The sequence below is a fragment of the Rutidosis leptorrhynchoides genome, chromosome 4 (assembly GCF_046630445.1).
Source record: "Rutidosis leptorrhynchoides isolate AG116_Rl617_1_P2 chromosome 4, CSIRO_AGI_Rlap_v1, whole genome shotgun sequence".
NCBI lineage: Eukaryota > Viridiplantae > Streptophyta > Magnoliopsida > Asterales > Asteraceae > Rutidosis > Rutidosis leptorrhynchoides.
The window spans coordinates 267,031,605-267,175,783 of record NC_092336.1 but is presented as its reverse complement, the minus strand read 5'-3'; the positions used below and the strand labels follow the sequence as shown (position 1 = coordinate 267,175,783).

At 34.6% G+C, this 144,179-nt stretch overlaps 2 protein-coding genes across 2 annotated transcripts; one reads left to right on the top strand and one right to left on the bottom strand.

Moving 5' to 3' along the window:
• Positions 1-40,400: 40,400 nt before the first annotated feature.
• Positions 40,401-102,855, bottom strand: LOC139844521 (uncharacterized). Its single transcript, XM_071834743.1, has 4 exons — positions 102,538-102,855; positions 42,414-42,863; positions 41,821-42,130; positions 40,401-40,904 (listed from the first exon to the last, which is right to left on the bottom strand). Exons 1-4 carry the CDS (start codon positions 102,775-102,777, stop codon positions 40,768-40,770), a joined length of 1,137 nt encoding a protein of 378 aa, XP_071690844.1. The 5' UTR covers positions 102,778-102,855; the 3' UTR covers positions 40,401-40,767.
• Positions 72,448-78,215, top strand: LOC139904648 (uncharacterized). Its single transcript, XM_071886581.1, has 2 exons — positions 72,448-75,357; positions 78,089-78,215. The coding sequence occupies exon 1, from the start codon at positions 72,448-72,450 to the stop codon at positions 75,331-75,333; it is 2,886 nt and encodes a 961-aa protein (XP_071742682.1). The 3' UTR covers positions 75,334-75,357; positions 78,089-78,215.
• Positions 102,856-144,179: the final 41,324 nt, after the last annotated feature.

Genomic DNA, 144,179 nt, shown 5'->3' with positions numbered 1-144,179 from the left:
AATCGAACAACGCCTTTCCAAGGTGCAAATTTAAGCATGACCATCTCTCCAATTTCAAATTCTATATCTTTTCTTTTAATGTCAGCGTAGCTCTTTTGTCGACTTTGGGCGGTTTTCAACCGTTGTTGAATTTGGATGATCTTCTCGGTAGTTTCTTGTATAATCTCCGGACCCGTAATCTGTCTATCCCCCACTTCACTCCAACAAATCGGAGACCTGCACTTTCTACCATAAAGTGCTTCAAACGGCGCCATCTCAATGCTTGAATGGTAGCTGTTGTTGTAGGAAAATTCTGCTAACGGTAGATGTCGATCCCAACTGTTTCCGAAATAAATAACACATGCTCGTAGCATGTCTTCAAGCATTTGTATCGTCCTTTCGCTCTGCCCATCAGTTTGTGGATGATAGGCAGTACTCATATCTAGACGAGTTCCTAATGCTTGCTGTAATGTCTGCCAGAATCTTGAAATAAATCTGCCATCCCTATCAGAGATAATAGAGATTGGTATTCCATGTCTGGAGATGACTTTCTTCAAATACAGTCGTGCTAACTTCTCCATCTTGTCATCTTTTCTTATTGGCAGGAAGTGTGCTGATTTGGTAAGACGATCAACTATTACCCAAATAGTATCAAAACCACTTGCAGTCCTTGGCAATTTAGTGATGAAATCCATGGTAATGTTTTCCCATTTCCATTCCGGGATTTCGGGTTGTTGAAGTAGACCTGATGGTTTCTGATGCTCAGCTTTGACCTTAGAACACGTCAAACATTCTCCTACGTATTTAGCAACATCGGCTTTCATACCCGGCCACCAAAAATGTTTCTTGAGATCCTTGTACATCTTCCCCGTTCCAGGATGTATTGAGTATCTGGTTTTATGAGCTTCTCTAAGTACCATTTCTCTCATATCTCCAAATTTTGGTACCCAAATCCTTTCAGCCCTATACCGGGTTCCGTCTTCCCGAATATTAAGATGCTTCTCCGATCCTTTGGGTATTTCATCCTTTAAATTTCCCTCTTTTAAAACTCCTTGTTGCGCCTCCTTTATTTGAGTAGTAAGGTTATTATGAATCATTATATTCATAGATTTTACTCGAATGGGTTCTCTGTCCTTCCTGCTCAAGGCATCGGCTACCACATTTGCCTTCCCCGGGTGGTAACGAATCTTAAAGTCGTAATCATTCAATAATTCAATCCACCTACGCTGCCTCATATTCAGTTGTTTCTGATTAAATATGTGTTGAAGACTTTTGTGGTCGGTATATATAATACTTTTAACCCCATATAAGTAGTGCCTCCAAGTCTTTAATGCAAAAACAACCACGCCTAATTCCAAATCATGCGTCGTATAATTTTGTTCGTGAATCTTCAATTATCTAGACGCATAAGAAATCACCTTCGTTCGTTGCATTAATACACAACCGAGATCTTGCTTTGATGCGTCACAATAAATCACAAAATCATCATTCCCTTCAGGCAATGACAATATAGGTGCCGTAGTTAGCTTTTTCTTCAATAACTGAAACGCTTTCTCTTGTTCATCATTCCATTCAAATTTCTTCCCTTTATGCGTTAATGCAGTCAAGGGTTTTGCTATTCTGGAAAAGTCTTGGATGAACCTTCTGTAGTAACCAGCTAGTCCTAAAAACTGGCGTATGTGTTTCGGAGTTTTAGGGGTTTCCCACTTTTCAACAGTTTCTATCTTTGCTGGATCCACCTTAATACCTTCTTTGTTCACTATGTGACCGAGGAATTGAACTTCTTCCAACCAAAATGCACACTTTGAAAACTTAGCGTACAATTCTTCCTTCCTTAATACTTCTAACACCTTTCTCAAATGTTCACCGTGTTCTTGGTCCTTCTTTGAGTAAATAAGTATGTCATCAATGAAAACAATGACAAACTTGTCAAGGTATGGTCCACACACTCGGTTCATAAGGTCCATGAACACAGCTGGTGCATTAGTTAAACCAAACGGCATAACCATAAACCCGTAATGACCGTAACGTGTTCTGAAAGCAGTCTTTGGAATATCATCTTCTTTCACCCGCATTTGATGATACCCGGAACGTAAGTCAATCTTTGAATAAATAGACGAGCCTTGTAGTTGATCAAATAAGTCGTCGATTCTCGGCAGTGGGTAGCGATTCTTGATGGTACGTTTGTTCAACTCTCGGTAGTCGATACACAACCTGAATGTACCATCTTTCTTCTTGACAAACAAAACAGGAGCTCCCCACGGTGATGTGCTTGGTCGAATGAAACCACGCTCTAAAAGTTCTTGTAATTAGCTTTGCAGTTCTTTCATCTCGCTGGGTGCGAGTCTGTAAGGAGCACGAGCTATTGGTGCAGCTCCTGGTACAAGATCTATTTGAAATTCAACGGATCGATGTGGGGGTAATTCCGGTAATTCTTTCGGAAATACATCGGGAAATTCTTTTGCGATGGGAACATCATTGATGCTCTTTTCTTCAGTTTGTACTTTCTCGACGTGTGCTAGAACAGCATAGCAACCTTTTCTTATTAGTTTTTGTGCCTTCAAATTACTAATAAGATGTGGCTTCGTGTTGCCCTTTTCTCCGTACACCATTAAGGGTTTTCCTTTTTCTCGTATAATGCGAATTGCATTTTTGTAACAAACGATCTCTGCTTTCACTTCTTTCAACCAGTCCATACCGATTATCACATCAAAACTCCCTAAGTCTACTGGTATCAAATCAACTTAAATGTTTCGCTAACCAGTTTAATTTCTCGATTCCGACATATATTATCTGCTGAAATTAATTTACCATTTGCTAATTCGAGTAAAAATTTACTATCCAAAGGCGTCAATGGACAACTTAATTTAGCACAAAAATCTCTACTCATATAGCTTCTATCTGCACCCGAATCAAATAAAACGTAAGCAGATTTATTGTCAATAAGAAACGTACCCGTAACAAGCTCCGGGTCTTCCTGTGCCTCTGCCGCATTAATATTGAAAACTCTTCCGCGGCCGTGTCCATTCGTGTTCTCCTGGTTCGGGCAATTTCTAATAATGTGGCCTGGTTTTCCACATTTATAACAAACTACATTGGCATAACTTGCTCCGACACTACTTGCTCCGCCATTACTCGTTCCGACACTATTTGTTCCTTTCGTTCTATTAACCCCTGGTCCGTAGACCTCACACTTCGCCGCGCTATGACCATTTCTTTTACACTTGTTGCAAAATTTGGTGCAGAACCCCGAGTGATACTTTTCACACCTTTGGCATAGCTGCTTCTGATTGTTGTTGTTGTTGCGGTTATTATTGTTGTTGGGATGATTGTTGTAGTTGCTGTTGTTGTTGTTGTTGTTGTTGTTGTTGTTGTTGTTGTTGTTGTTGTTGTTGTTGTTGTTGTTGTTGTTGTTGTTGGGCCGTTTATTGTAGTTGCGATTGATGTTGCGATTGTTGGGATAATTGTTGCGATTATTGTTGTAATTGCTGTTGTTGTTGTATTGGTGATTCTTATCACCGTTTTCCTCCCACTTTCTTTTGACTTGCTTCACATTGGCCTCTTCAGCAGTCTGTTCTTTAATTCTTTCTTCAATCTGGTTCACTAGTTTGTGAGCCATTCTACATGCCTGTTGTATGGAGGCGGGCTCGTGTGAACTTATATCTTCTTGGATTCTTTCCGGTAATCCTTTCACAAACGCGTCGATCTTCTCTTCCTCATCTTCGAATGCTCCCGGACACAATAGGCACAATTCTGTGAATCGTCTTTTGTACGTGGTAATATCAAATCCTTGGGTTCGTAACCCTCTAAGTTCTGTCTTGAGCTTATTGACCTCGGTTCTGGGACGGTATTTCTCGTTCATCAAGTGCTTGAATGCTGACCACGATAGTGCGTACGCATCGTCTTGTCCCACTTGCTCTAGATAGGTATTCCACCATGTTAACGCAGAACCTGTGAAGGTATGCGTAGCGTACTTCACTTTGTCCTCTTCAGTACACTTACTTATGGCAAACACCGATTCGACCTTCTCGGTCCACCATTTCAATCCGATCGGTCCTTCGGTTCCATCAAATTCCAAAGGTTTGCAGGCGGTGAATTCTTTGTAGGTGCATCCTACACAATTTCCTGTACTGCTAGATCCAAGGTTATTGTTAGTATGTAGCGCAGCCTGTACTGCGGCTATGTTTGAAGCTAGAAAAGTACGGAATTCCTCTTCATTCATATTCACGGTGTGTCGAGTAGTCGGTGCCATTTCCTTCAAAATAGTCAAATGGAACAAGTTAATCATACAGAATATTAAGAGTAGTTAATAGTATTTCGTAGCATAATATGAACTTATTTATAAAAGCTTTTTCTTCATATTAGCGTTTTATAAGTTTAAATTTGGGTAGTACCTACCCGTTAAGTTCATACTTAGTAGCTAATATACAATTCAACTACTACAATTCTATATGAAAAACTGATTATAATAATATTTCGCATTCAAACTTTTACACAATATTTTACAAACTTACAATACCGCTTATTTTACATATAGCATGAAATATAGCACACAATAAATTTGATACAAGATGGTTGTGAAGATAATTCTAGCTAGTACACAAGTCGTTCAGTAAAGGCAATAAAGACACGTAATTCATACGTCCAGAAACAAGTCATGCATTCTGGTTTTACTAGGATTACTTCCCATCCTTGGTCTTGTGGAACATAACCGTTATGGCCGTTGATAAGACAGCGTGTTGTAACGTCGTCAAAGGGACGAGGGTTACGTCATGTCCAACAGTCCCGTAACAATCTAAAAACCTCATTTCTTACCCCAATTACTGACTCCGTCACTTGTGGGAACGTTTTGTTTAATAGTTGTAGCCCGATGTTCTTGTTCTCACTTTGGTGAGAAGCGAACATTACTAATCCGTAAGCATAACATGCTTCTTTATGTTGCATGTTAGCCCTTTTTCTAAATCACGAAGTCCAATATTCGGATATATTGAGTCAAAATAATTTCTTAACCCATTGCGTAAAATAGCATTTGGGTTCCCCGCAATATATGCGTCAAAGTAAACACATCGTAACTTATGGATTTCCCAATGTGATATCCCCCATCTTTCGAACGAAAGCCTTTTATAAACCAAGGCATTCTTGGAACGTTCTTCGAATGTCTTACAAACTGATCTCGCCTTAAATAGTTGTGCTGAAGAATTCTGACTGACTCTAGACAAGATTTCATCAATCATGTCTCCGGATAGGTCTCTTAAAATATTGGGTTGTCTATCCATTTTGTGTTTTTATACTGTAAAATAGACAAGAGTTAGATTCATAAAAAAAATACTTATTAATACAAGAAATTTTTACATATATCATAAAGCATAAGCACACTATATTACATATATTACACCATACGAATACAACTATCTTATTCCGACTCGCTTGTTTCTTCTTCTTCTTCAATTTTGGTTCGTTTTGCCAAGTTTCTAGGGATATATGATGTTCCCCTAATACGAGCCGTCGTTTTCCACATTGGTTTAGAAAAACCTGGTGGTTTAGAGGTTCCCGGGTCATTGTTACAACTTAAGGATTCGGGGGTTGACGATACATATAAAGTTCATCGGGGTTGGAATTAGATTTCTCTATTTTTATGCCCTTTCCCTTATTATTTTCTTTTGCCTTTTTAAATTCAGTTGGGGTAATTTCTATAACATCATCGGAATTCTCGTCGGAATCCGATTCATTGGAGAATTGGTAATCCTCCCAATATTTTGCTTCCTTGGCGGAAACACCATTGACCATAATTAACCTTGGTCGGTTGGTTGAGGATTTTCTTTTACTTAACCGTTTTATTATTTCCCCCACCGGTTCTATTTCTTCTTCCGGTTCCGATTCTTCTTCCGGTTCCGACTCTTCTTCCGGTTCCTCTTCGGGAACTTGTGAATCAGTCCACGAATCATTCCAATTTACATTTGACTCTTCATTATTATTAGGTGAGTCAATGGGACTTGTTCTAGAGGTAGACATCTATCACATAATATCAAACGCGTTAAGAGATTAATATATCACATAATATTCACATGTTAAAAATATATAGTTTCCAACAAAATTTGTTAAGCAATCATTTTTCAAGTAAACACGGTCGAAGTCCAGACTCACTAATGCATCCTAACAAACTAGATAAGACACACTAATGCAAAATTCTGGTTCTCTAAGACCAACGCTCGGATACCAACTGAAATGTCCCGTTCTTATTGATTAAAAACGTTCCATATTAATTGATTTCGTTGCGAGGTTTTGACCTCTATATGAGACGTTTTTCAAAGACTGCATTCATTTTAAAACAAACCATAACCTTTATTTCATCAATAAAGGTTTAAAAAGCTTTACGTAGATTATCAAATAATGATAATCTAAAATATCCTGTTTACACACGACCATTACATAATGGTTTACAATACAAATATGTTACAACAAAATAAGTTTCTTGAATGCAGTTTTTACACAATATCATACAAGCATGGACTCCAAATCTCGTCCTTATTTAAGTATGCGACAGCAGAAGCTCTTAATAATCACCTGAGAATAAACATGCTTAAAATGTCAACAAAAATGTTGGTGAGTTATAGGTTTAACCTATATATATCAAATCATAATAATAGACCACAAGATTTCATATTTCAATACACATCCCATACATAGAGATAAAAATCATTCATATGGTGAACACCTGGTAACCGACATTAACAAGATGCATATATAAGAATATCCCCATCATTCCGGGACACCCTTCGGATATGATATAAATTTTGAAGTACTAAAGCATCCGGTACTTTGGATGGGGTTTGTTAGGCCCAATAGATCTATCTTTAGGATTCACGTCAATTAGGGTGTCTGTTCCCTAATTCTTAGATTACCAGACTTAATAAAAAGGGGCATATTCGATTTCGATAATTCAACCATAGAATGTAGTTTCACGTACTTGTGTCTATTTTGTAAATCATTTATAAAACCTGCATGTATTCTCATCCCAAAAATATTAGATTTTAAAAGTGGGACTATAACTCACTTTCACAGATTTTTACTTCGTCAGGAAGTAAGACTTGGCCACTAGTTGATTCACGAACCTATAACAATATATACATATATATCAAAGTATGTTCAAAATATATTTACAACACTTTTAATATATTTTGATGTTTTAAGTTTATTAAGTCAGCTGTCCTCGTTAGTAACCTACAACTAGTTGTCCACAGTTAGATGTACAGAAATAAATCGATAAATATTATCTTGAATCAATCCACGACCCAGTGTATACGTATCTCAGTATTGATCACAACTCAAACTATATATATTTTGGAATCAACCTCAACCCTGTATAGCTAACTCCAACATTCACATATAGAGTGTCTATGGTTGTTCCGAAATATATATAGATGTGTCGACATGATAGGTCGAAACATTGTATACGTGTCTATGGTATCTCAAGATTACATAATATACAATACAAGTTGATTAAGTTATGGTTGGAATAGATTTGTTACCAATTTTCACGTAGCTAAAATGAGAAAAATTATCCAATCTTGTTTTACCCATAACTTCTTCATTTTAAATCCGTTTTGAGTGAATCAAATTGCTATGGTTTCATATTGAACTCTATTTTATGAATCTAAACAGAAAAAGTATAGGTTTATAGTCGGAAAAAATAAGTTACAAGTCGTTTTTATAAAGGTAGTCATTTCAGTCGAAAGAACGACGTCTAGATGACCATTTTAGAAAACATACTTCCACTTTGAGTTTAACCATAATTTTTGGATATAGTTTCATGTTCATAATAAAAATCATTTTCTCAGAATAACAACTTTTAAATCAAAGTTTATCATAGTTTTTTTAATTAACTAACCCAAAACAGCCCGCGGTGTTACTACGACGGCGTAAATCCAGTTTTACGGTGTTTTTCGTGTTTCCAGGTTTTAAATCATTAAGTTAGCATATCATACAGATATAGAACATGTGTTTAGTTTATTTTAAAAGTCAAGTTAGAAGGATTAACTTTTCTTTGCGAACAAGTTTAGAATTAACTACTATGTTCTAGTGATTACAAGTTTAAACCTTCGAATAAGATAGCTTTATATGTATGAATCGAATGATGTTATGAACATCATTACTACCTTAAGTTCCTTGGATAAACCTATTAGAAAAGAGAAAAATGGATCTAGCTTCAATGGATCCTTGGATGGCTCGAAGTTCTTGAAGTAGAATCATGACACGAAAACAAGTTCAAGTAAGATCATCACTTGAAATAAGATTGTTATAGTTATAGAAATTGAACCAAAGTTTGAATATGATTATTACCTTGTATTAGAATGATAACCTACTGTAAGAAACAAAGATTTCTTGAGGTTGGATGATCACCTTACAAGATTGGAAGTGAGCTAGCAAACTTGAAAGTATTCTTGATTTTATGAAACTAGAACTTTTGGAATTTATGAAGTACACTTAGAACTTGAAGATAGAACTTGAGAGAGATCAATTAGATGAATAAAATTGAAGAATGAAAGTATTTGTAGGTGTTTTTGGTCGTTGGTGTATGGATTAGATATAAAGGATATGTAATTTTGTTTTCATGTAAATAAGTCATGAATGATTACTCATATTTTTGTAATTTTATGAGATATTTCATGCTAGTTGCCAAATGATGGTTCCCACATGTGTTAGGTGACTCACATGGGCTGCTAAGAGCTGATCATTGGAGTGTATATACCAATAGTACATACATCTAAAAGCTGTGTATTGTACGAGTACGAATACGGGTGCATACGAGTAGAATTGTTGATGAAACTGAACGAGGATGTAATTGTAAGCATTTTTGTTAAGTAGAAGTATTTTGATAAGTGTCTTGAAGTCTTTCAAAAGTGTATGAATACATATTAAAACACTACATGTATATACATTTTAACTGAGTCGTTAAGTCATCGTTAGTCGTTACATGTAAATGTTGTTTTGAAACCTTTAGGTTAACGATCTTGTTAAATGTTGTTAACCCAATGTTTATAATATCAAAAGAGATTTTAAATTATTATATTATCATGATATTATGATGTACGAATATCTCTTAATATGATATATATATACATTAAATGTCGTTACAACGATAATCGTTACATATATGTCTCGTTTCAAAATCATTAAGTTAGTAGTCTTGTTTTTACATATGTAGTTCATTGTTAATATACTTAATGATATGTTTACTTATCATAATATCATGTTAACTATATATATAACCATATATATGTCATCATATAGTTTTTACAAGTTTTAACGTTCGTGAATCACCGGTCAACTTGGGTGGTCAATTGTCTATATGAAACCTATTTCAATTAATCAAGTCTTAACAAGTTTGATTGCTTAACATGTTGGAAACATTTAATCATGTAAATATCAATCTTAATTAATATATATAAACATGGAAAAGTTCGGGTCACTACATTCGTAGCCTCCTCAATCAGTGGAGACAAGAAGAAGGCGATCCTTTCCATCCACCACATTGCCCTCTTGACGAAGATCCTGAAGCGTTTACCGACGAACCTGTTCGAGACACCATTTTCAGTCTCATTTCCAGAGTAACTCGACAAGATTATATTCTATCCACAATTCTGAACCTTATTCATCCGCTCATTCCGACCGACAATCATCCTGGAGTAATAAGTCAACGAACTTCGCTTTCGAATAATCAATTCGGAGAATATGGTGCAAAATGTACCAGCTTCAACAACATCACCGGCACCAGCAGTACCATCAATAACAGCACCAGTACCATCAACAATCCATGCTTCAATATCATCACCTGTACTTTGAGTATGATCTTCGTTCTACGTATCGTTCTACCTCATTTATCTTCATTCGACATGGCGAATATGTAATCTCTAAAGTTTTAGAGATTATTTATTCTAGTTCCAACCGAAAAGCAAATGAGTTTAATATCATATTAACTCATTAAATCCATGAATACATCTGAAGAAAATATATATGTATATATGTTTTCATAAAGATTGTAATTAAAAATTCTCTTGTACAAACTGTTAATGGTGAAAATATTTTAACGGGTAGGTAATACCCGAGGAATATTTAAATTTCACATTAATAAGTTACATTGTACGTTCTTCGAATCTGTTTCAACAGTCATATACTATCCTACTTACATCCACCGATATACAAATCCGTTCACCACAGAATAACCATTTTTCATTCAATTTCATATTTGGATTTTGATCTATCAGAATCCAACAAGTGGCATAATGAAGAAAACATTTGACAAAATAAAATTTGTTAGAAACAAACAAATTAACTATGAGTAATTTTGTTAAGAATCCACGCTAACTGTTCCTAACTAATTATTCCTAGCTAACTGATTATATTTTATTTATCGCAATTTACATTCTCTCAATTTTATTTATCGTCATTTAATTTCTGTTATTTACTTTACGCACATTATTTATCATCATTTAATTTCTGTTGTTTATTTTTACGCACTTTAAATGTCGGGACACGTATACAAGGTTTTGACATATCATATTGACGCATCTATATATATTATTTGAAATCACCATAGATACTCTATATGCAGTAATGATCGAGTTCTCTATACAGGGTTGAGGTTGATTCTCAAATAATATATATACTTTGAGTTGTGATCGAGTCTGAGACATGTACACGGGTCACGATACATATTAATTAATTCGAATATTATATATTAAACTGTATATGAATTATTGGACTGTCAATGTGGACTATCGACTGTGGACTAATAATATTGGACAATTAAAATGAATTAAAATATTGATTATAACATATGAAACTAAACATTTCTTCAAGTTTGCCACTTGATTTCATCTTAAACTCATTTGTATCTTGACGATTCCAATCTGCGTTCAAACCTTTCATGATTCTTAAAAACACTTCAATCGAGAGGATGAACCAACCGCACTAAATCTACGGAAGAAAAGATTGATGCATATAGTTATGCACCTGAAAACACTCGGAACCTGTGTAAACGTTTAACACGTGTCCGTTCTAGCTCCTTTGGCATTGTTATTACCGAAAATAACATTTCACCTCTTTTTCCAATTAGCCAATTTTGTCATAGCTTCAGCAAATCAACCTCGACTTCCATTCAAACTAGCCTTATTATAACCTCGATATATAAGTTTGCCTGCCGTCATCGTTACCGGGGAACCGTTTATATTCCCCACATTAGCAGTAAACTTACCAGCAACTTCAATGAATTTGGACTTTCCAAAAAATCATTATATTCATTGAAACCCCATCATGTATACATCTATACCCTGTAACAATAATTGCCATACCAATTACCGAGAATCAGCAATCAGTATTTCGAATTTCGTAGTATTTCTACATCAATAATTATATGTATACATATAACAATTATCTCCTAGAATTACGACCTTCAATTCTGAAATTTTAAAAAGCACCCAGCCTACGAATCAATACATTGAACTTTGAAAAAGCTGAATGAAGCAGCAGAAACTGCGGGCAACTGTAAATGACCTTAGTCGTCGGAAGTTTGATAATAAAGAATAATATGTTGGAAAAGCTCAGAAATGTTGGAACTGGAAAATGGATAGAGTTAACCATGAAGGAGACCAAGGATAAATACAAGGACCATACCCTATATTCATAGAATCCAGATAATTCTGGATCCGTTGAAATCTTTAGAGAATATCTTGCTCCGAAGTCATGTTAAAATCTTACGGAAAATTTTTCTCCATCAACTATCGAACTTAGAAATTCCAAAATATCATCATCAATATCTTCAATATTTCTGAGGATATTTTCATAAATATTCTCGTCCGAAATTATATACCTCTTCGTGCTTCCTGTGTATCATTATATTGGAAACATTCAATAGAAAATTTAGTACCGAAAAGTGGATTGTGCAAAACTATGAAGGAAGCCGTGGACAAATCACAAGGAATAAGTTTGACTTCAAGGAATCCAAATGATTCTGTTTCTGATGAAATCTTTAGCGAATACCTTGCTTCCAAATCTAAACCCTTACGGATAAATCTTCTTCATCATCTATCGATATTAGAAATTCCAAGATATCATCGTATATCCATTTATAAATAACCTCCATATTTTTGAAGATATTTTCATAACTGTTCTTATCTGAAATCATTAATCTCTTCGTGCTATTAGTGTTACATCATATAGAAACTGTTAGTTTCTAGATTCTATAAACTTTCGAGCTTAAAATATGAATGTTATTGAAGTAATGTTGAGAACTGATGCATGAGTTAGTATAATATAATGACACTTGATCAACGTGATTATATTACAGTAAGTCATGTTGAGTTTCTATTGGGACATGATGATTCACAGATTATAACGTCATCATGTGCCATGTTACACGACTCGTTCAATCTGTTCAACCTCCGAATATATCAAGAAAGTATATTCTTGATAGTTCCATCCTTAGTGATTCTGGTAATTTGACAAATCAAACCGTGCTATTACGTTCTTTCTTGTTTAGAACATTAAGTTCATTCGAAATTCCATACTTATGAATTCTGGACCGTTACTCGCTTTACTAGAGGTCGGGAGGATAATAAAAAGGCAAAGAGCTCCAAAATATAAGAGAAAATATAAAGCCCAATAAAAACACAGAAGTTACAAACCGTGGATATTAATACAAATAGCAATATAAAGACACGGTATAATTAAGAATAGTATCACCCCAAGGCAATAGTAGAAGTAAAAATATTTTTTGGTGGAAGATTGAAAAGGAGGATGACAGAAATGATAATTAGAAAAAATATCAGGGTTTATAATTGGATTAAGCATTTTCACAATCTTTTGAATTTGGGGATCGTATAGAAATGATGAGAATAATGGAACGGAAGAGCTTAATTTATAATAGAAATATCCGACAGAATAATCGAAATAGATCACCGTATTTAACTAGAGAGATCTTAATTTCCTTATTCACCGAAGAATCAAATCTTTTAGGTTTCGAAGATTTCCTTTAGATCTCTTGAATTTCGGAATTCAAATGTGACCACGTCAAAGGTTAAGACGCACCTTATGTTCTAAATTCAATCATGACTAGTCAAAAGTTATGATGAAACTTGTGTTTCTCAATTCACTATTTAGAATAGCTTCATTCGTGCTCTTTGAATAATCGAATTGTTTTATCCATATTACTCAATAATGATAAGACTCTATTTATCAACTTATATTCGTCATGAAAACATTTTTATTGTTAGCCATGACCACCCCACTCAAATTTCGGGACGAAATTTCTTTAACGGGTAGGTACTGTGATGACCCAGAGATTTCCGACCAAATTTAAACTTGATCTTTATATGAATTCGACACGATAAGCAAAATATATTATATTGAGTCTCAAAACTAATGGAACTATATTTATGTAATCAGGTACTCTTTGACTCTGCTCGACGATTCAAGAACAATTGCTTGTAATTAAATATGTATATATATATACATAAATAAATAAAAATATAATAATTTAAAATAATAGTATACAATCTAATTGCTGGAACTAATTAAGTAAAATAAAATACAAGATAATAATGTTGTTATTAAAATTAAAATAAATCTAAATATATATGTATATATGATTTTCATCCATAAATATGGATTGGATGTACATTGAAATATATTAAATTGTATAAAATATCTGTATGTGTTATTATATAATATATAAAAATATATTAGTAAATGTTACATAAGTAATAATATGTAAGATTAGAATATTAGATGAAATTACAAGTTAAAAATTGTAATTGTTATGTTAATATTATTATTACTCATTTATTCTTATTAATATTATTATCATTACCATTAGTTATAATTAATAAGATTAATTATGACTTATAAATATATATATATATATATATATATATATATATATAATGGAAATAAAAGGAGATACAAATAATGATATAAGTATAGATATATAAATACTAATATGCAATCAGATATACAAAATATATACAAATACGTACAGATTACATATTTGTGTACAGGTATATAAAAATATAAATACATTATACGTACATAATTACAGTATGTAAAAGGGATTAAGTTGCATTAGTTATTAGAATTATCATCATTACTAATACAAGTATTAGTAACATTTATAAATTTTATTATTATTATTAATAAAAGTATGATTGATTAAGATTACCACTAGTAATAAGATTGTTATAATAATTATTATTATTATCAGGTATTAGGAATTATTCTAAAAATTGTTATTTTCATTACCATTACTATTAAATTATTCATTTCATGAAAAAATGCTAATATTATCATTATTGTGAGATTCATTATAAAAACTATTGTTAATATTATCATTCTTAATATTATTATTATTATTATTAAATATTAGTAATATCATTATTATTATTATTGTTATCACTTAAAATATTATCTTAAAATACTACTTTAATGGATGAATTATATTTATATAAATATATCTAATACATATCACATAACAAAGATTTAAATATCTTTTTATGTACAAAATGAATATATGAAACTTATATAAATATATATTTAATATAAAAAGGATATAACTAATAAAATTATAAATATATTTGTTCGATTATGAATATACGTTTTAATATATATACAAATAATATAGGTTCGTGAATCCGAGGCCAACCTTGCATTGTTTAGTTGTTCAATGTCGTTATATATATTTTTACTACAAAATACAATACGGTGAGTTTCATTTGATTCCCTTTTACTCTTTACATTTTTGTGCTGAGAATAATGCAAATGCTTTATTAACTATTTTACAATATTTATATGCGTGAGTTTCATTACTCCCTTTTTAAATGCTTTTGCAATATATATTTTTGGGCTGAGAATACATGCAAGTTTTATAAATGATTTACAAAATAGACACAAGTACGTGAAACTACTTTCTATGGTTGAATTATCGAAATCGAATATGCCCCTTTTTATTAAGTCTGGTAATCTAAGAATTAGGGAACAGACACCCTAATTGACGTGAATTCTAAAGATAGATCTATCGAGCCCAACAAGCCCCATCCAAAGTACCGGATGCTTTAGTACTTCGAAATTTATATCATGTCCGAAGGAGGATCCTGGAATGATGGAGATATTCTTATATGCATATTGTGAATGTCGGTTACCAGGTGTTTAATCCATATGAATGATATTTTTGTCTCTATGCATGGGACGTATATTTATGAGAAATGGAAATATGAAATCTTGTGGTCTATTAAAATTATGAAATAATTATTTATTTTAAACTAATGAACTCACCAACCTTTTGGTTGACACTTGAAAGCATGTTTATTCTCAGGTATGAAAGAAGCCTTCCGCTGTGCAATTGCTCATTTTAAAGATATTACTTGGAGTCATTCATGACATATTTCAAAAGACGTTGCATTCGAGTCGTTGAGTTCATCAAGATTATTATTAAGTCAATTATAGTTAGATATATTATAAAATGGTATGCACGCCATCAACTTTCGATGTAATGAAAGATTGTCTTTTCAAAAACGAATGCAATGTTTGTAAAATGTATCATATAGAGGTTAAGTACCCCGCGATGTAATCAACTGTTGTGAATCATTTATAATCGATATAGACTTTGTCCGGATGGATTAGGACGGGTCTTCACATTTAGGACGCGTAACAGTCATTACTGTGACGACCCGGAAATTTCCGACCAAATTTAAACTTAATTTCATATGATCTCGACACGATAAGCAAAGACTGTAATGTTAAGTCTCGAAAACTTTGGAACAGTTTATATGAATTCATTTAACCATTGACCATCCCGACGATTCACGAACAGTTATGCGTAAATAAAAATGTAAATATATATATAAATAAAAGTGTATATATAATATTTGAAATTAATAAAATATAATTTAATTATTGGAGTTAAACATGTAAAATAATAAACAGAATCATTTAAGTAATTATTAAAAATGAATTAATATTTATATATAAATATGTATGATTGATGTACATAATTATTAATATACGTATATTGTAATATATATTTAAATGTATAGGAATTTAATATTCAATTCAAATTATTATATGGTATGAATTATAATATTACATAACCAACACTATGTAATATTAAACTTACAAATTAATGTATAGTTATTATATTAATCTTATTATTATTACTTTGATTATTATATTTAAAATAAATATTAAAATTTATATCAGTATTATTAATATTATAATAATTGAAACATGTAACTCATTATATTTATTATTGTTAGTACTACTATTAGATATAATGTTATCATTCAAAATCATTATATACATTATTATTAACGATTATCATTATCATGGTTATTAATTTTATTATTATTATTAAGTTTCTTTATATATTTAATATATAAATATATGTATGGTTATACAAATAAAGATATATGTAAATCCATGTACGTATACAAATTTCAGTTATATATGTATATATAGACAAATACGCGTATACAGTTATATAAATAAATAAATATGATATAAATACATAAATAAACATGGTATATACATATATAGATACAGAGAAATTACAGATTCAGTTTACTATCGATTTCAATGCTTATGTAATATGATTTCTGTCTAAATTTCGTACAGTTCAGAATCTAAACAACAAGATAAATCTAAAGTTTGTTAACTATCAATATCTCCTTTTCTTTTTCTAATATATTTTGTGTACTGAGCAAATAATGCTTGTTGGCCCTTAACTTCCATATAATTGAGTAGTACAGCTGTAAGCGAGACCCATCTGAATCACATTATCCTTTACCAATTCCAACCATCTTTTACAGAAATCGTTCTCTATTGTGCTAGGTTTGATCAAAGCCAAATGAGAAACCACTAGCTTCTGTCATACCTCCTGCTGCTGCTGTGTACGTTTTCTGTTTCATCCCGAATCACCTCCACCACCTCTAAATCCGTCACAAACTACCTCATCACCATCAATGTACCCCTATGAAACACTTGCTACTGTTCGGTTGAGTTTGATGGACGCAGACCAACTAAGTCACATTATTACACCACCTGTGTAAACCATCACTGGACATCATCCACATAAACATCTCATTAACCATGTAATCGATCACCATTAAACCATCAAAACAAATACCACAAACCAAACAATCAACCTGCAAACACAAATACTACTACTACTGTATCAATGATATTCAAAAATGAAAAAGAAAGAAACAAGGAAGAACACCACCTGTCTGTCTTCTATTCTGTTCGAGTTAAAACATATACACAACACCACCATTAAAACTCCAGCATCAACTGCTACAGCTGCTGTTTCTTTTTCTTCTATTTAAACCCTCCATTTAACCACTATCAAGCCATTATCTTAACTAATACTACCACAGCTACTTATTGCTTTCTGTTTCCATTAGATAAATAAATCATAAGAAAAAGGGTACTGCTATTACCTTCTTTCTTTTCTGTGTTTGAATGATTAAACTACCAAGGAAACCCACCAAACCCTCATGCTAACCTGCTGCTACTACTTTGTTCTTCTGTTTGATCGAAAACCACAAACCATCGCCATATGCAACACCTTCAATCATAACTGCTGATGCTCAGTTTGGTATCGTATCGAGTCTATGCAAAAACAATAACCACCATCGAACACCTATGACTACTACTCAAGATCAATAACACCACGACATACGAATATAACATTTAACACCATCACAGTTGCATCTGCTACGCGTATACTTGCTGATGGGTTCTGTTGTCTGTCACACCGAAGTCAAACCACTTTCAGCTACTGCTGTGAACCTATCTCTTTGTCCACATACAGAAAATAAATATAGAGAATTAAAGAAATTAAAGGAATCAAAGAACCGATTACCTGCTACTAGATCGATTGATTGTGTTGCTACTCTAATCGATCTGCTCCTGCTCCTGTTCTCCGTTGATCAATCGATGGTGATCGATGGTGATCGATGATGATTCGATGATGAAGACTGATGATGATGATGAATTCATGACGAGTGTATCTCGAGTTGCTGTGGATCGAGTGATCAATTAATGAATCGAGGGTTTTACGAATTGTGATATGACTCTGGATTGTACTCTGACTTCTCGATCTGTTTGTGGATACCAACAACAACCATCGACCCCTTTTAATTGGTATAAAATCAGTATCATTATTTTTATTGTTATTATTATTATTAATATTATTATTATTATTATTATTATTATTATTATTAGAATGATAGAGTTATCATAAATATTAAAATTAACTGTACTATTGATATGGTTATTAGAATTAGTATCATTAATATTATTATTATCATTGTTAGAAAAATTATCATTTTTATCATTTTTATTAAAAGTATTTTTAAGATTATTGTTATCATTATCATTATTAAACCTAATCATTTTCATTATTAAAGATTATTATTAGAATAACTAATATCATTATTATTATTGTTTTTAAACACTATTATTATTATTATTATTATTATTATTATTATTATTATTATTATTATTATTATCATTATTATTATTATTATTATTATTACTATTAAATATTATTATTGTTATTACTATTAAATATTATTATGCAAAATATATTCATTACCTATATCATAAATATACTAATAATACATAATAGCATATTTTAACTAATATTATTATTTATAGTAATTAAATTATATATCATGTACATACTATAACTGATTATAAGTGTTAATATGAAAATATATAAGGACATTAGTCTTAATACGATATAAACTTAATTGATTAATATTATATGTGTTAATATATACACTTGATATAGGTTCGTGAATCCGAGGTCAACCCTACACTTGTTAAATGACGTCATAAGTATTTTTACTACAAAATACATTAGGTGAGTTACATTACTCCCTTTTTATATATATTTTTGGGACTGAGAATACATTCGCTGCTTTTATAAATGTATTACAAAATAGACACAAGTGATCAAAAACTACATTATATGATTGGATTATTAAACCGAATATCGCCCTTCAAGTCTGGTAACCTAAGAATTTAGGAAAATGGCCCCTGATTGACGCGAATCCTAAAGATAGATCTATGGACCTTGACAACTCCCATTCAGGGTACGAATGCTTTAGTACTTCGAGATTATTATTATACAGATGAGAGGTTCTATTTGGGGATATTCTATGCATTAAAGTTAACGTCGGTTACCAGGTGTTCAATCCATATGAATGATATTTTTGTCTCTATGCATGGGACGTATATTTATGAGAAATGAAAATGAAAATCTTGTGGTCTATTAAAATGATGGAAATGATTATTTATGTTAAACTAATGAACTCACCAACCTTTTGGTTGACACTTTAAAGCATGTTTATTCTCAGGTATGAAAGAAATCTTCCGCTGTGCATTTGCTCATATTACATGGAGTCGTTCATGGCATATAGAGGTCAGAACCTCGCAATGGGACCAACTGTTGAAGACTTCATCCAGATGGATTAGGACGGGGCATTTCAGTTGGTATCAGAGCGGTGGTCTTAGCGAACCAGGTCTTGTATTAGTGTGTCTAACTGATAGTTGTTAGGATGCATTAGTGAGTCTGGACTTCGACCGCGTCTGCACGTCAAAAGTTTTGCTTATCTTTTTGTCGAAAATCATCTGCTTATCATCCTTAGGAAATTACCTGCTCATTATTCTTAGTCTAGACATGTCTTACTGCCTCTATTGCATAGACAGTGTATAGTTAAATTCATATCTTAGCGTATCTGTTATTGTTACCTTTGCCTGACAGCTTCCGTAGATTCTTTCGTAACTTATGAGATTTTAGTATTATATATGCATATGTAAATTATGTATTGCAGGGTACTAATCTATATCCTATAATCTATTTCTTATCGAAAATCTTTAATCTGATCGTACGAGATAAATCCCTCAACCAGTTCGAGTCCCTCAGATTCCGATAGCTATTTCGATAGTTATTTCGACAACTATTTCGACATGGATGTTCACCTAAGCTCCGGAAGAAGCGTCACCAAAATGAATCAGCCAATCATCCATCCCCAATTCATCTGATGAGTTCGTAGGCGACTTAACCAATGGAGACGAGAAGAAGGCGATCCTTTCCAACCACCAACCTGCATTCTTGGCGAAGAACCTGAAATACTTACCGACGAACATGCTAACACCAATTTCCCTCTCAAAGTATCTCACCATGACTATATCATAACTCAGATTCTAAACCTTATTCATCCGCTTGTTCCGACTGACAATCATCCCGGAATAATAGAAGAAGTTAAAGAACTTCGCGCTCGAGAAATAAATTTGGAGAATATGGTGCAAAAGTTACCAGCTTCAGCAATATCATCGGTACCAATGGTACCATCAGCGACAGCACCAGTATCATCAACAATCCATGTCTCAACATCTCATTATGTACCTCGGGTATAATCATCTTTCTACGAATCGTTCTAGATCAATTATCTTCGTTCGACATAGCGATTATGTAATCTCTAATGTTTTAGAGATTATGTATTCTAGTTTTGACTGTAAACCAAATGAGTTTAATACTAAATTAACTCATTAAATCCATGATTGCATCTGAAGAAAATAAAATATATGTATATATGTTTTCATAAAGATTGTAATTAAAAATTCTTTTGTACAAACTGTTAATAATGAAAATATTTTAACGGGTAGGTAATACCCGAGGAATATTTAAGATTTCACATTAATAAGTTACACTGTACATTCTTCAAATCTGATTCAACATTCATTTACTATCCTACTTACATCTACAAAGATACGAATGCGTTCACCGCAAAATAACCATTTTCATTCAATTTCATATTTGGATTTTGACCTATCAGAATCCAACAAGTGGCATAATGAAGAAAACATTGGAAAAATAAAATTTGTTAGAAATAAACAATTTAACTATAAAAAGAATTTTGTTAAGAATCCACGCTAACTGTTCCTAGCTAACTGTTCCTAGCTAACTGGTTACATTTTAGTTATCGAAATATAATTCTCGCAATTTACATTCTCGCAATTTACATTCTCACAATTTTATTTATTGTCATTTAATTTCTGTATTTATTTTACGCACTTTAAATATAGGGACACGTATACAAGGTTTTGACATATCATATCGACGCATATATATATATATATATATATATATATATATATATATATATATATATATATATATATATATATATATATATATATATATATATATATATATATATATTATTTGGAATAACCATAGACACTCTATATGCAATAATGATCGAGTTCTCTATACAGGGTTGAGGTTGATTCTATAATAATATATATACTTTGAGTTGTGATCGAGTCTGAGACATGTACACGGGTCACGATACGTATTAATTAATTCGAATATTATATATTAAGCTATATATGAAATATTGGACTGTCAACTGTGGACTATCAACTGTGGACTGCCGACATTGGACAATTAAAATGAATTAAAATATTGATTATAACTTATGAAACTAAACAATTCTTCAAGTTTTCCACTTGATCTCATCTTAAGCCTCATTTGTATCTTTACGATTACAATCTACGATTCAAACCTTTCATAATTCTTGAAAACACTTAAATCGATAGGATGAACCAACCACACTCCATCTACGGAAGAAGAGATTGATGCATATAATTATGCACCTGAAAACACTCGTAACCTGTGTAAATGTTTAACATGTATCTGTTCTAGTTCCTTTGACATTGTTATTACCGAAAATAACTTTACAATCCCTCTCCAAATTAGTCAAATTTGTCACAACTTCATCAAATCAACTTCGACTGTCATTCGGGTTAGCCTTATTATAACCGTGATATATTATTTTCCTTTCATCATCGTTACCGGATAACCGTTTATATTTCACCACATTGACAGTAAACTTACCAACAACTTTATTGATCTTTGACTTTCCGAAAAATCATTATATTCAATGAAACCCTATCATATACACGTCCGCACCTTGTAACGAGAATTGCCATACCAATTACCAGAAATCAGCAATCAGTATTTTGAAATCTTGCAGCATGTCTACATCAACAGTTATAAGTATACATATAATCCTTATCTCTAAGAGTTATGATCTTTCATTCTGAATTTTTGAAAAGCACTCAGTCTACAAATCAATACTCTGAATGTTGAAAAAGCTGAATGAAGTAGCAGAAACAGTAGACAGCCGTAAATGACCTTAATCATCGGAAGTTGATGATAAAGAATAGTATGTTGGAAAAGCTCAGAAAAGCTGGAACTGGAAAATGAATTAAGCTAACAACGAAGGAGACCAAGGACAAATACAAGGGCCATACCCTATATTCAAAGAATCCAGGTAATTCCGGATCCGTTGAAATCTTTAGAGTATATCTTGCTCCAAAGTCATGTTAAAATCTTGCGAAAAATTTTTCTTCATTAACCTTTGAACTTGAAAATTCCAAAATATCATCATAAATATCTTCGATATTTCTGAGAATATTTTCATAAATATTTCTCGTCCGAAATTATACACCTCTCCGTGCTTCATGTGTTTCATTATATTGGAAACTCCTGAAAAATCTAAATTTAATTTATGAATGAATTCTGGAGAAATGTAAAGAAATTGATGCATGAATTAGTATAATATAATGACACTTGATCAACGTGATTATATTACAGTAAGTCATGCTGAGTTTTTAATGGGACGAGATGATTCACAGATCATAACGTCATCGTGTGCCATGTTACATAACTCTTTCATTCTACTTAACTTCTGAACATATCAAGAAAATATATTCTTGATAGTTCTATTCTCAGTGATTCTGGAAATTTGACAAATCAAATCGTGCTAATACATTCTTTCTTGTTTAGAACATGATGTTCATTCGAAACTCCATACTTATGAATTCTGGACCATTACTCGCTTTACTAGAGGTCGAGAAGATAATAAAAAGGCAAATAGCTCCAAAATATAAGAGAAAATATAAAGCCCAATAACAACACGGAGATTTCAAACCATGGATATTAATACGGATAGCAATATAAAGACACAGGAGGATTATAAATACAATAATCCCTAGAGCATAATAGAAATAAACAGATTCTTCAGGTGGGAGTTGGAAAAGAAGAACGATCATTGCGATAGTTAGAATAAGAACAAGTATCAGAACTGGGTTAAGCATTTTCACAAATCTTTTGAATTTGGGAATTGAGTATAGAAGTGGTGAAAACTAATGGAACGAAAAGGGTAAATTTATAATGGAAATATCAGACAGAGTAATCGAGGCAGATCACCGTATTTAATTATAGAGATCTTAATTTCCTTATTCACCGAAGAATCAAATCTTTTAGATTTCGAAGATTTTCTTTAAATCCCTTGAATTCCGAAATTCAACCAAGACAACGTCAAAAGTTAAGACGCACATTATTTTCTAAATTCAATCTTGATTATGTCAAAAGTAAGATAAATCTTAAATTTCTCATTTCACTCTTTTGTGATAACTTCACTCGTACACTTCACATAATCGAATTATTTTATCTATATTACTCAATGGTGATAAAACTCTATTTATCAACTTATATTTGTCATGAAAACATTTCTATTGTTAATCATGACGACCACACCCAAATTTCGGGACGAAATTTCTTTAACGGGTAGGTACTGTGACGACCCGGAAATTTTCGACCAAATTTAAACTTAATTTCATATGATCTCAACACGATAAGCAAAGACTGTAATGTTAAGTCTCGAAAACTTTGGAACAGTTTATATGAATTCATTTAACCATTGACCATCCCGATGATTCACGAACAGTTATGAGTAAATAAAAATGTAAATATATATATATATATAAAAGTGTATATATAATATTTGAAATTAATAAAATATAATTTAATTATTAGAGTTAAACATGTAAAATAATAAATAGAATCATTTAAGTAATTATTAAAAATGAATTAATATTTATATATAAATATGTATGATTGATGTATATAATTATTAATATAGGTATATTGTAATATATATTTAAATGTATAGGAATTTAATATTCAATTCAAGTTATTATATGGTATGAATTATAATATTACATAACCAACACTATGTAATATTAAACTTACAAATTAATGTATAGTTATTATATTAATCTTATTATTATTACTTTGATTATTATATTTAAAATAAATATTAAAATTTATATCAGTATTATTAATATTATCATAATTGAAACATGTAACTCATTATCTTTATTATTGTTAGTACTACTATTAGATATAATGTTATCATTCAAAATCATTATATACATTATTATTAACGATTATCATTATCATGGTTATTAATTTTATTATTATTATTAAGTTTCTTTATATATTTAATATATAAATATATGTATGGTTATACAAATAAAGATATATGTAAATCCATGTACATATACAAATTTCAGTTATATATGTATATATAGACAAATACGCGTATACAATTATATAAATAAATAAATATGATATAAATACATAAATAAACATGGTATATACATATATAGATACAGAGAAATTACAGATTCAGTTTACTATCGATTTCAATGCTTATGTAATATGATTTCTGTCTAAATTTCGTACAGTTCAAAATCTAAACAACAAGATAAATCCAAAGTTTGTTAACTATCAATATCTCCTTTTCTTTTTCTAATATATTTTGTGTACTGAGAAAATAATGCTTGTTGGTCCTTAACTTCCATACAATTGAGTAGTACATCTGTAAACGAGACCCATCTGAATCACATTATCCTTTGCCAATTCCAACCATCTTTTACAGAAATCGTTCTCTATTGTGCTAGGTTTGATCAAAGCCAAATGAGAAACAACTAGCTTCTGTCATACCTCCTGCTGCTGCTGTGTACGTTTTCTGTTTCATCCCCAATCACCTCCACCACCTCTAAATCCGTCACAAACCACCTCATCACCATCAATGTACCCCTATGAAACACTTGCTACTGTTCGGTTGAGTTTGATGGACGCAGACCAACTAAATCACATCATTACACCACCTATGTAAACCATCACTAGACATCATCCACATAAACATCTCATTAACCATGTAATCGATCACCATTAAACCATCAAAACAAATACCACAAACCAAACAATCAACCTGCAAACACAAATACTACTACTAATGTATCAATGATATTCAAAAATGAAAAAGAAAGAAACAAGGAAGAACACCACCTGTCTGTCTTCAATTCTGTTCGTGTTAAAACACAAACACAACACCACCATTAAAATCCAGCATCTACTGCTACAGCTGCTGTTTCTTTTTCTTCTATTTAAACCCTCCATTTAACCACTATCAAGCCATTATCTTAACTACTACTACCACAGCTACTTATTGCTTTATGTTTCCATTAGATAAATAAATCATAAGAAAAAGGGTACTGCTATTACCTTCTTTCTTTTCTCTGTTTGAATGATTAAACTAACAAGGAAACCCACCAAACCCTCATGCTAACCTGCTGCTACTACTTTGTTCTTCTATTTGATCGAAAACCACAAACCATCGCCATCTGCAACACCTTCAATCATAACTGCTGATGCTCAGTTTGGTTCTGTATCGAGTCTATGCAAAAACAATAACCACCATCGAACACCTATGACTACTGCTCAAGATTAATAACACCACCACATACGAATATAACTTTCAACACCATCACAGTTGCATCTGCTACGCGTATACTTGCAGATGGGTTATGTTGTCTGTCACACCGAAGTCAAACCACTTTCAGCTGCTGCTGTGAACCTGTCTCTTTGTCCATATACAGAAAATAAATATAGAGAATTAAAGAAATTAAAGGAATCAAAGAACCGATTACCTGCTACTAGATCGATTGATTTTGTTGCTACTCTAATCGATCTGCTCCTGCTCCTGTTCTCCATTGATCAATCGATGATGATCGATGATGATTCGATGATGAAGACTGATGATGATGATGATGATGATGATGAATTCATGACGAGTTTATCTCGAGTTGCTGTGGATCGAGTGATCGATTAATGAATCGAGGGTTTTACGAATTGTGATATGTCTCTAGATTGTACTCTGACTTCTCGATCTGTTTGTGGATACCAACAACACCCATCGACCCCTTTTAATTGGTATAAAATTAGTATCATTATTTTTATTGTTATTATTATTATTATTATTATTATTATTATTATTATTATTATTATTATTATTATTATTATTATTATTATTATTATTATTATTATTATTATTACTATTATTATTAGAATGATAGAGTTATCATAAATATTAAAATTAACTGTACTATTGATATGGTTATTAGAATTAGTATCATTAATATTATTATTATCATTGTTAGAAAAATTATCATTTTTATCATTTTTATTAAAAGTATTTTTAAGATTATTGTTATCATTATCATTATTAAACCTAATCATTTTCATTATTAAAGATTATTATTAGAATAACTAATATCATTATTATTATTGTTTTTAAACACTATTATTATTATTATTATTATTAGTAGTATTATTATCATTATTATTGTTATTATTACTATTAAATATTATTATTGTTATTACAAAAAATATTATTATGCAAAATATATTCATTACCTATATCATAAATATACTAATAATACATAATATCATATTTTAACTAATATTATTATTTATAGTAATTAAATTATATATCATGTACATACTATAACTGATTATAAGTGTTAATATGAAAAATATATAAGGACATTAGTCTTAATACGATATAAACTTAATTGATTAATATTATATGTGTTAATATATACACTTGGTATAGGTTCGTGAATCCGAGGTCAACCCTACACTTGTTAAATGACGTCATAAGTATTTTTACTACAAAATACATTAGGTGAGTTTCATTACTCCCTTTTTATATATATTTTTGGGACTGAGAATACATGCGCTGCTTTTATAAATGTTTTACAAAATAGACACAAGTGATCAAAAACTACATTATATGGTTGGAATATTAAACCGAATATCGCCCTTCAAGTCTGGTAACCTAAGAATTTAGGAAAATGGCCCCTGATTGACGCGAATCCTAAAGATAGATCTATGGACCTTGACAAGTCCCATTCGGGGTACGAATGCTTTAGTACTTCGAGATTATTATTATACAGATGAGAGGTTCTGTTTGGGGATATTCTATGCATTAAAGTTAACGTCGGTTACTAGGTGTTCAATCCAAATGAATGATATTTTTGTCTCTATGCATGGGACGTATATTTATGAGAAATGAAAATGAAAATCTTGTGGTCTATTAAAATGATGGAAATGATTATCTATGTTAAACTAATGAACTCACCAACCTTTTGGTTGACACTTTAAAGCATGTTTATTCTCAGGTATGAAAGAAATCTTCCGCTGTGCATTTGCTCATATTACATGGAATCGTTCCTGGCATATAGAGGTCAGAACCTCGCAATGGGACCAACTGTTGAAGACTTCGTCCAGATGGATTAGGACGGGGTATTTCAATTTCGAGTTTAAGGTTATGCCGTTTGGGTTGACTAACGCACCAGCTGTGTTCATGGACCTTATGAACTGAGTGTGTGGACCATACCTTGACAAGTTTGTCATTGTTTTCATCGATGACATACTTATTTACTCAAAGAATAACCAAGAGCATGAAGAACATTTGAGAAAAGTGCTAGAGTTGTTAAGGAAAGAAAAACTGTACGCTAAGTTTTTAAAGTGTACATTTTGGTTGGAAGAAGTTCAATTCCTCGGTCACATAGTGAACAAAGAAGGTATTCAGGTGGATCCAGCAAAGATTGAAACCGTTGAAAAGTGGGAAACCCTAAAAACTCCGAAGTATATACGCAAATTTTTAGGACTAGTTGGTTACTACAGAAGGTTCATCCAAGACTTTTCCAGAATAGCAAAACCCTTGACTGCCTTAACGCATAAAGGGAGGAAATTTGAATAGAAGGATGAACAAGAGAAAGCGTTTCAATTGTTAAAGAAAAAGTTAACTACGGAACCTATATTGTCATTACCTGAAGGGAATGATGATTTTGTAATATATTGTGACGCCTCAAAGCAAGGTCTCGATTGTGTATTAATGTAACGAACGAAGGTAATTGCCTATGTGTCTAGACAATTGAAGATTCACGAGCAGAATTATACGACGCATGATTTGAAATTAGGCGCGGTTGTTATTGCATTAAAGACTTGGAGGAACTACTTATATGGGGTCAAAATTATTATATATACCGACCACAAAAGTCTTCAATACGTATTTAATCAGAAACAACTGAACATGAGGCTGCGCAGGTGGATTGAATTGTTGAATGATTACAACTTTGAGATTCGTTACCACCCGTGGAAGGCAAATGTGGTAGCCGACGCCTTGAGCAGAAAGGACAGAGAACCCATTCGAGTAAAAGCTATGAATATAATGATTCACAATAACCTTACTACTCAAATAAAGGAGGAGCAACAACGAGTTTTAAAAGAAGAAAATTTAAAGGATGAAATACCCAAAGGATCGGAGAAGCATCTTAATATTCGGGAAGACAGAACCCGGTATACGGCTGAAAGAATTTGGGTACCAAAATTTGGAGATATGAGAGAAATGGTACTTAGAGAAGCTCATAAAACCAGATACTCAATACATCCTGGAACGGGGAAGATGTACAAGGATCTCAAGAAATATTTTTGGACCCCGGATATGAAAGTCGATGTTGCTAAATACGTAGGAGAATGTTTGATGTGTTCTAAGGTCAAAGCTGAGCATCAGAAACCATCAGGTCTACTTCAACAACTCGAAATCCAGGAATGGAAATGGGAAAACATTACCATGGATTTCATCACTAAATTTCCAAAGACTGCAAGTGGTTTTGATACTATTTGGGTAATAGTTGATCGTCTCACCAAATCAGCACACTTCCTGCCAATAAGAGAAGATGACAAGATGGAGAAGTTAGCACGACTGTATTTGAAGGAAGTCATCTCCAGACATGCAATACCAATCTCTATTATCTCTGATAGGGATGGCAGATTTATTTCAAGATTCTGGCAGACATTACAGCAAGCATTAGGAACTCATCTAGACATGAGTACTTCCTATCATCCACAAACTGATGGGGAGAGCGAAAGGACAATACAAACGCTTGAAGACATGCTACGAGCATGTGTTATTTATTTAGGAAACAGTTGGGAACGACATCTACCGTTAGCAGAATTTTCCTACAACAACAGCTACCATTCAAGCATTGAGATGGCACCATTTGAAGCACTTTATGGTAGAAAGTGCAGGTCTCTGATTTGTTGGAGTGAAATGGGGGATAGACAGATTACGGGTCCGGAGATAATACAAGAAACTACCGAGAAGATCATTCAAATTCAACAACGGTTGAAAACCGTCCAAAGTCGACAAAAGAGCTACGCTGACATTTAAAGAAAAGATATAAAATTTGAAATTGGAGAGATGGTCATGCTTAAAGTTGCACCTTGGAAAGGCGTTGTTCGATTTGGTAAACGAGGGAAATTAAATCCAAGGTATATTGGACCATTCAAGATTATTGATCGTGTCGGACCAGTAGCTTACCGACTTGAGTTACCTCAACAACTCGCGGCTGTACATAACACTTTCCACGTCTCGAATTTGAAGAAGTGTTTTGCTAAAGAAGATCTCACTATTCCATTAGACGAAATCCAAATCAACGAAAAACTTCAATTCATCGAAGAACCCGTTGAAATAATGGATCGTGAGGTTAAAAGACTTAAGCAAAACAAGATACCAATTGTTAAGGTTCGATGGAATGCTCGTAGAGGACCTGAGTTCACCTGGGAACGAGAAGATCAGATGAAGAAGAAATACCCACACTTATTTCCAGAAGATACGTCAACACCTCCAACTGCTTATAAATTTCGGGACGAAATTTATTTAACGGGTAGGTACTGTAGTGACCCGAACTTTTCCATGTTTATATATATTAAATGAAATTGTTATTTGCATGATTAAGTGTTTACAACATGTTAAGCAATCAAACTTGTTAAGACTTGTTTAAATGAAATAGGTTTCATATAGACATTTGACCACCCAAGTTGACCGGTGATTCACGAACGTTAAAACTTGTAAAAACTTTATGATGACATATATGGATATATATATATATATATATATATATATATATATATATATATATATATATATATATATATATATATATATATATATATATATATATAGTTAACTTGATATTATGATAAGTAAGTATCTCATTAGGTATTTTAACAATGAGTTATATACATAAAAAAATGTGACTATTGAATTAATAAACTCGAAAACGATATATATAACGATTATCGTTATAACAGCGTCTTACTAATTACATATGAATCATATTAAGATATTGATATACTATGTTTAATCATGATAAATGATAAGTAAACATGTCATTAAGTATATTAACAATGAACTACATATGTAAAAACAAGACTACTAACTTAAGGATTTCGAAACGAGACATATATGTAACGATTATCGTTGTAACGACATTTAATTGTATATATATTATATTAAGATATATTAATACATCATAATATCATGATAATGTAATAATTTAACATCTCATTAGATATAATAAACAATGGGTTAACAATATTTAACAAGGTCGTTAACTTAAAGGTTTCAAAACAACACTTACATGTAACGACTAACGATAACTTAACGACTCAGTTAAAATGTATATACATGTAGTGTTTTAATATGTATTTATGCACTTTTTAAAGACTTCAAGACACTTATAAAAGTACTTCTACTTAACAAAAATGCTTACAATTACATCCTCATTCATTTTCATCAACAATTCTACTCGTATGCACTCGTATTTGTACTCGTACAATACACAGCTTCTACAATACACATTTGTTACAAATACGAGTGCATCTAAGTTTAATATGAGTTGTTGTGTATACAATACACATTTGTTACAACAAGCAACTCATTTGTTACCAACTTAAGTTTAATATGAAACCATAAAAACTCGTACAATACACATCCTCATTCATTTTTGCTTGTTGTAGCTACGTGAAAATTGGTAACAAATCTGTATTAATCATATCCTAGCTAACTCATATTGTATTATACATGTATTCTAATATATTATATAATCTTGGGATACCATAGACACGTATGCAAATGTTTTGACATATCATATCGACCCATGTATATATATTATTTGGAACAACCATAGACACTCTATATGCAGTAATGTTTGAGTTAGCTATACAGGGTTGAGGTTGATTCCAAAAATATATATACTTTGAGTTGTGATTTAGCATGAGACGTGTATACACTGGGTCATGGATTAATTCAAGATAATATATATGGATTTATTTCTGTACATCTAACTGTGGACAACTAGTTGTAGGTTACTAACGAGGACAACTGACTTAATAAACTCAAATCATCAACGTAATAAAAAAATGTTGTAATTATATTTTGAACATAATTTGATATATATGTACATATTTGTTATAGGTTCGTGAATCGACCAGTGGCCAAGTCTTACTTCTCGACGAAGTAAAAATCTGTGAAAGTGAGTTATAGTTCCACTTTTTAAATCTAACATTTTTGGGATGAGAATACATGCAGTTTTATAAATGTTTTACAAAATAGACACAAGTACGTGAAACTAAATTCTATGGTTGAATTATTAAACCGAATATGCCCTTTTTAGTCTGGTAATCTAAGAATTAGGGAACAGACACCCTAATTGACGCGAATCCTAAAGATAGATGTATTGGGTTCAACAAACCCCATCCAAAGTACCGGATGCTTTAGTACTTCGAATTTATCATGTCCGAAGGGAGTCCCGGATGCTTTAGTACTTTAAAATGTCGTTACAACGATAATCGTTACATATATGTCTCGTTTTCGAAATTCTTAAGTTAGTAGTCACATCTTACTTGTATAGTTCATTGTTAATACACTCAATGATATACTTAATTATCATTTTATCATGTTAAATATAGTATATCAATATCTTAATACAATACATATGTGTTTAGTAAGACGTTGTTATAACGATAATCGTTATGTATATCGTTTCGAGCTTCATAATTCAATATTCTCATTTTTTATGTATATCACACATTGTTAATATACTTATTGAGATACTTATTTATCATTTATATGTCTATATATATATATATAATCATGTCGTTTTTACAAGTTTTAACGTTCGTGAATCGCTAGTCAACTTGGGTGGTCAATTGTCTACATGAAACTCATTTCAAATAATCAAGTCTTAACAAGTTTGATTGCTTAACATGTTGGAAACATTTAATCATGCAAATATAGTTTTCATTTAATATATAATCATGGAATAATCATGGAAAAGTTCGGGTCACTACACAAAGACGGTATTCAAGTAGATCCGGGGAAGATAGAGACGATGAAGTGTTGGGAACGACCGACTACGCCTACGGAAATCCGAAGTTTTCTCGGATTGGCCGGTTATTATCGTCGGTTTATCCAAGACTTTTCTAATATCGCTTCTCCATTGACGAAATTGATGAGAAATAATGCTAGATTTAATTGTGAAAGTGAGCAAGAGATCGCTTTCCAATTGTTAAAAGAGAAGTTGTGTCAGGCTCCGGTGTTAGTATTGCGGAAGGTGTGGAATATATGACAGTTTATTGTGATGCCTCATTAAATGGGCTCGGGTGTGTTCTAATGAAAAGAGGTAAAGTCATCGATTACGCCTCTCGACAATTAAAGGAACACGAAACAAGATATCCGACTCATGATCTTGAGTTGGCGGCGGTTGTGCATGCGTTGAAAATTTGGCATCATTACTTGTATGGTGTTAAGTGTACGATTTATTCGGATCATAAGAGTTTGAAACATCTTTTTGATCAACGAGATTTGAATTATCGTCAACGTAGATGGATGGATGTGGTGAAGGACTATGATTGTGAGATACTTTATCATCCGGGTAAGGCGAATGTAGTCGCGGATGTGTTAAGTCGAAAGAGTCAACATCCGGCAATACGAGTAAGATCATTATGCATGATTATTACTAACGATTTTCTTGAAAAGCTTGGTGAGATTCAGATTGAAGCTTTTGTTAACAACAAACATGAGGAACGAATCGTGGGGCAAACGGAGTCTATTACCTTAGGCCCGCATGGTTTGTTGTCCTTTCAAGGAAGAGTGTGGGTGCCTAAGATGGGGGATAATCGACGAGTGCTACTTGATGAAGCACATAAGTCCAAGTATTCCATCCATCTGGGTGCGACGAAAATGTATCTTGATTTAAAGAAGGAGTATTGGTGGCCGGGCATGAAACGTAATGTTGTTAAGTATGTTGAACAATGCGTCACGTGTTTGCAAGTTAAGGCCGAACACCAAAAGCCGTATGGTATGTTACAACCGTTAGAAATCCCGAAATGGAAATGGGAGCACATTACCATGGATTTCATTACAAAGTTACCAAAGAGGCGAGAACCAAATTTGATTCGATTTGGGTGATAGTTGATCGATTGACGAAAAGTGCTTTGTTTCTCCCCATTCGGGAAGCGATATCGTCGGAGACCTTGGCTAAGTTGTTTATCAAGGAGATGATATCAAGACACGGGGTTCCCTAAATATCTATTATCTCGGATCGAGATACTCGTTTCACGTCTCGATTTTGGGAAAAGTTTCATGAAGATATGGGTACATAATTGAAATTGAGCACGGCGTGCCATCCTCAAACAGACGGTCAAATCGAACGTACGAATTAAAGATTGGAGGATATGTTACGGACGTATATTATTGATTTCGGCGGTAGTTGGGATGAGCACTTACCATTGGTGGAATTCTCGTACAATAATAGTTATCATACTAGTATCGAGATGCCACCTTACGAGATGCTTTATTGGCGTAGGTGTCGAACCCCGATTTATTGGGGTGAAGTGGGTCAAAGAGAAATCGGGAGTACCAATTTGGTTTTAAAGACGAATAGCAAGATTGATGTGATTCGGACTCATTTGAAAAAGGCCCAAGATAGACAAAAATCTTATGCCGATAAGCGTAGACGACAAATTGAGTTCAAAGAAGGTGACATGGTGATGCTTAAAGTCTCGCCATGGAAAGGTGTCATTCGATTTCGAAAACGAGGAAAGTTAGCTCCTCGGTGAATTGGGCCATTTAAAATTTTAGCTCGTGTTGGTGCAGTTGCGTATCGTTTAGAATTACCCGAAGAACTTGCGGGGATTCATAATACATTCCATGTCTCCCATCTCCGTAAGTGTCTTGCGGATGATTCTTCATGGGTGCCTTTAGACGAGATTGAGCTAAACAATAAGTTAGAGTATATTGAGGAGCCGATTGCTATACTCGATGATAAGGTCAAAAGGATGAGAAATAAAGAGGTGAGAACTTTTAAAGTTCAATGGCATCAGAGTAAAGGTTCCGAGTTTACTTGGGTGCCCGAAGAGTTTGTGTTGATATATCTTCCCTCTTGTCATACGGCTTGGATTGCGAGGACGCAATCCGAATCAAGTGGGGGAGACTTGTAAGACCCGAAACCGATTCGTACATTTGTATATATATTTAAAATGCTGACGGCCTTGTTTTTCTGTTTTGGGCCGCGGCGCGGCCTAAAGGCCCGCGGCGCAGCAGGGGTCTGATGGGTCAGCCTTCTTCTTTTGAGATATTAAAAGGGGCTTTTTGGTAATTTCACTTGGGGGACGAATTTAAAGCCCCAAGATCAGATCTAGATCATCATTTACTCCATTTTCAACCACCTCTTCTCTTCCACTTTAATTCTAGAGAGAGAGACCCATTTTAAGAGAGACAAAGCCCAAATCTATGAGGAAGAAGTTGATTTCGGGCCAATGCGCGTGTGTTAAAGTTGTTCATCGAATCACTAGCTACGTTTTGGTTGTGGTGGTAAGTCTTAACCTTGATTTCCTTATTTCGATTGTTCAAAGGGTTAGGGTTTGGGTTAGTGATGAACATAAAACCCATATTTGGTGTTTTTGGTATTCTTGGGTAAGATTGAGTCATGAAGACTTAATAGCAACTAACCTAGGGTTTCGAAATATTAATTGGTAATTATGAGCCTTAAATGGATAGTTAATCTCTAGCACACTTTGTTGTCTTTGTAAATAAGCGTATTTGGGTGGTGGATGACCCAAGTGGGGGTGTTGACCTCGAATTGGGTCAAAAGAGTTTTGAATGACCTAGTGGTGTATAGTTGGGTGATTTAATGCCATGGTCACTAGTTTTAGTGATTGTTGGTAAGTTTGGGCCTATGATTGGTATTATGAGAACAAAGGGTGAACAATAACACTAAGTGGTCTATTTGGGCGTGTTAAGAGTCTCATTTAGATAAGTGTTGATTGTATGTTAATATCATGGGTGATTTCGTTGACGGTTGAAGAGCTTGTGGGCTTACTTTCGTTTTGAATACAAGGTGAGTGGAGTAATTATATGCGTATGTATATAATGTATTTATTTGTATGCTATGGTATGAACCAAATAGCCGGTAGTACCATAGTATGTGCGTGCATGCTATGATGTGAACCAAAGAGCCAGTAGCGTCATAGTACGTGTATTGTTAGAGTGTGAACTAAAGATCCGGTAGCACTTAGCGCGAGTATGACTCGGGTTGTGACGTGAACCAAAGAGCCGGTAGCGTCATAACCGATGCGTATGGTGTGAACCAAAGAGCCGGTAGCACCATGACGCGAGTACCGATTAATCATGGTTGTGTATTGTATTGTAGCATTTAGTATTATGTCGATTATATGCTATTGATTATGCTAGTTGCAGTTTTGGGGACTATTAGCTTCGTACTTGAGATGGTAAGCTAATTATATTGCTAGCATGTATGCGGTATGTGAGTAAGTGTTTGCAAGTAGGTAAGTTATATAGGTATGTGTATAATTATTGCATTCACTAAGCGTTTGCTTACCCTCTCATTGTTTACTCTTTTTAGGCTCCGGCGTGGACAAGGGTAAGGGCGTTCGTTCGGATTAGTGATCCCGCTTTTGTTATGCTAGGAGAAGCTTTTGGGAGTATAGCTTTTTGAAGTTCGACCTAGCTTTGGGTAGTTTAACCCCAAACACCATGCTCGGGTTTATGTTTGGTATTTAAACTTGTCGGTCGAAACTTATATTTTGAATTGTAATGAGCGAACGATGCTCGGTGGTCAAATATTTGAACGGGAGTCTTAAAACTTGTAAACTTTGCTTATTGATGTGGCGTAATGTGGCGTAATGCCTTTTGAAAGTTTGTACCTCGTATCTGCAGAAATTTGGCACTTGTGAAATTTTGATAAGTAAGAATCAGCAACAGGGGTGAGCCGCGCCGCGGCCCTTATGAGAGATCCGGGGGCTATCAGGTGTTTCGGTTGTCGAGGGTTTAATGGTTCTGACCCATTTGGAATTGAGTTAAGCCGCGCCGCGGCTGGGCTGACCGCGTCGCGGGTTAAGCCTGTCAGGTTAGCCTGGCTTGTTTAAAATAAAAAAAAATTATTTCGCGTAATCGATTGTATAACGGGTTGGGTCGTTACAACTTCATTTTTCTAGCATCAAGATGTATTTCTCTACATGAGTGTAGGAATGTAAACCAATCTACGTGAAGGCACATAATCAACATTTTGCATATTCTGTTCATGTTTGACTAGTTCATGTAAGAAAATAGGATGTGATTTACCCAATTTAGCATTAAATTTTTCATACATCAAATTGATTTGATAATATTTCTTAGATGAATGATTATTTATCACATTATCAAAATCAGCATCAAATGAATGCATAAAATGATATGGTAAACCAGCTTGAAAATAACCAGAATGATATAATCCAGGAATATTTTTGGAAATATCATCCAACGCCTTGGGATCTTCAAACCCAACCCCCCACTTATCACCATGAATCGTTTTCGGTCTATTCATAAGATTGTTTGCTTTGAAAGTTCCATGTTAATGATAGCTTTTGATTGCTTTGTTCGATAAAGTTTTTCCTCGTATCAAGCAAGTTGAGCTTTCATTTGAAGAGAATCTTTAGTGAATAGTAAAATTTCAAATTCCTTTTTAATTATGGTTTCTTCCAATTGAATAATTTTCTTGTTTAACTTGGAATTTGTGTGTTCATGTTGTTCTTTAAGGTCTGAAAGATCTTTTTCGAAGAATTGAACTTCCTTCGCAATACGTTCGGATTTCAAACGATAATCCGTTCTTTCAATCTTGATTGGAAGTATTGACTTTTTAAGTTCCTCCAACTCAGTACCCATGGAGCTGAGTTGGGTTCTCAATCGATTCACTTCCATTGGCGAATTGGATGATGAAGAAGATTTAGTCTCATTAAGTTTGATTTTCTCTTTCAAAACTTTGTTTTCAGATTTTAAACCTTTTACCTCTTTTGACATTGAGACTAAATTCTTCATCATGTCATTTTGCATTTTCACAAAATCAGTTGGGATCTCAGTAAATTGTACCTCATAATCATCAGATATTGAGTCAGAATTCTCCATTGCTTCCTTTGCTTTGATAAGCTTGGTCACCTTGCAAACATTAGAATGTTTCACCTCGGATTCCGAATCATCCGTCTAGTTAAACCAAGAATCATCAACCGGTTTCAGCTCTTCCCCAGTTTCCACAACTTTTGCCATCAACATTTTATTCTTGTAGTAAGCGGCATCCTTCTACTTAGGCATTTTGCACTCACGGGAGAAATGGCCAGCTTTGCCACAATTATAACAGATTGAATCATCCTTCTTGGAATCATCAGCATGTTGATGTTTTGATGAATAATTTTACTTGTAGTAGGAGGAAGAAGATGAATTCTTGCGTTGATTGCTTGATTTGCCTTTAAACTTGTACTTGTTCAAGGCTTTGGTGAACATAGCAGCCATCTTGACTAGTTCAAGGTGTGAATCATCAACATCCGAAAGGTTGAGCTCTTCAGAACCAGTTGATTCTTCAATGAGCACTTTCTTGGATAAGCTTTTGGAAGTGGTGTAAGATTTGCCCTTTTTCTTAGCAACAAGAGCAAGTGGATCACCCGGAGAAGACTCTTTCCTTTCCTCTTAAAGTTTAGACATGACTAGCTCATCATGCATAAGGACTCCAACAAGCTCATGAATATTCAGTTTATCAATCTCTTTGGTAGATCGAATGAAGGTTCCATAAGGAAGCCAATCAGTGTTGAGCTTTTTGAGAAACTTCATGTTGATCTCAGCATTCACTTTAGTAATCTTGCACCTTTTCAACTCATTAAGGACACCATTGAAATGTTGGTAGGTTTCCTTGAGAAGTTCTTCAGGTTCCTGCTTGAAATCTTCATAAAGTCCTAGAGCCTTATTCAGTTTGGTGACATCAGACATGTCGTAACCTTCTTGTTGTCTTTTGATCTCATTCCATATGTCTTTAGCGGTGGTGTTGCTATCAGCATTTTTAAACAACTCATACGAGATTGCTTGCATGATGATATGTTTAGCTTCAACATCACCCTAAGCTCTCTCTCGTTTCTCTCAAGAAAGTTCATACACTGGAATTGGCATACCAGTTTCTGGATGGAATTCAGTAACTGGACCTTCTTTCAAAGAAGCCCATACGTACTTTGCCTTTTCACCCTTGTAGTCTATGTACTGAGTGATATGATGAAGCCACTGGTTGTACTTGCCTTCAAATAATAGCGGAGGTCTGGAATTTGATCCAATAATCAATGTATCCTGAGTAGACATATTGACAAAATCTGAGGTAGATTCAATAAAGATTAGGTATATCACACAATCCAAGATTCTGGTTCCGAAAAACAATCTAACAAAATATCAGATTCGGTATCTGATTCGGTACTGTAGCAAACTCGGTATCTGGTTCGGTAATGTAGCAGATTCGGTATATCAGATTCTGTATCAGAAACTGATAAGAATGACTAGTATCTCACATAGATTCGGTAAATACAGAATTTGAAGCCTTAGAACACTTAAACCCCAAAATATATCAAGTATATCTGAGATTCGGTTTCGGCATCTGGTTCGGTAACCAGATTCTGTAAAAATCACTAACAGATGATTCCAATCCAATGATTAACACTTAAATTAGATTCGGTAACCTTGCTGCACAAGGAAACAAGTTAGTAACGAGTAAAATATCAATGAAACTTAGTGTGTTGATACCGAATGTCAACTGTAGCAGTTGACAAACCGTGTCTAATTGTGAAACTTAGTAAATCCAACGAATAACTGCTATAACCACTTGAATTAGCTTCGTTTGATCAAATCGAATGTGACTGAATCTCAAACACTCCACAATCTGCAACACTTTAAACGAATTTAAGAGATGAAGCAGACTCGGTATGGCAGTTGAGATACCGAATGAGGATCAAATCACCAAAAATTGATGAAATTAAACCGTCAATTAGTTGCCAAATCACCTCACGAACTAAACTGAATCCACTGATCTTAACTTGAACACAGAAACAAGCTTGAATTGATCAAAATAAAGGGTTTTATCCACGAACTCTAAAAATTAGCTTGAATCTCCATAATTGTTGTTGTAATGCTGTAATGATGATCGAAACACTTTCTTATATACCTAATTAACCTTCACTAAACTTATCACATGAATCTGAACATCAGATTATCACTTTCGATGATATCGAATGTGATTCAATCTAACCGAGTGTGTTCAGATTCTGTAATCTTCAATCTCTGAATCGATATAATGATGTAATATCACTCCCTGTACGCTCTGATACCAAATGATATGCCAGATCATAGTGAGAATTGAAGATGTGATAGATTGAATGAGACTCGGTAAGGTAAAGAACAGATTCAGTATTAGAGAGAATCGGTAAAATTACATTCCACAGCTTCTTAAACTCAGTTACAATGCAATGACAATCTAATTAGGACTACTAAGGTTCCTTATATAGCCCTCTTCTAAGAAACTATCTATTAAGTTTGTTTCACATTAACATTATACACTTTCCGGAGTCCTAACAACATGCACATACGTGCACATACACTCACATATATTTAATTAACTTCGTTCACCACCAATACCTTGCCAAATCATTCATAATATCTCCACTAATAGTCAACGTTTATATATATAGAATATATCTCTGTTTCATTTAGCATATATCTTATATTTATCATGTATATCATTCCCTTATATACATATTGAAGTTTGTTATAGTTGACATATAGAGAGGATACACTGATGTACATATATACGTGGAAAATGAATGGAATAGGCAAACAAAATTACATCCTTTCACCCACAAAGACTAATATAACATTTTCTCATAACTTTCTCACACAATTCATCAATCACAAGACACTCGTACCCACAAAGCACCAACAAACGAGTGGTCTAATTAAAGTAACAAATATATAAAAGCATAAATTGTTGAGCATGTTATCTGTATGATACCTATTCATCGAGTACTACTATAAAAGTCTAAAAATATATATAATCTTATCAATTTACTTATACAAATCCACATGGCAAAGAAAAGGTACAAGGAGATTCAAGTTTAGATATATGCATATGATACAATGATGTGAATGAACAAACTACTAATGCATCAGACTCACAATAGTATGAAAGAAATCTTGGTTCTTAGATGACAACTCAGATCATTCCACGGATTATATGATGTCAAGTGGTTCTACGCCCGCATGCCAATAAAGTGAAATTTTGATCAGGATGACCCACTTGGTTATTTGACCAATAGAATATTCATGAAAAACCGATCGTCTTGTTTAACAACCAAAGTGTAAGTGACATTTCAATCACAAAGATCGTATGTAGATATGATCTATCCAACATGAATCCAAAAACAGTGATCCCAGCCCTGTTGTTCTCAAAATACGTAACTGCAAGAAACAAAATAAAATGCAATCTTGAATTCTAAATTTCACACCAAAGCAAGATTCTTGAAAAGTTTGGGTTGAAACAGGTCATTTATGGTATGGGTCAAATGAGCTTGTCAAGTTATCTCGACCCATTAATGTTTTCCTTTCCATTCGTGTAGGCTACTTGTTTATAAAAAGTTATAAATCAATATCAATCAATATTCAATAATAATAAAAAGAGAATTCTAAATATTTGAGTATAAAAACTTTAACTCTTGAACCTCTCAACCCGTTTAACTTGGACAAACAAGAAAATGTTGCATCAAACTACTAATTTGGATTTTTTTAAAAAGTTTCTACTTATTTTTATCTTTTAATTGTCGAAACTGTTCTGATTATTAAGTTTACACCTAAAAACTATACCTGGCAAACGGGGGGTCGGTTTGGGTGACGGGTCAAACCGATTTTGGGTTGAAATGGGTCATGGATCAAAATTTCAAATGGGGTCCGATTGAGTAACGGGTCATGGTCCAAACGGGTCATATACGTTTGCATTTGATTTTTTAAATTTATTATATTATTTTAGTTATTATTTATTGTTTATCATATTTTAAAAAAAAATATCAATATACATAATAAATAATATAATCATGAATGCTTTCATAAATGTTTGGCGAATGAAACTTGTTATTATTGACTCATTTGAACATTAGACCCATCTCTATTGAACTTTAGGAATTGATACCCACTAGAGCTATTCCTTTATAAGTTGTATAGCAATAGGTTCGAGAGAAACCCATTGAACCTATTTTTTTTTTAAGTTTTGGTTTACATTGCCAGGCTTAATTTTTCTCAAGACCCGATTGACCAGAAAACTTGACACAATTATTCCAAATTTGAGAGTACGAGGTATACAAAAAAACCCAATAATACTCACCTAATGATTGTCGCTCCTGGTATGTGATTGTGTTCCTATTATATATTGGAAGCATCTTTGTATTATCCAACTCGTCTTCATCTCCTTCATCTATATCTGAATCCATACGAGCATTAAAATGATAGTTAGCGCGGTCATTAGCATTAGCCATCGAAGTCTCTTCACTAGGGCCCACATCGTCAAACGAGTCAACAGTGGCACAAGTATGCCATTTGGCTGCCAAACTCGTCACAGAATGAGCTTTGTGTGTAATTTTTGCAGCACTTTGTAGACAAATGCATAGGCCGGTCACAAGTGTCAAAGAGCACAGCTGCCACACAATCAAAAACTAAATGTTATATTCTAATTCTAATTCTAATTATTATTATTTCACAAGTTGTAACAACACAAAATATATGAAAACAACAGTGGCCTTCATTTGACTTTTTATAGTACATACACGAGGAAGAATTTTAACTTTGATCAATTTAGCTATTTAAGGTTTTCCTTTTGATCACTGATAGATAATAGATATACAAAACCCAAATCGACCCATTCATACTTCAATTGATTAAAGTTTGCTAATTATAATTAACGGAGAGAAGTAAGATTACCGCAAGTTCTCCAGCAGTGGAAATATTAACAAGTGAACCAGTCTCAGTTGTAACAAGCAGAGAAGCAAACAAACTTGCAGTAACCAGAATCAAAGTTGACAAAATGAATGCACGAAACCTGTGACTTATAACACTAAGAGTTTTTTTAATAGCAAAATGTTCCATCAATATTGAACCCACGTCCGCTTGTTTTTCAAACACTTTGGCAAAATCTTCTAACCGAAGGATTTGTAAAGAACATGTGAGTTTAAATAACACACAAACAAGAAAAAAGAGTGATGTTCGGTATAACCATGAAGATAAAAGTAGAATGCAAGCGAACGTGTGGCTTAAGTAAATGTTTGAAACGAAAGGTATTTGGTCCATGCCAGAACTGAACCACCATATTTTGTAAGCACTATCGACTAGAAAACATGGAACGATGAATGCGCCTAGTAGCTTCATTGATCTCTGCATACATACCGATTATAGAGTCACGGACACCAAACTACCAACGTATATAGATGTATATGATTGTTACCAACACAAAAATAAAAATCTAAAATATACGAGTATATATGTATAAGGAATTGTATGGATGTGCGTTTTGAAAATGAGTAATCAGTTTCTAGTTTCTAGTGTTTATTTGACATGCTTCTTCTTAAGTTTTATAATTTGTCTCATAATCGGTTAAATAGTATTAAAGGGCTTTTGACTTAGCGGTATTAAGGGAACTCATGAACTTTGAGGTTGTGAATTCGAGTCCCATCGGACAAAAAGAGTGTGTGTGTGTTTACTATTCTATAAAAAAAAAAGGGTTAAATACTAGCTGAAAACAAAGGTGATAACTGAAACTTTAGCTAAATTCGTTTGAGAAAAAGGAGGAACGATATAGAAGTAAAAAACATAAATTGAAATGGGTAAAAAATATAAAATTTTAAAATATAAGTCAACATAGTATAATAACCAAATCCCCTATTCTTAGCATATATCCGATTTGTAGAGCTGTACATTAGCGTGTGATATCTATACCATTTATAGAGGCAAATTAGTTAGCTCATTGCCTAGAATAGATCATGTATTCTCTGTATATATACTCGGTTGTTTTTCATTGTACATCATATAAAGGAATTATACGAATCATTCTCTCCTATAAAAAACATAAAAATAAATGGCAACGTAATTACTAATGCAGTGTGAACATGTAGTAGCTGCAATTTATAGTCTTATAGATATAGATATAGATATACATATTACTAATTATGCACTGTTTATAACATATAGTACCTGCAATTCATAGATATACAATGCACTGTTTTATTTAAAAACATAAAATGGCAACGTAGATTTATTAAATGGCAACGTAATGTATAACATATTACTAATTACTAATTAGGATGACTTATCAGCGTACAGGGCTGTAACCGTCTTTTTACTTCATATTTTTTATTATTAGTATTGATAAATGCTAATAATAAAAAATATGAAATAAAAGAACGATTACAGTTCTGTAAACAGTGATAAGTCATCATAATTAGTATAATGTTATAATAATATAATATAATATAATATAATATAATAATAATATAATATAATATAATATAATAAATAGGTGTGTAAAAGATGTCAAATATGGATGGTTGATAGTGTCAAACATGGATGGTAAGTGGCAATATAAAGTCAAACAACAATATGGAAATTGATACGTGCATGTTAGGTGCCTATAATTTGTAAACAAATATGAGTTTTCATACTTTACCAACCCCATATCCATTCAGTATAAATAAGAGGGGAAGCTAATTCATTTCATTGTCCAATAATCACTTCTTTCTTCTATGTACTAAAAGAATAAAAGAGAGTTTGTAGTTTAATCTCCTAATTACAAGAGATATAAAGATTAGTACTTATCCTTGTAATTAGAGAGAAGTGTAATTCATATTATTCTTATTAGTGAAGAGTTTCTTTCCTTGCCCGTGGTTTTTTACCCTATTGGGGTTTTCCACATTAAATCTCGGTGTCCTATTATTGTCGTTATTTCAAGTATTACTAGCAGTTTGCTATAATTCGGTGTCGCTTTTCTCAACAAGTGGTATCAGAGCTAAGGTTCTAATATCTAGTGTGTATTAATCTACTTATCGTATGCTCTGTGGTTGCCACTGGAGTGGATCGTCCACATCAGAAAATAAGTAAGATTAATTTCACTCGATAAAAGTTCCCGGGTACTATTTCTCAGAAAAATAGTGTTGTCGAAAAGAAGATTGTGATTATAGCAATGTCTACAAAATTCGAAATTGAAAAGTTCAACGGGAGTAACTTCTCGTTATGGAAACTAAAGATGAAAGTGTAACATCCCAATTATTTAAGGTATTATTTTATGTGAATTTTATTGCTAAGAAATTAAATGGTAAAGGTTATTTTATTTTAGAATAGGCAAGAGTTAAGTTTGTTGGTTAAGTTAGGAAGGACTAATGGTGCAATATTAGATTTAAGGACTTCCCTAATTAGAAATATGGTGGGGAGGGTAGAAAGTGTAAATAAGCCAAAGTCATTTTAATAAAAGAAAAATTAATACCGATAATTCATTTCATCAGTTGTAAAAATATACAGAGAGTTTATATGTGTGTGTGTGTATATCGACATTGGCAAGGGGAAGAGGAGGATCCATCAATTGTTAAAATTATAACCATGCAAGCTTGAATTAGTGAAATATAAGACATCTCAATCACCCTAGCAAGCTTTAATCTTCCAATTTCATCTTCTTTGTGCACAATTAGGGTTTTTGAACTCTAAAAGACAAGGTATGAGTTTTATGTCTAAGTATTGCTAATATTGAGTGTTTATGATGAGCTTTATGCTTAGAAGTTGTTGATTTGTTGAATTGTGCACATTTGTATGAGTTAGAATGAATTTGTTAATGATTTTGGAAGTAGATTCATGTATGAACTTGCATTATGGATTTATGGTATGAATATGGTGATTTTGGTGATGTTCTAGCTTAATTTCTAGTCATGCACACCAAGTGTTTGTTAAAATGCCTCAATGAAAAGTTTATGTGTTCTAACTAGTAATTTTGAAGAAGAATGTTTGTGTATAAATTGTTGTTGTTGTTATAAGTTATGAAATTTGGATAGTTGATGATTTAGGGTTACTTGTAATGGAAATGGAATTATGCACATTTTGATGTTTAAAGGAGGATTTGAAGAAATTGCATGTTATGTCCATAAGAAATGAACTAGAGGTTTAAATGTTTAAAGAAATGATGTTGAATTGATAATGTTGTTGTTTTAGAAAAGATGAGATCAAAGGCTATATGTGTGTTTGTTGTAATTAGGGGGTTAAGTAAATGTGTAAGTATATGAAGATGTGAAAATTTATGAAAGTTGTGATTTTTAATTGAGTTGTATGATTAATGGGATTAGCTCATGTATAGGTGCTAATCAAGGTAAAGAGGCTACAAGTGATCAAGGAAATTCGTTTAAGCAAGGTGAGTTTATAGGGGGTAAAATGGGCGGGTCAAGAGTGGCTTAGTGTTCTCGGATTGCATCCGTGCAAGAGAGTAACGACTAAGCGCACTAGTTGTGTAGCTTAGATAGAATTATTAGGTTCCCCTAATAATTGTATCTATGGTTGGTGTTTAGCTTAGGCAAGGTTATTACATTGCTAGTAATCTTGTCTATGGTATGTTTTAGCTTAGACACATTAAGTGTCTATGTATGATATGACTATGAAATGTGATTATGATAGCTTAGGCATATGAGTATGCCTATGGTTAGCTTAGGCATGATTACTAGGGTCGGCCTAGTAAGTCATGTCTATGGTAAGAAAGAATCGGATCCGAAAGTAAGCAAGCAACCGTTAGGTTGAAGGATAAGTATTGTGATCTTATGCCCAATGTTTTATGTTTTAAATTACTTGCCTATAACTCACTAAGTGTAAAAGCTTACCCCCGTGTTGTTTCATGTTTTAGGAACTAAAGGTCATCGGGAAGGGAAAGAACCCGTTTGAAGTGTTAGCGGAGCATTGGCACAAGAGTAAGTGGTATTGCAAGTCTCTTTTGTAATCAAGCTCTATGGTTACCGCTTATCAACGCCAAGTATTTTGAATGTGTCATTTATGTTTTTGTCTAACCTTTGGGACCAAATGATGATTTGAAATGTGAAAACATGTCTTCGATGTATAATTGATGTTTGTGATGTTTAATGATGTTTAGAAACTGGTTTACTAAATCTGGTTCATGTATATTGATGATACAAAGGATTTCGGTTGTTGAAATTGTAAAACTTGTGGCTTTGATAAATTGTTACAGGTCAGATTCAGGACACGTGTTGTGTCGCGCCGCGGAAAAGGGCTCCGCGCCGCGACAATGGTCACATTTTGGTAACAGAACTTGGGTTAAGAAGGGTTATTTATCCAGTTTAAGGTCGCGCCGCGACAAAGCAGGCCGCGCCGCGGCATATGCCTTGTCTGGGCAATGACTTGATTTAAAAAAAAAAAAAAAAAAAAAAAATTTACTCGTTCTAAGGCGTTAAAAGTTGGTATCAGAGATGTGGTTTAAGGGACTTGGATAACCCACGATAGGGATTATCTAGGCTTAAACCATTGTTGTGAAAGGATAAGCGGTTTAGGACTTGCATGAATGTTAAGGTCGTATAGTTGTGCCATGCTCCATAGGGTAGAGTCATTGACGAGACTTGTAGTATAATGATTGAGATCATGGTTGGTTTATGTATGGAGTTTAATACTCGTTAGTCATGAGTCATAGTAGATTAAATGCGTAATGAGATAGTGTAATAACAACAGGCCATTGTTATTACTTCATTTTGGTACACATGAACGTCTACTATGGTCATGGTGAATCGAGTTAGGAATTCTTTCGATTTGTTTGGTTATGATGATGATGATGTAGGTATTTGAACTAACGGGTTGAATGTAATTTTCAGAATGGCTATTGTATCACCGAATAGAGGTAATGAGGAGGACGACGAGTACGTCCACACCCCATCCATGGAGTCTATTGAAGACTCTCAAAATGAATCCGAAGAAGTTAACATGCCAAATGACATTTCGGGGCAAATAGGGCAAGCCTTGATACGTTATACCCCAACCTTGTTAGAGAAGATAAAGACGTTGATAAATGATCAATTAGACGAGAAGTTAAAGACTCTCATGACCAATAATCCTACCCTAAGAGGAGAAGGGGGGAGTGGGGCAAGACAAGAAGAAGTAGAAGTCCCGAGAAGAAAGGATGATCGTTTCGAGTATAAGAATTTTGCTAATTGCCATCCCCCGGAGTTCCATGGTAAGGTTGACCCAATTGTTAGTCAAAGTTGGATCGATGAGATTGAGGAAATTTTTATGTTGTGTGAATGCCCCGAGCATTTAAAGGTAATTTATGCGGCTCATCAAATGAAGGGTAGTGGTTATGAATGGTGGAATTTCATAGTTAAGTCTCATGGGCGAGACGTAGCTACAAGTTTTTCATGGGATAAGTTTCGTGAAATGTTTATGACTCAATTTGCTCCACCCGCTGAAGTTAGTAGGTTGAAATCCGAGTTTATGAATATAGAGCATGGAATTAAATCGGTGACCGAGTTTAATGCCGAGTTCAATGATAAGTCTCGTTTTTGTCCGGACTTTGTGTCAAGTCCTAAGTTGATGATGGATCACTATCATAGAAGTTGAAATAGCGGATAACAAGACTGTCATGGTGTATAGTATTATTAAAGGGTGTGAAATTATTTTGGATGATGAAAAGTTTGTCATTGATTTAATACCCATGCATATGGGGGAATTTCAAGTAATTGTGGGCATGGATTGGTTAGATGACAATGAAGGGATAATTTTGTGCCGTAAGAAGATTGTGTTAGTTCAATCACCAAGTGGGAAAGTTATATGGATTTATGGGGAACGGGCTAGGCGTGCTATTCCTATATGCACGTATGCTAGGGCTAAAAGATTTTTGTCTCATGGGTGTTGTGCGTTTTTGGCACATGTGGTTGATAATTCGAAAAAGGTTGTTGAATTAAGTGATGTACCTATTGTTAATGAGTTTCCGGATGTGTTTCCAAATGAGTTGCCCGGTATACCTCCCGAGCGAGAGGTAGAGTTTAGAATAGATTTGATACCCGGGGCCACGCCAATTGCCAAAGCTCCCTATCGATTAGCCCCGTCGGAAATGAGAGAAATGATGACTCAACTACAAGATTTGATAGATAAAGGTTTTATACGTCCTAGTAGTTCGCCTTGGGGAGCTCCGGTTTTGTTTGTGAAAAGGAAGGATGGGACAATGAGAATGTGTATAGATTATCGGGAATTGAATAAGGTCACTATTAAGAATAAGTATCCATTGCCAAGGATAGATGATTTGTTTGATCAATTACAAGGTGCAAGCTTCTTTTCAAAGATAGATTTAAGGTCGGGTTACCATCAATTGAAAGTGAGGAAAGAAGATGTCCCTAAAACGGCTTTTCGTACGAGGTATGGTCATTATGAATTTGTGGTTATGCCGTTTGGGTTAACAAATGCACCGGCCGCGTTTATGGATTTGATGAATAGGGTTTGTCGACCGATGCTTGATAGGTTTGTGATTGTATTTATTGATGATATTTTGGTGTATTCTAAGAGTGAAGAGGAACATGCGGTGCATTTAAGGCAAGTATTAGCGACTTTAAGAAAAGAAAGGTTGTTTGCTAAGTTCTCTAAATGTGAGTTTTGGCTTCGCGAAGTTCAATTTTTGGGATATGTCATTAATGAGAAGGGTATTTGTGTCGATCCGGTAAAGATTGAGGCGATAATGAGATGGGAACCACCTACGAATCCCACCAAAGTTAGGAGTTTTCTAGGCTTAGCGGGGTATTATCGACAGTTTATACAAGATTTTTCTAGAATAGCCACCCCTCTCACCAAGTTGACTCGTAAAAGTGTGCCATGGAGATGGGAAGAAAAGCAAGAACAAGCGTTTCAACTCCTTAAGGATAAACTTGTTCAAGCTCCTATATTAGTTTTACCGGAAGGGAATGAGAACATGACGGTTTTTTGTGATGCTTCTAAGAAAGGTTTAGGATGTGTATTGATGCAAAATGGGAAGGTCATAGCTTATGCTTCCCGACAATTGAAGGAACACGAAAAACGTTATCCCACGCATGATTTAGAATTGACGGCCGTAGTTTTTGCTTTAAAGATTTGGCGTCATTATCTTTATGGTGTTAAGTTCTCCATTTATACCGATCATAAGAACTTAAAGTATTTATTTGATCAAAGGGATTTGAATGATAGGCAAAGGAGAGGTCTCGATTTGGTGAAAGATTATGATTGTGAGATTTTGTATCACCCCGGAAAAGCTAATGTGGTGGCGGATGCTCTTAGTAGGAAGTCGAGTCACCAACCGATTAAGATAACGAGTTTAGTTATGGTAATATCACCTCAAATATTTGATAGTATTCGAGTTGCACAAAGTGAAGCATTATGCCCCAAAAACGTGAGAAAAGAAAGGATCAAGGGGCAAGTTGATGATTTTTTGTTAGATTCTCGTGGTTTAAGGCTTAGATATGGGAGAATTTGGGTACCTTTGCAAAGTAGTGTTAGAAGTGAGCTCCTTGACTTAGCTCACAAATCTAAGTATTCGATTCACCCCGGTGCTACGAAAATGTATAGAGATCTAAGGAAAGACTATTGGTGGCCGGGAATGAAGAGGGATATAGTTAAGTATGTGCACAAATGTCTTACTTGTCTTCAAGTGAAAGCCGACCATCAAATGCCTTACGGTAAGATGCAACCATTAGAAGTACCGGTTTGGAAATGGGAACACATTACAATGGATTTAGTGACTAAGTTGCCTAAGACCCCTTGACAACACGATGCAATTTGAGTTATTGTTGATAGATTGACTAAAAGTGCATTATTTTTGGCAATAAGAGAAGCTTCATCATCGGAAGCAATGTCTAAGTTGTATATGAAAGAAGTTGTTGCAAGGCATGGAGTGCCGGTTTCCATTGTTTCGGATCGAGACATCCGATTTACATCACGATATTGGAGGAAGTTTCAAGAGGAAATGGGTACTAAGTTACATGTGAGTACCGCGTTTCACCCGCAAACGGATGGCCAAAGTGAGCGAACTATACAAACTCTTGAAGATATGTTAAGAGCATGTGTCATCGATTTTGGCGGTAGTTGGGATACTCATTTACCTTTAGTTGAATTTTCGTACAACAATAGTTATCATTCCACTATTGGAATGGCGCCTTATGAGATGTTGTATGGAAGGAGGTGTAGAACCCCGATTTGTTGGGGCGAAGTAGGTCAACGAGAATTAGGAAGCACGGAAATAGTGCAACAAACCACCGAGATGATTGATCAAATTCGTGAAAGAATGAAGGCGGCACAAGATCGACAAAAGTCCTATGTGGATAAAAGGAGAAAACCGATAGAATTCCAAGTAGGTGATAAAGTGATGCTAAAAGTTTCTCCATGGAAAGGCATCATCCGTTTTAGAAAGAGGGGAAAATTGGGTCCAAGGTTCGTGGGACCATTCGAGATAGTGGCAAAGGTTGGGAAGGTGGCCTACCGTTTGGCTTTACCCAATGAATTGAGTAATATACATGACACGTTTCATGTGTCACAATTAAGAAAGTGTTTGGCGGATGAATCAACTTATGTTCCTTTGAATGAAATCGAGGTCGATAATAAGTTAAGATGTGCGGAAAAGCCAATAAAGATTTTGGATCAAAAGGTTAAACACTTGAGAAATAAGTCGGTAATATTATTGAAGGTATTATGGCAATTTAGAAAAGGTTCTGAATGTACATGGGAACCCGAAGAATGGCTTATGAAGTATTATCCGTCGTTGCATCAAGAATGGTTCGCGAGGACGCGAACGATCCAAGAGGGGGAGAGTTGTAACATCCCAATTATTTAAGGTATTATTTTATGTGAATTTTATTGCTAAGAAATTAAATGGTAAAGGTTATTTTATTTTAGAATAGGCAAGAGTTAAGTTTGTTGGTTAAGTTAGGAAGGACTAATGGTGCAATATTAGATTTAAGGACTTCCCTAATTAGAAATATGGTGGGGAGGGTAGAAAGTGTAAATAAGCCAAAGTCATTTTAATAAAAGAAAAATTAATACCGATAATTCATTTCATCGGTTGTAAAAATATACAGAGAGTTTATATGTGTGTGTGTGTGTATATCGACATTGGCAAGGGGAAGAGGAGGATCCATCAATTGTTAAAATTATAACCATGCAAGCTTGAATTAGTGAAATATAAGACATCTCAATCACCCTAGCAAGCTTTAATCTTCCAATTTCATCTTCTTTGTGCACAATTAGGGTTCTTGAACTCTAAAAGACAAGGTATGAGTTTTATGTCTAAGTATTGCTAATATTGAGTGTTTATGATGAGCTTTATGCTTAGAAGTTGTTGATTTGTTGAATTGTGCACATTTGTATGAGTTAGAATGAATTTGTTAATGATTTTGGAAGTAGATTCATGTATGAACTTGCATTATGGATTTATGGTATGAATATGGTGATTTTGGTGATGTTCTAGCTTAATTTCTAGTCATGCACACCAAGTGTTTGTTAAAATGCCTCAATGAAAAGTTTATGTGTTCTAACTAGTAATTTTGAAGAAGAATGTTTGTGTATAAATTGTTGTTGTTGTTATAAGTTATGAAATTTGGATAGTTGATGATTTAGGGTTACTTGTAATGGAAATGGAATTATGCACATTTTGATGTTTAAAGGAGGATTTGAAGAAATTGCATGTTATGTCCATAAGAAATGAACTAGAGGTTTAAATGTTTAAAGAAATGATGTTGAATTGATAATGTTGTTGTTTTAGAAAAGATGAGATCAAAGGCTATATGTGTGTTTGTTGTAATTAGGGGGTTAAGTAAATGTGTAAGTATATGAAGATGTGAAAATTTATGAAAGTTGTGATTTTTAATTGAGTTGTATGATTAATGGGATTAGCTCATGTATAGGTGCTAATCAAGGTAAAGAGGCTACAAGTGATCAAGGAAATTCGTTTAAGCAAGGTGAGTTTATAGGGGGTAAAATGGGCGGGTCAAGAGTGGCTTAGTGTTCTCGGATTGCATCCGTGCAAGAGAGTAACGACTAAGCGCACTAGTTGTGTAGCTTAGATAGAATTATTAGGTTCGCCTAATAATTGTATCTATGGTTGGTGTTTAGCTTAGGCAAGGTTATTACATTGCTAGTAATCTTGTCTATGGTATGTTTTAGCTTAGACACATTAAGTGTCTATGTATGATATGACTATGAAATGTGATTATGATAGCTTAGGCATATGAGTATGCCTATGGTTAGCTTAGGCATGATTACTAGGGTCGGCCTAGTAAGTCATGTCTATGGTAAGAAAGAATCGGATCCGAAAGTAAGCAAGCAACCGTTAGGTTGAAGGATAAGTATTGTGATCTTATGCCCAATGTTTTATGTTTTAAATTACTTGCCTATAACTCACTAAGTGTAAAAGCTTACCCCCGTGTTGTTTCATGTTTTAGGAACTAAAGGTCATCGGGAAGGGAAAGAACCCGTTTGAAGTGTTAGCGGAGCATTGGCACTAGAGTAAGTGGTATTGCAAGTCTCTTTTGTAATCAAGCTCTATGGTTACCGCTTATCAACGCCAAGTATTTTGAATGTGTCATTTATGTTTTTGTCTAACCTTTGGGACCAAATGATGATTTGAAATGTGAAAACATGTCTTCGATGTATAATTGATGTTTGTGATGTTTAATGATGTTTAGAAACTGGTTTACTAAATCTGGTTCATGTATATTGATGATACAAAGGATTTCGGTTGTTGAAATTGTAAAACTTGTGGCTTTGATAAATTGTTACAGGTCAGATTCAGGACACGTGTTGTGTCACGCCGCGGAAAAGGGCTCCGCGCCGCGACAATGGTCACATTTTGGTAACAGAACTTGGGTTAAGAAGGGTTATTTATCCAGTTTAAGGTCGCGCCGCGACAAAGCAGGCCGCGCCGCGGCATATGCCTTGTCTGGGCAATGACTTGATTTTAAAAAAAAAAAAAAAAAAAATTTTACTCGTTCTAAGGCGTTAAAGAAAGCTATCCTGAAAAAGGATAAGTGTTTGGCGGCCATCAGTGGACGTTCAGCCGAAGTCACTGATGAAAAATGGGAAGAGATGGACGGCCAGGCTATCGCAAATCTTCATCTGGCACTAGCAGATGGCGTTTTGTCTAGCATTGAAGAAAAGAAGACGGCGAAAGAGATTTGGGATCACCTCGTAAAATTGTACGAGGCCAAATCACTCCACAACAAGATATTCCTTAAGAGGAAACTTTATGCGCTACGCATGAATGAATCTACTTCAGTTAATGAGCACATTAATTCTTTGAATACTATATTTTCTCAACTCGCTTCATTAAACTGCAATATAGAGCCAAAAGAACGTGCTGAACTTTTACTTCAGAGTCTACCTGACTCGTATGATCAACTCATTATTAACTTAACCAATAATGTTCTCTCGGAGTATATAGTCTATGATGAAGTTGCGGCTGCTATTCTAGAAGAAGAAAATCGGCGCAATAACAAGGAGGACAAACAGGCCGGTTCACGACAAGTGGAGGCCTTATTGGTGTCAGGAGGGAGATCAACGGAACATGGCCCAAGTGGGAGTCACAATCATGGTAAACCGAAGTCTAAAAAGAAGAAGACATATACATGCTACAATTGTGGCAAGAAAGGTCACCTGAAGAAGGATTGTCGGAGTTTAAATAACTCAAATCCTCAAGGAAATATTGCAAGCACTTCAGATGATGGGACTGTTTTGGTTAGTGAGGCAGTGGTAGCAAATGAAGGCAGAAAGACATTTGTTGATGTCTGGTTATTTGACTCGGGAGCTACTTTTCACATGACCCCTAGAAGAGAATGGTTCAAATAATATGAGCGTATCTCAGGAGGATCTGTATACAGTTGCAATGATCATGAACTAAAGATCATTGGAATTGGAGATATCATTCTGAAGATGCACGATGGTACAGTTCGTACTATTCAAGGTGTGCGACACTTGGAGGGTTTGAAGAAGAACTTATTGTCTTTAGGACAATTGGATGATCTTGGTTGTAAGATGGTGATACACGAGAAGTGTGACAACCCGAAAATTTCCAACCAAATTTAAACTTTAATCTTTATATGTTTCCGACACGATAAGCAATATTTGTTAAGTTAAATTTCAAGAATTTTAAACTATGTTCATACATTCATTCAACCTCGACTAAGTTCCAACGATTCACGAACCATTAAACGAATATGATTATATATGTATATGTGTATATATATTATAACTTGAAACGTAAACAAAATATTAGATTAAATACTTTATATGATTGTATCTGTTTCAAAATGTTTATCAATGGAATTAGAAGATAAGATCAAATGATTGAATTATCAGATATATTGAATTATGATTACAAGTCTCTGTTGAAAGGCCCACGTTGATTTGAGAAATCTTTCCATTTTAACAATATTCGGTAAATGGTAAAGTGATTTATAAATAAGAACAAATTGTCAATCATTGAGAACTAGACAAAGGATAGTGGAAGATTGAATCTCATAAAGACTCGATTGATCTATTTAGTTTCAAACGTACAAAAACGTTTTCAGTTTAAAAAGAACTTTATTATTAAAACGTATATAACTTTTATAAATATCTAGAACCACTTTTGACAACTCATTACTTAACTAGTATGATAAAGATAACGATATTTATATTTATATTTTATTAAATATATATAACGATTTAAATTAATATTATATATATTTATACGCGTATTATACGTACATAGTTTTATACTTTTACTATACTTAAACTTTACCTTTACTTTATTTTTACTTTACTTTAACTTTAATAATTCACTTTAATAATTCATACTTTAATAATTCACTTTAATAATTCATACTTTAATAATTCACTTTAATAATTCATACTTTAATAATTCACTTTAATAATTTATACTTTAATAATTCACTTTAATAATTCAAAAATCTATTATAAATAGAATTCAATATGTTTCATTATTTCATAGAAACTTGAAAATATTTTTCTCTAAACTCTCTCAATCGATTTACATATATATATTTACTCCGTATTATTTCAAGATATTATTAGTATACATAAAATATTATGACGGAGTGCTGTCCGAGTGGTTTCGAAATTGTTTTTCGAGTAGGATAGGATTAAGGAAATTATGGGTTATAGCTATGGAGGTGATTGAGTATGGTTCATGGGTATGCATGTGAGGTCAATATAGTGTTTATCATTTCCGTTGCGTCTACGTACCTTTCCTGCAATATTGAATCTCAATATTGATACGTGAGTACTCATAATTTAACTTTTACATACTAATAGTGTATCCCTGACTAGTGCTCGAGTATTTAGGATTATGCATGCTTGTACTTTTGATATTGCCCTTAGACAGGTTAGGTTGAATCTTGAATTAGTTACACTTGCGGTTGAGATAAGGTATAATATATGCATGTCCTTGGAAAGCTAGCGAAAAATTAAGAACTTTTCCTTTAGATATCGAATGGTTTTGATGAACGGATTAGAAGTTATAATCAATTGAATTTTTGATATTTTTATTAAAAATGATTATTATTATCGTCGTTTTTATCGTCGTTCTAGTTTTATCTTAATATTATGATTATTATTATCTTTATCAATAAAAGGGGATTTATCATTAAAAATTGTTATTTTGTTTTATTATTACTATCGTTATTATCGTTAAAGTTATAATTAGTATTATTATTATTATTATCCAATTATTATTATTATTATTATTATTATTATTATTATTATTATTATTATTATTATTATTATTATTATTATTATTATTATTATTATTATTATTATTATTATTATTAGTATTAGTATTATTATTATTATTATCATTATTAATATATATATCATTATTTAAAAATGGTTATTGTTATTGTTATTATTATTATTACTATATTATCATTAAGATAATTATTAGTATTATCGTTAATAATGTTATAGTAACTATCATTATTAATATTAGTGTAATTAAAACAAATATTTGTAACACCTAATTATTTTGATTACTATTATTATCATTATTATGAACACGATATAAAAGACGATTAAAAGCTATTAAACGAAACGATTAGGAAATAATGAGTAAGAGTATCATGATGAAATTAAAATATTATAAGATATTGATTTAGATAAAATTATCGTTCTTATTATTTTTATCATTACTATTATTATTAAAAGTATCGTTAGTATTAAAACTATCATTTTAACAAAAATTATCATTTTAAAAGAAATGTCATTGTTACTATAAAATATCATTATTATTATTATTTTAAATAGAATTATTATTTTAAAGATAATATTAAAAATTATCGTAAATATTAAAGTTATCATAATTAGAATTATCGTTTTATCATAATGTCATATTAGTAATTATAAATATTGATATTTTTATAATAATAATTATTATTACAAAATAATACAACTTTTACTTACTATCATTATAGATATTATTTTATCAAATAAATATGTGATACAAACATATTTTACTACGTGTAATAACTTACTTTAATAATACCTATCATATTATCTTTATGATATTAAATGAACCCTATAAATTTTATTACTTAATATATATAAAAGTATATTTTATTATATAAATTTAATATAAAATTTTATTTATTAATAAATAAATTATATTATTTACTCTAATAAATCTTTTAAAAATATTTAAAAATATAAAACGACGATATTTAAACTATATATTAATCATGTATAGATTTTTGGAAATTATTTTGGGTCAAATTTACTTTTGTTGACTTTTGCATATTAGTCTCGAGCATTAGGATTGTGGTACACTATGACTTGACCTAATTTGTTAGACAAATATTGACCAACACATAAATATATATAATTAATTTAGGTTCGTGAATCCGAGGCCAACATTGCACTTGTTCAATGACGTTATATGTATTTTTACTACGAAATACAGTATGGTGAGTTTCATTTGCCTTTTTACCCTTTATATTTTTGAGCTGAGAATACATGCGCAATTTTTATAAATAATTTACAAAATAGACACAAGTACGTGAAACTACATTCTATGGTTGAATTATTGAAATCGAATATGCCCTTTTTTATTTAGTGTGGTAATCTAAGAATTAGGGAACAGACACCCTAATTGATGCGAATCCTAAAGATAGATCTATTGGGTCTAACAAACCCCATCCAAAGTACCGGATGCTTTAGTACTTCGAAATTTATATCATGTCCGAAGAAGGATCCCGGAATGATAGGGGATATTCTTATCTAGTTAATGTCGGTTACCATGTGTTCACCATATGAATGATTATTTTTGTCTCAATGCATGGGACGTATATTTATGAGAACTGGAAATGAAATTCTTGTGGTCTATTAAAATGATGGAAATAAATGATTATGATAAACTAATGAACTCACCAACCTTTTGGTTGACACTTTAAAGCATGTTTATTCTCAGTTGTTAAAGAAATCTTCCGCTGTGCATTTGCTCATTTTAAAGATATTACTTGGAGTCTTTCATAGCATATTTCGAAGAACGTTGCATTCGAGTCATTGAGTTCATCAAAGATTATTATTAAATCAATTTATAGTTGGATAGTGGATATTATGAAATGGTATGCATGCCTGTCAATTTTCGATGTAAAGAAAGTTTGTCTTTTAAAAACGAATGCAATGTTTGTAAAATGTATCATATAGAGGTCAAATACCTCGCAATGTAATCAACTATTGTGAATCGTTTATAACGTATATGAACGGGTCCTTTCAGTTGGTATCAGAGCGGTGGTCTTAGCGAACCAGGTCTGCATTAGTGTGTCTAACTGATAAGTCGATAGGATGCATTAGTGAGTCTGGACTTCGACCGTGTCTGCATGTCAAAAGTTTTGCTTATCATTTTGTGTCGAAAATTAACTACTTATCATCCTCAGGAAATTACCTGCTTATCATTTTTAGTCTAAGACACGTCTTGCTGCATTGATTGCAGGAATAGTGTATAGACAAAAATTCATATCTTAGCATATCTACTAAATCATATCTTATCGTATCTGTTACTTTAAACTTTGCCTGACATATCCTGGAAAGTCCTCTGTAATCTACGAAATCTTTTGATCTATATATATATATATATATATATATATATATATATATATATATATATATATATATATATATATATATATATATATTCTATGTAATTAGAATACCATCCGTTAGCCAAAATCATTTCATATCGAAAAAAAAATATCCTTTATCCAATCGTACGAAATGGAATTCGTCATCAGTTCAAGTCACTCAGATTTCGAAATGAAATCCCATTCAAGCTCCGAAAGCAATGTGACCGGAATAGATCAACCAATCAGTCATCACCTATTCTGGATGAATTGGGGATGGTTTCGTAGCCTCCTCAATCATTGGAGACAAGAAGAAGGTAATCCCTTCCATCCACCACATTGCCCTCTTGACGAAGAACCTGAAGCACTTACCGGCGAACCTGTCCGAAACACCATTTTCTCGCTCATTTCCAGAGTGTCTCGTCACGATTATATATTACATCAAATTTTAGATTTTATTTATCCGCTCGTCCGAACCGACAATCACCCCGGTGTAATAGAAGAAGTCAACGAGCTTCGCGCTCGGGTAGTGGCTTTGGAGAATATGGTGAAGAGATTACAAACACCAGCAGCAGCATCAGCAGCATAACCAGTACCACCATCATCAACGCCAACAGTACCATTACCACCTCCAACCACAACCGCGTCGTAAACCTCAACTTCACAATCTGTCCCACGAGCATCAACGTCATACGCACCATAGATACCAAGGAGTACCAACAACAATAACTGACGAAGTATTAATTCATAACTTCATTGGAGAAACATTCCGCGAAGATTATGTAATCTCTAAAGTCTTAGAGATTATCTAATCTAGCCCTAACCATAAATCAGTTAAGCGAACCAAAATGATAGAAGGAAGAGTAGAAACTATGACAAAAATGGTGCGTGATTAACAAGCTAAACTTGCTTTACCAACAGCATCAACAGTACCGTCAGCGTTACCGGCATCGTCAGTACAGTCAACATCCGAATCAACAACACAGATAACATCACAAACTCCGTCAGTTCAAGAATCACTGTGGACATCATTACGAATCAATAACGTGTATATTGTATCAACGAGTTATGAAGAATTAACTCATTCCCTCTGAAGAAATTATATGTATATTTTATATATATATATATATATATATATATATTGAAATAAATCTTTCCGTGCTAAGCTGTTGTGTGTGAATCTTAACTACTCGGTTAATTCATATTACAAATATGCAATAATGTACGTCCTTCGGCCGCAACTTAACCAGCGTTAACTACAATCTCTGTCGCAATTTAACAAAATTCCAATTCATAATAAATCAAGTATATATTTGATTTTACACTTTCATCATCGATGTACCCGAAACTTTTCAGATAACATCATTCGTACTTTGCGAAATTCACAAGAATTCCACGAACCGAGCATCATACATCAACAAATAACGAAGTATTGATTCATAATTTCAATGTCATTAAAGAAATACTGCGTAAAAGTTATGTACTTTTTAAAGCCTTTAGGGATTATTCAATTCTAGTTTCAACCGTAAATCAAATGAGTTTAATTTAACATTAACTCATTAAGTCTATGTTACATCTGAAGAAAATATACATATATATATTTTCATAAAGACTGTAATAAAATTCTTTTGTACAAAATATTAATTGTGAAATTTTTTTAACAGGTAGGTAATACCCGAGAGATATATAAATTCACAATTAATATGTTACATTCTTCGAATCTGATTCAGCAAATCATCCATCATACTCCCTACTTTCACAACAATATACATTCTTTTATAGAAATCAAAACAACCATACTCATTCAAAATTTAATTACATATTCTGATTTTGAAATCTCAAAATTCAACTTGAGATATGACCAAAATCACCACTCTTAGATCCTTACATCTTTCACAAGCTATATTTTGACTTCAAAACTGTGTTAGAACATCAAATGTATGTTAACGATTACAATATGTGTTCAAACCCTTCGAAAATTTCTGAAGACACTTCGAATGATGAGCAATCGAGATGATGATCCAACCACATGTTACCCACAGTTATGTACCCGAAAAACTCTTGAAACCAAAGTAAAAGTTTAAACAACGTATCCGCGTCAGATTCTTTGGCATTTATTAGCAAAACTAACTTTGCGACTCCTATTCAAAGTAGCCAGTTTTATCACAGCTCCAGCAAGTCAACTTCGACTTTTCAGTCAGACTAACCTTATTATAACCTTGAGATATACACCATCGTTACCAGGAAACCTTTTACATTCCACCACATTATTAGCAGATGTACCAACAACTTCATTACCCTTTGACTTTAGCCTCTCCAAAAAGTCATTATAATTATTCATTGAAACCCCATCATTTACTCATTCACATCTTGTAATGAGAATTACCATATGAATCATTGGGAATTAGCAATCAGTATTTTGAAACCTCGCAGCATGTCTATGCCAACAATTATATGTGTATATATAACGTCTATCTTCTGGACTTAATTTGAATGTGAAGTTTCTGAAAAATACTCCGAACTACGAATTGGTTCTCCGAAAAAAAAAATATAAACGACTTTAAACGGTAAAAGCTGGATGATAATGATGAAGTGTGCTGGCAAAGCGCAGAAAAAGAGAAGTTTTGGAACTGGGAAACGGACTGAGCAAAGTAGGAAGGAGGCTGTGGACAAATTACAAAGACTGAACCTGACTTCAAATGATCCAAATGATTCAGTACCTGCTGAAGTCATTAACGAATACCTTGCTCCTGACTCTAAACCCCTGCGGACAATATTCTTCATCATCCTCTGATATTAGAAATTCTAAAATATCATCATATCTTTCATTATAAATATCCTCCATATTTCTGAAGATATTTTCTTAATTTTTCTTATTTGAAATCCTTTACCTCTTCGCGCTATCTGTATTACATCATAAAAGAAACTATTTTAGTTTCTAAATTCTGAAACATTCAAGTTTAAAATAGGAATATTTTGAAGTAGTGTTGGGAACTGAAGCATGAATTAGTATAATATAATGACACTTGATCAATGTGATTATATTACAGTAAGTCATGCTGAGTTTCTAAATGGAACGTGATGATTCACAGATCATAACATCATCATGTGCCATGTTATACGACTCTTGTATTCTACTTAACCTCTAAAATATCAAGAAAATATTTCTTGATGATTCGGCCTTTTCCAAGGTATTATAGTAATTTGACAAGTCAAGATCGTGCCATCACAATTTCCTTCCTAGAACATTAACAATGTTCATTCCGAAATTCATATCTGTGAATTCTGGACCATTACAAGCGGTGCTTAATCGCAAGAAGAAGAAACAAAAGGACAAAACTCCGAAATAGAAATAGGGGTATAAATTGCAGCAAATAAAAGAGAGCATTAACTGTGAATGATAATGATTATAGAAGACAGAAGCAGAGACTTTGAAATATAAGGGAACATATAAAGCCCAACGACAAATCAGAAATTATAAACCATATATATCGATGCATATAGCAATATAAAGACACGGGAGAACTAGAAACACTATAAACCCAAGAGTATAGTAGAAGTAAATAGATTCTTCCGGTGGTAGATGAAAAAGAAGAATGACCGATATGAAAGTTAGAAGTATATCGAGAATCAGGACTGGATGGAGCATATTGATGAATACTTTAAAATATGAGTTGAGGGGGAAAGAATAGAAGGTGATGAAACATGACTAGGAACTTAGAAATCAACAGATTTAACTCACACAATGGCGGAATAAGTGAATCAAACCCTCTAGTGAATAGGTTAAGTTTTTTTTTTTTTTGATTAATTTAGTCAAATCACAACTAAATCAAGTATGATTAGATCAACACCTAGAGCTATTATTCACCACCTGGGTGATTTGGACTGAGAGAGAATCAGAGGAGCTCACTAGATCTGAGTGTGTATAACAAATGAGAGGCTTAACCTAAAATGAAGAACATAAGACTTTATATACCCCTGCTGTTGACTCACCCATACGATTCATTCATCACACGTACGAGTTGGCTTCATCAGCCGTACGGGTGATCACTCACTCGTGTCTTCTCATTTAGGTTGTAATTGTGACTTAGCTCAGCATCAACCGTGCGTATGAGCCTGTCAGCCGTACTAGTGAGGCTTCACTCGTACGTCTAACTAAGTCTAACATAGTCAAACATCTAAATCTCGTTCATGCAGTTCCTGTAATCACATACAAACACGGATAGGATAATAACGAGCAATCATGGTGGCCTGTAAATTGTTGTACCTGCAATGGACGTGGGTAGATGTCTAGGGACTTGCATAAAATGCATCAACAGAAGGTGTGAGTTGTAAGGAAACGAAGGAGGTGAATTTATAATAAAATCTCCGACAGAACAATTAAAATGGACGATCGCATTTAAAGCGGATCCTAATTCCCTTGATTACCGGAGAGTCAAATCTTATTAAGAAGATTTTCTTCAAATCCCTTGAAATCTGGGAATCAATCATATCTACGTCAAATGATAAGATGAATCTACACTTACTCATTTCACTCTTCTATGTTAGCTTCATTCGTACTCTTCATATAAATGGATTGTTTATCCAAATTATTCGTTGATGATAAAACTGTAATTTTCAGCCCGTATGCATCATGAAAACATACTTATTATCATTCACGACCTTTCCACTCAAATTTTGGGACGAAATTTCTTTAACGGGTAGGTACTGTGACAACCCGGAAATTTCCAACCAAATTTAAACTTTAATCTTTATATGTTTCCGATACGATAAGCAATATTTGTTAAGTTAAATTTCAAGAATTTTAAACTATGTTCATACATTCATTCAACCTCGACCAAGTTCCAACGATTCACGAACCATTAAACGAATATGATTATATATGTATATGTGTATATATATTATAACTTGAAACGTAAACAAAATATTAGATTAAATACTTTATATGATTGTATCTGTTTCAAAATGTTTATCAATGGAATTAGAAGATAAGATCAAATGATTGAATTATCAGATATATTGAATTATGATTACAAGTCTCTGTTGAAAGGCCCACGTTGATTTGAGAAATCTTTCCATTTTAACAATATTCGGAAAATGGTAAAGTGATTTATAAATAAGAAGAAATTGTCAATCATTGAGAACTAGACAAAGGATAGTGGAAGATTGAATCTCATAAAGACTCGATTGATCTATTTAGTTTCAAACGTACAAAAACGTTTTCAGTTTAAAAAGAACTTTATTATTAAAACGTATATAACTTTTATAAATATCTAGGACCACTTTTGACAACTCATTACTTAACTAGTATGATAAAGATAACGATATTTATATTTTATTTTATTAAATATATATAACGATTTAAATTAATATTATATATATTTATACGCGTATTATACGTACATAGTTTTATACTTTTACTATACTTAAACTTTACCTTTACTTTATTTTTACTTTACTTTAACTTTAATAATTCACTTTAATAATTCATACTTTAATAATTCACTTTAATAATTCATACTTTAATAATTCACTTTAATAATTCATACTTTAATAATTCACTTTAATAATTCATACTTTAATAATTCACTTTAATAATTTAAAAATCTATTATAAATAGAATTCAATAGGTTTCATTATTTCATAGAAACTTGAAAATATTTTTCTCTAAACTCTCTCAATCGATTTACATATATATATTTACTCCGTATTATTTCAAGATATTATTAGTATACATAAAATATTACGACGGAGTGCTGTCCCAGTGGTTTCGAAATTGTTTTTCGAGTAGGATAGGATTAAGGAAATTATGGGTTATAGCTATGGAGGTGATTGAGTATAGTTCATGGGTATGCTCGTGAGGTCAATATAGTGTTTATCATTTCCGTGGCGTCTTCGTACCTTTCCTGCAATATTGAATCTCAATATTGATACGTGAGTACTCATAATTTAACTTTTACATACTAATAGTGTATCCCTGACTAGTGCTCGAGTATTTAGGATTATGCATGCTTGTACTTTTGATATTGCCCTTAGACAGGTTAGGTTGAATCTTGAATTAGTTACACTTGCGGTTGAGATAAGGTATAATATATGCATGTCCTTGGAAAGCTAGCGAAAAATTAAGAACTTTTCCTTTAGATATCGAATGGTTTCGATGAACGGATTAGAAGTTATAATCAATTGAATTTTCGATATTTTTATTAAAAATGATTATTATTATCGTCGTTTTTATCGTCGTTCTAGTTTTATCTTATTATTATGATTATTATTATCTTTATCAATAAAAGGGGATTTATCATTAAAAATTGTTATTTTGTTTTATTATTACTATCATTATTATCGTTAAAGTTATAATTAGTATTATTATTATTATCCAATTATTATTATTATTATTATTATTATTATTATTATTATTATTATTATTATTATTAGTATTAGTATTATTATTATTATTATCATTATTAATATATATATATATCATTATTTAAAAATGGTTATTGTTATTGTTATTATTATTATTACTATATTATCATTAAGATAATTATTAGTATTATCGTTAATAATGTTATAGTAACTATCATTATTAATATTAGTGTAATTAAAACAAATATTTGTAACACCTAATTATTTTGATTACTATTATTATCATTATTATGAACACGATATAAAAGACGATTAAAAGCTATTAAACGAAACGATTAGGAAATAATGAGTAAGAGTATCATGATGAAATTAAAATATTATAAGATATTGATTTAGATAAAATTATCGTTCTTATTATTTTTATCATTACTATTATTATTAAAAGTATCGTTAGTATTAAAACTATCATTTTAACAAAAATTATCATTTTAAAAGAAATGTCATTGTTACTATAAAATATCATTATTATTATTATTATTTTAAATAGAATTATTATTTTAAAGATAATATTAAAAATTATCGTAAATATTAAAGTTATCATAATTAGAATTATCGTTTTATCATAATGTCATATTAGTAATTATAAATATTGATATTTTTATAATAATAATTATTATTACAAAATAATACAACTTTTACTTACTATCATTATAGATATTATTTTATCAAATAAATATGTGATACAAACATATTTTACTACGTGTAATAACTTACTTTAATAATACCTATCATATTATCTTTATGATATTAAATGAACCCTATAAATTTTATTATTTAATATATATAAAAGTATATTTTATTATATAAATTTAATATAAAATTTTATTTATTAATAAATAAATTATATTATTTACTCTAATAAATCTTTTAAAAATATTTAAAAATATAAAACGACGATATCTAAACTATATATTAATCATGTATAGATTTTTGGAAATTATTTTGAGTCAAATTTACTTTTGTTGACTTTTGCATATTAATCTCGAGCATTAGGATTGTGGTACACTATGACTTGACCTAATTTGTTAGACAAATATTGACCAACACATAAATATATATAATTAATTTAGGTTCGTGAATCCGAGGCCAACATTGCACTTGTTCAATGACGTTATATGTATTTTTACTACGAAATACAGTATGGTGAGTTTCATTTGCCTTTTTACCCTTTATATTTTTGAGCTGAGAATACATGCGCAATTTTTATAAATAATTTACAAAATAGACACAAGTACGTGAAACTACATTCTATGGTTGAATTATCGAAATCGAATATGCCCTTTTTTATTTAGTCTGGTAATCTAAGAATTAGGGAACATACACCCTAATTGATGCGAATCCTAAAGATAGATCTATTGGGCCTAACAAACCCCATCCAAAGTACCGGATGCTTTAGTACTTCGAAATTTATATCATGTCCGAAGAAGGATCCCGGAATGATAGGGGATATTCTTATCTAGTTAATGTCGGTTACCAGGTGTTCACCATATGAATTATTATTTTTGTCTCTATGCATGGGACGTATATTTATGAGAACTGGAAATGAAATTCTTGTGGTCTATTAAAATGATGGAAATAAATGATTATGATAAACTAATGAACTCACCAACCTTTTGGTTGACACTTTAAAGCATGTTTATTCTCAGGTGTTAAAGAAATCTTCCGATGTGCATTTGCTCATTTTAAAGATATTACTTGGAGTCTTTCATAGCATATTTCGAAGAACGTTGCATTCGAGTCATTGAGTTCATCAAAGATTATTATTAAATCAATTTATAGTTGGATAGTGGATATTATGAAATGGTATGCATGCCTGTCAATTTTCGATGTAAAGAAAGTTTGTCTTTTAAAAACGAATGCAATGTTTGTAAAATGTATCATATAGAGGTCAAATACCTCGCAATGTAATCAACTATTGTGAATCGTTTATAATATATATGAACGGGTCCTTTCAAGAAGATCATGATAATCAAGAAAGGCGCGGTTGTACTTATGAAAGGAGAAAAGGTGGGTGCTAATTTATACATTCTGAAAGGCGAGACGGTACAGGAATCGGAAGCATCTGTTGCTTCGAATAGTTCAAGTGATAAAGTTGCTATGACATGGCATCAAAAGCTTGGACACATGTCTGAGCAAGGTATGAAGATTCTTGTTGAAAGAAATCTTATTCCTAGTCTTACAAAGGTATCGCTACCTTTATGTGAGCATTGTGTAATCAGCAAGCAGCATCGCCTGAAGTTTAACACATCAAATTCTAGAAGTAAATTGATTCTAGAATTGGTTCACTCTGATGTGTGGCAAGCACCAGTTCAATCCCTAGGAGGAGCAAAGTAATTTGTATCATTTATTGATGATTATACTAGGAGATGTTGGGTGTACCCAATCAAGAGAAAGGCGGATGTGTTTGAAGTTTTCAAAGTTTACAAAGCGCGGGTTGAACTTGAATCTGGTAAAAAGATCAAGTGTTTAAGGACGGATAATGGAGGAGAATACACTGGTGATGAATTTGATAAGTTCTGCAAATAAGAAGGTATCAAAAGGCAGTTCACGACGGCATACACTCCTCAACAAAATGGAGTGGCAGAGCGGATGAACAGAACCTTGTTAGATAGAACAAGGGCGATGTTGGCAACTGCAATCTTGGGAAAATCATTCTGGGCAGAAGCAGTAAGTACTGCCTGTTACGTGATAAATCGGTCACCATCAACTGCAATTGAGTTGAAATCGCCGATGGAAATGTGGACTGGAAAACCAGTTAATTACTCCGACCTTCATGTATTTGGAAGTCCTGTGTACGTAATGTACAATTCTCAAGAAACGACAAAGTTGGATCCGAAGTCCAGAAAGTGTTTGTTCTTGGGGTATGCTGATGGAGTTAAGGGGTATCGCTTGTGGGAACCCACTGCCCACAAAGTAGTCATCAGCAGAGATGTTGTCTTTACGGAAGACAAAGATCGTGAAGATGTTATCACTTCAAAAGAAACTACACCGATACAGGTTGAAAATGAATTCTATAAAGATTCTTCTGAAGCAGTACCAGAGCACGATGAAAATCAAGTAGTCGTTGATGAAGCTCCAGCGACTCGTATTTCTAATCGGGAAAGGAAACGTCCAGGGTGGCACTTGGATTATATTATGGAAAGCAATGTTGCATATTGTCTTCTAACAGAGGAAGGAGAGCCAACAACTCTTTGCGAGGCACTGAATCATTCAGATGCATCTCAGTGGATGACGGCTAAGCAGGAAGAAATTGAAGCTCTTCATAAAAATAAAACATGGGAACTTGTGCCATTGCCAAAAGGTAGAAAACCTATTGGAAATAAATGGGTGTATAAGATCAAGCGAAATGGTGATGATCAAGTGGAGCGGTATCGTGCAAGACTGGTGGTTAAAGGATATGCTCAGAAAGAAGATACGGACTTTAATGAAATATTTTCTCCTGTAGTTCGACTTACAACAATTCGAGTAGTTCTAGCGATGTGTGCTACATTTGATTTGCATCTAGAGCAGCTAGATGTGAAAACTGCATTTCTTCATGGAAATCTTGAAGAAGAAATTTATATGCTTCAACCAAAAGGTTTTGAACTACAAGGAAAAAAGAACTTGGTTTGCAGGTTAAAGAAATCTCTGTATGGTCTCAAACAGGCGTCGAGATGTTGGTACAAGAGATTTGATTCTTTCATAATGAGCCTTGAATATAACAGATTTGATGCAGACCCTTGTGCATATTTCAAGAGGTTTGGGGACAATGATTTTGTCATTTTGTTGTTATATGTAGACGACATGTTGGTTGCAGGCCCCAACAAAGATCGTATTAATAAGCTGAAGGCTCAATTGGCTAGGGAGTTTGAAATGAAAGACTTGGGTGCCGCAAACAAGATTCTAGGGATGCAAATTCACCGAGACAGAGATAATAGGAAGATTTGGCTTTCTCAAAAGAATTATTTGAAGAAAGTCTTGCAACGCTTCAATATGCAAGATAGTAAGCCAATCTCAACCCCACTTCCTACTAATCTCAAGTTATCCTCCGTTATGTGTCCTAGCAGTGAATACGAGAGGAAGGAGATGTCTCGCGTACCGTATGCATCAGCAGTGGGAAGTTTAATGTTCGCAATGATATGTACAAGACCAGACATTGCACATGTAGTGGGAGTAGTTAGTCGGTACATGGCGAATCCTGGTAAAGAGCATTGGAATACGGTAAAGAGGATCCTTAAATACATCAAGGGAACCTTAGATGTTGCATTATGTTATGGGGAACCGAAATTTATTGTCAAAGGGTATGTTGATTCAGATTATGCAGGTGATATCGATAAAAGTAAATCTACCACTGCATATGTTTTCACACTTTGTGGTGGAATAGTAAGCTGGGTTTTAAAACTGCAGTCAGTTGTGGTGACGTCAACAATAGAGGCAGAATATGTAGCAGCTGCTCAAGCTACTAAAGAGGCAGTATGGTTGAAGATGTTGTTGGAGGAACTCGGACACAAACAAAAGAATATCACTCTATTTTGTGACAACCAGAGTGCCTTGCATCTTGCAAGGAATCCGACATTTCATTCAAAGACAAAGCATATACGAGTTCAGTATCACTTCATTCGTGAGAAAGTGGAAGAAGGAACCGTGGATATGCAGAAAATTCATACTGATAATAATGTAGCTGATTTTCTAATAAAGTCAATCAACCGTGACAAGTTTATTTGGTGCCGTTCCTCATGCGGCCTAGCGGAGACGTAAGTAACATCATTGGCAAGGAAGGATTATCGTGTGAAGACTGATTGAGCTTCAATCAAATCTTCAAGTGGGAGATTGTCAAATATGGATGGTTGATAGTGTCAAACATGGATGGTAGGTGGCAATATAAAGTCAAACAACAATATGGAAATTGATACGTGCATGTTAGGTGCCTACAATTTGTAGAAAAATATGAGTTTTCATACTTTACCAACCCCATATCCATTCAGTATAAATAAGAGGTGAAGCTAATTCATTTCATTATCCAATAATCACTTCTTTCTTCCATGTACTAAAAGAATAAAAGAGAGTTTGTAGTTTAATCTCCTAATTACAAGAGATATAAAGATTAGTACTTATCCTTGTAATTAGAGAGAAGTGTAATTCCTATTATTCTTATTAGTGAAGAGTTTCTTTCCTTGCCCGTGGTTTTTTACCCTATTGGGGGTTTTCCACGTTAAATCTCGGTGTCCTATTATTGTCGTTATTTCAAGTATTACTAGCAGTTTGCTATAATTCGGTGTCGCTTTTCTCAACAAAAGATATGTGTATAGTGATTGTTACAAACATTTAAACGTAGTACTCCGTACTTCATATTATTGTGTTTGGTAAATATATTAGGGGCATTCTTAGGATGTATTTTCACAACCGTCAAAACAACTTAGAATCAACATTGAAAATATAATTTGGTGTTTATTAACCAAATTGGGTAGGGGCATATTTCGGTAATCTCGCCCAGGCATCGGAAATGTTAGATTCAGGCAGAGGCGAGTCTATGTATACTTCATTGGGGTCCCGTGACCCCGCTAGTTACGGAAATTTTTTTACAAACGATGATTAGAAATTTTATAGGACACCACAAAATATAATTGTAGGACCCCATATATTTTTAAGTTTAAAATTTTATTGTATGAGCCACTGAAAGATACTCCCTTCGTCCCAAATTAATAGTCATGTTTTTACTTTTCAAAGTCTTTAGTTATTAACTTTGACTTTTAATAATTTTTTTGTGTTATATAATATTTAATAAAATTTATATGTATATATTAAGTTTTATATGTGCTTTCATTTGGTATAATTTTCATCAAATATTATATAATAAAAAGAAAGTTATTTACAGTCAAACCTAAGAAATAAAAACTTTGAAAAGTCAAAACATGACTATTACTTTGGAATAGATGTAGTACTTAAAAAGTCACTCACTTATGATTTTATAATATACACCAATAATAAACGGGGAGTATACAAACATATAAAGAAAAAATGAACTCTTTTTGTTTTTGTTTTCACATACACGGTAACACAAACACACCTTTACATTTTTGCTCAACACGACAAGATCTAATTACAATTTTGTTCTTCAATTTTTGACAAAACTGAAACTACAATTTTAATCCTTCATTCATATATATATATATATATATATATATATATATATATATATATATATATATATATATATATATATATATATATATATATATATATATATATATATATATATTGTAACGACCTGCCTTTTTTCGTTTACTTTCCGTCTACTTAATTTAAAGTCCGTTATTTAATTATAACATCACCCGTTAAGACGCGTTTTTAAAATATTTCGTTTAGGTAATTCACGCACCCGCTTTTAAACTTGAGGGACTAAACTTGCCAAGAGACCAAAGAGATGACTAGGTCAACTAGTCAAACTCCTCCCTCCTCCATTCATTTCATCCACCACTTTTCACTACTTCCACCTTTATGCTCTCAAACCCTCAAACACAAATTCATCATCCAAATCCGATCTAGCAAGCGTTCTTTAAAACAAACTATATATTTGGAATCCTTGCAACTTCCTCTTCGATTTCATACCAACTTCATCTCGTTTGGGTAACTTTCTAAAAATACTAAATTTCTTGATCTTGATCTTTAAAACTTAAAAGTGTGTTAATTAGTGTCTATGGCTCAAGTCTAACACGATTATGTGAATTATTTGCTTGTTCTTGTCATTTTGATGTAACTAGCTTGAATATGAAAAATGGGTTAGTTTAATCCTTGATTTTGGTTAATGAAATGTTGTTAGATGTTAAAGTTCATGTGTTAATTGTGTTACTAAATTCATAAGCTTCGATTTGGTATGTTGGATGACATGAAAAACTTACATTAACATGATTATTGATTTTGTGATTCTTGGTTACGGTTTGATAGATTTAATATGAACTTTTGATGCATTGAATGCTTTGCAATGTTGTTTGTAAGTGTTTAGTAGTGTTGTATGCATAATTACCTATGAAGCGGCGTATTATATGCGTGTATTAAGTTCCCGAATCATCACTTTCATTTATGAGCTTGAAACATTGAATGGTGAGCGTTAAAGGATCATTCGTTGGGATGGCATTTCTTTTAATTTGGCTCCATAATTGAAAGTTTGTAATGGGAAGATAATTTGTATACGAAAAATGATTCCATGATGTTCTGAGTGAAGTCCACCTCTGATATCATTTTTTTTTTTTTCCTCTTTATAACAGCAGAAAAGTATACTCTCACTATATTCTCTATATTCTCTCTCAACTCGTGTCCCGATGTTCACCTGTAACGTCTGGATTACTTGATTTTATTTCTCTCACCACCAATACACCACCAATACACCACCTGATCTCCACTTTTAATCCACCTTTTTATATAATAGTAAACTAAAAAAAAAAAAAAAAAAAAAACACGATCTCATGATCTCCTCAATCCCTACCATCGTACTGTCTCCTTTCACGCCGGCAACTAGCCGGTACATGCATCTTTCATCTTCCCGACGGCACATCCACAATCCCCACAACACTTTCGCCAATCGTATACAGACATCACCATGTTCTCCGGCTAATTTTGGTACTAATCAGTGGCCAGGTTATGGGGTTGAATACAAGCAAAAGGCTCCAATTCCCTCGCCCTTTCCAGCTGAAGATACAGATGACGGTTGGAGAGTGGTCCAACGAAAACATAACGGTAAGAATATATCTAACCCTAAAATCGATCAGGCAAAAATCTTAATCCAAAAATATGGAAATCCGGGCCTTCGCAAGAACCAATTCCGGCAACAGTGGATCCCTAGATCCGAACCTAAAAACGACAATGGTGGTTATCACTCTAACCATAAAATCCCAGCCACTTCTCCCAACAACATTCCCCTTTCCAATGCCAATATTTCTGTCAATACTGCTGCTAAGGCTAGGGACAACCCCCGAAACCAATCTGTTTCATCGACTAACACCACGTCTAATTACAATAACCAGCAGAATCCAACCCACCTTATCCGATCCAAATCTGGTCTCAATCATCAATCGACAAGGTTAAACTCATCCTACAATCAATTATACAACAACTTCAAAATACGGGAATCAGCCACCAACCTTATCAATCGTTATGGCAAGCCTTTTCCAGATGCGAATAATTCTAAAACAAATCAATTGCCAAAACCGATCGACAAGTCTAGAATTACTTCATACCTCTTCCACAACTTTCCCGAACACTGGTGTTCAACGGACTTATGGGATGTTTTCAAAAAATATGGCAATATCCACGAGGTTTACATCCCCAGGAAGACCTTAAAAAACGGAAGGAAGTTTGGTTTTGTTAGATTCTTAGACGTTCCAGATTACCACAAAGATTCTCTTGCGAGGAGACTAAGTCTCATTGTTGCGGGTGACAATTTACTCAAAGTTTACAAGGCCCGTGATCCCGAAGGAAAGAAACAAGCTCCACAGCCTAACAATGCAAAATCGGGTTCTAGGAACAATGTTAAGGTTGCATTTAACTCACCTGTAGACGAAAGGAATTTCAAAGAAGTGGTCCTAAACAAGCAGGCTACAAACTACGGCATCCCCTCGATTAAGGTAAATTCTAATGATGATCTTATCCAAATACTTGGTCAAGCGGTTATTGCCAAAGTTAAAGATCTTGAATTCCTTGAATATTTTAATGAAATATGTGAAAGTGAAAACCTTGGTGGGTTTACTATCAAATACCTGGGCGGGCATGATCTAATGCTTATATTTGAGGAACCCAACCCGGCCCTAGACTTGATTAACAATTCGGAACACCCATTATGGAAATGGCTTGAAGATATAAACCCATGGGATCCCGAAATTTACAAAACCTCTGGTAGACTTGTCTATGTTAACATATTCGGGGTACCTATTACTTGTTGGTTAGAATCCACATTCATTGACATAGCAAAAAATTGGGGCGAGGTAATTGAAACGTTTAATTGCTCTATAACCAATGAGAACAACCAAGATTTATCGCATGGCTCGGTAATTATCAAAACAAACAATTTCTCACCGATAAACGGCCAAGTTATTATCAACCCCGGTGACGTCAATCAATCTAAGGCTTACATCATTGAAGTTCAAAACTTTTCTATGTTTAACACTTATGGTGATATCGATAATTCGTCGAATTGGGATGATGAAATTCTTTCGGACGATCACATTTCTGACGAAGAGTCCCACTTGGATTGTGAAAATCGAGTTGAAGGAAACGCTGAAAAGACCACCCGTAACAACAACCACGATCCCACGCCTCCTCACCAAACCTCCTCTAATTCCTCTAAACGAATGGATACTCGTCCCTTAATTAATAATGCCGATAACCAATCTCTCCAATCTCCTAGCATATCGAAACCCATCAACCACTTTGACACCACAAACCCTCACACCCATAATCCTTCCAATCCCGAAACTGTTTTAAATAATACTAGCTCTACAAAAGAAACTAGCCCATCGAATGAAACTGATCCAATTGAACCACCTCCTATTCCTGATTTTAATACAGCAAGGCCATATAATACCACCTCATATCAACCAAAACCAAAAACCATCCCTTTGGAGTCCACTGTAATCACGCAGCCCATTACCACCAATACCCCCCCAAGCCCACCAAGAGAGGATACCCTTGCAATCCCGCAGCCCAACACTGTTATTAACGGCCCATCGAATCATGTAAATGATACCCCTGTTACACCTAGCCACATCTCGGGTAAATCTAATATGGACAGCTCACCTCAACACATTCTAACAAATGATTTATGCTCACCAATAGTGACACAAGAACATGCAGATTCTGTTCCCGAAACCCTCCCTCACCATACCACAAACGACACCCCCTGTACTACCCCTTTAAACCCTCAATCCAACTCTCCATTAAATTTTATGCCTGCCCCTAACGCTACACAACAAACAAATTCCGATCCTTTCAACCTCGAACCTTTACTTTATACGGGTAAAGAAATTTCTAAAAAGAGAAAAATTTCTAGCACCATCGCCAAACCTATCATTAAGTCAAAAAACACCTCTCAAAACCCAGATTTTAAAAGACCTAGATCCAATATGCTTTACATCAAACATCTAGCTAGAAGTGGCCAAAAGCTTAGAATCTCTCAACTGGCTAAACGTTGTAAGTCCTCGTCTAACGGTGGTGGTAGCACATCCTACTTCTCGAAGGGATCTCATATGGACATGGTACATAACAAAAAGACTAAAAAGACAGGTTCTACCTCTAGCAAAAGCTTGGATACGTTCGAATTCGGGAAAAGCATCGGGATTCGTCGCAACAACCCATGAATCCACCTCCGTCACATCGATTCTGTAAGTTTTTTCTCATGTGTACGATTTCTCTTAATATTCGGGGTATTGGACAAACGGGTAAAATAAGCTGGCTTAAACGTATTTGCTATAAAGAAAAACCATCAATTCTAGGCCTCCAGGAAACCAAATGCGGCCAAACACGTGACAACACCATTGAATCTTTCTGGGGTAATTCTGATTTTAAATTCGTCCAAAAGGATTCGGATGGTGCTTCCGGAGGTATCCTAACTATTTGGGATACTAATATCTTTTCGTTCAACTATGCTATTGAGGGTGAATTCTTTCTTGCAATTTGTGGCACGTGGGCGGGTCATGACTCTGAAATTGCCTTCATTAATGTTTATGGCCCCCATTCCCATTCAAAAAAACTTAGACTTTGGAGCGAACTCTCATCCCTTACTAACTCCCTTAATATCCCACACATTGTTTTTGGTGACTTCAACGAAGTAAGAAACAAAACAGAACGCATGAACACAGAGTATAATCAAAATTGGGCAGATAATTTTAATAACTTTATAAATAACTCTGGATTAATTGATCTTCCTTTAGGCGGTAAAAGGTTCACAAGGATTTGTGAAAAAACAATGAAGTTTAGTAAACTTGACCGATTCCTCATTTCCGATGGCATCTTCACTATCTGGCCCAACACATCCTCCAAAACTCTTGATCGGGACCTTTCTGACCACTGTCCCATTATCCTAAGAAATAACCTCCTCGATTCTGGCCCTAAGCCAATACGTGTCTTTGACACATGGCTAGATTTAAAAGATGCCGACACCATCATAGAAAAGGCTTGGTTGATCCCAATTAGTGGGAATAGGCCTGACTGCATTTTCCGTAACAAACTAAAAAACGTTAAATTAGAACTTAAAAAACATAGTAATCAACTTGATAACTTAGACTCCCAAATACGTGATCATCTTACTGAATGTAATAATTGGGAACAAACCGCCGAAACTAGACCTTTATCCGAAACTGAAAAACAAAAATGGATCGATGAAAAAATGCATCACATCGTCAAAGAAAAAAAGAAAACAAACATGCTTAAACAAAAATCTAGAATCAAATGGGCGCTTGAGGGTGATGAAAATTCGAAATACTTTCATAACTATATCAAAAGAAGAACAAGTAAAAACAACATCCACGGGCTTTCAATTAATGGTACATGGACTGAAGATCCTAATCTAATAAAACAAGAAGCATACTCCTATTTTAACAACATCTTCCGATCCAAACACTTACGTGACGAATGCCCTTTCGATCATGTTTCACATCTTGAATACATTTCCTCCTTGGACAATCAACTCCTAGAAGCTAAATTTAACGAAAAAGAAATATGGGAAGCCATATGTAATTGCGATAGCTCTAAAGCTCCTGGGCCGGACGGTTTCAACATGAGATTCTTTAAAAAACATTGGGAACTGATTAAAACCGACCTCATTAAATCTCTAGATTGGTTCTGGGAAAACTCAGAAATCTCCAAAGGATGTAATGCATCTTTCTTCACATTAGTCCCGAAAAAACCCAACCCAATCGGATTAAATGAATATCGCCCAATCTGTCTAATAGGTAGCTACTATAAAATTCTCACCAAAATACTCTCCAATCGCCTTGCCATGGTCATTCATAAAATCATTGGTAGTGAACAAACAGCTTTCCTCAAAGGTCGAAATATCCTAGATAGTGTCCTAATTGCAAACGAAATAATTGATGAATTAAAACGTAAAAAACAAAAAGGTTTAATCTTTAAAGTTGACTTCGAAAAGGCATTTGACTGCATTGAGTGGGACTTTCTATTTAAAACCATGCACTTCATGGGTTTTGGTCCAAAATGGATTGGTTTCATTCGGGCATGCCTTTGGTCATCATCTACTTCTGTACTAATCAATGGCTCTCCCACCAAAGAATTTTCCCCTGAAAGAGGAATCCGACAAGGTGACCCCATTTCGCCATTCCTGTTCATCATTGTTGCTGAAGGTCTTAACATACTTGTCAAAAGAGCATTAGCCAATGGTCATTTGCAAGGATTAAAGATCGGACATGACAATCTCAATATTACACACCTCCAATATGCTGATGATACAATCTTCTTCGGCGAATGGAATAAAAGAAACGCCAAATATATCTCCAAACTACTAAAATGTTTTGAAAATATTTCAGGCCTCAAAGTTAACTTCCGTAAAAGCAAACTTTACGGTATAGGTACATCTACGACCGAAACCGAACAAATGGCTTGCTACATGAACTGCTCTGCGGGTCATACCCCGTTCTCCTATCTTGGACTTCCTATTGGTGTACCCACATCTCACGCCTCCTCGTGGCAGCCGATCGTTGAGAAATTCGACAAAAGGCTTTCAGATTGGGCTGCTAAATCTATTTCTTTCGGAGGTCGACTTACGACCATCAAATCAATTCTTAGTAGTATCCCATTATACTACTTCTCCTTATTTCATGCACCATCCGCTATCCTTAAGGTACTTGAATCTAAAAGACGGAAATTCTTCTGGGGAGGATCTTCAAACGATAATAAAATTAATTGGATCAAATGGGACCAAATAATTTTGCCATACGATTGTGGGGGTTTAAACGTGGGGTCCCTCTTTGCTAAAAACATATCATTACTTTGTAAATGGTGGTGGCGTTTTAAAAACGAAGATAATGCATTATGGGTAAAAATAATCAAAAGCATTTATGGGCCGGGGGGAGGGTTGGATACTAACTTTTTATGCAGGAACATTTCAGGTCGCACCATTTGGAAAGAGATTATTAAAGCTGGAAAAGTTGCTGACAATATAGGCACAACCTTCACATCCTCGATTTCAAAGCGCATAGGAAATGGCACATCAATAAGCTTCTGGCATGATATATGGATCGGATCTGAGTGCTTAAAAGATACATTTCATAGACTATTCATGTTGGAATCCCGCAAAGAAGCAACTGTTGCTGATAGAATAATGAACGTTAACTCTACCTCGATCGGTAATTGGGATTGGTCCCGCCCTCCTAGTGGTCGTGCAAAGGACTATCTCACGGAGCTCAACAACCTAATAACATCTGTTATTATTTCAGATCGCCCCGACTCATGGAAATGTTCCCTTGACACATCCGGCATCTACACTTCAGCAGCACTGTCAAATCTGATCAATAAGCTTAAATACGGCACAAACTCTAGAAACCTTTCACTACCTCAAAACAAATTCGTTCCACAAAAGATATTCATTTTCTCATGGAGGGCCGTTCAACAAAAAATCCCGGTTAGAAGCGAACTCGATAAAAAAGGAATTGACCTTCACACCATCTTATGTCCCTTATGTGAGCACCAAATTGAAACCATTGATCACGCGTTGTTAAATTGTCAAAAAGTATCTTCAATATGGATACAATTTCTCGATTGGTGGAATCAAAACAACATAAGTATCTCTAACATCAATGATGCCATCATCTCGGATCAAGGCATATCACATAATTCCATTGGTTCTTCAATATGGCAAGCTGCTAAATGGATTGCGTGCTACATTATTTGGAAACATAGGAACTTAAAGATTTTTTCCGGAAAAATATGGAACCCCGATGTGATAATCTCCGAGATCCAATCTCAAAGCTTTAGCTGGATCTCAAATCGTTCACGGAAGAAAACACCTATCGATTGGCATCAATGGCTACTCAACCCGTCATTTTACGTGTCACCTCCTTCAAACCGCATAGGCGTCGGTTAACATAACTTAATTCAAATCGGGATGGTCTCGTTATTCTATATAGCCTATGTGGGTTAGATTAAATGGGTTGGTTGTGTGTCAACTTTGTAGTCGCTTGATCGGCACGGTTGTCCCCTCCTTCCCCGCTTGTTGTTCTTTTACGCAAGTTCGTCCCTCGTAGTGTTATCTAGTCTACGTCTCCCCCGATCATAAGTTCAGATAATTATTCCATATTTTCTCAGCTGATCCGTTTCGTTTATAGCATTGTATAAAAGCATATAGGGACTTGTATTGTAATATTCCATATAATAATAATATTTTTGCTTTTCAAAAAAAAAAAAAAAAAGGATCATTCGTTGGGAATTCGGTTATTGTAAATGATGTTTTTGTTTGATTAAATGTGTTTATTTGTATTCCTCGTTAAATTACCTTTCCAACGATATAAGATACGTGTTCTAAATGTTTACGGTTCATGATTTATGGTTATTTGAAGTTTGGTTTGTGCATATCACAATTTGCAGCCACCAATTGCTGAAAAAGGGCACTTCGCGATCGCCAAGTTTGGGCTCGCGGTCACCAGATGCTGAAAAAGGCCACTTCGCGGTCGCGAGGTTTGGGCTCGCGGTCGCGAGAGTCTCCCTGACCAAAGTCAATTTTTGATTTTTTGCAATTCTATTCCCGCTTACTCGCAACTCCGTTTAACATGAAATTTGCCAACATGCTTATATATGACTACGTTTTTATGTGTAATGGTCGGAAACCCGACCCGACGCGACCCCGTTGACTTTGACTAAGTTTGACTTTTAGTCAAACTTAACTAAACTCTTATGCAATCGTTCTAACTTGCGTTTATACTTATATCTTGCATGAAACTTGACAATTTGACTCACATGCTATATTAATCGAGTCGTAACGAGCCATAGGAGTAATTGAACAACTTTGACTGACCGTGTTTACCGATATTGATACAACCTATTTGTTTAGGTCAAGACTAGCATTTATTTTTGCACACGTTTACTTTCTGAAGTACCTATTTACCCGTGCACTCAAGGTGAGATCATAGTCCCACTTTTACTCTTTTATACTTACATTTGGGATGAGAAAACATAAACGTTTCGTTTTACAAGTGAACACAAGTACGAAAACAAACATTCTACGTACGAGTTAGAACAAAAATGCCTCAATTCGATTATCATTAGTTACACTTGCTGGGTGTAAGCGAGAACTTATATTGTATGGCCATATGGGTTTGACAAACCCTCATTCGAACGGTTCGCTACCGTTATGCGGATGAAATATATTTTCGAGAATAAGTTTAGGTTCTAACACTATGTGTATGGGGTAACGTTAGTTAAGCCTTGATAATTGGGTGCTCGTGATAACAAATTTTAGAATGGTTTACTATTATTTCAACGTTATAAATCTTGTGGTTCAACTTACATACTCACTTACTAAACCTATGATTTCACCAACGTTTTCGTTGACAGTTTTCTATATGTTTTCTCAGGACCTTGAACGCTATGTGCTACATGCTTCCGCACTCTTTTTGATACTTGCTTGAATGTCGAGTATACATGCATACATGGAGCGTCTTTTGACTTAACTTAAATTGTGTCGCATAGTTTTCAATTGTACTTAAAACATTGTAACATGTTTAGTCGTTGAACTACTTTATAAACCTTGAAACATCCTTACTTTTGAATGAATGCGACATATTTTGGTCAAACGTTGTTTTAAAGACTTATGACCACGTGACGGGACCTAAGTAGACGGCGCCGTCAATGACGATTTTGTCGGGTCGCTACAGATGGTATCTGTGACGCCCCGTACTAAATCATCATGTACGGACCATCAACAACAGGATCATTACAAGGTTAAGTACTATATGCATTTTCAAAACAGAGTTTACATTTATAAATAAAAGTGACGTCATAACATACGTCAATTGTTTTACAAATCAAAAGTATGCTTCGCTAAGTAGAAGCATTAAATAAGTGTACGTGACCATAATGGTCGTTACATAACATAAGTTCATAAGTAAAAAGTTTGAATGCAACATAAGTAGTCATGCGATAACAACTCTAGGCAGCGGGTTCTACAGCACGACTAGTAAGATAGCGGAAGCGACTTCAAGCACCTGAGAAAATACATGCTTAAAAAGGTCAACACAAAGGTTGGTGAGCTATAGTTTATGTATAACAGTAATGTAAGTAGGCCACGAGATTTCAGTGCTACAACGAGCGTTTCAAAAGTATGTAAAAGTATATGCTTAACCGTGGGCACCCGGTAACTAACTTAACGTTTAATGTACCCCCTTAAAGTGCACTTGGCAAGTGCGTATAACCTCGAAGTATTAAACACTCGTTAAATGCTAGCGCTACTAGCCCGAGTGGGGATGTCAAACCCTATGGATCCATATCTAAGATTCGCGTTCACGGTTCAAAAACCAATGATTAAACGTTACCGAGCTAAAGGGAATGTTTCTGCCGTTATATAACCCACACATATATAAAGTTTAAGTACTCGTGCCTAGTATGTAAAACATAAAATCCGCATGTATTCTCAGTTCCCAAAATAAGTTAAAGTAAAAAGGGAATGCTATAACTCACAATGATTAGTAGTAATGGTAAGGTAGTAGTCGGAAAGTGGTGTGCAAGTAACGGTCCAAACGTCCTCAACCTAAGTCAAATAGCACTAAGTCAATAAGTCGTCTCAAAAGGTTTACAAGTACGTAATTAAGGTCATAAGGGTCATCATCAATCATCATTAAACAAAAGGTAACAAGTAAGACTCGTTTATGAAAGTCATTTAAAACAAAGGCTGACTTCGGTCAGTCACCACGGCCTCTACCCTTACTGAATTAAGGTGAGACCAGTGGTCATGGCTCCGTCTATGAGTCCCTTAAGTGTGGTAAAATTTACAGAAGCAAACTCGTCTTGGTTTGACCGTGGCGACGGTCTAAGTGCGAGTAGGTCAGAAATTTCTGCACAACGTTAAAGGACATGGTAATGATCGGAGGGCCATAAATCCTAAACCGTAACTCGGATTAAGACGAGTCCTATATGAAAAGTTATCTACTCGAAAAGTTCTATCTAAAAATCAAGGTTAGAACAGCCCAGGTCTACTGGTCTGTTCCAGAAACATCAGGTCAGTAGGTTTTGGACAGAACAGTGGGTTTTGGAGAGTTCCGGTTGTCTCGGTGCTTGATGTTCATCACGGTTCTCATCCTTGATGCGTATAGCTTCAAGTGTACAACTCGTTGATGTGTTAACATCATTTTGACCAAGGTTTGTCCATCATAACTCAAGTGCAAGTGTTGTAGGTGTTTGATGAACCAAGGTTACATGTAAGTTTATGAACAAGTTCATGAACACTAAGAAAGATCACAACCAAGTGTTGGATCCATGATACTTGCACCAAAGTGTAAGCTCTTGTTGGTTTCATGTCCTTGTTCAAATGTGTAGTAAGCAACTAACAATAAGAAATAAATAAAAATGAATGATAAGCCTAAACCAACCATGAAGGTGGTATTCTAGTAACATACAACAAACAAGAACACAAGTAACAATTATAAAGATTATAAACTTTAAATCTTTGAAATAAATAAAGTAGAAAGTTAACTAAACAAGAAGATGATTCATAGTTGCTCTTACTTTTAAAGATTCAACCCAAGTTGATCTTTAAGTGAAGTAACTTCAAAGTTACTTCAAGAACTACAAGTAAAGAGTTTATACAACTATGAATTTTAATTCTTTGAAACAAAATATGTAGAACATAACTAGAGAGATTATGTTCTTGATGTTCTTGTTAAATACAAGATATAAATGAAGAATCAAAACTAGAAAGTTTGATCTTGTAACTTGGTAAAGAAAGACAAGTAAGTAAGTAAATAATAACTAGTAATCAAGACAAGTAATTAATCTTTAACAAGAACAAGTAATAACAACAAAGATTGATGATGATTGAGAGGTGTTTGAAATCAGTTTTTACAAGGAGAGGAGAAGAGAAAAAGTTCATCATACTTACAAGTATATGAGAGAAAAAGAGAGTAAAGTTTGAGAGAAGTTTCAAGTATTTTATGTGTGTGTAAATGAGAGAGTATTGTATGTAAGTTGTAATGAAGAAATGGAAACCAAAACACCACTAAATGGCTCAAAGGTTTCGGCATTCTGCAGCAACAAGGGGGGAAGAGGTTTGTTTGGTGGTCATTTGCATGTAAAGAAGGCTTAAAGTTGGTTATTAGTTGGTTGTGCATGGGGATAGCAAGTAACAAGATTCCTAAAGCCTTTAACTATCTAGTTAACCTTCCAACTAACACTTACAAGGGTCATGTGGGCTAGTTAACTCATAAATAGAAGTAGGGTGGGCTTACACTAGTCCATTAACTAATAAAGCCCAAGTTGCAAGTAGTTTAACAATTAATCCACTAAAAGTCCAAGTTAAGCCCAAGTAACTAACTAATAGCCTTAGTTAATTAAAATGATTAATAAAATTAATCATGAATGTAAATAATATCTTAAAATATTATTCGTGCAAGTTTCGGGTGTCACAAAGACGTTTCGGGCATTTAAAGTTCAAGTACGGGCAATTAAAGCAACATGTAAATGTAATAACATACATTCGTTTAATCAAGCGTATTAATAATAATAATTATTAATAAATAACGTTGGAAAAACCAGGGTCGTTACATTACCCACCTGTTAAAGAAAATTTCGTCCCGAAATTTAAGCTGAAGTAGATGGAGGAGTCGGGAAAAGGTGAGGATATTTCCGCATCATTTGATCCTCTCATTCCCAAGTAAACTCAGGTCCTCGTTTGGCATTCCATCGTACTCGTACAATCGAAATCTTGTTGCGTTTCAAAGTTTTGATCTCACGATCCATAATCTCAACAGGTTCCTCCACAAAGTGGAGTTTGTCATCAATAGTAAGTTCTTCCAAAGGTATGATGAGTTCGGGTGCAGCAAGACACTTCTTCAAGTTTGACACATGGAAGGTAGGATGAACTGAGCTCAATTGTGCTGGTAGATCCAAACGGTATGCAACTGGTCCAACACGTTCCAAGATCTCGAATGGACCAATGTATCGTGGGTTCAACTTTCCACGTTTTCCAAAACGGATCACACCTTTCCAAGGTGCAACCTTCAACATTACACGATCACCAACATTAAATTCAAAGTCTTTCCGTTTAAGATCAGCATAGCTCTTTTGGCGGTCACGGGCAGTCTTAAGTCTAGCTTGGATCTGAGCGATCTTCTCCGTGGTTTCGTGAACTACCTCGGGTCCGGTGATTTGCTTTTCGCCTACTTCGGCCCAACAAATAGGAGATCGGCACTTACGACCATACAATGCTTCAAAAGGTGCAGCATTAATGCTTGAGTGATAACTGTTGTTGTACGAGAATTCGGCGAGTGGCAAATGTCTTTCCCAGGCCTTTCCAAAATCAATGACACATGCACGCAGCATGTCCTCCAAGGTCTGAATCGTTCGTTCACTTTGTCCGTCAGTCTGAGGATGATAAGCAGTACTCATGTCAAGACGAGTTCCCATGGCTTCTTGCAAAGAACGCCAAAATCTGGAAGCAAAACGGGGATCGCGATCGGAGATGATTGATAAAGGTACACCATGACGAGATACAACCTCTTTGATGTACAGCTGAGCAAGTCTTTCCATTGTATCAGTTTCCTTCATTGCAAGGAAGTGTGCAGATTTGGTGAGGCGGTCAACAATAACCCAAATAGTATCGTATCCGCCCACCGTCTTTGGCAGCTTAGTAATGAAATCCATTGTAATCCTTTCCCACTTCCATTGTGGGATTTCCGGCTGTTGAAGTAACCCAGAAGGTCTCTGATGTTCGGCTTTAACCTTCGAACAAGTCAAACACTTACCAACATAAGTCGCAACGTCCTTCTTAAGATTCGGCCACCAATACTGTTCCTTAAGGTCGTGGTACATCTTACCTGCACCGGGGTGAATCGAATATCTCGATTTGTGTGCTTCATCAAGTATCAGGCTTCGTAGATCTCCATAGTAAGGTACCCAAATTCTTCCGGCATAACATCGGAGTCCAGACTCTCTAACCTCGAATCGAGAGACAAGTATGTTCAAATGCTCGTGAGATATGTTCTCCTCCTTGAGAGCCTCAACTTGGGCTACTCTGATCTGGTTGTTGAGGTTCGAATGGATGGTGATGTTCAGAGCCCTAACACGGAGAGGTGCCGTCCTCTCCTTTCGGCTTAAAGCGTCAGCTACAACATTGGCCTTGCCAGGGTGATAACGGAGTTCACAATCGTAGTCGTTGAGCGTCTCGATCCATCGACGCTGTCTCATATTCAATTGCTTCTGATCGAAGATGTGCTGGAGACTCTTGTGATCGGTGAAGATAGTGCTCTTAGTTCCATACAAATAATGTCTCCACAATTTGAGTGCAAAGACAACGGCTCCAAGTTCAAGATCATGTGTAGTGTAGTTCCGCTCGTGAATCTTCAATTGGCGGGAGGCATAGGCAATAACCTTTGATCGTTGCATCAATACACAACCAAAACCACTCTTCGATGCATCGCAATAAACAACAAAGTCGTCACTGCCTTCAGGAAGTGATAGGATAGGTGCGGAGGTTAACTTCTTCTTCAAAGTTTGGAATGCTGATTCGTGTGTGGGTTCCCAAATGAACTTCTTGCCCTTGTGAGTCAGTGCGGTCAAAGGACGCGCAATCAGAGAAAATCCTTCGATAAACCTTCGATAATAACCGGCGAGACCTAGAAATTGGCGGATATGCGTTGGAGTAGTGGGGGTCTCCCACTTACTGATGGCTTCAATCTTGGCGGGATCAACTTTGATACCCTGGTCGCTCACAACATGACCCAAAAACTGTACTTCCTTCAACCAAAATTCGCACTTGGAGAATTTGGCGTAAAGTTGCTCTTGTCTTAAGAGTTCAAGCACTAATCGGAGGTGTTGCTCATGTTCTTCTTCGTTCTTAGAGTAGATGAGGATATCATCTATGAAGACGATAACAAACTTATCCAAGTAAGGCTTGCAGACACGATTCATGAGATCCATGAACACGGCAGGGGCATTTGTCAAACCGAATGGCATCACGAGGAACTCATAATGACCATAACGGGTCCTGAATGCAGTTTTCATCACGTCACTTTCCTTCACCCTCAACTGGTGATAGCCGGATCGCAAATCGATCTTTGAATAAACGCTCGATCCTTGTAGTTGATCAAAAAGATCATCAATCCGTGGAAGAGGATATCGATTCTTGATAGTCAATTTGTTGAGTTCACGGTAGTCGATACACATACGGAAGGATCCATCCTTCTTCTTTACAAACAACACAGGTGCGCCCCAAGGCGAGAAGCTTGGTTGGATAAACCCTCGATCTAATAGCTCTTGTAGTTGACTCTGTAATTCTTGCATCTCGGAGGGTGCGAGTCTATAAGGTGCGCGAGCTACAGGTGCAGCTCCTGGCACTAAGTCAATCTGAAACTCTACTGCCCTCGGTGGCGGTAATCCAGGCAGTTCTTCGGGAAAGACATCGGAAAACTCGTTCACAATACGCACATCGTTCACGTTCTTCACCTTAGTTTCTACCGCTTTCACATGTGCTAGGACAGCAAAGCGTCCCTTCTTCATAATCTTTTGTGCTTTCACGCAACTAATGAGGTTCAACTTCGAGGTACATCTCTCTCCATAGATAACCAGTGGTTCGCCATCTCCTTGTGGTATGCGAAGTGCTTTATCTCCACAGATAACATCGGCCTTTATCTTGCTCAACCAATCCATACCGACGATCACGTCAAAACTTCCCAGTTTGATAGGTATCAAATCAATTTCGAAATCTGCACCAGCTATGTTGATAATAGCTCCACGACTAATATGGTCAACCTTTTCAAGTTTTCCATTGGCGACCTCGACAAGCATACTTTCCTTCAAAGGAACTAACGACCAATCTAACTTATCACAAAAATGTCTACACACATAGCTCCTATCGGCACCAGTATCAAATAGGACAGAAGCTAAAAGATTGTTGATCTTGAATATACCTGTCACCAAGTCGGGGTTGTCGCGAGCGTCCCTTGCATTAACATTGAAGGCTCTAGCACGTGGTGGTCCGCCATCCTTACGCTTGTTAGGACACTCGTTTCTGAAATGGCCCGTCTTTCCACATTCATAACACTTCTTAGGCCCATTGTTGTTGTGGTTTGGCTTCACATTCAAAGTGGTAACCTTGCAATCCTTGCCAACATGTCCAGATCGTTGGCACTTCTCACAGATAACATTGCAATACCCAGTGTGGTGCTTGTAGCACCTATTGCATTGTGGTAAGGTTCCTTTGTAGTTTGGATTGGTGCGGTTGTTGTTGTTGGGGTTGGTGTTGTTGTTGTGTATGTTGTTGTTTTGCCTAAACCCTTCATGTCGCTTTGCCGGGTTTTGATCATAGTTCCTACCCCTGTTGTTGTTGTGGTTGTTGTCCCATTTCCTCTTTTCACCACTAACAGTTTCAAACTTAGCCTTCTCCGGCTCGTCCAGGATGATTTGATTCAAGAGAGTATGCGCCATGCGCATTGCTTCGGGAACGCTTGGTGGTTTGGATGAGGTAACATTACCCTTGATGGACTTAGGAAGTCCCGAGAAGTATTTCTCCAAACGCTTAAATTCGGGGGTGACCATGGTTGGACACATAAGAGCCAATTCCAAAAACCTACGGTTGTAGCTGTTAAGGTCGTTCCCTACGGTTTTCAATTGCATAAATTCGATTTCCATCTTTTGAATCTCGGTTCTCGGACAGTATTCCTCGATCATAGCACATTTAAATTCTTCCCAAGGCGTAGCATACGCCTCATCAATTCCTTTCGCTTGGGCCATGGTATTCCACCATGTGAGCGCGCCATCAGACAGCGTGCAAGATGCAAATTTCGTTTTGTTAGCCTCAGAACAGTTGCTAACCCTGAATACCGATTCCAACTTTTCGAACCATCTGGTGAGACCGACGGGTCCCTCAGTGCCACTGAAGTAGTGTGGCTTGCAGTTTTGGAATTCCTTGTAAGTACACCCATCTCGGACGACAGGTGGATTGACAGGCGGTGGTGGTGGAACTTGGGGTTGTCTTTCAGCTAGTGCAGCAGCGACTCGCTCGTTAATCATTTCCTCAATTTGTGCCGCGGTAGGGATAGATCTCCCGTTGGCCATGATGTTCTATACAAACATTTTGACTCAAGTCAAAATCCATTATGCAAATAATAATAATATAGTATATAACAACCAACATGAAAGCAGCACAACACATGTTGATTAAGTAATGCAAGCATATATAAGTACCACAAAACCATGATATGATAATGTAAATAGAACATTTGCGCACAAAGTAACAACACAAATTCCATTCATTAATGATAATAAGTTCATACATTACAATAAGTTCGTACATTACATAAGTGAAATATGAAATTACAAAAGAGATTACAATACAGAATCTAGTACAAAGTCCTACGGCGATGGTGGGTACAAGATGTCCAAAACATGAGCCATCTGCTCCTCGAGCTCAGTAACTCGAGTCTGGAGAATCTCAATCTCTCGCCTCATTTCCTCATTAGAGGAAGGTGATGGGGCAGGTGGTGCTGGCGGTGCAGGTGGAGCCGGTGGTGCTGAAGTGGATGGTCCGGCTCTGGGTGGAGACGGTAATATCAGTGGGTCGGCGGGGTACGGCACCAGCCGTTTACGTGCAGTGATCCTACGACGCCGACCATAAGCGTCAGTGACAGTACGACCGGGAATTATGCCAGCGAAGCGATACCGCTTCTTTGGCGGGGTAGAAGGTGCCTGAATCGGTCGGTCAGCGGGATCCTCCTCATCACTGGAGTCGTCAGATGAGGTGTCGTCTGAAGAAGCATCGGTGGAAGAACCGTCGTCTGAATCATGCGGTGGTGGCGCGGGTGGCTCAACATATCCGAAAGCGGCCAACATCTGTCGGTGTCGGCCTGGCGTAATCACGGCTAAGCGGCCGTCGGCAGTGCGTCGGCAAGGTGTGCGCCAATGATTACGGAAAGGACCCTCCCCAAACTCCGCGGGGATATCTATGCCACCAATGCGAGCCAGTTGCCTCAGGGGTCTGGAAGAAGACGCCGGGATAGGCACACTAGAGCTAGCTCCAGAACTAGAGGCGCCGGGGTCGCCAGTGGGTGTCGGGGCCGGAATGTCAGCAGCAGCAGCAGCAACAGGTGCAGCAGTGGGTGGAACAACGGGGCCTGAGCCGCTCGGGATGTCAGTAGGTGGAATGTCCGACATCTGAACAAGGAAAAATAAATTTTCCATGTCAGTATGTCATAAAGCAAGCAAATAATAGGCCAACAGTTTATATCATGTATAACAATAAGTAGCATGGCAATATCAGTAATCGTACGAAACTAGCATGCAATCGAAAGCAAGTAATAGCATGCAGTAGTGAAATCACGTAGTAGCATACGGCATATAGCAGTAACAGTAAGCAGCAGCATGCAGTAAGTTCAGCGGAAACAAGTAAACTAACAAGTTGTAGATTAGCCCTATTAGTGAATCCTACTCGGGTCGGTCTTAGACTCACTAATGCATCCTAATTCCCTACAACCAATGCTCTGATACCAAATGTGACGCCCCGTACTAAATCATCATGTACGGACCATCAACAACAGGATCATTACAAGGTTAAGTACTATATGCATTTTCAAAACAGAGTTTACATTTATAAATAAAAGTGACGTCATAACATACGTCAATTGTTTTACAAATCAAAAGTATGCTTCGCTAAGTAGAAGCATTAAATAAGTGTACGTGACCATAATGGTCGTTACATAACATAAGTTCATAAGTAAAAAGTTTGAATGCAACATAAGTAGTCATGCGATAACAACTCTAGGCAGCGGGTTCTACAGCACGACTAGTAAGATAGCGGAAGCGACTTCAAGCACCTGAGAAAATACATGCTTAAAAAGGTCAACACAAAGGTTGGTGAGCTATAGTTTATGTATAACAGTAATGTAAGTAGGCCACGAGATTTCAGTGCTACAACGAGCGTTTCAAAAGTATGTAAAAGTATATGCTTAACCGTGGGCACCCGGTAACTAACTTAACGTTTAATGTACCCCCTTAAAGTGCACTTGGCAAGTGCGTATAACCTCGAAGTATTAAACACTCGTTAAATGCTAGCGCTACTAGCCCGAGTGGGGATGTCAAACCCTATGGATCCATATCTAAGATTCGCGTTCACGGTTCAAAAACCAATGATTAAACGTTACCGAGCTAAAGGGAATGTTTCTGCCGTTATATAACCCACACATATATAAAGTTTAAGTACTCGTGCCTAGTATGTAAAACATAAAATCCGCATGTATTCTCAGTTCCCAAAATAAGTTAAAGTAAAAAGGGAATGCTATAACTCACAATGATTAGTAGTAATGGTAAGGTAGTAGTCGGAAAGTGGTGTGCAAGTAACGGTCCAAACGTCCTCAACCTAAGTCAAATAGCACTAAGTCAATAAGTCGTCTCAAAAGGTTTACAAGTACGTAATTAAGGTCATAAGGGTCATCATCAATCATCATTAAACAAAAGGTAACAAGTAAGACTCGTTTATGAAAGTCATTTAAAACAAAGGCTGACTTCGGTCAGTCACCACGGCCTCTACCCTTACTGAATTAAGGTGAGACCAGTGGTCATGGCTCCGCCTATGAGTCCCTTAAGTGTGGTAAAATTTACAGAAGCAAACTCGTCTTGGTTTGACCGTGGCGACGGTCTAAGTGCGAGTAGGTCAGAAATTTCTGCACAACGTTAAAGGACATGGTAATGATCGGAGGGCCATAAATCCTAAACCGTAACTCGGATTAAGACGAGTCCTATATGAAAAGTTATCTACTCGAAAAGTTCTATCTAAAAATCAAGGTTAGAACAGCCCAGGTCTACTGGTCTGTTCCAGAAACATCAGGTCAGTAGGTTTTGGACAGAACAGTGGGTTTTGGAGAGTTCCGGTTGTCTCGGTGCTTGATGTTCATCACGGTTCTCATCCTTGATGCGTATAGCTTCAAGTGTACAACTCGTTGATGTGTTAACATCATTTTGACCAAGGTTTGTCCATCATAACTCAAGTGCAAGTGTTGTAGGTGTTTGATGAACCAAGGTTACATGTAAGTTTATGAACAAGTTCATGAACACTAAGAAAGATCACAACCAAGTGTTGGATCCATGATACTTGCACCAAAGTGTAAGCTCTTGTTGGTTTCATGTCCTTGTTCAAATGTGTAGTAAGCAACTAACAATAAGAAATAAATAAAAATGAATGATAAGCCTAAACCAACCATGAAGGTGGTATTCTAGTAACATACAACAAACAAGAACACAAGTAACAATTATAAAGATTATAAACTTTAAATCTTTGAAATAAATAAAGTAGAAAGTTAACTAAACAAGAAGATGATTCATAGTTGCTCTTACTTTTAAAGATTCAACCCAAGTTGATCTTTAAGTGAAGTAACTTCAAAGTTACTTCAAGAACTACAAGTAAAGAGTTTATACAACTATGAATTTTAATTCTTTGAAACAAAATATGTAGAACATAACTAGAGAGATTATGTTCTTGATGTTCTTGTTAAATACAAGATATAAATGAAGAATCAAAACTAGAAAGTTTGATCTTGTAACTTGGTAAAGAAAGACAAGTAAGTAAGTAAATAATAACTAGTAATCAAGACAAGTAATTAATCTTTAACAAGAACAAGTAATAACAACAAAGATTGATGATGATTGAGAGGTGTTTGAAATCAGTTTTTACAAGGAGAGGAGAAGAGAAAAAGTTCATCATACTTACAAGTATATGAGAGAAAAAGAGAGTAAAGTTTGAGAGAAGTTTCAAGTATTTTATGTGTGTGTAAATGAGAGAGTATTGTATGTAAGTTGTAATGAAGAAATGGAAACCAAAACACCACTAAATGGCTCAAAGGTTTCGGCATTCTGCAGCAACAAGGGGGGAAGAGGTTTGTTTGGTGGTCATTTGCATGTAAAGAAGGCTTAAAGTTGGTTATTAGTTGGTTGTGCATGGGGATAGCAAGTAACAAGATTCCTAAAGCCTTTAACTATCTAGTTAACCTTCCAACTAACACTTACAAGGGTCATGTGGGCTAGTTAACTCATAAATAGAAGTAGGGTGGGCTTACACTAATCCATTAACTAATAAAGCCCAAGTTGCAAGTAGTTTAACAATTAATCCACTAAAAGTCCAAGTTAAGCCCAAGTAACTAACTAATAGCCTTAGTTAATTAAAATGATTAATAAAATTAATCATGAATGTAAATAATATCTTAAAATATTATTCGTGCAAGTTCCGGGTGTCACAAAGACGTTTCGGGCATTTAAAGTTCAAGTACGGGCAATTAAAGCAACATGTAAATGTAATAACATACATTCGTTTAATCAAGCGTATTAATAATAATAATTATTAATAAATAACGTTGGAAAAACCAGGGTCGTTACAGTATCAGAGCGTTGGTTGTAGGGATTAAGAGTTCATTGGTGTCAATCCCGAGTCATAGGGTACATTAGTGAGTCTAGACTACAACCGGCATATAGACTTGAAGTAGGACTTGCTTGACTACTTGTGCATTTATACTTGAACTCTTCTATTCGTATCTAACTCTTACTTCATCTTAATATCACGTTGTTTAATTTGATTGACACGCCATCTTGACCTTATGAGGTAATGTCAAATGCACATATGAATTAGGGTAATATAATTGCCGGGATTATATTACGGTGACTCATATGGACGTTCCGACATTATGACATAAAGAATTTAAGGCGGGTCAAGGAAAATTTTCTCTCTATCTTTATTCCATATCACGATTAGTATTATTTAGAATACTAATCAATTATATACTTGTGTCTTGAAGGAACAATGCCTCCTCGCCGAGTTCCACGCAATGAAACTCCCGAACAAGCTCTTCAACGAATGATAGCCATCGTCGTAGATGCGGCCATGGCCGGTCACTCCTCCAGCAACAATAACAACAACCACAAAAACAACAACAATCATGGAGTCGAAAACTCAAACGAGGGATGCTCCTACAAAGCTTTCATGGGGTACAAACCTCATAATTTCGATGGGACCGGAGGACCGGTTGCTCTTACTCGATGGTTTGATCAAACGGAAGTCGTTTTTAGCATAAGCGGTTGCCGGGACCAAGATAAGGTCAAATTTTCCACTCACACTTTCGCCGGTATCGCTCTCACATGGTGGAATACGTATGTACAATCGGTGGGTACTGATGAAGCTCACGTTCTCTCTTGGTCCGATTTAAAAGAAAAACCGAATACTTTCCGCGCGAAGAGACCCGAAGGCTCGAAAGCGAGCTAAGAAGTTTGAAAGCGGTCTGAAACAACCTCAACGCTTATAATCAACGGTTTGCCGAGCTAGCTCTAATGTGTCCAAACCTTGTAAATCCCGAGCCTCTACGAGTTGAACTTTACATGGATGGCCTTCCTAAGAGCATCAAACACGGGGTAATGTCATTTAAACCCGCCAACCTACAAGAAGCTTTAAAGATGGCCCGCCAATTGATAGAAACAGTGGACGAAATTGAAGTGCCGGCACTTAAAGCCGAGGATAAGTCAGGTGGAAACAAAAGAAAATGGGAAGCCACTCAATCAAGCAACTACAACTTCACCAAAAAGCCTTTCACCTCCGATGGCAAGAAAAGTTATGCCAGAGCCAAACCTTTTTGCAACAAATGTCACAAGCATCACTTTGGTGAATGTGGCAAGCTAATTTGCCACCGGTGCCAAGGAAGTGGTCATATGACCAACGATTGTAGAAGCGACGCCCCCGTCGCTCGAAAGGAGCCCGATGCACCAAAGACGGTCACTTGTTACGGATGTGACCAACAAGGTCATTTTAGAAATGCATGCCCAAAGAAGAAAGCTAACCCCAATGCACGCGGCCGAGCTTTCAACATTAACATCGAGGAAGCCCGAGATGACAATGAACTAGTCACGGGTACGTTTCTTCTCAACAATTCTTACGCCTCTTGCTTATTCGATTCGGGCACCGATAAGAGTTTTGTATCCAAGACTTTGACTCATTCTTTTAGCACTCCACCACTCCCACTAGATACTACTTATACCATTGAAGTGGCCAACGGGAAACTATTGAGTGCCGACAAATTTTATCGGGGGAGTACGTTAAACTTAATGGGTAAAGAGTTTGAGATTGACTTGATACCTATAGAACTAGGGAATTTCGATGTAATAATTGGTATGGATTGGTTAGCCAAAACGAAATCTCACATCCTTTGTGATCTTAAAGCGATTCAAATTCCTATCGAGAATGGTGAACCCTTGATTGTCTATGGCGATAAGAGTTGCACCGGACTCAACCTCGTCTCGTGCCTCAAAGTTGAAAAATACCTTTGTAAAGGTTGTTTCGCGATTCTAGCCCACGTTAAGAAAGTCGAGACCGATGAGAAGCATATCGATGATGTGCCAATTGTTAGTGAATTTTCCAATGTATTTCCCGAAGAATTGCCGGGTCTTCCACCTCATCGACCGGTAGAATTCCAAATCGATCTTATTCCGGGAGCCGCGCCCATAGCACGTGCACCGTATAGACTTGCTCCCTCCGAAATACAAGAATTGCAAAGTCAAATTCAAGAACTACTTGACCGTGGTTTTATCCAACCTAGCCATTCACCATGGGGCACACCGATTTTATTCGTTAAAAAGAAAGATGGATCCCTACGGATGTGCATCGACTATCGTGAATTAAACAAATTGACGGTTAAGAACCGATATCTTCTTCCACGCATCGACGACGTCTTTGATCAACTACAAGGATCTTGTGTATATTCAAAAATCGATCTCCGCTCGGGTTATCATCAACTAAGGGTTAAGGGGGAAGATGTCTCCAAAACCGCTTTTCGGACTCGCTATGGTAGTTACGAATTCCTTGTCATGCCATTTGGTCTAACTAATGCACCGGCGGTGTTCATAGATCTTATGAACCGCGTGTGCAAACCGTATCTCGACAAGTTCGTTATTGTATTCATCGATGATATCTTGGTCTACTCTAAAAGCGAAGAAGAACGCGAACAACACCTTCGACTCGTGCTTGAACTCTTGCGACAAGAACGACTCTATGCCAAATTCTCCAAGTATGAATTTTGGTTGAAGGAAGTTCAATTTCTTGGTCATGTTGTAAGCGACCAAGGTATTAAGGTCGATCCCGTAAAAATTGAAGCCATTAGCAAATGGGAAACCCCTACTACTCCTACTCACATTCGACAATTCTTAGGCCTCGCCAGGTATTATCGTAGGTTCATCGAAAATTTCTCTTTGGTTGCACGTCCTCTAACCGCGTTAACTCACAAGGGAAGGAAATTCATTTGGTCAACCGAGCAAGAATCCGCGTTTCAAATCTTGAAGAAAAAGTTAACCACCGCCCCTATCTTGTCACTTCCCGAAGGCAATGATGATTTGTTGTATATTGCGATGCCTAGAAACATGGTTTTGGGTGCGTATTGATGCAACGAAAGAAGGTTATTGCTTATGCTTCCCGACAATTGAAAATCCATGAACGGAACTATACGACACATGATCTCGAACTCGGAGCCGTTGTCTTTGCACTCAAAATGTGGAGACACTATCTTTATGGGACCAAAAGTACCATCTTCACCGACCACAAAAGCATCCAACACATCTTCGATCAAAAGCAACTAAACATGAGACAACAACGGTGGATTGAAACTTTGAATGATTACGATTGTGAGCTTCGTTACCATCCCGGGGAGGCAAATGTAGTAGCCGATGCCTTAAGTCGAAAGGAAAGAATGGTGCATCTTCGTGTCCGAGCTTTAAACATCACCATCCACACCAATCTCAATAATCAAATTCGTGTAGCCCAAGACGAGGCTCTCACGGATGAAAACATCTCTCTCGAACGCTTGAACGTTCTCGCCTCACGATTCGAAGTTTAGGAGACCGAACTCCGATATTTCGCCAGAAGAATTTGGGTGCCTAGTTATGGGGATTTACGAAGCCTTATTCTAGACGAAGCCCATAAGTCAAGGTATTCGATTCATCCCGGGGCTGGCAAGACGTACCACGATCTTAAAGAACAATATTGGTGGCCGAACATTAAAAGGGACGTTGCTACTTATGTGAGAAAGTGCCTAAGTTGCTCCAAAGTCAAAGCCGAACATCAAAGACCATCCGGATTACTTCAACAACCCGAAATCCCACAATGGAAGTGGGAAAGAATAACGATGGACTTTATCACCAAACTACCAAAAACGGTGGGCGGTTATGATACCATTTGGGTTATTGTAGACGGTCTCACCAAATCCGCCCACTTCCTAGCTATGAAGGAAACCGACAAAATGGAAAAACTTGCACAACTTTACATTAAAGAGATCGTAGCCCGTCACGGTGTACCTTTATCGATAATTTCTGACCGAGATGGCTTTCAAAATAGTCATGTTTTTACTTTTCAAAGTCTTTAGTTCTTAACTTTGACTTTTAATATATTTTTTTTTGTGTTATATAATATTTAATAAAATTTATATGTATATATTAAGTTTTATATGTGCTTTCATTTGATATAACTTTCATCAAATATTATATAATAAAAAAAAGTTATTTAAAGTCAAACCTAAGAAATAAAAACTTTGAAAAGTCAAAACATAACTATTACTTTGGAATAGAGGTAATACTTAAAAAGTCACTCACTTATGATTTTATAATATACACCAATAATAAACGGGGAGTATACAAACATATAAAGAAAAAATGAACTCTTTTTGTTTTTGTTTTTGTTTTCTCATACACGGTAACACAAACACATATATATATATACATATACATATATATATATACATATACATATATATATATATACATATACATATATATATATACATATATATATACATATATATATATATATATACATATATATATATATATATGGTACGATTTATTCTTTTAGATAGTGGCGTATGGATAATTATTATGTTTTGTTAAAGGTCCATGTCAATCCCGAAATCACTTATTTCAGCAACGAGAGATCGGAAGTAAAACTCATAAGTTTATTCCATTATTCTTTGTTGATCATAAATTTTGGGTGGAGATCCATTTATAAATGATTGTCTAATTTCATATATTGAGAAATATGTGTTATATTGTATTAGCAATGATGTAATTGTTGATGAATTTTATCGTATGAAACCGCATAGACAAAATTAAAAGTCGTATTTAGTATATTGTAGATTGAATATACGATATTTTGTATTAATGATATGCTTTTGTTTAATAATGTTTGTAATGACTCGATCAAATCCGACCCGACTCGACCTGAACTGACACATTCACTTTTTCGTTTGAGTAAGTTATCGAGAAAAAAAAATTTACGACCCCATTGATTTACGATCCTAGATTCGCCACTGGGTTCAGGCCTGATAATTATGACGCTCTTCTTCAAATTAAAATATTGCCACATCGACGTTACATTACCATTTATTCTCATTTATTTCTATTGACTAACTCATCGCATATCACCCCAACTATCACACACTTCCTCAACTACTGTAAATTAATCAATTAAATTATAGTACGGATCTAAAAGCAAAATATAAAAGTATTTAAAAGCAAAACATCCGTAATGAATTATGCTTTGACGAAATTTTTGGCAAGAAAAGATTAGCTAAACATTGGTTAAGTGTTGCCAATGCTGTTAATATTAGCAAGAGTCAGTGGGAACTTAGAGACAACTACAGATGGGGCGAAACCAGTGACAGGGGATAAATAGTAAAAAAAAAACTTCATCTTTTAGTAATGATTTTTTTAGTGTATTTTTTTTTTAAATCCTGACGGGGTGGGCACCCCTTTGGGTATAAGTACCACAACATGATTGATCGGCAATAATTATTGAACGAATACCCTGGGAGTGCTCCAGTAAGCTCCGCTTATGCATGGTTACAAATGGGGATTTTTTAAGGTAACTCTACACGCACTGACGCATGTGCATACCTTTGACTACTTTACTAACATTCCTTGTGAACAGAAAAATCCAGTTTCATTAGGAAAAGTGATGCGGAGTATCATTTTGGACTTTTTTATTTTATTTTTTGCGCTTTATCTTATACGTAGTAGAACCTTGTTTGTAAGTTATCTAGGCTTTGGTCATTTTCTGTAACCTGTGCTTTTCAAATCTAATAATTAAAATTAATAAAAATGCATGAAAAGAAAAATGGACAAAAAAGGTGTCTCAATCACGGGTCAAAAAATTTACAGTAAAATGACCCAAACCTACCATTCGTCATAAGTTCAATAAAAAAGTTAACACGTACTTCGTATATAGCTCACTATCAAATTAAAGTAGTATAAACTTAAATATAAATAAATTTATTTTATTAATACTTCCCATCTAAATAAGTTACACATATGCCTGGATATAATAATTTTTTAATTGAATAGACAAACTAACACGCCTTACGTATTCACACATATTTACGAATGTTGACTCTTGTACTCGAACTAGCAACATCTTAGTTGAAGGAGTTCATCAATACTCCTTGACTAATGACTTTTTGGTAATACCTAAATATTTATATTGAATATTAAGACATTTTTTTTTTAACGACGACATCGGCATTACCCTGAGGGGATTTGCTCACGTTCGCGATCATATGCCACCCACACACACGTTAGTAGAAAACTAAATTCGCGGCGATGTTGACAGTACCATCGAAGGTTAAGAAAACCTCCCGAGACTTTAAATCGCATTGATGTTGGCAAAATGTTTAATAAATAGTTTTATGACTCCACACCAAATAGGGATATTACCTAAAATGCCCGAGAAATTCAAGTCACTCGCAAATCGCAAAGGTCATTCGCAAATTGAAAAGGTCACTTGCAAATCACAATTTTTTTTTTATTTTTTTATTTTTTTTATTTTTTATTTTTTTAGGTGTATTTGAGACAAATTGTTAAAATAAAATATGCTATAAGTAAAATATGTTGTTTTGGTTAATATTCAAATATATTATTCATCAATGTAATATCATATCATATATATACTTAATACTTAATAGAATTGCTTGATTGAAATAAAAATAAGCACTTGCTGAGATAAATAAAAACGGATTTATCAGCAAAATACTAAAAAAAAAATGTGTTATGACATTTTGTCCAAATAGATAAAATTAAAATGCGAATTTGCCCAAAGCAAGACGCAACTTGTTTGCATATGGCTGATTTTTAAGCACGACTGAAAATGTTCAGTCGCGACTAGAAATTTCTCGACCATGATCCGGAAATTTTCGGATACGCCCATTCGCAAGCTATTTGCTACTAAGCGACTAGATCAAAAGTCGGATACGGCTATTCGCAACCGATTTGCATATGGTTTATGATTTGATTTCAGATTCAACCTTAAACTTATAAATGTCATATTTTTAATTCTTAACTCCGATTTAATCACACTGTCTTTTTTTATAGATATATCTATTTAGAAAACTCGATTTTTCCAATATTCGACCTCGTTTTGCAATTTGCTTTCAAGGTAAAAATGTGCGATTTGAGATCTATGTTCTTTATTCAAATTGCAATTTAAATTTACAACATGTATGGAGTTATATAAAAAATACCTCTCAATCAATTTAAATAACTAACAAAAATTAGAAACCACACATCTCAATAAATACATTGTTTCAATAAAAAACGGTGACTAATTCGGATAAAACTTCGAAAAAAATACACCGTTTCAATAAAAAACGGTGACCAAATCGGAGCTAAGAATCAAAAGATATGACATTTCAAAGTTTAGAAGTCGCGATGAATAAGCCAAACCCAAATCGGTTGCGAATAGGCGTAGCCGAATTTTGCCCGAGACGCCAAGTCGCAAATCGCTTACGTATAATGGGTGTAACCGAAAGTTTGTGGGTCATAAACATTAAATTTCTTGTCACGGTAAAAAAATTTCAATCATGCCCATACCCAAACGATTTATGTCCTGTGCGGGCGAATTCACAACTTTATTTTCTTTTGGACAAAACCTTATAAAGTGTTTTACTTGGCAACTCGATAATAATAACCTTAATATATATATTAAACCAAAAAATATAGTCTTAACTTGTAGCTGTTTATATGATGAAATAAATCTAATAACATAGAGTTTAGTTAGACCAATCTAATATATTACTATTTGTTACTACTTCCATATCAGTAGTAAAAATTACATAATTTTCTTTCTCTTAATTGTCACGTTGTTATTGATTAATTTTCTAATAACACAAAAATAGTTATTTGATTAAACAAAAGTTGTAATACAGACATAGGGCCGGTCCTGACTTTTTCAATGCCCTAGGCGAGATTGCCGAAATATGCCCCTACTCAGTTTTGTTAATAAACAAAAAAATGTGTTTTCGATGCTGATTTTAAGTTTTTTGACGGTCTATGAAAATTCACCCAAAGGATACCGCTAATATATTTACTAAACACAATAATACTACTTTTTAAAAGTTTGTAACAGTGATTATACACATCTTGTCTCCACACCTATTCAATAACCATTCATTTTCATCTAAAAATATTAATAGTTTTAATCTAGTACTGATTCAAACTAGAAGTATATTAGATTTGAAGAAAGCCAAAAACTAAAAATATTTAACGTTTTAAATAGTTTTTTGTCAGTACGTTATTTATTATAATAGATATAGATATTAGTAAAGTAAATGTACTTCAAAATATAAGGGTTGAATGAAATGTGTTTTATAATACGGGTCAAATGAGGACACCAAGAAACATAGTAAGAGCTTAAATGTTACTTCTACTTTAGTACAGGGGCATTAAGAGAAAATAGAACATTAAAAGTAAATTATTACAACATATAGTCTGTTTCACTTTGTCTTCCCCACAAGTTCATCATCTGCAACTTTAATGGAGTTCAACAAGTGTTCTAACTTTTCATTTTGATTTCAATAATCAGGACTAAACTATCTAAAACTCCTTTATAATCAGATTATTATAGCGTAAAAAATAAATTTATATACACTAAAAAAATTAAGAACTTAAATTTGATGCCCCTTGATTGTTGATGCCCTGAGCGGCCTCCCGGCCTGCCCATAGCCAGGCCCGGCCCTGTACACACAAAGTGGTAGTACTAAATGTATTATAGGGTAAACATTATACAATATATTAATCATTATCAATTATTAGGAAATAAGTATGTCTCGATTTATAACTTTTTAAAAAAAAATGTTGTTTAATATAAATGAATATTTGTACAATATAAATAAAATGTAGATAAATGCTTGTATGATATGAATAAATGTTTGTACAATGCTCATATAAAAAAGGTTGTACAATATACATTAATTAATGCTTGTAGATGTGGTGAAGGGGTAGTACTATATATATATATATATATATATATATATATATATATATATATATATATATATATAGATTCTTTTCTACTACTAATGTAATGTCTACTGATTGGGTCTTGAATTACATTGTATAGCCGAGATAATTCAACTACTAGTTGGGAGTGATCAAGTGGGAAGTGACCATGTGCGGATAAGGGTGAAAGTAAATTTTTTTTCCCCACAAACATTAAGATTATGTGAGAATATGAACATTTAAAAAAGATACTTTGTGTAGATGTTTTTGACCAGAAAATGCTCGAAGAAATAACATTCATCGATAAATGTTATTCTTGATAATATTCATCGTGATGAATGTTATTTTTCGAACGCTTTTTTCATCTTATGTTAAGTTTTTTTTCCCCAAAATATAGCTCTATATAGAGTTTTAGGTTTAGGGTTTAGTGTTTTTCGGTTTAGTCCCTAAACCCAAAACTTTAAATCCTAAACCCTAAATTCTAAACAGTGCGTGTTAAAAACTAAATCTAAACCCTAAACCCTAAACCCTAATTTCTGAACTCGAATTTCTAAACGCTAATTTCTAAACCCTAAACAAAAGGCTCGAAGAATAACATTCATCGCGATGAATGTTATATGTTATGTCAGCGAGCGTTTTCTCGCCAAAATAATAGTAACATTCTTCACAAAATGTCTTTTTTAATGTTTATATTTTCACGTGATCTTAATGTTTGTAAAATGAAATTTCAAGAAAAGGAAAAAAAAAAAAAAAAAAATATTATTTCCTACCTTCTCTCTAGATCCTTCTTCTCGCGCGCTATATAAACTCTTACCACATTTTATTACTATTAATCATATAATTATTATTATTATTTATAACTTTCGAATTTACTTTTAAAAGACTTTGTTACGACTAAAAGTTGTCGTTAACATGTTTTATACTTGACTTAAATTTTAGTTTCATATGACGTTAAATATTTTTCTAACTTGTACTTTAGTAAACGTACAAGATAATACTCCGTAAGAAATAAGCAAAAAAAAAAAAAAAAAAAAAAACAAATAAAAAAGCTAGGGAGAACTTACATGAAGCTGATCGGAATAACCATCACGAACTTCAGCACTAACATCAGACAACTTATCAAGAAACAAGAATCTTCGTAGACCGTATGTTCGAGCAAACGACGATAAACTAATGAACGATAAAGCTGAGCAGATCGATAGTGAAAACTGTACGATCATATCAAACGGTCGTTGATGATTATGATCACATGAATTACATTGATACACAATATGTGATAAAATAGGAACACCAATAGTAAACATGAAAAAAATTGACCATGAAAGTGTAGCTTTAAATAGGTTTGATTGATCAACAAAGATCCATGAAAACCAGGTTGATTCAAGTGTATCAATAATCCAATAGTTTGACTTTGACTTTGGTTTATTGGTGTCTGTTATTGTTATTAAGGTTTCTCTCTCTTCTTCCATAGTGATTGATGAATGATTAACGGATGTTTTGTTTGACTGAATATTATGGTCTGGTTTAAGATGAGTATTTAGTTTGAAGCATTTTTCGGAGGTGATCAGTACACCACTTTATTTTTGCCATACACCACCAAAATAATTATTTGGACATTTTTACCCTTCTTTTTATTCACCACCAACTTCCCTTAACTTCTCAAAGGAAGGGTCGAAATGTCTAAATAATTGTTTTGGTAGTGTATGGCAAAAACAAGGTGGTGTACGGATCAACTCCCTTTTAAAATGTTACATAAACTACTCTTGAGTTTCGCTGTCTTAAGATATTTTATGTTTAAAGGTTTGAAAATGGCGTTAATTAATAAACAAATAGTTTGTAGGTAAAATAGTAGTACATTTACCTCTGTTTCATATCTATTGTCCATTATTCATTTTTAAAATATTTCAAACTAATTGTCCACTTCTAATAAATGGAAAAAAATGTGATAAAGTTGTTTTGTGTCTACTTTATATATGTAAGACAAAAAAATTGGTAAAAAGTAAGGGTAAGAGTGGAAAGTTAACATAAGTGACATGTGCTTTTTCTTAAATTGTGTACTTTTTGTCCGAGGACAATAGATTTGAGACGGAGGAAGTACGAAACTGAAACGAGCAAATAAAATCATAACATATTACTCATATAAGATAATCAAATCATAAACATATACAATAAATAATCAGAATAAGAACTAAAAATTAAAAACGATCTAATTGAATTGATGGTTGAACCGGGTGTTAGGACCTGATTACATGTTTAGAAGCAGACATCGAATGATTGATAAGTGAAGAACAAAAGCGGACAGGTAAAATGGACATAAGCAACTAAATCAGACAGATAGAAAATGAATAAATTCCACAGCTTCTTAAACTCAGTTGAAGTAAAATGGCTAATTGACTAGAGACCTTAGGTGGTATATATTGCCCTCATCTATACCCCCCTTACATTATATATGTCTCACAATTTACACTACAAAAGTACAATTTAAGGTTCTAACATTCTTCCCCTTAGTGTCAATCATGAAAGAAAAATACTCCCAATCTTTAATCTCTCTGGAACTTTATTCCTTTGAAATTAATCTTTGATGAAAAGTTTCTCAACTTCTCATATTTCCTCATGTTCTGACGCTTACTCAGTCTGCTCCGGATTTTGTGTATTAGAGACTTGGTTATCTCATTCTCTTCATCAAGATTACACTAGATATCCAGCTTGATCTTCAAGAGTTTTAGTGCAAACTACAGCGTACCGTCAGACTGTCTCTTTAAGTCTGAAGTTCTCACAAATATCTTCACATACTTGGAGTTAGTGAAGTCGAATCCTTCTGGTTCTATAACCACATGTAGCATTAGCCATAGTTCAAGGTCTTTGAAGTATTGATTCGGTGCCCATATTCCATTTTTGCTTTGTAAGGATTCAAGACCTAAATGAAAATCTTCAATGACAACCCATCTCATGGAATCCTTTATAATCCTCCGAGCAGCCCTTATTTCTATTGAGTGTTGAATTCGAGTTTCTTCAACATTCACCAAGTAGTTATAGATAAATCTGATGTTCTTCCTTAATTGCTCAAAATCAGCTTCACAGAATATGTATTCATTTCTGTCTGCACGAACCACGAAGAATTGAGGCATTCTGACATTTGTTTGATCAATGATTAATATCATGTTGATTTGAGTTAGCTCATGTTGTCTTTGCTCCATAATGTCATCCTCATCTCTGATTTGGTAAATATTTCTAATTTTCAAGTAATCATTTAGGAATTCTCGTTTCTCGCAGAAATTAATCTTTTGAAATTTAGGAATTCTCGCTTCTCTCTGGAACTTTATTCCTTTGAAATTAATCTTTGATGAAAAGTTTCTCAACTTCTCATATTTCCTCATGTTCTGACACGTACCCAGTCTGCTCCGGATTTTGTGAAATAGAGACTTGGTTATCTCCTTCTCTTCATCAAGATTACATTAGTTATCCAGCTTGATCTTCAAGAGTTTTAGTGCAAACTACAGCGTACCGTCAGAGTATCTCTTTAAGTCTGAAGTTCTCACAAATATCTTCATATACTTTGAGTTAGTGAAGTCGAATCCTTCTGGTTCTATAACCACATGTAGCATTCACCATAGTTCAAGGTCTTTGACGTATTGATTCGGTGCCCATATTCCATTTTTGCTTTGTAAGGATTCAAGGCCTAAATGAAAATCTTCAATGACAACCCATCTCATGGAATCCTTTATAATCCTCCGAGCAGCCCTTATTACTATTGAGTGTTGAATTCGAGTATCTTCAACATTCACCAAGTAGTTATAGATAAATCTGATGTCCTTCCTTAATTGTTCAAAATCAGCTTCACAGAATATGTATTCATTTCTGTCTGCACGAACCACGAAGAATTGAGGCATTCTGACATTTGTTTGATCAATGATTAATATAATGTTGATTTGAGTTAGCTCATGTTGTCTTTACTACATAATGTCATCCTCATCTCTGATTTGGTAAATATTTCTAATTTTCAAATAATCATTTAGGAATTCTCGCTTCTCACAGAAATTAATCTTTTGAAATTTAGGAATTCTCGCTTCTCTCAGGAACTTTATTCCTTTGAAATTAATCTTTGATGAAAAGTTTCTCAACTTCTCATATTTCCTCATGTTCTGACGCATACTCAGTCTCCTCCGGATTTTGTGTATTAGAGACTTGGTTATCTATTTCTCTTCATCAAGATTACACGAGTTATCCAGCTTGATCTTCAAGAGTTTTAGTGCAAACTGCAGCGTACCTTCAGAGTATCTCTTTAAGTCTGAAGTTCTCACAAATATCTTCACATAATTGGAGTTAGTGAAGTTGAATCCTTCTGGTTCTATAACCACATGTAGCATTAGCCATAGTTCAAGGTCTTTGACGTATTGATTCGGTGCCGATATTCCATTTTTGCTTTGTAAGGATTCAAGGCCTAAATGAAAATCTTCAATGACAACCCATCTCATGGAATCCTTTATAATCCTCCGAGCAGCCCTTATTACTATTGAGTGTTGAATTCGAGTTTCTTCAATATTCACCAAGTAGTTATAGATAAATCTGATGTCCTTTCTTAATTGTTCAAAATCAGCTTCACAAAATATGTATTCATTTCTGCCTGCACGAACCATGAAGAATTGAGGCATTCTGACATTTGTTTGATCAATGAATAATATCCTGTTGATTTGAGTTAGCTCATGTTGTCTTTTCTCCCCAATGTCATCCTCATCTCTAATTTGGTAAATATTTCCGATTTTCAAGTAATCATTTAGGAATTCTCGCTTCTCGCAGAAAGAACATACACCAAGTACTTTCATAGATTCAGGTTTCTTAATGTCTTCAACTCTGAATAGCAATACGCTTGTTCTTCAAGAAACGGTGGTTTGATGAACTTTTCTTCTTCATCATCATCAAGTACAAAGTCAGTATCTCTAGTCAGCATCTCTGGTCAGCTGAATTTCAGTAGATTGGAATGATATGTCTGCATTTAGTGGTGTAGATGTATCAGTTTGATTGTAGAGATCATTCACAATGTTTTGACAGAACTCTGCTGAAGGGATTTGAATATTCATAAATTGATGTAGAGAGAATGAATCCTCTTGTTGTTTAAGATGATTTTCAAATTCCCCATCATTTATTGTGTTTGAGCTCTCTTTACTTATACCTTCATCATCAACACGTAATTCATTCAACCTCATCACTTCTTGATCTCCCGTTTTCTCCATTGCGGTATCATTAAAAAAATTCCTCCAAGTCATCTTGATTTACACCATTTTTACCCTTTGAAGTACCCACATCTTCATATCTTTGTATAGACGAAGTACCCATTTCTAATATAGATCCCCCTGTTCTATTCTCCCCCTCATGACGATTCTTAGGGTTAGAATCACCATGCTTGTTCATTGGTAAAACAACAGGTGAGTTGCATGAAGTTACAGGAAATGCTCGTCGTGCTTGTTGTAGATACATAACATAGGCCTCTCTAAGTTCACCAAGAGCATGTTGAGTCTGAGCATGCAAAATGTACGATGTTTCTACATCATATGTCAACGAATATAGATACGAGATGGAGTCATCTTTTGTGTGTGAGGATTGTGGTGTTGGAAGTGATGTTGTTGGGGTTGTTGATGTCGATGTAGGTGTGTGAGTTTTCGTGAGGACCTGTTTTTGGATATTTGATATTGATTGAGGTATGGAGATGATCTCTGGTGTGGTAGTAAAAATTTGATCCCTCGAAAAAGTAGGATCTTTAAAAAACATTTGAGATTTTGAAAAATTCAAGCTAGCTGTTACACTAGACAAGTTTAAAATTAGCATGCTAGTTGTTACACTAGACAAGTTTTTTTTTGAAAAAAAAACAATTTTCCAAATGAACCTCACCGGTATCGGGTACTGATATCGGCTAAAAAGTTATGTTTTTACCCCCGATATTCAGTCCTAAAAGCACGAATTAATTAACTTTTTCTAGAAAATTGAGCATTTATTTGTCTTGTTTGATAGATCAAGAGATTATGAAGACAACGCAAAAAGAATCAATGAAAACGGGCTTAAAACGGAGAATTTAGATCGAAAAATAGTAGAAACCCGGAAAGCCTTTGAGAAATAAACGAACTGCCAAAGTCCAAATCAAAGGGCCTGCCATAGTATGTGGACGACCTAGTTATGTGTGCTTAACGTCACAATAGGGTGTAGTACCTACGTATAGATAAGGTAACTATCTATCAGAGAAGAGCTGCCCGCCTTAAGATTGTGATTAGGTTAGTACTATAGGATTCTTATGAATACTGGTCTAGTCAAAAGCATGATTCGCGTCAGAAGAAGTGTTCTAGTGATGCTGTCTAATGATCCGGGGTTGAGTAATTGATCGCAAAGGAGAGACGTCTAATCCAATTAGCAGTACCTTAGAATATCTAAGATTGCACATCTGTTAATGTTAAGGCATAGCTATAGTATTAAGTGGAAGATTCATATAGTAGTAATACCAACTAGGATTAAGAAAAGTCGGAACCTTTCTTAGGTATATCACTCTGTTCATGAACCTAGGACTTCGTCCAAGATAGGTTGCTTAAATCTTTTAGATTAGCGTTAGTGATAGTGCTCCAAATGAACATATATTTAGTAGCAATATCCTCCCAATATGTAAATTATTTAGTTGTAATTGTTCCATATTCAAGTAATATTCGTTTATATTTAATAAGTGCGAAGACAAAAGGCGAAAACGAAGAATTGAAGACGCAAAGGTCCAAAATGCTCAAATGTACAAGATACAATTAAAAAGGTTCAAATTATTGATGAAGAACGTCTAAAAATGACAAGAGTACAAGTTGCGGAACGCAAAGTACACGATATAAAATAATACGCGAAGACGTCCGAAAATCCGGAACCGGGACCCGAGCCAAGAAGAAACGCCCGACGCAACGGACCAAAAATATCTAGTCTACTATGCACAAGAATAAAATATAATATATAAATAATTATATTAATTATTTATATATTTATATTTATTTTAAATTATGTCGACGAACAAGAAAACAAAAATGATTGAGCTGGATTCTGATGGCCATGCGACTCGCATGGATTTATGCCTATTTCCCATGCGAGTCGCATGAGGATCAGAATCAGGCCTGGTCTATAAATTTGCCAGTTTTCGTTCGTTTTAAGAGACCACACCAACATAATAATAATAATACTCCCTAGTATAATATAAATAAATATATATATGTATATATAGTATAGATTAGTGTTATATTAGATTAGTTCGGGTTATGTAAAGGTTATTTTACGGGTTTTTGAAGTCGAAATTCTGTCCGTGTAACACTACGCGATAAATACTCAATGTAAGTTATGTTCTCCTTTTTAAATTAATGTCTCGTAGCTAAGTTATTATTATGCTTATTTAAAACGAAGTAATCATGATGTTGGGCTAATTACTAAAATTGGGTAATTGGGCTTTGTACCATAATTGGGGTTTGGACAAAAGAACGACACTTGTGGAAATTAGACTATGGGCTATTAATGGGCTTTATATTTGTTTAACTAAATGAAAGTTTGTTAATGTTAATATAAAGATTTACAATTGGGCGTCCCTATAAATTACCATATACACTCGATCGGACACGATGGGCGGGATATTTATATGTACGAATAATCGTTCATTTAACCGGACACGGGAATGGATTAATAGCCACTAGAATAATTAAAACAGGGGTGAAATTACATTCAAGGGTAATTGGTGTAATTGTTAACAAAGTAGTAAAACCTTGGTTTACACGCAGTCGATAACCTGGTGTATTCATTAAACAAAGTATTAAAACCTTGTTACAATTCGAATCCCCAATTAGTTGGAATATTTAACTTCGGGTATAATAATAATTTGACGAGGGCACTCGCATTTTATATTTATGACTGATGGACTGTTATGGACAAAAACCAGACGGACATATTAAATAATCCAGGACAAAGGACAATTAACCCATGGGCATAAAACTAAAATCAACACGTCAAACATCATGATTACGGAAGTTTAAATAAGCATAATTCTTTTATTGTATTTCTCATCGTATCTTTATTTACTGTCATTTTATTACTCGCAATTTTATTTACTGTCATTTTATTTATTGTCATTATTTTACGCACTTTAATTATCGTCATTTATCTTTGCGCTTAAAATATAGAATCGACAAACCGGTCATTAAACGGTAAAACCCCCCTTTTATAATAATATTACTACTTATATATTTATATATTTTGTACAAATATAATTATATAAAAATAAGTGTTTCATAAGCCCGTCTCCCTGTGGAACGAACCGGACTTACTAAAAACTATACTACTCCGCGACTAGGTACACTGCCTATTGTGTTGTAGCAAGGTTTTGGTATATCCATTTTGTAAATATTTAATTAAAACTTGTTAAATTTTGTAGCATTCCGTATTAAAAATATAGTATATTTCGTAACCCCACGCTACGACATCAAGTTTTTGGCGCCGCTGCCGGGGAGTCGGCAAAACATTATTTATGATTTTTAGAAAAACAATATAAAATTAAAAAAAAAAAAAATAATATAAAATCTATTAAAACCGAAAAAAAATATATATTAAAATCTATTTTTAAGTTTTTATTATTTATAAAATTATTAAGTATTTTTAGTTTATTTTAGTTTTTAAAATTAAGTTTTTATTTTAATTATATATATATATATTTTATTTAAATATAAAACAGAAAATATAAATAAATAATAAATATTACGTTTGAACCTGTCATTGACCCCCCGGTTTGAACCTGCAAGACAGGTCATGCGACTCGCATGACCCCCTGCCTTAAATCATGCGACTCGCATGACAGGGTCTGCCAGGCCACATCTTACCCTAATTACGCATTAAATACGGATTTTAATATTATTATTACTTAAACCCTAATACTATTATTATTATTATAATTAAGTTTTTAGTTTATTTTATTTTTATTACTTTAAACTAGTTTTATAATATATAATACTTAATACTATAATATATAAAATATAAAAATAATATTTTTATAAAATCTAATATTTTTATAACTTTTTATCTCTTTTATATTTTGTGCCTTTTTATTTATTTTTAGCGTAATTTTTGTATTTTTATCATTCGTGCTTAGTTTTAAGTCTAGTTTTTGCCGTAGTTTCATTTTTATTTCTAGAATTTTTAGGCATTGCCGTAAAATCCCTTAAGTGCTTATTCCTTAGACTAAGATTTAGGTGCTTTAGAATTTTGCGACGCCGTTTTTCGCTTTAGTTTTACCTGTAGACCTTTAGGCGCAACTTTTTAGATATAATTTTTAGACTTTTAAGTTCCGACGTTTTTCTTTCTTATTTTTATTTTTCGACACTTTTCGACGCGCAATCTTTTTCTTTCTTATTTCTCGACATTTTAGTTTTTAGGACTTAGAAATTTTCTCTATTTCTTATCTAATATCTCAAACAGAAAGAAAAATTATTTAAGTGGTTAAATTAATGGACGTTGACAATTTTCTGCTTCGTAGTAATAGTTGGATTTGTTAGTGGCTGAGTTGTGAGCTTCCGATTTAAAGGGTTCTGGCTCCCTGCTGCATCTTTTGGCTATTCGAAACGTGGGCAAAAGCAGAAAAGTCTATTAATTGGACAACTTATATAAGTTTTTCTATTTTTATAACTAATAGGATAATTAGTAAATGCACCACATTGTAGCTAAAATTTGGCCATCGCAATAAAATGGAAAATTTTGAAAGCAAGGCCTTGGAAACTCTTTTTGAACTCCAAAACCAATTAAATCAATACTCTCAACCGAGTGTTGATGACAATTCATTCAGTCAATCTTGGATCGCGAACGATGAAACAATAACTGGTTGTAAAATCTGTGGAGATTATCACTCAACATGGGAATGTTACTATTACGTTCCTATGGAAAATTACGCACCCACAGAACCTGCATGGAACGATTATGAAGAACGCAATTCAAACTGGGATTATTCCCAAGAATATATCCAAACTCAACAACCAGAAGACGAGGAAAATTACGTGTCCGAAAATTCTTTAGATCATATGAAAATCAAACTCGAAGAACTCGATGCTCAAAATGAACAAATGAGCGAGTTTGTAAACCGGCAAGCTGAAACTCTATCAGACTACACACCTGTTGATCTGAGGAGTATTGTTCAAGAAAATCTCAAATCATCGAATTTTGATGAATTCGAGAGCTCCGAAATCACCAACTATCCCGATGATACTTTTTATTCAGTTTTACCAATTTCACAACATATCGACACATTAGCCTCTACCGACGAAATCATCGATCCACCAATGGATGAAGAAGAAGTAAGGGTGACAAATTGGTACTCTTGGGAAAACGATAACGTTGAAAATTTTACCCCCGAGATCAAAGTGGTGGGACCGATAAGTACCATTAATGAAGAAGAATCTACTTCGATCCCGAAATTCACCATTCCACAACCTTCCAACTCAATATTCTCAATAGACAAATCATCTACCGAAGATGAACTAAGAACTGTAATAGATAATGACACCTCAAATTTTACCCAAATGGGTAATAGAGGTGAAAACTTTGATCCCGAGAATGAACGGAAGGAAATGTTAGGAATTGACCACCCTATAGGAATATGTATGTCAGTGTATAATGATCCATTTGACCAAGAACCAGAAAAGAGACATATCCATTTACTAAAAGCTACACTTAAAAAAGAATTAAGTAGTGACGATCAACGGGTGAGTCTAAACTTTAAACCCATTGATATATTATACACCACCCGAGATATAAATAACTGGCTCACTATTTTAATTCGAGGAACTTATTCCACCGACTTCACATATCGTCAGCTAAAATGTAGGGAAGTCTAACCCCACTTAACGTTAAATTAGGGGTTCGGGTTAGTGCATAACTCGTTAATAAACATGCATGATAAGTTAGGGTAAAAGACGCATTTTCAAAGATTAGCAAACTGTTCAAAAAAGCAACCATTTTTGAAGAAAAACATGTGTGATAAAATAAGAAGGAATGAACGATGAGGCGCGCCATCTATCATTCGACGAGCTTTGTAAGTACAAACTAGGTATTCTTAATCACTTTTCTACACTAATCACCCTCATGAATTTATAATTAGAGTCTGATTTCATGCAAATGAGGGCATTGCATGATCTCAAGTGTGGGGAAGGGTTATAAATTCTCTCGGGTTTACACTTGGTTTATTTGCCAAATTTTGTGAAAATTTGAAAAAAAAAAATTTCAATTAAATGAAGTCAAAATCATGTTTATATATATTTATGAACGATGAAAACTAGGTGTTAATACCGAAATTATCGTTACCTCGAAAAGGACATAAATTGAGAAACACCCTAAAACGATTGAATTCATTTAAAATGGAATAAAGGAGAATAAAAAGGCAAAGAAAGAAACTAAGTGTGGGGAGAATGTACCAAGTTATTCAATTAAAAACTATCTATCACATGTTTCTGTAAAGTTTACTGCAGGTGCTTTTGTTTTGGACTAAATTAACTATTTTACCCGATGAAAGAAAAGATGGATCTACACGATGAATCAATTCCATCATTAGAAGGAAGTAAAGTCTTCCGAAAAAGACACGCGCTTCTTGATTTAGGTCATGAAGTTGTCGTCCAGACCAGCTGTAGGTTGACGAAAAATCTAGAAAAGTCATCACTAAAATCGGCTGGAAATCCACGGACCTCAGCATCAAATAGGGTCGCCAAGTGGTCAGATTTATCCTAACCATGAGAAGGATTTATCTCGTACAATGGGGGGGCACCGTGCAAATTAGCTTGATAAGACTAATGAATCAGATCCCCAGAAAGGATAATCTCCTTAAAGATTAAAAATCAGCTTTTAAGACTGATATTACTCAATCCTTGAGATTGACCTTAAAGATTGAGAATTCAAACTCATGGAATTCAATGATATCTAAACTCGTGCTTGAACGAGAAAATATTTTGATCAAAAATACAAACCGATTTGTTTTCTGAAAATCCATTTTCAATGCGTTCATTACCATTGAACGTAAAATCCTAGGAATTCACCTGAAATTCATTAGGTCACCTGAACCAAATCGGGTGTCAACCGTAAGAACGGTGGTTGCATAGCATGGTCGAAGACAGGACCTTGTGCCAGACCGAAAAATCATAGGATGATCTTTACTATCGCTCCTACCAAGGATAGTTCTAGCATCCAACACGTTAATAAGACCATAATCATCTGCATGTCACAAGACATTGCCTTAACAGTTTCTTGTTCATCGCTTTCCTTTACAACCGGACGGTAGTTTACCGAAAGGTAATATACGGAACAAGTAAACTGGATGTGTGCTTTCCGATACCAGGATAGCAGTGGATTACACGAACCTAAAAGTTTTAAGCCAAAATATTGATCCACAAATATATTTTGCAACACCAAAGAATGGATTAAATCAGAAAACTTGTCTAGGATAAAATCTAGCTTGAATTTTCAAAAGATCAAATGTTTTCATAAAGATCCAATTTCCTTAAGGATCTACATTTTTATAAGTCATGTGGGACTGTAAACCGCCTTTCAAATGTGCACTTTGCTTTGGAAACCGAAAGTAAATCGGCTATTTGATTGCCAGTGTCGTTGACCTAAACCCGAGGCAACTGTGGATGACACACCCACCTTTAACCATGGTTCTATCGTTACTATCATTATTTATACCGCCATATCAAAATCACTGATGTACAAAGTGTGAAGAATAAAGAAGTGATTCGTGTGATGTATTATAATTTCAAGTTATGTATTGCTTGAGGACAAGCAACGTTCAAGTGTGGGGATATTTGATAGTGCTCCAAATGAACATATATTTAGTAGCAATATCCTCCCAATATGTAAATTATTTAGTTGTAATTGTTCCATATTCAAGTAATATTCGTTTATATTTAATAAGTGCGAAGACAAAAGGCGAAAACGAAGAATTGAAGACGCAAAGGTCCAAAATGCTCAAATGTACAAGATACAATTAAAAAGGTTCAAATTATTGATGAAGAACGTCTAAAAAGGACAAGAGTACAAGTTGCGGAACGCAAAGTACACGATATAAAATAATACGCGAAGACGTCCGAAAATCCGGAACCGGGACCCGAGCCAAGAAGAAACGCCCGACGCAACGGACCAAAAATATCTAGTCTACTATGCACAAGAATAAAATATAATATATAAATAATTATATTAATTATTTATATATTTATATTTATTTTAAATTATGTCGACGAACAAGAAAACAAAAATGATTGAGCTGGATTCTGATGGCCATGCGACTCGCATGGATTTACGCCTATTTCCCATGCGAGTCGCATGAGGATCAGAATCAGGCCTGGTCTATAAATTTGCCAGTTTTCGTTCATTTTAAGAGACCACACCAACATAATAATAATAATACTCCCTAGTATAATATAAATAAATATATATATGTATATATAGTATAGATTAGTGTTATATTAGATTAGTTCGGGTTATGTAAAGGTTATTTTACGGGTTTTTGAAGTCGAAATTCTGTCCGTGTAACACTACGCGATAAATACTCAATGTAAGTTATGTTCTCCTTTTTAAATTAATGTCTCGTAGCTAAGTTATTATTATACTTATTTAAAACGAAGTAATCATGATGTTGGGCTAATTACTAAAATTGGGTAATTGGGCTTTGTACCATAATTGGGGTTTGGACAAAAGAACGACACTTGTGGAAATTAGACTATGGGCTATTAATGGGCTTTATATTTGTTTAACTAAATGAAAGTTTGTTAATGTTAATATAAAGATTTACAATTGGGCGTCCCTATAAATTACCATATACACTCGATCGGACACGATGGGCGGGATATTTATATGTACGAATAATCGTTCATTTAACCGGACACGGGAATGGATTAATAGCCACTAGAATAATTAAAACAGGGGTGAAATTACATTCAAGGGTAATTGGTGTAATTGTTAACAAAGTAGTAAAACCTTGGTTTACACGCAGTCGATAACCTGGTGTATTCATTAAACAAAGTATTAAAACCTTGTTACAATTCGAATCCCCAATTAGTTGGAATATTTAACTTCGGGTATAATAATAATTTGACGAGGGCACTCGCATTTTATATTTATGACTGATGGACTGTTATGGACAAAAACCAGACGGACATATTAAATAATCCAGGACAAAGGACAATTAACCCATGGGCATAAAACTAAAATCAACACGTCAAACATCATGATTACGGAAGTTTAAATAAGCATAATTCTTTTATTGTATTTCTCATCGTATCTTTATTTACTGTCATTTTATTACTCGCAATTTTATTTACTGTCATTTTATTTATTGTCATTATTTTACGCACTTTAATTATCGTCATTTATCTTTGCGCTTAAAATATAGAATCGACAAACCGGTCATTAAACGGTAAAACCCCCCTTTTATAATAATATTACTACTTATATATTTATATATTTTGTACAAATATAATTATATAAAAATAAGTGTTTCATAAGCCCGTCTCCCTGTGGAACGAACCGGACTTACTAAAAACTATACTACTCCGCGACTAGGTACACTGCCTATTGTGTTGTAGCAAGGTTTTGGTATATCCATTTTGTAAATATTTAATTAAAACTTGTTAAATTTTGTAGCATTCCGTATTAAAAATATAGTATATTTCGTAACCCCACGCTACGACATCAGTTGGGAGTAAGATATGTTGTACCGACCAGAATCTTCAAAGCCTAGTCTCTTAGTGACAAATTAATTAGGTTACCTCCTCTTGATTAAGGTCTAGTGCTCATTCTAGGAAGTAAAACTCTATAGGTAGTCTCTCTACAGCCCTAAATATTACATTCAACCCTTTACTTTTATCTGTGATTTATCTTACTTGTAGTATATCTATCCGTAGTTTATTAAAACACCTTATTTGCTATATGGTTATCTTTAGACGTGCTACGATCCCACATTACTATCAAACGTACAAAAGTACGAACCTAGGTTATACTTATCTGTGATGCCCCGTACAAAACCATCGTGTACGGATCATCAAACAACAGGATCATTACATGGTCAAACACTATATGCTGTTTGAAAACCGATTTGCATTCATAAAAAGATAGCGTTTTACAAAGGATAGCGCGCATCCTATGTATAGGAGCATAAACATAATTATTTGACCCTAAGGTCGTTACAAAGCCATTGTTTGAAATTAACATAAACTATGAATGCAAAAGAAAAGTTCCATGATTGAGACATCTGTAGTAATGCAGCGGATAACTAATACAGCAGGTCCTTAACAGCAATTCAATAACAGCATGACATCAAGTCTAACAGCGGAAGCAATAAACCTCTAGGCACCTAAGAAATACACGCTTAAAAAGTCAACACGAATGTTGGTGAGCTATAGTTTAAGTTGTAATAGTAACGTAAGTTAGGCCACGAGATTTCAGTGCTGCAGACAGCGTATCAAAACAGTATGAAAAGTATATGCATAACCGTGGGCACCCGGTAACTAGACTTAACGTTTATAAGCCCCTGAAAGTACATTTGGCGAGTGCGTATGTTCACGAAGTATTAAACACCCGTTAAATGCTAGTGCAACTAGCCCGAGTGGGGATGTCAAACCCTATGGATCCATATCTAAGATTCGCGTTCACCGGTTCAAAAACCAATGACTAAACGTTACCGAGCTAAGGGGAAAGTTTATGCCGTTGTATAACCCACACATATATAAAGTTTAAGTACTCGTGCCTAGTATGTAAAACGTAAAAAGCGCATGTATTCTCAGTCCCAAAATAGTTAAAGTAAAAAGGGATGTTATAACTCACAGTGATAAAAGCGGTAAAGTCGGTAATGAAAGTACGCAAGTAGTAAGTCGGTCCGAAAGGTCACCAACCTAAATCAAAGGTTACCAGGTCAGTAGGTTGTCCTTATAAGTTCTAGTAGTGCATAAAATAAGTTTAAGTGTCATCATCATCATCATTCATCATCATAAAAACTAAGTAAGTTCGACGAGAATAGAGATCGAAACAATAGGCTGACTTCGGTCAGCTGCTACGACCACTATGTAAATCGAAAAGACGCATAGTCAGTGGATATGGCTCCGTATATGAGTCCCCTAACCTCTGACCAATTTTCAGAATGTAAATCGTCTTCGTTTGACCGTGGCAACGGTTTAAGTGCGAGTAGGTCAGAAATTTCAGCACGACGTTAATAGGGTATAGTGACTCTCGGAGGGCCATAAATCCTAAACCGTAACTCGGATTAAGACGAGGCCTAAACGGAAAATCATCTAATCGAACCGAAATAACTGAAAATCAACTTTAAAGTAGCCCAGGTGGCCTGATCAGATACGAAAATCAGTGGACAAGTGCTCCGGTGGGGTTCTCGGTGCTTGATGCTCATCACGGTTCTCATCCTTGATGCTTGTAGCTTCAAGTGTACAACTCGTTAATGGGTTAGCATCACTTTGACTAAGATTCCACCATCAATACACAACATGTTAAGATCAAGTAAGAACACAACTCATTTATGAGTCTTAGATGGATGATGAACCAAGGTTACATCATATCCTTAGTCTTAACACAATTACAAGTCACATTTACAACTAAAGCTACAAACTTTACATCAATTAAATAAGTATGAGCACAATCTAAGTCAAATGAGGTGATGGAACCCTAAGCTAGAGAGCTTGGATCCTTTTCACACAAGTTACAAGGTTGCAAAGCTAGAAAGCTTGAACCTTTGATGTTCTTGAAGATCTTGAAGCATAAAGCTTGGATCTTTAAGTTACATGAAGATAGCAAACACAAGTTTGAATCTTTTTAACAAAATAACAAGATCATAAGTTAGAAAACTTAGATCTAACAAAAAGATAGGGAGATTCAAGCTAGAAAGCTTGCATCTTGATTGTTCTTGAAGATCTTGAAGCATAAAGCTTGGATCTTTAAGATACATGAAGATAACAAACAAAAGTTTGAATCTTTTTAATAAAACAACATGATTAAAGCTAAAATAATCTAGATCTACAAAGTTGGTGAAGATTCAAAGCTATAAAGCTTGAATCTTCCATGTTCTTGAAGGATTCATGCTTGAATCAACAAGATGTAATCAAGATCAAAGCTAAAAATCTTGATCTTTAAGAATGATGATGATACACGAATTAGAAAGGGAAAGAAGAAGAAAAAGATCAAAAACTTACAAGTGAGAAATACTAGAAAGGAAGTAAGAGAGTAAGTGTATGTGAAATTCAAATGAGAGCATGTGTAAAATGAGAGGAATATGGCTAGTATTTATAGGAAAAATTTGACATGGATTGATGAGGTGGAGGCCCTAGTGGTCGTGATTTTAAAAGGGAGGGGGGGGGACACCATTTTGCTTTTTGATTAGTGGTTGTCTAAAGTATGTACTTATGCTAGGATCCCATGTAACATTATGGATAATCCTTATCCAAATGCTAGTATGACTCATTTAATTAAATGGGAATTTATTTTATTTATTATGAGTCACCAATAAATAATACTTGGGCTAATTAATTGGGCCACTAGCTAGTGTAGGGTGGGTTAAGGTCCAATAAGGTAGAAAGTCCAACAAGACTAACTATTGTGATCTAGTAAATAATTAAATAAAATTAAGCATCCAAAAGCCTAAGTAATTATTATTATAAAATAATAATTAATATTTTGTAGTCGTAATATTCCGGTTACGACAAAAGTTAAACGTGCGCGCAGTTCGCGGTTTATTCGAAACGTCAAGTGACACTAACGGTCATAAAGCATCTGGTGATCAAGTTAAGTATCCTACGTACTCTAAGGCACGTTTTAACATATAAATCAAAGTAAACCATGTATATAAAGGTTCCAGAGTATAAAGTAGCACAGTACGGACAAATACGCAGTTTCGCTAAAACACAAGGCACAAAAGCAAGTCGAAAAAGTGAGGTAGTTACATTACCCACCTGTTAATGGAAATTTCGTCCCGAAATTTGAGGAGTGACTAAAAATGGTACCGTATTTAAATAAGAAGTAACGTATCAAAGTTCCTAAAGATTCGTTGGCTCAAAAGTGAGTTATTGCCTTGAAAGGTACTTCGGCGTATAACAGTAAGAATAGGTATATGCCATTAATTAAGTCTCTTGTCCTAAGAGATCAACAAATTGATTTCGTTTCTGGTTAACATGTGTATGCCATCTGAATATATACCCACAATAGGAAAAATGATGTTTTTAGCCTTACAAGCATCTTCAGTAAGCTGGATGCATGAAATGCATCATGAACGTTACCAACCTCATCTAAAACATTAAGCGCTTATGTCGCAATATAAAGCTGACAGGTAGGATGGAAAACATGGTGATCATAACCATGCGATTTAATGTCTGGATAGTGTTAGCTACGGATTTTACTAACCCCTTAATTTCGGAAGGAGACCATAGGCATAAAGAACTCGATATTTAAGAACGTTTCATTTGACTATATGAATTGAAACTTTTGCTGAAAGTGAATAATCGGACTTATATGCAATGCAAGCCATAATTATCTATAGTGCCTTCAGGACGGTCTGAACGAACAATGAAGGATATCACCCAGTTTACCATACTGCAGGTGAACTTATCCTTAGATGGAATGAAAGAACAGTTCCATAATGTAACTTTATCCTTTCAGTTACATGTTGAAGTTAGGGTTAACATTAACTAGAACAACATATAGTTGCAACCAACGAAGGAAGGAATGTGTAGAGTAACCATATCCGTATTACAGACGTTTTAAGTAGTCCCTTCCAAGAGGATAACAAGATTCATAGATTCCTAAAGTATGTTACTTTACATTTCCGAAAGAGAATCGCACGAAAGGTGTGATATTTGAACCAGGGTGAACTCTTCGAGCGGTTTGTTCTGAATTTATCCTTATACTTAAGGAGATGCGCGGACAAGAAGATACGTGGACCCTTGGTCATAAAGAATGGTTTACTCTAAGTGAAAAGAATCTCAAAACGATTCCTTGTACCTCAACCTACTGATTCATAGAGATGATGTTTACGAGGATGTTGCGATTAGCCGTGAAATATTGAGAATAGAAACCCACCTAGTGCCCTTCCTACAATGGGGTGACCATTGAGTGTACCTCAGAAAACTGATTTATCGGCCCACGATTTTGCCATGTTTAACCTTAAAAGGAACATTTTTCGAGTACAAAGACTTCTTAACAAATTTTTATAAATCTGCCACCCAAAGTGGCTCAAGCGTTTTTAACAAGGATTTTAATTGTAAGCATCATCCCTAACGGAGGGAGAGAAGAAGTGTGATCCCTACATGGTGTAGTCTAATACGAAAACCTTTAATAAAATCAACCGAGGAAGTTTTGAAAAACCTTTAAACGTTTGATGCGACAACATAAATGGAACGAAGTTCTTGGTAAATTTAGAAGTATGTATAACGAGTACCATTTGCACAAAATTATTTGACTTAAAACAACTCAATAAAGGAGCGATTTTTAATCATCTTGAAGGTATAACTTAGTATGTACTAACCCAAAATAAGTAAGGGTAAATTTATACATATATGATTTTTTTAAATCGCGTAAGTGATAGAAAAGTTTTTAGTACTTTCATTTGTCCAAAAATCTCGTGAGGACCGCACAAATAAGCAACGTGTAAATCAACGTGTAAAAATTTTGATAAACATAGTTTTTCGTATTTCAGAGGTTACGAGTTGAAAAAGGTAGAGTGAAAAATCTTTGAATCATCGGTTGACATGTTACTAGATGAAAACTAATGAATTAAATGTAGTTTTGATGATTATCCGAACTTAAAGTCTTTGGCCTAAAAATGTTTACGTGCGAAGCCGTTGCTAAAAAGTGAGGTATGAAGGATAGAGCATGAGGATGAGAAGTTAATCGCTTCTTGACTTTACAAAATGCCAAACAGGTTATGGCTAATTTTAAAGTCAGAGTACTGATGATGTTAATATCGCTAGACGAGAATATCTTGGAATAAGTCAGGACTTAGAGTTATGTAAGAAAGAACATCGATCCAACGGGTGTGGCAAATAAGATCCCTAGGGTAACGCAATAATTTTGAATGGTTTAAGTATTAGTGGATGCCCAAAGGCTCTGTATAACGTGGTAGTAAGTGCCTTCATCACGTACATACACACATGAATCTCTCAATTTTGACAGTTGTCTGTCTTCATGATGACTTGGATACGAATAAGCAACTAAAAATTTTATATAATGAGCAACAAAAATTTTATAGAAATTGTTTAAGGTGACAATGTAAGAAAAGAAACGAAGTTCTTAGTAAACTAGGGTTACGTACAACCCGTACCATTCAAAGAAAAATATCTTTTGAACAAAAGATTTGATTTGTAAAAGTGAAAGTAAAATTTCATATGTATTTGCCAAAAATAAGTAATCATTTACTTTATTTTATATAACATATATGATTTCAAAAATTTGCACGAATGACAAACAAAATAAATTTACTTTTATAAAACCTTGGGAGGATCGCACAGTAAAATAGTGTGTGAAAAATTTTGGCAGCAAAAATTTTCATATTTCGGAGGTTACAAGTTGGAAAAAGATCGAGTAAAAGATTTTTTTTTTAAAATTTTGGGTGACATTTGAGCATCAATATCATGAGGTAATGAAAACTGTTGAATTTAAATGTGGTTGATGACTATTAGTAGGGCATAAGTCCTTTGACCAAAAATGCTTAAGTGTAAAGTTGTTGCTTATAAGTGATATACGAAAGGGAGAGTATGAGGGTGGGAATTAACTACCCATTGATTTTGGAAATCTCGAACTGGTATGACTAATATCGACGTAAGAAGGGTGATGGTGTGATTATCATTGATTAAGAATTCTCTCGGAATAAGTTAGGATTCAGTGTCGCATAAGAATGAGCATCAAATACGATTCTTGGGTAGTATAGAATTTGAATTGCTGAAGTGACGGGATACAGTTTCCTTTATGTATCATTGTCCATTGTATCGGTTTCTTTCATGGTTAGAAAGTAAGCAGACTTGGTGAGGCGGTCAACAATAATCTAGATAGTGTCATAACTGCCTATTGTTTTCGGTAGTTTCAGGATGAAATCCATCGTCATCCCTTCCCATTTCCATTGTGGGATCTCGGGTTGTTGAAGTAACCCAGATGGCTTTTGGCTCACCATCCTCGCGAGGTATACGAATAATCTTCTTACTATATATAACTTTCACTTTCATCCCTGAAAGCCAGTCCATTCCAACCAAATCTTATTATACTGTCGTGAAAATTTTATCAACCATCTCAAATAACATCTGCTTGTGCGCAGGTAACTAATCCTTTCCAACTACTACTATAAAACTTCCAAGTTTTGTTGGCATGAGGTCATCTCCAAATGACCCACCTGTTAATTTTAAGGTACTACCTTAAATTACTCCTCTATCTCTGCCAGCTTACCATTGGCTTGTCCTATAGAATACTTAACTCTCATGGTTGTTAATGACTTATTAGTTATAACACTGAGGTTCTTAGATATAAGGTTTCTATCGCTCTAGCATTAAACAACTTCGAGACAGTAAACGTTGTGAAGAAATGTACCCTAACTAAAATCAGGATCTATGCGAGTCTTCATAACTGAGGTAATGATTGTTCTATCGCAGATAAGTCCAAAGTTTTTCCTATTTGAGAACTGTTCCCTTAAGTGTCCAGGGTTTCTATATCTATAACATATTTTTGGGTTATCATTTCTGCAATCAAGGCTCTTCTTGTACAGTATCTGGGCTACGTGGTTATTCTTTCCCTACCTCTAATAGACCATAATGCGTATACTCAAGTGGTTCCTACCAAGATTTTCTCTGAATCACTTCATATTCCTTATATAGTAACATTGGGACTTCTGCATGATTCACTTCAATATAATTACGCTGGCATGGCGTCATTATATTGTACTAAATCGTACGTTCATTCCAATATCACTCCATATGGTCAATGTAACGTGATCACTTCCAGTTCTACTCAATTTCATCCAACGGTGCTTTATCTATGCTATCTCAAAATGAAATCTACATAATTAATCTCACGGTTTCTCGGTGTGGGTGCGTAAGTTCCGTAGGTCATGCACCAATGCCTAAATGTCCCGAAATTTCTTCAAAATGTTCAGGTTCAGGTAACGTCGTTAGGTTCCTTTCTAGAAATTCAATCTGGGTCTCGCGTCGAGTTGTATGTGTAGCAAGTAGTAATACGATATGTCTTGAGGTGACTCCCAAGTCTTTAGGTATGGCTGAGCATCAGTAGAAGGCACTTTGACCTTGGGAAAGGAGATGTCCTCCCGACTTCCCCAATGCCTAAGAGTGTTAGGGTCCTAAATCCAGAAATGTCGTCAGATCGTCGAGTAGTGGTGAAGAACGAAAGAGATAAGTGATGGTCATGAAAGCGTACGAGATACGAGCCATCTTGCGGGAACTGAACAACCTTTGAATGTTCACACGTCGTACGTGGCTATTTAGAGTGAGCTCGGGGTGCGGTTACTCCGACAAATCCTCCAATATCTCCTCCTCCGAGGATCGACTTTTGTGGACGTGTAATCCGAGGGGTACTCCTCCTAGATTGCGTGAAGAATCGTTTCGATCTCCAGAATGGTGGAACGATAGTAACAGGTGGATTACAATACCAATCCTTAGGGTTAGACATGTGGGAAAAGGGTTCAAAAAAACATCTGAACTAGGAAAGGTAAGTTTTCCAAGTCGGTACAGCGAATAGCAGGCCTGAAGTAAGCACGTAATTAGGCACTACAGCAACCTAGATCATCTACAGCAGTATATAGCATGGCAGTATTAACAGTACTAAACAGAAATAACATACAATCGAAAGCAGATAGTAGTATGCCGTAGCGAGGATAAGCAATAGCATACAGCGAGTCCACATAGCCGTAAGAGTAAGCAGTAGCATGCAGCAGATCATATGGCAGTATAAGTAAGCAGTAACATGCAGCAGTAGTAAGCAGTAATAAGTAAACGAGCACGTTGTAGATTAGTCCTATTAGTAAATCCTACTCGGGTCGGTCTAGACTCACTAATGCAACCTAATTCCCTACAACCAATGCTCTGATACCAAATGTGATGCCCCGTACAAAACCATCGTGTACGGATCATCAAACAACAGGATCATTACATGGTCAAACACTATATGCTGTTTGAAAACCGATTTGCATTCATAAAAAGATAGCGTTTTACAAAGGATAGCGCGCATCCTACGTATAGGAGCATAAACATAATTATTTGACCCTAAGGTCGTTACAAAGCCATTGTTTGAAATTAACATAAACTATGAATGCAAAAGAAAAGTTCCACGATTGAGACATCTCTAGTAATGCAGCGGATAACTAATACAGTAGGTCCTTAACAGCAATTCAATAACAGCGTGACATCAAGTCTAACAGCGGAAGCAATAAACCTCTAGGCACCTGAGAAATACACGCTTAAAAAGTCAACACGAATGTTGGTGAGCTATAGTTTAAGTTGTAATAGTAACGTAAGTAAGGCCACGAGATTTCAGTGCTGCAAACAGCGTATCAAAACAGTATGAAAAGTATATGCATAACCGTGGGCACCCGGTAACTAGACTTAACGTTTATAACCCCCTGAAAGTACACTTGGCGAGTACGTATGTTCACGAAGTATTAAACACCCGTTAAATGCTAGCGCGACTAGCCCGAGTGGGGATGTCAAACCCTGTGGATCCATATCTAAGATTCGCGTTCACCTGTTCAAAAACTAATGACTAAACGTTACCGAGCTAAGGGGAAAGTTTATGCCATTGTATAACCCACACATATATAAAGTTTAAGTACTCGTGCCTAGTATGTATTCGTAAAAAAGCGCATGTATTCTCAGTCCCAAAATAGTTAAAATAAAAAGGGATGTTATAACTCACAGTGATAAAAGCGGTAAAGTCGGTAATGAAAGTACGCAAGTAGTAAGTCGGTCCGAAAGGTCGTCAACCTAAATCAAAGGTTACTAGGTCAGTAGGTTGTCCTTATAAGTTCTAATAGTGCATAAAATAAGTTTAAGTGTCATCATCATCATCCTTCATCATCATAAAAACTAAGTAAGTTCGACTAGAATAGAGATCGAAACAATAGGCTGACTTCGGTCAGCTGCTACGACCTCTACGTAAATCGAAAAGACGTATAGTCAATAGCTATGGCTCCTTATATGAGTCCCCTAACCGCTGACCAGTTTTCAAAACCTAACTCGTCTTCGTTTGACCGTGGCGACGGTTTAAGTGCGAGTAGGTCAGAAATTTCAGCACGACGTTAATAGGGTGTAGTGACTCTCGGAGGGCCATAAATTCTAAAAGGTAACTCGGATTAAGACGAGGTGTAAATGGAAAATCATCTACTCGAACCGAGCTAACTGAAAATCAACTTTACAGTAGCCCAGGTGGCCTGATCAGATACGAAAATCAGTGGACAAGTACTCCGGTGGGGTTCTCGGTGCTTGATGCTCATCACGGTTCTCATCCTTGATGCTTGTAGCTTCAAGTGTAAAACTCGTTGATGGGTTAGCATCACTTTGACTAAGATTCCAGCATCAATACACAACATGTTAAGATCAAGTAAGAACACAACTCATTTATGAGTCTTAGATGGATGATGAACCAAGGTTACATCATATCCTTAGTCTTAACACAATTACAAGTCACATTTACAACTAAAGCTACAAACTTTACATCAATCCAAGTATGAGCACAATCTAAGTCAAATGAGGTGATGGAACCCTAAGCTAGAGAGCTTGGATTATTTTCACACAAGTTACAAGGTTGCAAAGCTAGAAAGCTTGAACCCTTGATGTTCTTGAAAATCTTGAAGCATAAAGCTTGGATCTTTAAGTTACATGAAGATAGCAAACACAAGTTTGAATCTTTTTAACAAAATAATAAGATCATAAGTTAGAAAACTTAGATCTAACAAAAAGATAGGGAGATTCAAGCTAGAAAACTTGTTTCTTGATTGTTCTTGAAGAACTTGAGGCATAAAGCTTGGATCTTTAAGATACATGAAGATAACAAACAAAAGTTTGAATCTTTTTAACAAAACAACATGATTAAATCTAAAATAATCTAGATCTACAAAGTTGGTAAAGATTCAAAGCTATAAAGCATGAATCTTCCATGTTCTTCAAGGATTCATGCTTGAATCAACAAGAAGTAATCAAGATCAAAACTAAAAAGCTTGATCTTTAAGAATGATGATGATACACGAATTAGAAAGGGAAAGAAGAAGAAAAAGATCAAAAACTTACAAGTGAGAAATGCTAGAAAGGAAGTAACAGAGTAAGTGTGTGTGAAATTCAAATGAGAGCATGTGTAAAATAAGAGGAATATGGCTAGTATTTATAGGCAAAATTTGACATGGATTGATGAGGTGGAGGCCCTAGTGGCCATGATTTTAAAGGGGGGGGGACACCATTTTGCTTTTTGGTTAGTGATTGTCTAAAGTATGTACTTATGCTAGGATCCCATGTAACATTATGGATAATCCTTATCCAAATGCTAGTATGACTCATCTAATTAAATGAGCATTTATTTTATTTATTATGGGTCACCAATAAATAATACTTGGGCTAATTAATTGGGCCACTAGCTAGTGTAGGGTGGGTTAAGGTCCAATAAGGTAGAAAGTCCAACAAGACTAACTATTGTGATTTAGTAAATAATTAAATAAAATTAAGCATCCAAAAGCCCAAGTAATTATTATTATAAAATAATAATTAATATTTCGTAGTCGTAATATTCCGGTTATGACAAAAGTTAAACGTGCGCGCGGTTCGCGGTTTATTCGAAACGTCAAGTGACACTAACGGTCATAAAGCATCCGGTGATCAAGTTAAGTATCCTAAGTACTCTAAGGCACGTTTTAACATATAAATGAAAGTAAACCATGTATATAAAGGTTCCAGAGTATAAAGTAGCACAGTACGCACAAATACGCAGTTTCGCTAAAACACAAGGCACAAAAGCAAGTCGAAAAAGTCGGGTCGTTACATTTCCTTTACTTGTTATAGATAGGAGCAAGTAGGTGGATTATAGCTAGGAAACCTTAGTTAAATATAAATAATAAAATCATTACTCCCTCTTGGTAAATGATTCTGACGTTTTGCGACCTAACGACACCACATAAATAAAACCGTCCATTTTAGCCATATCAAGTGAAGGTAAGTTTTTGGCGCCGCTGCTGGGGTTCGATTTTTCTGTTTGCTAAGGTAATCTGTGATTCTATCAAGATATCTGAGATTCTTGAGTGGTGTTTAAGAAAGACAATTATAATGGACTTGGTTATTAGATTTTTTGAACAGTCTCCAATTATATTGGAACCAAAAAGATCCTGCCTCTCTGTTGTCAGCCTGGCCACTCGTTTCAAAGATAAATTGACTGAAACACTCACGCTTAACAATCAGAAAGTTTGATGGTATAGGATTATTAGTCGTCTTTAGGAAACCCTAATTATCTAAACTATAAAAAACCAAAATTATTAATATTATAAATTATTATTTTCTATAAAATCCATGACGAACTTAACCTACTACAAAGAAGATTCGTAAGATATCCGTCCTCCACCAACTTCGGAAACCGGAGAAGTTATCGTCTATAAAATCCAAAAGATAATAACATGTTCATCAAAAATAGATCTAAACCCTAATGAGTCTCGTTAGAAGCCTCCAGTTTCTGATTCTTGTAGCCCTAGAGGCCAGACAACTTCATCTAACCTGAAGATTTCATTACTTTTAGAGAAATTTTATTCAAATGAACCAGGATTCGACCCTTTTCATGATCTAAAAGGATGGTTCAGTCTCAATGAACTCCTACACATGGAAGATGAAATACAGGAAGAATACCCAACCTTTTTCGATATCTGTTCTTGTTCAACTAGTGCTTGTTACCGGGGGCGGAGGAACTCTAGCTTTAGTGAAGTACCTATGTATTCTCTCATTAGATAAAGGTATGAGAGTGAACAGATGTTGTGGTATTAACATTGTCCTGTTTTTGTTGAGGACCTTTGGTGTATAGATCTTCACCTCCTGAAGATCAACTATTGGATATCCCGCCGTGTTAGGAACTGGTATGTTGTGTTCCCTGCAAAAGGTTAGTGCATGATCTATCATAAGACAAGAAAAAGTGTTCACAAGGGTATACTCTTGAGTTTTCGTCTTAATGAATTGCTGCTTGACCATCTCCCATAGTAAATAATATTGCATTTATTGCACACGTTTATCTTAGCAATATCATTCATATTTTGGTCCTTTGGATACAATTTGGAGACGTTTTGATGGTTTTATGCAAGAAATGAGTTTGAGAGGCATAAAGATGCTAAAGTTGGTTATTGAAGCTTTTCTGTTTTATCTTGAGTACCAGTTTATCGAGTTTGGGGTTGAGTTTTGGTGATGATACATGAGTCTTTAAAGTCAATATCTGGTAACAGTATAAGGCGCGATGCGCATCTCCAGCGCGCAACGCGCAACATAGGGGGAAATTAATCCCGAGCTTGATTTTTAGATGCAGAATGTTTCCAAGTTTTAGGGCGCGATGCGCAACACGAGGCACGCGACGCGCAGGTTAGTGTAATTTTAATGGCGAGCAGTTTTGAAAGATTTGAAGTCTGAGACAGTTATAAAGCACAAAGCGCACCCTTTTGGCATGACGCACGTTTTTTTGGGATCAATCAATTTGCAGTTATATATGGAAGTTATTAACCCTAATGTCATATCTTCAACTTTGGGCGATTTTGGGCAATAAAAGAACGAAATTTAGGTGATTTTGGAGAACTCCATCTTCATCTAAACAACTCAGTCATTCCGTAATCAACCTTCGATCCGATCAAGATTCAAGATCACTATTCTTACTAGGTTTATTCTTTTGTCAAAAACAATGAATTCATCTTTATATTTATTTGTGATTTTGTGTTTAGCCATGGCGTCTCAATTTTTGAGTCAATAGCAAGCGTCGATTTATTGGCATTATTGACTGCCGTTTAGAGCCTAAATTGAATTTCAGGAAGGATTTAAAACTCATGAAAATTTAATTCTACCATTTTCATGGTGTCTCAATTTTATTTTACCTTTTAAAAAAAAAATTCCTACTTTTTGGCCGGAGGTCCACTCGGAAGCAATCACTTTATCCGTCAAATAGAGAGAGGGATAACTTTCTCTACTTTTGAGAGTTTTTCACTCTGAGTTGAGAAATGAATTATTTTTATTCTCGGATAGGGGAAGGATTGTCTACATCTCACCTCCCCATATACAACTCATGTGGTATTAGGTGGTGTTGTTGTTGTTGTTGTTGTTGTTGTTGTTGTGTGTGTTTGGCCATGATTGTTAACTAATTTATTAATGCTTGTCTAGATAAATAACCAAGGTTTTAGATGTTTTGATGTGATGATTTGTGATTTATGAACTCATGCATGTTTATTTCAATATTTTGAATAAAAAATCAATCTTATGTTTTATTTTTTTATTTTTATTTTTACTTTATGAATTGAATTGATTAGTGTATTTTGAATAAAAGAAGAAATCTTATGTTTTTTTTTACTTTATGAATTGAATTGATTAGTGTGTTTGTTTAATAAAGAGAACTCTTGTTAATTTAATGCACTAGTTTACAATCGATTTGGCTTAATTGATTGTTTGCTAAAGCGGACCAAGGGGGTAAGTTTAGTTTAAATGGTTAAATGATATAGGCGTGAATTGTGTAGAGCAAACGCAAAGACAATTGTTATTCAAGTCTTTGACTTAGTTAATTAACTGGTCACAAACGAAAAGGTTTTAGGTGCTAGGGAATCCTACACCGTGTAATTCTAGTTTAAGTACTTGCTAAAGAGAACTCTTGGCGAGTGGACCTAGTAATTTGCATGCATGAGATAATTTATCGGGTCTAAGTATAAAAACATCCATTACGGAGGGTAAAAAGTCTAGACGAGCATTTATTTTATAATTGATATCAAATCTATCTTTAATTTCAATTTTGTCATTTAATTGCTATAAACCTTAAAAAACCAAAAACATTGTCTTTTACTTTAATTCTACCCTTGATTCGGCTAATCGTTAAATAACCAAAAACAAAAAAATCCGTACTTTCTTATTTCTAGTTTGTTGCTAGTTAAATATTACTTAGTCGATAATCTGTATTTGCACGATATAACTGTCATGAGGAAAAATTTGGATTTACCAACTTGATACTAGTACTCGATTAGGTACACTTGCCTAATTGTGTAATAGTCATTTTAACCAGCACTTTTCACATATAAATTATATACTAGATTTTACACATCAAGTTTTTTGCGCCGCTGCCGGGGACAATTGTGTCGAATTAAGATTGTCAGGTATTTGTGCTTAGTTGTGTCTTTTAGTGTTAGATAATTCTTGTTTATAGTTTTGTTTTTTGTTGAGTCAGTGTGTTTAATTAGTTTGTTAGTTGTCTTTTGCAGATTCTAGGTAGTTTATGCCAAGTACATGTTCATCTAATTCTCCGTTGTGAACGCCTTATCCAGAACCGGAAATAATTCTTTGGATTCAGAACATGGAAGAGTCAGTTACGCTGGAATCAGAGACGGGTACACTGGAAACATCTTCTAGTAGTGCATCGGTTAATTTGGGTAGTCTTACAGATCAGGTTGTACCAGAAACTCCTGAAATTTCTAAAATGGCGGAAGCTTAGAGTATGGCTGAAAAGATGAAGGCCACTCGAGTTGGCTAGGGTAATGCAATAACTCCTCTGAAAATTACTACTGAATTCGAGATAAAGGGCCCCATTCTCCAAATGATTAATAGCAAATTTCAGGTTGTAGGTGAAACCCCTGAGGATGCTAACGAGCATCTTCGTATTTCCAAGGTATATGTGGTTTGTGCAAGATTAAGGATGGCCATGACCATATTGTTTACTTGAAGTTTTTCCCATGGTCACTCAAGAGAGATGGTAGTGCTTGGTTAGACAGTTTACCCGAGGGGACAATCTCCACTTGGACTACGTTAATGGAGAAATTTTTGAGCAAGTACTTTCCAGCATTAAAGGCAACTAGACTTCAAAAAGATATATCTCAATTTCATCAAAAGCCTAACGAGACTTTATATGATGCTTGGTATCGTATCAGCCATATGTTGCGAGCTTATCCCCAACACGGGTTGGATACTTTCCACAAGGTACATATTTTCTACAAGGGGTGTGGTGTTGCTACCCGAGTCTCTATTGATCAAGCTGCAGGGGTAATTTGATGGATAAAATCGAACAAGAAGCTTATGAAATTATTGAAAAGCAAGCTGAGTACTCTCACGAATGGCATCAAGAGAGTGATATGACTCGTTCTTCTTCAGTCGCAAGCGCGGGTGCTTATGATTATTATTGGTCGATTTATGTGAAGTTGGATAAGTTTGGTAGACATTTGGAGAAGATGTACAAAGACATCTATGGTATGAAAGTCAGGTGTGAATTTTGTGGTGGACTCAATTTAGCAAAAGATTGTGATGCAGGGTTGACTATGAATCATAAAGAAGAGATTGTGTACATTATTCAACAAAACTACAATCATTTCCAAGGAGAGCTCAGTTCAACAGAAATTTCAACAGACCGTATAACCCTCAAGGTCAACAAGGTTCTAGATTTCAACTAGGTTCAAGTGGGTCTTTCCAACAACACGCTCTGGGGTATTTCCAAAAACCCGAAACCGAGGAAAAGAAGTCCAACCTGGCAATTATGATGGAGAAGTTAGTGCTTTCTCAATCACAGCTTGTCACTACTATCACTCAGACTAACAAGAAGAACGAGCAAATGTTTAAGAACCAACAAGCCGTAATCCAGAATTTGGAGAAACAAATAGGTCTAATAGCAAATCAAAAGAGTGAAAGGAAACCTGGGGAGTTACCTAGCAATACATTAACTAACCCGAAGAATGAGCATATTAATGCTATCACCACTCGAAGTGGTTTAGTTTATGAACGGCCGTAGAAGGAAGATGATTTTTGAGTTTTGTTAGAGAAGGAAATTGAACCGGTTATTGTTAGTGAACTGGAAAGGGTTAAGGAGTTGGAAAAGGTGATTGAAAAGGTCTTCAAGGTATCGAAAACCGTTATTGTAAAATTGGTAGTTAAAGCATATCAACCACCGCTCTCGTACCCGATGAAGTAAAGATTGGAGAAGTTGGAGGCTGAAAAGTCCAAGTTCATGGACTTGATCCAACAAGTTAACGTGAAATTGCCTTTTATTGATATTATTGCAGGTATGCCCAAGTATGATAGATTTTTGAACGATTTACTCACCAACCGGAAAAAGATGGATAATGTGTCTTCCGTGAAGCTTGGGGATCCTGGCAGTTTCACTATTCCATGTTTACTTGGTAACGTTGATTGTATGAGGGAATTGGGGCTAGCATTAGTTTGATGTCTTATTCAATTTATCTTAAGCTAGACCCTGGGGAACTAAAACCCATGCGTATGGCTATTCAGCTAGCTGACTGCTCTATCAAATTCCCCTGAGGAATAATATAGAATATACTAGTGAAGGCCGGGACTTTGGTTTTCCCGGCCAATTTTGTGGTGTTGGATATGGAAGTAGATGAAAGGATTCCACTAATTTTAGGTCGGCCATTTTTGAATGCTGCTAGGTGTATCATCAAAGTTTATGACTAACAATTGACCCTTAGGATAGATGATTCTTGTGCAACATTCTCGATTGACCATGCCTTTCAATACCCTGTGTCTACCGATGATACATGTTATTTCTTAAGCACTGTAGACGTGCTTTCTGAGTTTTTACAGGAATTTCTAGAGTTATAGGGTTCAGGAGAATGCTCACTGATTGATATTGATGAGGAGTTGCAGGTTAAAGAGGTGGATATTTTGACCACGTTGATAGAAAACGGCTCTGAACTGACTGAGGAAGAGTTCAAGGAACTCAAAAGTGAAAGTAATTATCGGAGCAAATCATATACTGAAGACCCTTCCATTTTGGAATTGAAGTCACTTCCAGATCATCTTGAATACGCTTATCTGTGGAAGGAATCTAAGCTCTCAATAATTATTTCTTCTACTCTCTCGACATGTCAAAAATCAGAGCTTGTCACCATGCTAAAGGCCCATAAACTGGCCATTGTGTGGAAAATCCATGACATCAAAGGTATTAGTCCCTCATATTGCACCCATAAAATCTAATGGAAGATCACTCCAAACCTATGGTGCATCAATAAAGGAGGCAGAACCCTCATATGCAAGATGTCGTTAAAAAAGAAATAATTAAGTTGCTTGATGCGGGTCTTATCTACCCGATCTCTGATAATCTGTGGATATGCCCGGTACATTGCATGCCTAGAAAAAGTGGTATGAATTTTACAACCAATGACAAAAATGATCTTAATTCCACACGGATGGTCACGGGGTGGCGTGTTTGTATCGACTACCGAAAGTTGAATAACGCCACAAGAAAAGACCACTTCCCGATTCCTTTCATGGACAAATGCTAGAGAGGTTGGCGGGTAACAAAATTTTTTTGATGGTTTCTCAGGCTATTTCCAAATTCCTATCTCGCCCGAGGACCAGGAAAAAACTACCTTCACGTGTCCTTATGGCACGTTCTCATACCGTCACATGCCATTCAGCCTTTGTAACGCTCTGACTACTTTTTAAAGGTGCATGATGACCATATTCCATGATATGACTGTAGATTGCATGGAGGTGTTCATGGATGACTTTTTAGTCTTCAGTGAAACTTTCGATTAATGGCTTCTTAACTTAAGAGGATGTTGGTAAGGTGTGAGAAATCAAATCTAGTGCTTAATTGGGAAAAATGCCATTTTATGGTGCGAGAGGGCATTGTCCTCGGGCACAAGATTTCGAAGTTTAGTATTGAGGTGGATCCCACAAAGGTTACTTTCATTAAAAACCTTCCACCTCCTTCGAATGTTAAAGGTGTTAGGAGTTTTCTCGGGCACACTGGTTTCTATCGGCGATTCATTAAGGATTTTTCCAAAATTGCTAACCCGATGAACAAACTCCTTGAAAAGGATGCACCTTGGGATTTCTCAGAAGAGTGCACCAAAGCATTCAACATTTTAAAGGAGAAAATCGTGAATGAACCTATCATCATAGCTCCTGATTAGGCTCTACCTTTCGAGTTTATGTGCGATGCATCTGATTTCGCGATTGGTACTGTTTTTGGCTAACCGGTTGAGAAACGTTTCTAACCCATCTATTATGCGAGCAAGACTTTGAAAGGAGCACAATTGAACTACACTACCACTGAAAAGAGCTCCTTAATGTTGTCTTTTCATTTGATATGTTTCGGTCCAATCTTGTTCTTTCAAAGACAATTGTCTTTACGGACCACAGTCCTTTGGAATACCTTTTCTCCAAGCTGGAGTCTAAACCTCGATTGCTTAGGTGGATCTTACTCTTACAAGAATTTGACATCGCGATCCGGGATAAGAAAGGTGCCGAGAATCTCGCGGTCGATCACCTATCTAGACTTGAGAACCCAAAAATCGAGATCCTTCATGAGTCGAGTATTCACGATGACTTTTCCAATGAATATCTCATGAAAATAGAGAAGGTGGATGAGCCTTGGTATGAGGATATAGCTAATTACATTGTGGGAAATTCCTAGAGAAGGGTTGGTCACATCAAAAATGAAAGAAATTCTTTAGTGACCTAAAACACTACTTTTGGGAGCTTCCATATATTTTTAGACGATGTTCTGATGGAGTGATTCGTAGGTGTGTTTCTGGTGAGGAATGCACACGAATTTTGTTTGCGTGCCATCTTGGTCCTATGGGGGAAACTTTGGACCCCAACTCATGGGGAGAAAAGTGTATGATGCCAATTTCTATTGGCCGTCAATCTATAAGAATTCCTATCTCGTTTGTAAATCTTGTGATGCGTGCCAACGGGTTGGACAAAGTACCCAACGTGATGAAATGCCTCAACAAAGCATTCAAGTATCCGAGGTGTTTAACGTGTGGGGAATTGACTTCGTGGGCCCGTTTCCTAAATCTCACTCTTATCTTTATATACTCGTAGCAATCGATATGTATCCAAATAGGCGGAAGCACAAGCTCTCCCCACTAATGATGCGCGAGTTATAATCACATTCTTGAAGGGACTCTTCGCCCATTTTGGTACACCTAAAGCCCTTATTAGTGATCGGGGCACCCACTTTTGCAATGCGCAAATGGAAAAAGTGTTAAAACGAAATGGGGTAACCCATAAAGTTTCTACATCGCATCACCCGCAAACTAGTGACAAGTTGAAAATACCAACCGGTCTCTAAAACGAATTCTTACGAATACCATTGGTTCGAATCCCCAAGAGTGGTCCAACAAACTCAACGATGCATTGTGGCCATTTCGTACGGCCTAGAAGACTCCTATTGAGTCCACTCCTTTTCGTTTAGTGTATGGAAAATCATGTCATCTCCCATTAGAGATTGATTATCATGAGGAGGTTCGACTTTGTATGACCCAATTGAATGAGCTAGATGAGTTGCGTCTTGATGCTTATGATAACTCACTCATCTATAAGGAGAAAACAAAAGGGTGGCATGATAAATGAATAAAGAATGCGAAAGAGTTTAAGGAAGGAGACCACGTTCTTCTTTATAACTCTCGTTTCAAATTGTCACACAGAAAGCTTAAGTCCCGTTGGTTGTTATGAAGAAGATGTACACGTATGGTACGGTTGAATTAGAAAATACGAATGGAGATGTTTTTAAAGTGAATGGCCACCGGGTCAAACACTATGGTGATGGTGTCCTAGAAATCGAAGAGGAGGTTAACCTCAACTTCGATTCTAAAGACTATTAAATTTAGGGGACGAGCCGAGTGAACAACTCGGAAATAAACTTCACGTTTGTTGTAAAATATGTATATTTTTGGTTTGCATATGTTTAGCTGAATTTAATGTGCTATGTGATCATTGGAAAGTGTTTGTGTGAAGTTTTAGTTGGATTTTATATGAATTTTACTAATTTATAACAACAGCTTCCCAACATGTTGAGGCGCGACGCGCGTTTTCTTGGCGTGAAGCGCGGTACTGAATAATTTTAATGACGAAGCAGTTTTAAAATGTTGGTATTTTTTAAAGTTGTGAGGCGCGATGCGCACGGTAACTGATGTTGATATTTTAGCATTTTCCCTCCTCTGAGGCACGACGCACAAAATTTTGTCGCGACGCGCGTTACAGCGTATTTAAATCCCGAACCCAAATCTTAAAAAGTGGTGTTTGATTCTGTGTTAGCACGCGACATGCCTATTTGGGTTGTAAAGCGCAAGTTGACGGGATCCGATCCTGATATGGGCTGTTTTAAGGGGTGAAAATGGGTGACCCGACCTAATAGTGATCCCTATCAGTTTTAAAACCTGATAGGGTTATTTTGTAGCCACTTTTCACAGACCTAACATACATCTATATCTTACACTTTTTAATCTTTCAAACCCTATGATATTGCATATTTCACATATGTTTATAATTGCAATATCGGTCATATTTTAGTCCATTCGGATGCGGTTTTGGTTAATATTTGAAGTGATTATGAAGATTATAGTTAGAGAGCCGAGACGTGTTTATTTGAGGACTTTTATGCGGTTTTGATAAGTTTACAACAAAGTATGAGTTGATAATTGGTTTGGGGCATGTTCGAGGAAAGATACGAGTGAAAATAGCTCAGAATTAAGTTCTGGAGCGCGCCGCGCAAATGGTAGCGCACCGCGCTCTACAACATGAAAACAGACCCATCAGCATTAAAAATCGATGCAGGTTAGCTTCTTCACGAAACTGCGCCGCGCAGTCTTGCGCGCGCCGCGCACTTCGGGTCGGCCAGATTTGTTCACGCGGTATATAAAAGGTAATTTTACCATAATGATATATTATTCACTTGGCCGTTTTTGAGAGATGCATAGATGATTTTTGGTGAATTATGGGGAATTCCAAGGTCATCTAAATACTCCAGTCATTCCGGTAACGAGGTCCATTCCGATCATCATCCAAGATTCTTCATCTAATTAGGTTAATTTCTTGTTACACAACAATGAATTCTCTTATGATTTTATCTTTGATTTTAATTGTTGCCATGATTGTTGGCTAGTCTTTTAATGTTTGTCTAGACTAATAAACCTATATGTTGGATGTGATTTAATGTAATTGTTGGATTATGATTATTTTGTTATGAAGTTTGAATACATGAACGCACCTAATGAAACTTGTTCTTTTCGATTCAATTGATTGTATGTTTGTTTTATAGGAAGAGAGTTCATCAATTTGATATATATATTTTCAATTGTTTTGTCTTAATTGATTGTTTGCTTAATCAGAGATGATAGTAAATTGAATTCAAAACGCTAGACGATTTAGGGGTGAATCACTCACAATGACAGTTGGTGTGATTATTGATTACCACGAGAGTTGAGTCCTAATTTGAACCTTATTGTAAGTTGGGTCAACTTAATCACATCTAGGAGGTCTTAAGTGACGGGAAATTCCAACTGTGTAATCTTAGTTGATGTGTCTGCACTGGGGAATTCCAGGTGGACCGATTAGGTTATTCAAATGCTTTAATCCATAATTCGAGCTTAATCCAATTACATCCAGTACTAGGTGTAAAAGGTCTAGACGAACATTCGTTCTCTTATTGATTCACAACTTATCTTGTCAGTTTGATTTAAAGTCTTAACCAAAAAATACAAAAATATTGTTCTTATTTATTATTAGTTAAAGCTACCTTGGATTCGGCTAATCGTTAAATAGCCAAAACAACTTATCTTCGTACTTTCCAATTTATTAGATTAACTTTAGCTTATTTTTATTAGTTACAATCTTAAATTGCACGTCTGAACTATCCTTGGAATGAATTTGGATTTACCAACTTTAATACTACTACACGATCGGGTACACTGCCCGTTAGTGTATAATAATAGTTTGAACCGTTATTTCCCAAACATATTTTATATACACGATTTTACACATCACCCTAAGTCCAATTTCATTCTATTCTTGATAATTTCTCTAAATTAAACTCTGAATTCGAGATGTTTAAGGTCCAATTATACGTATCTTTATCTTTTTCTATCCTAATTGCATGCTTAGATTAGTTAATTTTGAATTCGGTTTGAAATTAGAGTGGGGTTGTATTAATTTGACATATTTGCTTGTTTTTGACATGAATCCTTGTTGAATATGATTAGTATGCTATAAATTCACGAACTTTATGTATTATTAGTACATATCTTTGATTCTAGGGTATCCGAATTTGGGGTTATTAATTGGGGATAATTGGTTTTGTGTTTATGTTTATGCTAATTAGGATGTATGTGTATGATTAGTGTGGGGTGGTTTCAATTTGGTTGAGTCATTTGTATGTGTTATTGAATTGATGGCATATGTAAGGGTTACTTTGGTTGAATTGTTTCAACCATGTTTGAATTGCCATCGTTATCATGTTGTTAGGGTTTATACTTGGATTATTTGGTTATTTTTGAAGTTTTCATGTTCTAATTCAATTTCAAATAGGTTCTCCAATTATGTTAATTAGGTTTAACTCATGTATGGCATGTGTTTCTAAGTTGTTATGATAATGAATTTCCAATTGCTATATGATGTTGACTCGAATTGCAACATATATTGGATTACTTATTTTGAACATGAAAAGTTGTTGTGGTTTAATGAGGTTACTTTGATGATGATTAATGAATGTTGACCGAAGTTGACTTTTGTATGTCATGGGACCTATTTGTGTTAATTTTTACTTCATGATTATGTTTGCGGTTAACATGAAATTTCTTGTCATGGAAGTATACTTTTGACGAATGTTGAATATGGGATGAAAGTTTATGATGATGATTGAAAGCTAACAATTATGTTTATGTTTGTTGTTTTTTGTTTTTTGTTTCTTGGTTTTGTTTCTTGGTTTTTGTTTGTAGAGAGTAAGAGGTGTTGCAGCCCATGAACAAAAACAAAGGGATTGAGAACAAGAGGAAAGGACTAAGCCCGAAATCTGGTTAGGTCATATTGTTGGAAGTGAAAATTATGATGAAGCTTACGAGTGGGTTACTTTTAGGACCTGTAACAACCCAAAACCCTATACGAGAAAACATGCTTTAAAAAAAAAATCAAATATTCTGGCCAAGCCAAAATGCACGGTGCACATTTAATTGCGAGGCGCGCGCTTGAAACGACTCGTTCATATCGATTATTAACGATTCACCTTAGTTGGTTTCATTACGAGGTATTGACCTCTATATGATACGTTTTGTAAATATTGCATTCATTTTTAAAAGACAAACTTTCATTTCAACGAAAGTTAACAGGTATGCATACCATTTCAAAATACATCCACTCTATACCAATTTTATAACTATGTTTCCCAAATTATAAATGACTAATCTGTCATTTATTTAATAACAATCTTTTTAAACTCAATTGACTTGAATGCAATGTCTTTTGAAATATGCCATGAACGACTCCAATTAATATCTTTAAAATGAGCAAATGCACATCGAAAGATTTATTTCTTACATGAGAATAAACATGCTTAAAAGTGTCAACCAAAAGGTTGGTGAGTTCATAAGTTTATCAATAATTATGATTTCAATAATTTTAATAGACCACAAGATTTCATTTTCATAAACAACATACAGGATTAACACATCTGTATACAAAGCCATTCATACGAGTAAACACCTCGTAACCGACATTAACAATAATGCATATAGGATATCCCTAAAGATACAGGATTAACACATCTGTATACGTACATGATTAACACATCTGTACAAAAATCGAATTACTAAAGCATCCAAACTCTCAGGATGGGGGTCGTTAGTGCCCATAGATCTATCTTTAGGATTCACGTCAATTAGTGGCCAGTTCACTAATTCTTAGGTTACCAAGGAAAAAGGGGTGATATTCGGTATAATAATTCAGTCGTAGAATGTTTTTAAGTATTTGTGTCTATTTCGTCGAACATTTATAAAAGCGCATGTATTCTCAACCCAAAAATATATATTGCAAAAGCATTTAAAAAGGAAGCAAATAAAACCCACGATACTGTATTTCGTAGTAATTATGCATATGACAGCACTGAACAAGTGCAGGGTTGGCCTCGGATTCACGATCCTATATTAATTATATAAATATATATTAAAACATGTAATTGTAATTGAACAATTATATTAATATTGGTATAATTGTTATTTTAATAAATTATATACAACAACAACAACAACAAAACCCAATACCACATAAGTGGTGTATGTGAGAGGTGAGATGTAGACAATCCTTCCCCTATCCGAGAATAAAAACAAGTCGTTTCTCCACCCAGAGTGAAAACAATCTCAAAAGTAAAGAAAGTCATCCCTCTCTCTATTCGACGGATAGAGAGATTGCTTCCGAGTGGACCTCTGGCCAATAAGTAGGAAATAAAATTTTGAAAAATAAAATAAAATTGAGACGCCATGAAAATGGTAAAATCAAATTTTCATGGGTTTTAAATCATGTCTGAAATTTAATTTAGGCTCTAAGAGTCAGTCAAGTTGCCAATAAATCGACGCTTGCTGTCGACTCAATAACTAGAGCTGTATTTTAATAAATTATATGTTTCATTAAATGTATTTATTTTATATTTCTCAAATAAATAATTAATATTTATTATAAAATATTAATATAGTTATGTTATATGTTTTAAATATAGTTTTATGTAACTAATAGTTGTTTGATAAAATAATATTAATAATATGAAATAAAACTTTGTATTATTTTGTAATAATAATAATAATCATTTTAATCGTACTAATGATAATAATAATAAAAATAATAATAATTATATTTGTTAATGATAATAATAATTTTTATAATAATAATAGCCATTTTATTTGTAGTAATTATAATATCATAATAATATAAATGATAATGACAATAAAAATAATGTTATTAAAAGTATATAATAATCATGTTTATTATAATAACTATGATAATAATAATTGATGATATTAATAATACTAATAATATTAGTAAAGATAATAATTTTTAATAAAAATAAAAATAATGATAATTTTAATAAAAATAATAGTTTTCATAATAACGATGCTTTTAATAATAATGGTAATAATACTTTAATATAAGAAATAAATAATTTTAATAATAATACTTACTACTAATAATAATAATAATAATCAGATGATAATAATATCAGTTTTAATGATAATGATACTAATAATAATAACAATGATAATAATACTAATGACGATAATAATAGCAGTAATAATAATAAAAATAATAATAATACTAATAATATTAGTAAAATAATTGAAAGTGTAATCGTCACTCATGTATCAATATTGTGATTCAATATTGCAGGAAAGTATGCAAACGCAGCGGAAATGACAAATGAAAGGTTAGCCTTTGATTTACCCATGGTACCCACGAACATTACCCATAATTTCCTTAGCTAAAACCCACTTGAAACTTGTTTTGAAAATCACTCGAGCATAACTCCGTCGTAGTATTTTATGTATACTACTAATACTTAATTTGAATATTACACTAGAATTATTATGGAATAAAAATATTATATATATATATATATATATATATATATATATATATATATATATATATATATGTGTGTGTGTGTGTGTATGTGTGTATGTTTTTCTGCGATCGATCGATCGATCGATATATATATATATATATATATATATATATATATATATATATATATATATATATATATATATATATATATATATATATATATATATATATATATGTATATATATAATATAATAATAATATAATAATATAATAAAGTAATAATATAATAATAAAATAATAATATAATAATAAAAGGAATCAAATGTGTGAATTAACTTAGCTACCTCTATTTTTTAGTTTATGCCGACAGTTTTTCACGGACTAGTATTTCATGCTCTATTGCTAATAATTGACGGGTAAAAGTATAAAAAAAATTCTACTTTTTATAATGGAATACATATATTTATTTTGGTTTTATGCTTTATAAATCTAGTTGTAAAAAGGTCCATTTATTTATAAAATTACTATATACGTTCGATGTAGAGTGTACGTACTAGTATGCTGATCATTCCATACCACCGTAAATCACAGAATTCATTTAATTTAATCGAATGAATGAATTTTAATATTTTAATAAGTTGTATTTATTAAATACTTCAGGCATATTTTATGTAACTTATAATTAATAATTTCTATCATGTCGCTTTCATATGAATAGTAAATTAATTAATTTTGTTTCATTTACTATTCACATGAATAGTAAATGAATTAATTTCAATTCAACTATTTAAGTTACGTTGTTTTACGTTGTGCTTTACAACTTACACATCTTTGATTTAACTTCGTGTTTTCTTAAAAATTAAAAAAAAACATCATTAAAATAAAACTATTTAATACGTAAAGTTCTTTAATTTGAAATTGCATCATTCAATAGTAAATTTTTATCATTTCGTATATAAATATTATTCGCATGATTCCGTGTATATTGAAAACTCTTATGTTTATATAATACTTTTTGAAAATGATTAATAAGATATTAAATTCTTATGTTTTCAAGTTATATGTATATATATATATATATATATATATATATATATATATATACATACATGTTATGACGTTCGTGAATCGTCGGACAAACAGGGTGGTCAACCGTTATATAAAAACTCATTTTCAAAAGTTTTAAAACTTGTCAAAATTCATTGCTTATCATGTCGAAATCATATAAAGATTAAGTTTAAGTTTGGTCGAAAATTTTCGGGTCGTCACAGCGCTAAAGCGCGATTTGAATTCAGAACTTGAACTTGCCACCAGCTACCTGCACTTGACCACTTGCGAGGCGCGCAAGGGTTTGCGCGGCGCACAAGGGTTTGCACGGCACGCACTAGTACACAACCGCCATTGTTTAGTTTTCTAATGTACAAGACACAATTTCCCAACCACAATTTCCTTAAATGGTAACCCATTCAATGACCGACTTAGTTCACATAATATATATGGTTACGAGTTTACACAAGGGTACAATGACCCGTAAATCACCAACACTATTTTCGACCCAAGAGTTTAAATGCCAAACAAAAGACGAGCATGGTGTTTAGGATTAAACTACCCAAACCTAGGTCGAATCACAAAAGCGTCCATTATCATATCAAAAGTGGGAGATATCTAATCAAAATGTATACCCTTGCCTTTATCCACGCCGGAGCCTAAAAATAGTAAACAACGAGAGGGTAAGAAAAACGCTTAGTGAATGCAATAATTACACATATACATATATAATCTACTTACTTGCAAACACTTACACAAATACCGCATACACGCTAGCAATTTAATTAGCATACCATCGCAAAGTATAATGCTAAAATCTCGAATAGCACAAGCGATAGCATATAACCCATACAATATAATATGCTAAATAATAAATCAACACTTATCAAGGTTAACCAATTGCACAAGGGAATGGTACTCGCGAAGGACCATCTGTGTTCACAACAACCATTCGCGTACATGTGCCATATATCACTAACCGCGTGAGTGGTATCAAACTCACGAACTTAAACACACCCGTCACGCCCAATGTGGTATCGAACTCACGAACTTAAAACCCACATCACGCGCCCATCACATGACAATGGGGTATCGATCTC

What these genes read in the sequence shown, in the direction of transcription:
- LOC139904648 (XM_071886581.1), top strand. Translation starts at nt 72,448, where the DNA reads ATGATCTCCTCAATCCCTACCATCGTACTGTCTCCTTTCACGCCGGCA.
- LOC139844521 (XM_071834743.1), bottom strand. Translation starts at nt 102,777, where the DNA reads ATGTTTACTATTGGTGTTCCTATTTTATCACATATTGTGTATCAATGT. An exon ending in GTTATTCCGATCAGCTTCAT is followed by an intron (nt 42,864 to 102,537) that starts GTAAGTTCTCCC and finishes GTATGTATGCAG; the next exon opens with AGATCAATGAAGCTACTAGG. An exon ending in CCAGGAGCGACAATCATTAG is followed by an intron (nt 40,905 to 41,820) that starts GTGAGTATTATT and finishes TGTTTCTTGCAG; the next exon opens with TTACGTATTTTGAGAACAAC.